Source organism: Sturnira hondurensis, unplaced genomic scaffold, assembly GCF_014824575.4.
Source record: "Sturnira hondurensis isolate 20B ecotype Veracruz unplaced genomic scaffold, ASM1482457v3 Scaffold0013511, whole genome shotgun sequence".
Classification (NCBI taxonomy): Eukaryota; Metazoa; Chordata; class Mammalia; order Chiroptera; family Phyllostomidae; genus Sturnira; species Sturnira hondurensis.
In genome coordinates, this window is record NW_028086142.1 from 365,596 (window position 1) to 509,774 (window position 144,179).

At 41.0% G+C, this 144,179-nt stretch overlaps 3 protein-coding genes and 2 non-coding genes across 8 annotated transcripts in view; 3 read left to right on the forward strand and 2 right to left on the reverse strand.

Annotated features, from left to right (window-relative positions):
* The first annotated feature begins 3,448 nt into the window (after window positions 1-3,448).
* LOC118997800 (U6 spliceosomal RNA) lies at window positions 3,449-3,555 on the forward strand. The gene has a single exon (XR_005068724.1). It is a non-coding gene; the product is annotated as a U6 spliceosomal RNA (small nuclear RNA).
* A 2,845-nt stretch (window positions 3,556-6,400) lies between these two features.
* Window positions 6,401-6,865, forward strand: LOC118997779 (U1 small nuclear ribonucleoprotein C-like). The gene has a single exon (XM_037061641.1). It carries the CDS (start codon window positions 6,401-6,403, stop codon window positions 6,863-6,865), a length of 465 nt encoding a protein of 154 aa, XP_036917536.1.
* Window positions 6,866-16,365: 9,500 nt separating this feature from the next.
* On the reverse strand, window positions 16,366-104,702 carry PHF8 (PHD finger protein 8). Of its 2 annotated transcripts, XM_037061654.1 has the most exons (21): window positions 104,108-104,701; window positions 103,029-103,218; window positions 81,410-81,495; window positions 80,924-81,032; window positions 78,205-78,365; window positions 77,448-77,589; window positions 75,889-76,075; window positions 72,978-73,140; window positions 64,507-64,594; window positions 64,038-64,144; window positions 62,475-62,566; window positions 59,769-59,858; window positions 56,541-56,644; window positions 52,130-52,308; window positions 51,517-51,602; window positions 50,877-51,010; window positions 49,724-50,034; window positions 37,551-37,646; window positions 23,938-24,047; window positions 19,898-20,234; window positions 16,366-18,960 (listed from the first exon to the last, which is right to left on the reverse strand). In XM_037061654.1, exons 2-21 carry the CDS (start codon window positions 103,124-103,126, stop codon window positions 18,872-18,874), a joined length of 2,769 nt encoding a protein of 922 aa, XP_036917549.1. In that variant the 5' UTR covers window positions 103,127-103,218; window positions 104,108-104,701; the 3' UTR covers window positions 16,366-18,871. The 2 variants fall into 2 exon arrangements, with proteins under 2 accessions (XP_036917549.1, XP_036917551.1); XM_037061656.1 differs by lacking the exons at window positions 16,366-18,960; window positions 19,898-20,234 and adding an exon at window positions 20,258-23,159 and having other exon boundaries at window positions 104,108-104,702.
* Window positions 104,703-111,816: 7,114 nt separating this feature from the next.
* On the forward strand, window positions 111,817-111,923 carry LOC118997802 (U6 spliceosomal RNA). Its single transcript, XR_005068726.1, has one exon. It is a non-coding gene; the product is annotated as a U6 spliceosomal RNA (small nuclear RNA).
* A 16,990-nt stretch (window positions 111,924-128,913) lies between these two features.
* Window positions 128,914-144,179, reverse strand: part of FAM120C (family with sequence similarity 120 member C) — a 115,964-nt gene continuing 100,698 nt past the window's right edge. For 2 of the 3 annotated variants that reach the window (XM_037061658.1, XM_037061657.1), the window contains exons 12-16: window positions 143,854-144,063; window positions 140,388-140,589; window positions 137,017-137,155; window positions 136,571-136,628; window positions 128,914-132,497 (exon numbers count right to left, since the gene is read on the reverse strand). In XM_037061658.1, coding sequence (XP_036917553.1) covers window positions 132,243-132,497; window positions 136,571-136,628; window positions 137,017-137,155; window positions 140,388-140,589; window positions 143,854-144,063 — 864 coding nt within the window. In that variant the 3' untranslated portion in view covers window positions 128,914-132,242. The remainder of the gene's footprint in view (window positions 132,498-136,570; window positions 136,629-137,016; window positions 137,156-140,387; window positions 140,590-143,853; window positions 144,064-144,179) is intronic. The other variant, XM_037061660.1, reaches the window with a different exon arrangement.

Sequence of the window (144,179 nt, forward strand, 5' to 3'; positions counted from 1 at the left end):
GAGTAAGTAACCTGTTTTTACCTATGCCACCATCTTGGCCAGAAGTCTGAGGCTATTGTGATTTTCCAGGTGAGATATCATGATGATTATAACCAAGCTGGTAGTAACAAGATGGCAAAAAGTGGTCAGATTTTGGAAATATTTTGAAAGAAAGCCAACAGTATTTGCCTACATGTTGGATATAGGGTGTGAGAGAATAAGATTATCAATGATTACCTAAGGTTTTGGGCTTGAGCAAGTGGAAAGATGAAGTTGCCATCTACTAATATGATAGATGCCAGGGAAGAAGACCACTTGGTGAGGGACGATCAAGAGTTACATTTTGATAAATTCAAGGTGGATAAAAGACTTAAATATAAGCCAGGAAACCATTAAAGCCCTAGAGGAGAGCATTGGCAAGAAAATCTCAGATATTCCACGCAGCAAGATTTTTACTGATACGTCCCCTTGAGCAAGGGATATAAAGGAAAGAATAAACAAATGGGATCTCATCAAAATTAAAAGCTTCTGCATGGCTAAGGAAAACAGTATCAAGATACAAAGAGAAGCAACAGCTTGGGAAAACATATTTGCCAATGATACTTCAGACAAAGGTTTAATCTCCAAAATATACAAAGAACTCACGTGACTCCACTCAGAGAAGACAAGCAACCCAATTAAAAAATGGGCAGAGGACTTGAACAGACATTTCTCCAAGGAGGACATGCAGAGGATCCAGAGACACATGAAAAGATGCTCGATATCACAAGCTATCAGAGAGATGCAAATTAAAACCACAATGAGTTATCACTTAACACCAGTCAGAATGGCTACCATAAACAAAGAAACAAACAACAAGTGCTGGAGAGGTTGTGGGGAAAAGGGGACCCTAGTTCACTGTTGGTGGGATTGCAGACTGGTACAACCACTATGGAAAATAGTATGGAATTTTCTAAGAAAACTAGAAATGAACGTGCCATTTGACCCAGCAATTCCACTATTAGGACTATATCCTAAGAACCCTGAAACACCAATCCAAAAGAACCTATGCACCCCGATGTTCATAGCAGCACAATTCACGATAGCCAAGAGTTGGAAGCAACCTAGATGCCCATCGGTAAATGACTGGATCAAAAAACTATGGTACATTTACACAATGGAATTCTATGCTGCAGAAAGGAAGAAGGAACTACTACCCTTTGCAACATCATGGATGGAACTGGAAAGCATTATGCTGAGCGAAATAAGCCAGGCGGTGAAAGACAAATATCATATGATCTCACCGTTAACAGGAATCTAAACAAACCAAACAAGCAAGCAAAATACGACCAATGACACTCAAATATGGAACAGGCTGTCAGGGCCCAGAGGGGAGAGGGGAGAGAATCATAGGGGAAAAGGGGATGGACTCACATGAACAAGTATAAAGGACACATGGACATTAACTAAGGGTGGGGGGCGGAAATGGGACGGAGGCGGGGAGCATGGGGCAGGGGGCGGACAGGGTTGGGAATATAAGACAGAAAGCTGTACTTGAACAAGAATTAAATAAAATAAATGTTAAAAAAAAGAGTTACATTTTGGATATATTTCCAAGTGAAAATGTTGAGGAGGCCATTGTATAACACCTTCCCCTCTCTTTTAGCCTTATTTATTCCTCTGAAACTCCAACTACTCATATGTGAGACATTTTTATTTTGTCCTCCACATACTGTAGTCTCTTTCCTCTCTTTAACTCTGTGTGCTATTTGCTGAGTGATTTCCTATAATCTGTCTCCAGTTAAATTTTATCTTCAACAGTGTCTAATCTCTGTTTAATTAATTCATTGAGTTTTTAATTTCAGTTACTGAGTTTGTTTGTTTTTTTATTTCTAGAAATCTGCTTTGGTTCTTTTTTCAAATCTTTTTAAAAATAATACTTTATTTTCTGTCTTAAACTTCTTCCTTTATGTCCTATATTTTAATATACTTATTATTTTTATTGTCATTCAATTACAGTCGTCCCACCATTTTCCCCATTGGTCTTCCCTGCTCCGCCTCACCCCACTCCCACAGTCAATCCTCACCCCAATGTCCATGGAATATACTTATTTTTAACTCTATTAGAATTTTCTATTATCTGTTCATGGAGGCTTAAGCCTACTGTGTGTTGTGCTTGTTGACTCTTGCTTATTGTGAATTATTTTGTTCATGTTCAACTGGATTTTATTTATGAAAATCCTGTTCATCCTGGCTTGCATGCTTGTTGATACTGAGAGTTTTGGTATTTACTTTTGCCAGATGCCCCACAGAGATCCAATATCTCTGCTAATTCCACAAGTTGTAGTTTCTGGGACCACATAAATAGTACAGGTTTGAACCACAAAACCATGTGAAGCTCAATTACATGGTTAAGAATTTGTAAAGGGGAGAATTTTGTCCCCTATCCAAAGCCCAGGCCAAGATAAACAAGTTTCTTCATTGTGTCCCTATTCCAATAGAAAGGCTATTTTCTAGTCCCTTTATCTGGGGGTATAGCTGTTTAATGGCCTCCTCATCCCAAGGGGTCCTATGATTTCATTTCATATTTCTTTCCTGTTAAGGCTCAATCCATGGCTGGTGTAGCTCAGTGGATTGAGCACAGGCCTGCAAATGGTCACCAGTTCAATTCCCAGTCATGGCATATGCCTGGTTTGTAGGCTAGGTCCCCTTGTATGGAGTATGTAAGAGGTAACCACAGGTTGATGTTTCTCTCCCTCTCTTTCTTCTTCCTTTCCTCTCTCTCCAAAAATAAATAAATAAGTATTTTTTTAAAAAAAGACTCAATCCCCTAGGGGCTACTCATTTTATTTCTGGAACTGGGTAATGATCACACGAATGTGTTTACTTTGTGACAATCCCTCGATCTGTACATTCAAAGCTTGTGTCCTTCTCTGTATATGTATTATACTTCAATTAAATATTTTGTAAAATCTGAAAATATTTTTAAATCCTAAACATGTCAATTATCTCCAAATTGATCTATAGACTTAATGCAGTTCCTTTCAAAATAACAGCAAGTTATGGGTAGGCACAGAAAAGATTATTATAAATTATATATGAAAAGGCACAGGCCCAAAAATAGCTAAATAACATGGGAGAAATCACTCTATTGTATAGAGTGGTATAGCTACAGTAATCAAAACAGAATGGTATTAGTGGAAGTATTGAAACATAAGATCAATGGAATAAAATAGTGATTTCAGAATTAGACTCATACTAATACAGCTACCTGATTTTTGACAAAGGGGAAAAGGCAATTTGATACAGAAGACAGAATTTTTTGTCTACAAGTGATGTTTGTACATTTGGACATTCCATAAGCCAAAAACCTCTTAACCTCTTAAACCTCTTTACTGTAAGAGGTATAAGCCTTGACTTACACTTCTTATAGTAAACAAAAATTATCTCAAAATGTATCAAAGATCTAAATGTAAAACATAAAGCTATAGTGCTCACTTCAGCAGCACATATACTAAAATTGGAATGATATAGAGAAGATTAGCATGGCCCCTGTGCAAGGATGACATGCAAATTTGTGAAGTGTTCCATATTTTTGGAGGACATACAAAGGGCCCAGAGACATATGAAAGGATGCTCAGCATCACTAGCCATCAGAGAGATGCTAATTAAAACCACAATGAAATACCACTTCACACTGGTCCAAATGGCCATCATAAACAAATCAAGAAACAACAAGTGTTGGAGAGGATGTGGCGAAAAGGGGACCCTAGTGCACTGTTGGTGGGAATGCAGACTGGTGCAGCCACTGTGGAAAGCAGTATAGAATTTCCTCAGAAAACTAAAAGTGGAACTGCCTTTGACCCGGCAATTCCACTATGGGATTATACCCTAAGAATCCTGAAACACCAATTCAAAAGAACCTAGCACCCCAATGTTCATAACCACACACACAATTTATAATAGCCAAGTGCTGGAAGCAACCTAAGTGCCCATCAGTAAATGAACAGATCAAAAAATTGTGGTACATTTACACAATGGAATACTACACAGCAGAAAGAAAGAAGGAACTCCTACCCCTTGAGACAGCATGAATGGAACCAGAGAGCATTATGCTAAGTGAAATAAGCCAGGCAGTGAAAGAGAAGTACCATATGATCTCACCTATAGGTGGAACCTAATCAACAAAACAAACAGGCAAGCAAAATATAACCAGAGAGACTGAAATAAAGAAAAAACTGATAGTAACCAGAGGGGAGGGGATAATGCAGGAAGAAAAGGGGGAAGGGTTTTCAGGAACATGTATAAAGAAAGGATACATGGGAAAAACCAAAGAGGGTAGGATCAAGGGTGGGAAGTGGAGATGACTGGGGTGCGGGGAGACTGGTGGGAAAAAATGGAGACAACCGTACTTGAACAACAATATAAAAAAGTGAAAAAAAGAAAAGAAAACATAAGCTATAAAACTTTTAGAAGATAACATTTTCATGACCCGGGGTAGTCTAAAAGTACTTAAACATGATAATCTATAAAATAAATAAAACTGAGCCCTAGCTGGTGTGGATCAGTGGATTGAGCACTGGCCTACAAACCAAAGGGTTGCCAGTTCAATTCCCAGTTAGGAGACATGTGTGGGTTGTGGGCCAGGTCAAGTCCCCAGTAGGTGGTGTATGAGAGGCAACCACACATTAATGTTTCTCTCCCTCTCTCCCTCCCTTCCCTTCTGTCTAAAATAAATTAATTAATTAAAAAAATGGATAGATTGAAATTTATCAAAGCTAAAACCTTGCTCTGTGAAAGATACTGCTATAGAGTGGGAGGAAAAAAAGCTATAGATTAGGAGGAAATATTTGCAAATCACTTATCCAACAAGGAATTTGGATCCTTAAATATATAAAAAGATCTCAGAGTTCAATTGTAAAAAAAAAAATAAAAAACAACTCACTCAAAAATATCAAAACATTTGAACAAGCACTCATCTAAAAGGATGTTCAGATGGCAAATAAGCACAAGTGGAAGCATTGTATTGAGTGCAGACATCCTATAACCATGAAGAAGTATCCTGAATATAAAGATAACACACACACACAAAGGCAGAACTGAGATAATCAGAACCAAAACTCCAATTAAATTTTGCTTAAAATCCAGACTTCTAGACTTTTAAATTATGTGGCCAATGTTTTATGCTTTTGCTATTTGCTACTTAAAATATTTTTATGCCTACCACACTTATTACCAAAATCGGCATCCTTCAAGACAACTCCTCTCACCTCCAGAAAAATTTTCATGGCTGCTTAACAATCTTTCTCCCTTTTTTCTCTGACCTCCTCCAGTCCCAAATCTAAGTTATTCACCTTATCACTTTTCCTCTCCCCTCCCTTTTCCTCTCTCCCTCTCCCCCTCACCCCAACACACATCTCATACCCTTGTGACGCTTTTGTGTTGTTTTACGTGATTTTCCATTCTTTACTATTATAGCACTGACCCTTATTCAATGCAACATTCAATATTTGTTACACTGAATTGTGATGGTCAGTGTTACATTCTGTTTCCCCCATAAGATTTTTAGCTCCCAAGTGCCCTTGACTCTTCTCTACCTCATTGTTTCATACTTTAACCCATAAAAATGAGGCTCAGTAGGCTGACATAAGAGAGACTGAAAGGCACCCATTCGAGCTCTTTTACTAACGCTGTATGAAACATGTGCATATATAAACATGTGCACCCCGTGTTTACCTGCCTTTATTACTTTGCTGGAGAGGGAGCCACCCGGGCTCTGTCTATCTGAATCACCTTCGTATTTTCACATATTCCAAATCCTGCCTTTTCAAACTCAAGGCCTACTCTGGAAGAAAGAAGGGCTGTGATTGACTGGGAAGAAATGCATGGGAACTTTCTGGATTGATGACAATGTTCTGTACCTTATAGAGGTGTGGGTTGCACAGGTATAGGTCTGTCTGGAAAAAGTCCAGCCATTGTTATTATAACGAGGACAGTTTGCACGATATTCATGTAACCTGACAGCCAAGGAGAGTGGATTGTAATGTGCATGTGTGAACAATGAGGACTTCACTATACTGTACTAGTCAATGGGGGTGGTAGAAGCCATTGAGCAAGCACGTGTACTGTGTGGCCAACACATTTAAAATGACTGAGCGAGTACAGCAACAAATTTTGTGTTAAGCTTGAATATTCCTCCATGGAAACTATTTGGATGAATCAGAAGGCCACAGCTATAGGCAACTGATGATTGGCAGCTTGATCACAACAATGCGCCTGTTAATGCATCACATCTTATGCATGGTTTTTTGGTGAAACATCAAATCACCCACGTGACTCAGCCCCCCTACAGCACAGATTTGGCCCCCTGCAAATTCTGGCTTTTCCCAAAACTATAATAACCTTTGAGGGGAACTGAATGGTTATTGCCCTGCAGAACAACATGCCCAAGTTTTATTGTGACTACTGTGATACATACCTCATCCATGACCCTCCATCTGTGAGAGACACAGACTGCAGTGGTAGGAAACACAAAGAGGATGTGAAAGGCTACTCTCAGAAATGGATGGAAGAGCAGGCTCAGAGAGTGATTGTCAAAACAACTGCAGCATTTCAGCAAGGAAAGATACCTCCTACTCCGTTCTCTGCTCCTCCTTCAGGGGCAATGATTCCACCTCCCCCCAGTCTTTGTGGTCCTCCTTGCCCTGGCATGATGCCAGCACTCCATATGGGAGGCCCTCCCATGATGCCAATGATGGGTCCTCCTCCTCTTGGGATGATGCCATTGAGACCTGCTCCTGGAACAAGGCCACCTATAGGAGGGCACATGCCAAAGATGCCTGGGCCCCCACTGATGAGATCTCCTGCCTGTACCATGATGGTGCCCACTCGGCTAGGAATGACTTAACTAGACAGATAAGGAGAGAGGGGAGCCTCTTTATGTCAGTTTTATATTACTTGTTCTACTTCACCAGGACATCGTGGTGTTGTGACTCTGGGTGTTTTCTAACAGTGTGACAAGAAGACTCACTCCCTCTTCCTATCAAAGAGAGAGCAGTTTTGGAGGGGAGTAGTGGGACAAAAACAAATTTTCATTTGTATTGTGAAATGTGAAAATAAAACTATAAACTCTGTTAGCTAAAGATGTGTCCCCTTTTTCTCCCCTCTGTATTTGTTAATTACAAAAGAGATGAACTACTTCAAAAAATAAAATAAAATCACCTTTGAGGGGGAAGAGCATGCATATAATGGAGTAAAAATAGCCTCTTCATTAAATGGTGTTGGGAGCACTGGACTGGTACATGCCAAAAAAAGAAAAAAAAGAAAAAGAAACTAGATGATCAACTTACACCATGTACCAGAATAAACTCAAAATGGAGAAAAGACTTAAATATAAGTCATGACACCATAAAAGTCCTAGAGAAGAACATAGGCAGGAAAATTGCAGATATCCCATGTAGCAATATTTTTGCTGATATATCTCCTAGGGCAAGGGAAATAAAGGAAAAACTAAACAAATGGGACTACATCAAATTAAAAATCTTCTGCACAGTTAAAGAAATCTACATGAAAATGAAAAGGGAACTGATTGTATGGAAGAACATATTTACCAATGATACCTCAGACAAGGGTTTGATTTCAAAGTATGTAAAGAACTCACATGATTTCACTCCAGGAAGACAAATAATCCAATTAAAAAACCAGACAAGGGCCCTGGCTGGTGTAGCTCAGTGGACTGAGCGTAGGCCTGCGAACCACACGATCGTGGTTCGATTCTCAGTCGGGGCACATGCCTGGGTTGCAGGCAAGTTCCTAGCAAGGGACTATGAGAGGCAACCATACATTGATATTTCTCTCCTTCTCTCCTTCCCTTCCCCTCTAAGGATAAATAAATAAAATCTTAAAAAAAAAAACAGACAAGGACCTGAATAGACACTTCTCTAAGGAGAATATACAGAGGGCCCACAAACATATGAAGAGACGCTCAATGTCAATAGCCATGAGAGAGATGCAAATTATTTTTTAAAGATTTTATTTTTAGAGAGAGAGAAAGAAAGGAAGAAAAACATCAATGTGTGGTTGCCTCTAGCACACCCCTAACTAGGGATCTGGCCTACAACCCAGACATGTGCCCTGACTGGAAATTGAACCAGCAACCACTTGGTTCACAGGCTGGCACACAATCCACTGAGCCACACCAGCAAGGGCAAGAGATGCAAATTAAAACCACAATCAGATATCACCTCACACGTGCCAGAATGGCATCATTAATTAATCACCAAGCAACAAGTGTTGGCAAGGTTGCGGAGAAAAGGGAAACCTAGTGTAGTGGTGGTGGGAATGCAAACTAGTACAGTCACTGTGGAAAACAGTATGGAATTTCCTCAGAAAACTATAAATGGATCTGCCTTTTGACCCAGTGATTCCACTGCTGGGAATATACCATAAGAATCTCGAATCATCAATTCAAAAGAGCTTATGCACCCCTATATTCATAGCAGCACAATTTACAATAGCCAAGTGCTGGAAGCAACCTAAGTGCCCTTCAGTAAGTGAGTGGGTCACAAAACTATGGTACATTTACACAATGGAATACCACACAGAAGAAGCAAAGAAGGAACTCCTACCCTTTGAGACATCGTGGGTGGAACTGGAGAGCATTATGCTAAGTGAAATAAGCCAGGTGGTGAAAGAGAAATACCATATGATCTCACCTATAAGTGGAACCTAATGAATAAAGTAAACTAATGAGCAAAATAGAACCAGAGGCATGGAAACATGAAACAGACTGACAGGGACCAAAGGGGAGAGGGATAATGGTGGAAAGAAGGCAAAAGGACTAGTCAGAGAATACATATGAATGACCCATGGACATGGACAAGGGGGTTGGGACTGACTGCGGGAGCAGGTGGTGGGCTGAGTGGAGAAGTGCAAAGGGAGGGAAATTGGAACAACTGTAATAGAATAATATAAAAATAAAAAATAAAATAAAATAAAATAAAACCACCTTTGAAAGGGAAGAGATTTTAGACTGTCACTGAGACTCAGGAAAATACGATGGAGCAGCTGATAGCAACTGGGAGATCTGTGTGAGGTCCCAAGGTGCCTACTTTGAATGGGACTGAGGCACCACTGTCCTCTGTACGATATTTCCTGTATCTTGTATCTTCTTCAATAAATGTCTCTATTTTTGATAGTACATGGCTGGTTACTTTCTGGACAGACCTCCTACAGTATCAAAACATATGAAATTATACTCTTTATTTTGCTTCTCTAAACACTTTATTTTTAATATATTTTATTGATTATGCCATTGCAGTTGTCCCATTTCCCCCCCTTCATTCACCTCCACCATGCACACCCCCTCCAATCCACATTCCCCCCTTCAGTTCATGACCATATGTCATAAGCTCTTTAGCTTCTGCATTTCTCACACTACTCTTGTCCTCCCCCCGTCTATGTTCTCCCTACCGTCTATGCTGATTATTCTCTGTACCTTCTCCCCCCTTCTCCTCCTCCCACTTCCCTGTTGCTAACCCTCCATGTGATCTCCATCTCTATGGTTCCACTACTGATCTAGCTGTCCTCTTAGTTTGCTTTTGTTTTAGGTGTGGTTGTTAATAACTGTGAGTTTGCTGTCTTTTCACTGTTCATATTTTTTATCTTCTTTTTCTTAGATGAGTCCCTTTAACATTTCATATAATAAGGGCTTGGTGATGATGAACTCCTTGAATTTGACCTTCTCTGAGAAGCGCTTTATCTGCCCTTCCATTCTAAATGAAAACTTTGCTGGATGGAGCAATCTTGGATATAGGTCCTCGCCTTTCAGGACTTGGAATACTTCTTCGTAGCCCTTTCTGGCCTGTAAGGTCTCTTTTGAGAAATCAGCTGACAGTCTGATGGGAACTCCTTTGTAGATGAGTGCCCCCTTATCTTTTGCTGCTTCTAGGATTCTCTCCTTCATTTTAATCTTGGCTAATGCAATTATGATGTGCCTTGGTGTGTTCCTTCTTGGGTCCAACTTCTTTGGGACTCTCTGAGCTTCCTGGATTTCTTGGAAGTCTATTTCCTTTGCCAGACTGGGGAAGTTCTCCTTCATTATTTGTTCAATTAAGTTTTCCACTTGTTGCTCTTCCTCTTCCCCTTCTGGTACCCCTATAATTTGGATGTTGGAATGTTTAAAGATGTCCTGGCGGTTCCTAAGCCTGTCCTTATTTTTGTGAATTCTTGTTTCTTCATTCTTTTCTGTTTGATTGTTTCTTTCTTCCTTCTGGTCCACTCCATTGATGTGAGTCCCAATTTTCTTTCCATCACTATTGGTTCCCTGTGCATTTTCTTTTATTTCACTTAGTGTAGCCTTCATTTGTTCATCTAATTTGGGACCAAAATCAACCAGTTCTGTGAACATCCTGATCACCAGTGTTTTGAACTGTGCATCTGATAGGTTGGCTATCTCTTGGTTGCTTAAAAGTATTGGCTCTGGGGCTTTGAGCTGTTCTTCCATTTGAGCCACAATGTTTTGGTCAGATCTTGCCTGTTACATGTGAGGGGCGGAGCCTTAGGTGTTTGTCAGGGTTGGGCAACACACCCTGGCTGGGTTGTGATGCTGTATGTGAGGAGGGGGTCAGAGAGGGAACAGTGGCGCTTGTTTCCCTCTTGGATTTCAGTCCCCTTGCCCGCTTCCCAGAAGCAAACTTGGCCCTTCGGGTGCTGTTTTCTGGGCGGGGGGGGGGGGGGAGCGTACATNAGTCAGGGGGGGGGGGGGGAGCGTACATTCTAGGACCCTGTGGATCTCTCCAACAAACTCTCCCCTGAGGCTGGGAGTTTCTCCTGGAACCTCAACCCCCGCAAGTTTCGTCAATCAGTGCTTTTAGGCTTTATTTCCCTTTGCTGGGGCCCTGGGTTGCACAGTCTGTCTCACTACCCATTTTTGCCTGGTTTATCTGGGTGCAAATGTGTGTCCACTGTCAGCCAGTGGCCTTGCACACCTCACTGGGTCTGCCCATTGCCACCCCGCTACCGGGGTCTACAAGCCGCAGCCTTTTCCTGCCACGACCCCTCTTCACTGACCGCTGACTCTGTCCCTCTCACTTGTCCGGATGAATGGTTCATTGTTGGCCTTCCATACCGTTCAATTTTCTGTCTGTTCTGGTTGTGTTTTTGTTTCTAAAATCTTTGTTGTCCTTAAACTTGGTTGTGCGAGGAGGCACAGTATTTCCATCTACGCCTCCATCTTGGCCGGAAGTCCTGAAATTATACTTTTAAGATAAGCACATTTCATTATACGGATATTTTATTTAGAAGTTGTCAAAACATATACTGAACTCTAGTTAATGGCATGCGTGTAGAAGAGTTTAAGGGGATGTGCACAGATATCTAATTTTGAAATGCATAAAAATAAGATGGCTTCATGGAGGGATAGAGGGATGAATAGATATGTGTGACAAAGCAGGTATAGTAAAACACTAATTGTAGAATCTAGATGGTGGATCTATGAGTATTCAGGGTATGATTTCTTTAATTTTTTGAATATTTGAAACTGTCCATAGTAAAATGTCAGGAAAGAGGACAGGGTGTGAATCAATATCTCTGCTATCTTCACAGCCACTGCCCTGGTTTAGACCTCATTTCATCTTACTGGAATCTGGCAACCTTCCTTACACAGGTCTTCACACTAATCCACTTCTCTTGGCCCAACATAAGGATTACCAGAAAACATTTTGAAACATACATCGAACCTCTGTGATTGGGTCCCTGCCAACCTTTTCAGCTTCACCCTCCAACACTGGCTGTCTTACTCTATCCTGTGCACCAGCCCAATTTGAGGGCTTGTAGTTCCACCCACACACAGGCTGCTTCAACTTTCTACTTTTGCTTATGCTGCTCCTTTTGTTTTGAATGCTCGATTCCAACACATCCTCTGTCTTCCTTTTCCTGGTGAATGTCCTTTAGTATTCAAGTGTTGCTTCTTCGTAGAAGTCTTTTCTGCTCCTCAGACAGGGTCTGGTCGCCTTCTCTCATGCTTCCACAGCACCCCATACTTATTTGTAACAGTACAGCAGGTATTCAAATAATGTTCATTTCAATGTCGTTTCATTATAATGCTGATGAGATGTTCTAGGAACTTTTGTTTTTATTCATTAGCCTATAGTAAAATTTGTTTACTTATACTTAATTTTGCTGAATGTTACAGAACCTAGCAACAATGTTGTGAGGACTTACTATATTTATCCCAGCATGCTGTACTTGGGTTTCCATGTCTGAGCACTAAACTACATGCTCCTTGAGGATCAAGCCCTCCAATGGAATACACAGGGCCTGACACAAAGAGGCTTTGATAAACCACTGTAAAATTGAACCAGTGGGGGAAAAATTGAACCAATGATATTGAACTGGCATAGATGATGTTCTGGCACCTTCCAGCAACTTTTGGTCACAGATTTAGTTGTACCTCTTCTCTACAGGAGTGTAAGGCTCACCACACCTGTTGAGTCAGCCATCTGTGTCCTTCAGACACTTTCCTCACAAAGCCAAGTCAATATCCTGTCCCAGTTTGAAATATTCTCCCCATTCCTTTAAAGGCTTACTTTCTCTGTAGCCTTTATGAGATTACAGGCCTTGTTGGGCAAATATTAATTGAGAAAAATTAAAATAGACTCACTGATGACCTGAGTGCCACACATTGAAGTTCTTTAAGACAGTAGAGGCCTGGCTGGTGTAGCTCAGTGGATTGAGTGCGGGCCTGCGAGCCAGAGGATCGCGGTTCGATTCCCAGTCAGGGCACATGCCTGGTTTGCAGGCCAGTTCCTAGCAGGGGATGCATGAGAGGCAACCATACATTGATGTTTCTCTCCCTCTCTCCTTCCCTTCCCCTCTAAAGATAAATAAATTTAATTTTTAAAAATTTTAAAAAGACAGTAGATACCCAATGAAGCTATGAGGTAGGGAGTATGTCTTCATTTCACAGATAACTGAGTCAAGAAAATATGAAGTAGCCAGCTCAAGACTACATAGGTGTCAGAACTGACACTGAATCATTGGTCTTCTCAACTCCCAGACACATCCTTTTTCAATCGCCACCCAATGTCTCCAGATTGGGCCAGGTTCTGGAAAGCCTTGAAAGCCAGAAGATACAATAAAGCAGTGAGAAGCCTTAGATGTTCTTAAGCAGGAAGGAGTGATGAAGACAGGACTTTGGGAAGATAACCTCGAAAGGCTACATATGTGGAATGGAATGGAATAAAATGCAAGGGAGGCTTGGCAGACTCCTAAAGATAATATAAAATTGGTATTGCGTGTCCCTTGCCACATTCATTGGTGAGTGTTGGCATTACGTTGTTGTCCTTTGAGGAAATAGAGGGTCTGGAAAGGTGAGCTATTTTGAGAGTTAAAAGCTTGAAAAGGGGACAGAGGAGTGTAATTTTTGTCTCTTGGGTTGTATGAATGGCCAACTCCATGGTTCTACCTCCTGGAAATGGCCTGGGGTTTCCACCCTTTATGAGATATAGAAATCCAGAAAAACGTCAGAACTGGAGAGTTAGGTGAAGGCTTCTTTAGGGAAGTGGCATTGAATGGGACATTAGATGACATGGTGCCCCCCTCATCCTTCCTTCAGTAACTTCCTCACTGGTCTCCCCGGCTCAATCTCTCTCCCTCCTAATCCACTACTTTCACTGGCAAAAGGCTGTTTTTAAAAGCAAGTTGGATCGTGCCATTTTCTGCTTAAAACCCTTTAATGGTTCTCTGTCATTCATGGGCTACACTTAAGTAGCCCATGTCCTACTAAATTACTTGTCCTATATACACATGGGTTTTCCTCCACCCCAAAGTTTTATTTTTTATTTATTTTATTTTATTAATTATGCTATTACAGTTGTCCCATTTCCCTCTTCACTCTCCTCCACCCTGCACACCCCCACCCACCCACATTCCCCCCTTTAGTTCATGTTCATGTGTCTTAAGTTCTTTAGCTTCTACATTTCCCATACCATGCTTGCCCTCCCCGTCTATTTTCTCTGCCCCAAAGTTTTAAATTAATGCTATTGCCTGGCTTGGAATACTCTTCCCACTGTTCTGTGCTTGATTGGGTAATTTCTTTTCACCCTTCAGCTCAGACATGATCCCTAACAGGAAGCCTCACTGAATTCCCTGCTTCCCAGGGGAGGAATTCAGGAGGAATTCAGATTCCTCACTGAATTCCCTGACTAGCATCCCATGCACAGCTCTGACACCACACTGGCCCATATGATGCTCTTCTCCTTCACTCAACTTACTGGGGGGCAAGTGCACTTCAGTCAACTGGGCACAAACAGGGTCCTGGTAGAAAGAGAGAGGCCTGTGTACTTGAGGCAGGGAACACTCCGTAAACAAGTAGAAATGTGGAATCTATACACAGGACAGAGTTAGAGGACTCAGTTTTGGAATCAATAGCATCCAGGGGTGATTCATTCTCCAATACTTGCTGTCTTCTAGAGTCATAGTTGAAATAATCCCACCTGGCAAATGTGGTAACTGAGACCTGGACAAATAATTTCCCCCAAACTACTTGTTTGGTTATTGAGAAGGTGAGCTCTTAATGCCGAGCCCTGTGTGCACTTTTCTACTCCATATTGGAAAGATGGAAGATTGAAGTTTGGTGTCCTTGTTCTTCTTCCAGTTTTTATAATTTTTAAATTCATTTTTAGTTTTAGAGAGAGGAAGGGGAGAGAAAAAGAGAGGGAGGGAAACAGTGACCAGCTGCCTTCCAAAGGGCCCCGACTGGGGACTGAACCTGCAACCCAGATATGTGCCCTGACCAACTGGTGACTTTTCACTTTGCAGGACAATGCCCAACAAACAGCCACACCAGTCAGGGCTCTCCTTCCAATTTTTAGATAGGGGCCTCTTATGTGTTAGCCCCTCCTGCCTGGGTGAGGAGTAAGGTCACCATGACTCTAGCTTATCCTCTAAACTGAGGCTGGTGACTGTGCTTTGGTCTCTCACTGGGGGGAGGAGTGGTGAGAGCTGGTGATGAAGAGAACCCAGCCCACCATTCTTGCAAGGGCTGAAATCCCTCCCCGCTTTCCTGTTGCCTTTTTAGCAGGAGACAGTTCCCCTACCCAAGACAAGAACCTTCTATATCCAAGCCCTGCCTAGTGGCAAGATTCAGATTGGGAGGGTTGTAGGTCATTTAGCCAGTAGGTGTCAGGCCCAGATAGCCTCACCGCAGACCCACAAAAGCAGAATCTCCAGGATGAAGAAATCCTGATTGGGTTCAAACTCCTTTTACAGTGACCTTCAGACAGTAAGCAGCCGTTCCCTGGGTCACACAGAGTCAGGGTGGTGTCATTTGGGAACTGAGCCTCCCAACACCACGCCAGGGCTTTCCTCAGGACACAACTCTCAATGGTACATCCTGCATAAAACAGGTGCTCAATACACACCTGTTGGGTCAGTGAATTACAGAACATTTTCTAACATGGTGAGGAGAAAGAACATGAGTTTTGAAGTCAACCAGATCCTGCTGTGAAAAACCACTAACAAGCTTCAGCCTCCTTCACTGTAAAGTAGGCCATTAACCATCTCCCAGAATTGTCACTGAGGATTAAATGAAATATCCCAATTGAAACCCCTAGCCCAATGCCCAGCACAGTGAAGGCACTTAATAAGTGGTAGTGGGTATCAGTGAGATGTGGTAGAACTGTGATAAGAACAGACTTTGAAACCAGGCTGGCTCCACAACTTATGATATATGATGGGGGTTTTTGCCTCTCTTTCCTCATCAGTAGGATGAGTATGTTGGTGAGGATTAAATACATCTCTCTCTCTCTCTCTCTCTCTCTCTCTCTCTCTATATATATATATATATATATATATATATATATATATATATATATGTGTGTGTGTGTGTGTGTGTGTGTGTGTGTGTGTGTGTATCACTAAGAGCAGGACCTAGGATGATATGTTAGCTCTAATAATTATATTCTACCCCTTACACTGGCCCTAAACACAGTAAGTTCAGCCTGGAGCAGTGAGAGAAAGGGAGAACTGAAAACTGCCCATTCGCACAAAAAAGATACTGGTGTCACCGCTAAAAACTGCCCATGGAAGGTACGGAAAGCCTCCCCAACAAACTAGTTAGGCCCCTTTGAATTGTTTCACCCTTTCTTTTCTGCTCACTGTCCTTCAGAATATTTGTTTGTGGTGTGTGAACTAGGTCTCTCATGAGGGCAGGGAGCTTGTCTTCACCCCTCCTCAATTACACAGTTGGGCACCAGCGAAGTGCTGATTTGATGAGAGGGAGAGTCAGAGAGGAAGTAAAGGGAAGGTGACATTCCTGAACCCATCCCCCCACCACCACTGCTGCTGCCGCCGCCGCCGCCACCACCACCACCACCACCACCACCACAAAAAAAACAAGCAAAGCAATTGCCAAGATAAATCACTTTTATCTCTATAGGAAAGGGAGGACCTAAAAAAAAATATAAATTACATTAGTAACACAACATAAGAAAAAAACGGTCGGGGGGGGGGGACCAAGAGAAGTCTGTAGGATGCTATTCTAACCTGTTTATAAAAAGGCCCTGCATCAGAAATTCACAATCCTACCCACTTCTAAAAATATATTTAAACATGTACAGAAGCAGTGGGCTTGTTTTTAAATTGTTTGCTTTTTTGTAAAAATATATTAAAGGTGAATAGAAATCCTCTCTCCCTGCCCCTATCCAACTCCCAGCTCTGTGCTGGGGATAGGAGACCAGAGGTAACTCACCATGTTCTAAACCTTGGTTACTACCACTCCTAACCCCTCCCCAACTCACTTCACTTAGAACCTGAAACATTAAAAAAGAAAAAGCACACTAGCCTCTTTGGAAAAGCATAACTCTGAGGGTAAACTTGCTTTTCATTTGAAACACAAAACAACAAACAGGAAGCTCGGAGAGTTCAACTAAACTAAATGGAAACCCCGACAATTGGAGGTTGGGTTTCAGCTCCACAGAAACTTCTAACAAAGAAACAGAGGGGAAAGAGGCCTGGAACTAGGGGGATTTGCTAGCAATTAGCTGCCTTTGAAAGATCAAGGGGTGGGGGGTTGTTAATGGGCAGAAGGGCTGGGGTCCTGGTCTTGGTTATAGCGGTCAGGGCCTCATCAGGCAGTGGCTACACAGGGACACAGGCTGCCCCCTTCCCTCCCCTCATCACCCTCTGCTGCCTTGAAATCTCCAAGAAAAGCAAAGCTGGGTGGAAACACAGAGGAGGGGAGTGGGGACCTCACGCGCTAAGGGGGAGGTAGCCAGGCTTTTTGCCTTTGGTGTAACTAGATGGAGGACTGCTTGGCCCCTGGGGTATCCAAGATAGAAAAAGCAAATGGGGCTAGTGGACCCCTGATTCTAAGGAAGGAGAATAGATGTGGGCTGTGGAGAAAAGATGGACTGGAGACACAAAGTCGACAAGGAAAGTCACAAATTTCCTGTGGCCTGCATTCTAGCTGTTAAGTTCCCCAGAAGCACTGGGTAAACTGGGGTGAGGTCGGAGTGGGGTAAAGGGTAAGGAGGCACTCCGCTGGGGCAGTGCCAAAGTAGAGGGAGGGGGACATTCTCCATCCAGTCCAGGTTGCCAGGGAGGTATGGTAGGTGAAGGTGGAGGGAGCTGGGGGAAGGAGAGGGACAGCGGTGGGCACTGTTGGGACAACAGACGTCCACAAAGGGAAGAGGGGAAGGGAGGATCAGACGATCGGCTCCTTTACAGCTGAGGGCCCCCTCTCCCAGGCTCCAGCTCCGGAGTGGCCCTCTGCACTCTGCTTGAGCATTGACCTGACGTCTGGGAGTGCAGAGGCCCTGGAGTGAGGTTTGTGAGTTCTGTGGTCTTCAGATCAAGACATCAGGTGGGGAAAGAAGCAAGGAGGCTCCCGATGGAGAACCCAGGGCTGAGCTGCCCTGGCACATCCTCCCTGGAAGGTCCACACTGTGCTCTGTGGTACAGGTGAAGAGAGCAGGCCGTGGAATCCCACGCTACCTGCTTCAGTGACGGGTGTTTTCGGGCCTTTAGGAGATGATATTTCACCTGCTGGGCCACAGCCACGTGGATAATGTTCCGCAGGACCTCAAAATCCAGGCAAATCCCTGGAGTTCAGGCTGAGATGGGGGCTTCATCTACAGCCACCTAAAAGTAGCTCCCCCCAATGAGCTACAAAGTCATGGTCAAAGGCTTAGGTGTCAATCCTCTCCCCATCTTGAGAAGTGACAGGAATCTCTCCTGTTCCCAAGGTGCGTGAAGTCAGCCCATGACCTTTCTAGGCTACCTCTGGAAATGGCCCAGGGCGGGGCAGTAAGGAGACTCTGGGCCCTCCTCTTTATTTCCATAAACCATTTGGCAAGAAAGGGCAGAGGCCAACCCCTTCTCCCAGGAACGAGTCTCCAGTGGGAAATATCCACTGGGCTGGGGGAAGGAAGGGAAAGGAAGAATGGACAGAGGTGGGCGGGCTTCTGGGGTTGTGGGAAGTGTTGCGAGCTGGGCCTCCCACTTCATGGCCAGGGAAATACCTACAGGCCCAGGCTCTTCTCTTGCCTCTCCTCATCCTGCCTTGTGGCTCCAGGTGGGGGCGAGACTAATGGAACAACAAGGCTGGTGAAAGGGAAATGGGTTGGAGCAGCAGAAAAGAGGGTTCTAGTCAGCTTGAAACCTTTCCCGTTCACCTGTTACTCAGAGGTATGGAGAAGGAAGGCAAAATGCTCTAGTGGAAGTAGGGGGGGGTGTGTTGGAGGAGTCAGTGAAGAGGCCCGTTGGGGAGTCCCTGCCTTTGGTCAGTTCCAGGAAAGCAGGACAATGTGCCTCAGCACCTTGTTCAGGGCAGACAGGATCCAGGAGTGCCCCGAGAGTTGATAATGGAGAAGGCAGTGGGGGTGTAGGGGTGAGGTGCAGGATACAAGGGAGCTCACAGAAGTAGTTTGCCATTTCTGTGGATTTTCAGGATGCGGCCGAGTCTCTGCTTTGCTGTGGCCAGGCCCTTTTTGGGACGCTTTCCTGTGGGGCAATGAAGAGGTAAGCAAACGCTATGGCAAGCGCTCCAGCAGCAACTCCAGCATCAACTGTCCTCAGACCACCCCCCCTGACTCTGTTGCTCTGTCCAGAGTTTCCCCGTCCTCGTATCTGGCTTCAGGCCCATCTAGGGCGAGAGGCACTCCGTAACTATTTCCATCCAAAACCACATGTGTTGGCTCTTTTTCCTACGACCTCCTGCAGCAGCTACAGACTCCCTGGTTAGTCTGTCTGGTTCCTTTTCCCCACTGATTTCTTTGGTGCAATCATTTCCCTTCCTAAATTCTTCAGGGAGATGACTGTGCCTACCTGTCCTCTTACCCTTTCCTTCAGTATCAGATGAGTACCTGGTGAGTGGCTATCTCAATGTCCCTCAAGTTGCCACCTCCAGAGCCTTATTTAATTCAAAACCCCCATCATCATCACCCCAATGCCACACCAACCTCATCTCCTTGAGCTATGTACTCTGGGGACTGGGCTTTGAAGGCAAAAATGAGGAAAAAGAGGGCCTGAGTGCCTGACCCTCGCCTCTTCCCCTCTCCCCACCTCAAATCACTTCCCATGTCCCATGTCCCATGTGACCTTCTCCACCTGTCACCAACTTATCCCCTCCCTCTCTCCATTCCCTCTGCGAGAGCCCTAGCCTCTCTTCAGTGCAGCTTAGATGGTGCACGTGTCTCCTCCTTAGACTTCCCACCTTCAGCCCACCCTCCACTCTGGCCACCAGAAGCATCTTTCTCAACCCACACCTGAGCCTGTCTCTACTTAACACCAGTCAGTGTCTCTTCATAGCCTACGAGATCAAGTCCAAGTACCTTAGCTGCCAGTGTCCCTCCTGTTACTGTCATCTACCCACTGCACTGTGTTTGGAGCTGGTGGACCTAAGTTCCTTCTAAATTCGATGAACACACAGCAACTGTACCTTGTCCTGCTTGATTGCTCTGGGAACCAACTGAAGGGCGCCGCTGGGTCAAAAAGACCCCAGGGGCCATGGGTGTGGTGCTGCGGTTTGCCTGGGCCATGCCGAAGGCATTGGGACGAGCAGTATACTCATGGTCAGCAAGGCTTCCTGAGAGGGCCTCTTGCTTAGGCTCAGGAGGAGGCAGGGGTGAGGAGGAGGTGAGAAGCTGGGGCGCGGTAGCCGGAGTTGGGGCTGGTGCTGCCACACTGGGATTGGACTCTTGAGGGCGAGGCTGTTCTACCTCCTTCAACAAAGGCTTCTTCTTGATATATTTCTTCTTTTGGGCCTTCTGTAGCTCCTGAAACACAAGCCAAGTGGGAGGGGGGAATTCAGGAGTAGAGAAATGAGAATTTCCCAGAAAGGAAACTAGACAATAGTCAGTGTGCTTCTGCAACCCGCCCCCAGCCCGAGTCTAGCAGGGGCATACGTACACACAAACACAAAGGCCTTCCAATACCTGAGATCACCTCTTCGGTACCATCTATCCTTAAGTCACCACTGCCACTAATCAGTACGGTGGCAACAGAAAGAGAAATGAGTTGAGACTTCGGCTTCGGTGCGAACACTGCCAGTTACAAGGTGGATCATGGAAACTTCTAATAACAGTAGCTAAATATATGCCAGGGCTGAGAGGCACGTCATATATGTTATCCTACTTACTCCACAGAGCAGCCCTGAGGAAGAAAATCTCTCAGATTACAGATAAGAAAACTGAGGTGCAGGGAGTAAGCATATTGAGCCCAAAGCCTCATAGCTAAAGAGTTGTTGCATCTAGGATTCAACCAGGCCTATTTAAATACCCACCCTGCATACTTCTCAAAATGGGACATGTGAAGGTAAAAAAAAGTAGTGGTAGGTTTGGAATAACATAAACTTAGATTCAAATCTAGATTTGTCTTCCTAAGTTGGATGACCTTAGCTGAGATACCTTTCTGTATCTCAACTGCTTCATCTGTACAATGGGCAAAATAATATGTTCTCCAGGGTTGTCAGAGAGATCAAATAAAATAATGACATAAAAGTATGTAGCACATAATAAGCACTCAACAAGCAGTAAACTATTACTCTTATCTTCATTTCTCAAAATGGTGTCTCTTCCTCTTACTGGCCTTTTTCTTTTAATAGAGGACTTGACAATCCTTTAGTTCACTGGTCTTAAAACTTGGATCTGGGTGTGGGTAGAGGGATTAATGAAGTTATGTCACTTCTCCCAGTATCTTGGATTCCATCCACCCATTGCTCTATGGATTTAATACCCACTGGGTAGTGGGTATCTATATAGTGGGCATCTGAGGCCCTGAGAACCTGGAAAGGTGAGGCTGAGAGCATATAGCAACTTTACCTTCTGAAATGCTACACAGCCACATAGACCAACTCAGTGATTACATTTCTTTGCCTTCTTTTGGCAACACAGACCTAGTCCTGCCTTTGGCAGATCTGACAGGCTGTGGCTACCATAGGAATTTGCAGGAAATAAGAATAATAATATCAGTAATTCAGGCCAAGTACTAATCTCTAATTTAACTCATTTCATGTCCAAAAGAAGTATTAGAATTATAATCCCATTTTAGGAGAAGAAATCATGGCACCAAGACGTTAGGTCATATTCTCAAGATTACAGGACCAATAAGCAGCAAATCTGGGATTGAGACCCAAGCCATCGTGGCTTCAGAATCTTTTCCCAGCCACGCTGCTATTGCACCCGTAACAGGAACTGCATAGCTGCTCCCATGTCTGTCGTCTGAATCCAGAAATGATCTGTTCACGACTAGATCATGTAGCCTATTTTTCTACCTTTGTTGCCTATTTACTTCTTATATAACTCATCCAGATTCCCCAAAGAAGACTAGACTGTCTTATGACAAGGCCACTTCCACTTTGACATTTCTTTGCTCAAAAGCCTAGCAGGTCTGCATTCAGGTTCAAACTCCCTAGCCTGATTTCATGGTCTTCCACAGTCTGGCCACTTACACCTACCTGACCCATAATGATAATGATGAAAAGCGGCCAGGTGTACAGTAAATGTACTCTGTAGCAGGTGCTGTTCTCAGAGTGTTGACATTACATATATTACCTCATCTAATCCTCAAAATCTATGAGGAAACTGAGGCACAGAGAAATTAAGTCATTTGCTCAATGGTAGAACAAGGATGCAAACTCAGAGAGGCTAGCTCCATAATCAATTTTTTAAATTTTTCTTTATATTACCCTGCTCCTCAGTATGAATCCTCCAATCCAGAAAGGTCTGCTCATTCATTCATTGACTCACTCACTTAATACTGGCTAAACATATGCTTAACATAGTGGGAACACCAAATTAAATTATATCTACCCGCCCAACCCATGACACAATTACAGTTTAATAAGGGCCACAGAAAAGCACACTTATGATCCTAAGTACCATAGGGGAATGTTATGGAAGCACAGAAGGATAGTGAAATAAATTGATGGTGGATGGTGTGAAGGGGTGTCAGGTAAAGCATCTGAGACGAGGGTATGATTCCCAATGGCTAGTGCAAAGGCACGGAAGAATGAGACAGTCTGATACAACGAGTGAACTAGGAGTACCGTAGTGCAACAGTGTGTATGGCTGGTGTAAAGGACATGCACAAGGGGCTGGCAGGAGTTCAGAGAGGAGAGGTGACCAGAGACCAAACCAAGAGGAAGGATCTTGTGTGCTGTATCAAATTATCTTCTCCTGGAATGCTTCCCTGTGCCTTTCAAAAGCTCAGTCTGCAAAACCCCTCCCCAGTTTCAAAACCTCTTCTTTGAGGTCATCCCTGATAACCCAAACAGAAGTGACCTCCTCAGAACATACTAAGAGTACTTATCACACTTTTAATTAACTTATCTGTTTATTTAAAGCAGAACTCCTTTTTTCAAATTACATTTTACATGGCACTAGGATATACATAACAGAGAAAAGTTCTGGTCAAAGAAGAGCCGCCTGGCCTGCTTGGTCTCTGCTGTCTCCGAACAATAACCTTTAGGACACTTGTAAGCAATTCTAGAGTGCCATAGAACATCATATAAAAACATTCATTCTATTAACTTTTATTTAAATAGGATATAATTACTGAATTATATAAAACTTAACAATTTCATTTTATTTAAATAGCAAGGAACATGAAAGTTAGAAGATATGAGTTTGAATCTTGTCTCCTCCATTTACTGGCTGTATTATTCTGGACTAGTCTCTTAAAGAGAGCCTCATTTTCTTCACCTGTAAAATGATGAAAATATCACCTATTGAAAAGTTGTATTGGGAAGATTACATGAGACACTATATATACAAAGCACCTAACATAAAACAGATGCTCAAAAAATGCTCTAAACTATAGGATGTGGCATGAGGAGCTATGGGGCCATCCATAAGGGATAATCAGAAGATTCCCCTCCAACTGCAACCAGGCCTGCTGAGCACATTATCAACATTAAAGAACTTTGCAAATTCTAATATGCTAATAGGTCAACTTTATTCTAGTGAAGTGACCCTTTAAGCCAACAATTAATGGATGAAATGTTTGGGGAAGCAGGGAGTAAAAATAAAGGCAATAATTTTTGGTATAGAGGACAAGAAAAGTCTCTCCCCGCAAAATCAAATTCTAGTACTGGTAGATGGCTAAGAACTTGAATATACTTAAATGAGTCACCTCTTCGGGGCTTCATCTAAAGGCAAATGCTTTCACTCAAGGACAAACCTGGTGTTTCTCATCTGAGAGGTTTTTATGCATCCAGAAAAGCAAGGGTTTTTCTCAGGCCCCCTATTTTCTTTCATCCTAAATCACGTCAACTGTGTGACCTGTGGAAGTAGCTTTTCACTGAAATGGGATCTGAAGGATCTAGGAGGGGCTAGGATACTGTCATAGATAAAGATCAAAGGTTACCCACTCCCCAGTGAGAAAACAGTGAGGCCCTATCAGCCTGAAGGTCTGAGCTTTGAGGCTCTTAGGTCAAATTAGGGTCTATAGCAAGGCCATTGCTTGAGTGTCAGCACCTACCTGCTGGGCCAGCTTTGCAGCTGCTGCAGCCAAACCTGTCTCAATGGAAGCTACCCGGGTCCCCTCCCGCACCGGACGGTCCTGCTTTGGTAGAGTTGGGGTCACGCGGGCTGCAGAGGAAAGAGGATGTAAACATTTATCTGAATGCCAACCACATTCCCTATCTCTGAGCCCCCCACAGACGTGCTCCTTGGTCTTCCTGCTTCTGGCTCTAAAGCCAAATTTGGCTTCCTGTCATTATAAGAAGCTGATGCACAAATTCCTAAAGTACACAGAGCACAGATTTATTAAAGGATAAAGGTCAATCTCCGTAAACTGGCATTTAAGGTTTCCCATGTTCTGCTCCTGGCCTACCTACCAACCTTATTTCCATACCCATATTCTCAGTTTCTCCAGACACCTTCAGAACATATACAGCTCATCCTCTCTCCCTGTGCCTTCATCCTCACCATCCACGCTGCCTGGAGTACCTTCTCCCCTTTTGTCCACATCTTCAAAACCTGCCCATCCTTCAAAGGTAAGCCGAAATCAACCTTCCATGCAGACCTCTAGGGCTGTTCTAACCCTCCCTCCCCTGAACTTATAATATGTACAAGTCACTTAATACATTTAACATACAATCGCACCTCATTCCCTAATGTTGATGTGTGTTATTTTGTCTACAACCAAGTTATGAGCTACTGAAGACCATCTTCTTGTACAACTCTTTTATAATGACTTAACAATCTTGAATCAAAAAATAGTTACATAGACAGTATATTTCAGTATAACCAAATCCCTGGATGATAAGGAAAGCTCTTTACAGAAGAATGCCAGCTAATAAACGTAGAAGGAATGACAGAAATTAGAAAATCACAGGTGCTTCTAGAAACAAGTGACTCTAAGGCATTTAGATATTCATACAGTACCAGAGTATTACACCTCACAGGTAACTTGCTCGTCTCAAGAGGAGAAAAACAACTTTACAAGGATGAGATCAGGAAATCACCCCCTTTACCCACTATTAACCTTATTGTAAGTAATAGTGAGACAGACAACCCCATGCATCACCAGATGCAACATAACAGGAAATTCACAGCATCATCTGGAAGTAGTTTTGACAAAGATTTAAAGTTACGTAAGCAGTTCATATTACTTCTAATTTTGATGAAAAACAGAGACAAAAGAATAAGTTAAATGACACCATGAGAAAACAATCAGACATGTTACAAGATAACTGGCATGGTTTCATTAAAAAGACAATGTCACAAGGAAACAAACAGACCTAGAAGGTGGAATGTGGAATGTGCTACAGAACAGTTATACAGGGTTTTTGTTTTTGTGTTTCTTTTTACAGCAAATCAATAGCATAAGAGAAAGAGTAGGGAGACAGGTCTAGATTAAGAGACTTAAAGGGTATGACAGCCAAATGCAATGTAGATCCTGTTTAGATTCTGATTTAAACAAATCCACTGTAAAAATACATTTTTTAAAAAGACTTTTATTTTATTTATTTTTAGACAGAGGGGAAGGAAGGGAGAAAGAGAAGGAGAGAAACATCAATGTGTGGTTGCCTCTTCTACGTCCCCAACTGGGGACCAGTCCTGCAACCCAGGCATGTGCCCTGACTGACTGGGAATTGAACCAGCAACCCTTTAATTCACAGGCTGGCACTCAATCCACTGAGCCACACCAGCCAAGACATAAAAATACATTTTTTAGTCAGATAATTGATGAAATTTGATTATGAACTTAGTACTAGATAACATCAAGAAGTTATCAAATTATTATTAATTTTGTTATGCATAATAACAGAATTGTGATTTTGGGGGGAGCTGTCCATATCTTTTAGAGATGCATACTTAAGTATACAGGAAATGACATAGTATCTGGGATTTGCTTTAGAGCACAAACAATTTTGAAAAAGAAAAAGAACTGGAAAGCATTATGCTGAGTGAAATAAGCCAGGCGGTGAAAGACAAATACCATATGATCTCACCTTTAACAGGAACCTAAACAACAAAACAAACAAGCAAGCAAAATATAACCAAAGACACTGAAATAGAGAACAGGCTGACAGGGACCAGAAGGGAGAGGGGAGAGAATTTCAGGGGAGAAGGGGAAGAAGGGTTTACAGGAACAAGTATAAAGGACACGTGGACAAAAACAAGGAAGGGGTGGGAAATGGGAGGGAGGGGGGAGCACTGGTGAGGTGAGCTAGGATGGGGGTAAAAGATAGAAAACTACTTGAATAATAATTAAAATAATTTTAAAAAAAGAAGTAGTAAGCCCTGGCTGGCGTAGCTCAGTGTATTGAGCGCGGGCCTGCGAACCAGACGATCGCGGTTCAATTCCCAGTCAGGGCACATGTCTGGGTTGCAAACCGGTTCCTTGCAGGCTAACTACCAGCAGGGGATGCACAAAAGGCAACCATACATTGATGTTTCTCTCCCTCTCTCCTTCCCCTCTAAAAATAAATAAATAAAATCTAAAAAAAAAAAGTAGTTACAGATGAATCAAATGTGGCAAAATATTGATAGCTATTGATTCTCAGTGTTGGGTATATTAGAATTCACTGTACTGATCTCTCTATTTTTAATTACAGAAAAAAATCCATGTCACAGAAAAGAAAGGAAGTAGTGGTGCTGCTGAACTACATTTAAAGATTACTTGGTTTGTTAGCTATTATTACTACAAGGAAGACTTTCCGTATTAATGTTTGCAGATTCCAGAACAGGCAATTCAGGAGGTTGAAGTCTTTTCTTTAAAGGTGATACTTATTTAAAGAATGATGTGAAGCAAATTTAGCAAAAATGTTACTGCACAATTTTCATTTATGGGTTCATAGGTATATTTTAAATTGTTCTCTATAGTTTTATACATGAAGTGGTTTTAAAACAAGGCTCATTTGTTAGCGAAAATCTTAGTCACAACAATTAGAAAATAAAAAGAAATAAGGGCATCCAAAATGAAAGGAAGAAGTAAAACTGTCATTCATTGCATATGACATGATACAATATACACAGAACCCTAAAGATTCCATCAAAACATGATTAGAACTGATAAATGAATTCAGTAAAGTTGCAGAACACAAAATAAATATTTGGAAGCAGATTGCATTTTTATATACCAATTATGACCTATCAGAAAGGGAAACAAAGAAAACAGTCCCATTTACAATTGCATCAGAAAAAATATCTAGGAATAAACTTAAGCAAGGAGGTAAAAAAACCTGTACTCAGAAAATTGTTAGACATTAAAGAAAGAAAGTGAAGAAGACACAAATAAGTGGAAGCACATACTATGTTCATGGACAGGAAGAATTAACATCATTAAAATGTCCATACCACACAAAGCAATCTATAGATTTAATGCAGTTACTATCAAGATTTCAATGGCATATTTCAAAGAACTAAAACAAACATTAAAAAATCTATATGGAATCACAAAAAGGCCTGGCATAGCAAGAGCCATCCTGAGAAAGAAGAACAAAGTTGGAGGTGTCATGCTACCTGATATCAAACTACACTACAAGGCCATAGTAATCAAAACATCATGGTACTGGCATAAAAATAGACACAGATTAATGGCACAGAATGAAGAGCCCAGAAATAAACCCACACCTATATGGTCAATTAATATATGACAAAGGAGACAAGAGCATGCAATGGGGTAAAGTCATTCTATTCAATAAATGTTGATGGCAAAATTGGACAGATACATGCAAAAAAATGAAACTAAACCACCCTCTTATGCCATATAAAAGAATAAACTCAAAATGGGTTAAAGAGTCTAATGTAGTATGACTTGAAACTGTGAAGCTTCTAGTAGAAATCTTAGGCAGTAAAACCTCCAATATTTCTCTTAGCAATATTTTTTATGATATATCTCCTGGGGCAAGAAAGACAAAAGAAAAAATAAACAAATGGGATTACAGACTGGAAAGCTTTTTGTATAGCAAAAGAAACCATCAAAAAAAACAAAAAGACAACCTAATGACTGAGAAAAGATATTTGCCAATGACACACCCATTAAGGGGTTAATCTCCAAAATTTATAAAGACCTCATTCAACATCAAAGAAAAAAATCACCAAACAATCCAAGTATAAAATGATTTTTTAATTTTTGAGAGCCCTCCACACTATTTCCCATAGTGGCTGAATAGACACTTCTCCAAACAGGGCATACAGATGGCCAATAGGCATATGAAAGACACTTGGCATAACTAATTGTCAGAGAAATGCAAATTAACAGCACAATAGGTGATGTATCACCTCACAGCTGTCATAACAGCCATCATCAATAAATCAACAAACCATAAGTGCTGGCAAGGATGTGGACAAACGAGAACCCTGGTGCACTATTGGTGGGGATGCAGATTAGTGCAGCCACTGTGGAAAAGAGCATGGAGAGGCCTCAAGAAATAAAAATGCAACTGCCTTATGACCCAGCCTTTGTACTTTAGGATATATATATGGAGAAACACACAAAAAAACTAATTAGAAAGAATATTAATATATGCACCTTTATGTTCAGTGCAGCATTATTTACAAAAGCCAAGATATGGAAGCAACCCAATTGCCCATTAATAGATGAGTGGATAAACAAGTGGTGGTACATATATACAATGGAGTATTACTCAGCCATAAAAAATAATGAAACCTACTCCTGACTGCTGTAGCTCAGTGGACTGGGTATTGGCCTGCAAACCAAAGGTCTGCTGGTTCGATTACCAGTCAGGGCACATGTCTGGGTTGCAGCCCAGGTCACCAATTGGGGGCATAAGAGAGGCAACCACAAATTGATGTTTCTCTCCCTTCTCCTCTCTCTAGAAAGAAATAAATATTTTTTAAAATAATGAAATCTTACCATTTGTAACATCATGGATGGACCTAGAAGGTATTACGCCAAATGAAATAAGTCACACAGAGAAACACAAATACCATAACATTTCACTTATATATAGAATTATAAGAGCAAAGGAAACAAACAAGCAAAATAGAAACAGTCTCATAGATACAGAGAACAAACTTATGGTTGACAGAGGGGAGGAAATATTGAGCAAAAAAGATGAAGGGATAAAAAACTGCAAATTGTTAATCATAAAGTAGTCCCAGGGATGTACAGTACAGCATAGGGAATAGGGTCAATAATATTGTAATAACTCTGTATGGTACTGGGAACATACTTGAAATATCAGTGTGAACACTTTGTAAAGTATATGACTGTCTAACCCCCACCTGTACACCTAAAGCTACTAGAAAATAATACTGAATGTAAACTGTAATTGAAAAATAAAATTTAAAAACACACACACAAAAGGTGCTAAATCTCAGTAAGGACAGTGAGCTTAGTGGTATTTTAACAGGCCCTGGACCCATCCAGGTCTCCTGAGCTCAGAATTAGCCCTGAAAGACTAAAGCTCACATTCCCAGTAATGTAGGGAACAAAAAGGAGCTGGAGCTTCCTTTCAAAGCCTAGTGCTGACAACTAAATTTAAAGACAGCAAAGTTTTAGAAACAAAAATGCAGCCAAAACAGTGAAAATTGAACTGTATGGAAGTCCGACAACAATGAACCACTCAGCCAGACTGGTAAGAGGGGCGGAGACAGTGGCAGAGCAGGGTCGGTCTGACCAACCTGGTAGCAGAGGCAGAGGCAGCTGGTGGATCCCAGGCGTGGGGTGGCAACAGGCGGACCCAGTGAGGGTGGAGGGCGGCTGGTTAACTGCGGTTACACATTTGCGCACAGATAAACCAAGCAAAGGAGCGAACAGTGAGACAGACCATTCAGGCTAGGGCCTCAGCGATGGGAATTAGAGCCTGAAAGCACCAACTGGGAAGACTTTCTCAGGGTCAAGGGGCTGGGAGAGGCTCTCAGGCTCAGAGAGTTCGTTGGAGAGACCCACAGGGTCCTGGAGGGTACATGGGCCCACACACCCGGGAACCATCACCAGAGGGGCCCAATTTGCTTGTGGGAAGCCGAAGAAGGGACAGAAATCTGAATGAGAGCAGAGTGGAGCAAAGCACCATTTTTCCCTCTGACCCTGCCCCCACACACGGCGTCACAAGCCAGCGACTGGGTTGCCCGGCCCTGGCGAACACCTACGGCTCCGCCCCTCATACATAACAGGTGGGAACAGACCAAACATTATGACTGAAGAACAGCTCAAAGCCCCAGAGCCTATAATTCTAAGTGACCAAGAAATAGCCAACCTATCAGATGCACAGTTCAAAACACTGGTGATCAGGATGCTCACAGAATTGGTTGATTTTAGCCACAAATTAGAGGAACATATGAAGGCTAAACTGAATGAAATGAAGGGAAATGCACAGGAAACCAATAGTGATGGAAATGAAACTGGGACTCAAATCAAGGGAGTAGACCAGAAGGAAGAAAAAAATGACCAAACAGAAAAGAAGGAAAAAACAAGAATTCAAAAAAATGAGGAGAGGCTTAGGAACCTCCAAGACATCTTGAAACATTCCAACATACGACTTATAGGGGTACCAGAAGGGGAAGAGGAACAGCCACGAGTGGAAAACTTATTTGAACAAATAATAAAGAACTTCCCCAGTCTGGCAAAGGAAACAGACTTCCAGGAAATCCAAGAAGCTCAGAGAGTCCCAAAGAAGTTGGACCAGAGAAGGAACACACCAAGGCACATCATCATTACATTGCCCAAGATTAAAATGAAGGAGAGAATTCTAGTAGCAGCAAGAGATAAGGGGACAGTCACCTACAAAGGGCTGCCCATCAGACTGTCAGCTGATTTCTCAAAAGAGACCTTCCAGGCAAGAAGGGGCTGGAAAGAAGTATTCCAAGTTATGAAATCCAAAGAACTACAGCCAAGATTGCTCTATCCAGCAAAGCTTTCATTTAGAATGGAAGGGCAGATAAAGCGCTTCCCAGATAAGGTCAAATTCAAGGAGTTCATCATCACCAAGCCCTTATTTTTTTTATATGAAATGTTAAAGAAACTTATCTAAGAAAAAGAAGATAAAAAATATGAACAGTAAAAGGTCAGCAAACTCACAGTTATTAACAACCACACCTAAAACAAAAGCAAACTAAGAGGACAGGTAGATCGGGAGTGGAAACACAGAAATGGAGATCACATGGAGGGTTAGCAACAGGGGAGTTGGAGGAGGAGAAGGGGGGAGAAGGTACAGAGAATAAGTAGCATAGACAGTAGGTAGAAAATAGACAGGGGGGCAGGAATACTATGGGAAATGCAGAATCTAAAGAACTTGTGACACATGGGCATGAACGAAAGGATGGGAATGGTGGGGGAGGGGTATGCAGGGTGGAGGGGAGTGAAGGGGGGAATGGGACCACTGTAATGGCATAATCAATAAAATATATTAAAAAAATAAAAATAAACGCCATATCTTATTTTTTAAATAAAGCCTAGTGCTAAAGCTTCTCCACAGAGGCTATTTATCAAAAGTGTTTAAAGGCAAGTGCTTCATTTCACAGCTCTTAAGGGCATAGATCACACTTGGTGCAAACAACAGACTAAACCAAAAGTTTAAAAAGAAAAGCTGAGGAATGAGATATCCACTGGGGGATTTTAAAAGCTCCCACAAATTTATGGGGATCTAGAAGGCCATAAGCATTCATAGGGTCTATGTGAATGATCAGGAAAGACTTAAGAGAGCCCCAAGCACCCATCTCTGGTTCACTGAAACTCTGAAAAGCAGGAAGCCTAATAAAGTTGTAAATTGCCTGTCTGCCAGTTGAAGGCACATGGAGACCCTTATGTAGCACTGAGAGATTTATTGACTCTATGCATTTAAGGAATTTCTGTTCAATCATTAGATGACCACTAAGTTAACTGAGTAGAGACTTCAGTAGCCACAAACAAAAATACATACTTTAATGACTTTTCTGAACTAATTCTATAAACAAACAAATAACAAGTAGCAACAAACTCTGGAAAGTAGAGTGGGGAATATATGATTTCCAGAGTTGCCACATTATTTTAAATGTTCAGTTTTCACAAGGAATTACAAGATATGCAAAAAACTAAGAAAGTGTAGGCATACACACGAAAGCAAGCAACCAATAAACACTGTACCTGACTTCATAAACAAAGCTGGACTTACTAGACAAGGATTTTATACCAGCTATTCTAAACACATTCAAAGACATAAATGAAACCATATGTAAAGAGTTTTAAAAAGTATGAGACTGATATTTCCCCAGATAGAAAGTACCAAAAGATGGAAATTGTAAGAAGGAAACAAATAGATATATTAAAGTTTAAAAGTCAAATAACTAAAAGGAAAATTTCACTGGAGGGTTTCAATGGCAGATTTGAGCAGACAGAAGGAAGAATTAGTAACCTTGAGCCCCAGCTGGTGTGGCTTAGTTTGCTGGAGTCCAAAAGGTCATGGGTTTGATTCCTGATCAGGGCACATACCCAGGTAGTGAGTTCAATCCCCAGTCGGGGCACGTATGAGAAGGCAACCAGTGAATGTTTCTCATATCGATGTTTCTCTCTCCCTCCCCTAAAAGCAATGAAAAATGTCTTCGGGTGAGGATTTAAAAAAAAAGAATTAGTAACCTTAAAGATAGGTTGACATTTTTCCAGTCTGATGAGTAGCAACTAAAATGAATGAAGATAATGAACAGAGACAAAGGGACCTGTGAGATGCCATCAAATTTACCAAGATACACATGTTAGATTCCTAAAAGAAAAGAAGAAAAAAGGCATAAAGACTATTTAAAAAATAATCACTGAAACTTTTCCAAATTTGATGAGAAACATTAATCTATACACCTAAGAAAGTTCAACACACTATGAGTAAGTTGGAATGAACTCTAGGAGACTACAATTCATAACCAAAATCAAAGACAAAGAGAGCACCTTGAAATCAGCAAGGCAGAAGTGACTTATAACATTCAAGGAATTCTCAAAATGCTGAAAGAAAAACACTATCAACCAAGACCTCTAAAGCCAATAAAACAAATTCACTGTTAATAGACCTGCCCTAAGAAATGCTAGAAGAAGCTCTTCAGGTTAAAATAAAAGGACGGTATACAGTAAATCAAATCCACACAAGTAATGAACATTAGTAAAGGTAACTACATATAGGTAAATGTAAAAGAAAGTATAAACATATTTTTTGTTGTAATTCTTTTTTGTCTCTTATCTAATTAAAAAGAGAGGTACATAAAGCAATAATCATATCTCTATGTTCATGGGTACACACTGTATAAAGATGTAATTTGTGAGAGTAATAGCATAAAGAGGAAAGAATGGAACTATAGAGGAGTAAAGTTTCTATATACTATTGAAATTAAGTTGATATTAATCTGAATTAAAATGGGACACTAGAAAGTAGAAAAAGCTCAAAAGAAAGCAGCAATGAAAAAATTAATGAACAAAACTAAATAAAACAGAGAAAACAAACAAAATAAGTGTAAATCCAACTTTTCCCTTTATTGCATTAAATAATGGTGGGTTAAATTATGCAATTAAAAGGCAAGGGACTGATGGAATGGAGAATATAAGACAGAAAACTGTACTTGAACAAGAATAAAAAACAAAACAAAAAAACCTCATAATCCTACTATATGCTATTTACAAGACACACACTTTATTTTTTGAAATTTTGTTTATTTTTATAGAGAGAAGAAGGGAGAGAAAAAGAGAGAGAGAGAAACTTGATGTGTGAGAGAAACCTAAATCAGTTGCCTCTAATATGCCCACGACCAGGGACCAAATCCACAACCCAAGCAAGTGTCCTGACCAAGAATTGAACCAGCAACCTTTCATTTTATGGTACAACACCCAACCAATTGAGCCACACTGGTCAGGGCACAAGACGCACACTTTAGATTCAAGACACAAACAGAAAAAAACAAAAGGATGGAAAAAGACATACCATGAAGACATTATCCAAATGAGAAACTGAATGGCTACACTAATATCAAATAAAATAGACTTTAATACAAAAATTGTTATTAGAGACATAGAGGGGACATTTTATAATGATAAAAGAGTCAATCAATTAATAAGATATGTTATAAACATATATGCACCTAAAAAAAACCCAAAAATACATGAAGCAAAAACTGACTGAAGTGAAGGGAGAAAAAAATAACTCAACAACAGGTGAAGACTTCAATGCCCCACTTTCAATAATGGATAGAAGAACAGCAAGGAAATATACATTTATGATGTCTCAATAAAAATGCCTTGAGAAAGAATAAACAAATGGGACTTTATCAAAATAATAGGCTTCTACATGGCTAAAGAAAACAGCAGCAAAATGAATAGGGAACCAACCGTATGGGAACATATATTTGCCAATGATACCTCAGACAAGGGGTTTGATCTCCAAAATACATAAAGAACTCACATGACTCCACTCCAGGAAGACAAACAACCCAATGAAAAAATGGGCAAAGGGCACTGAAAAAATGGGCATAATCAATAAAATATATTTTAAAAAAAGAAACATTCAGATTTTTACATGTAGACCCAGGGAAAGGTATCATAAACAAAATTATATACATATATGAAGGATAACTATTTCTTTATTGTATGAAATGGTCAATTTGAAAAGCCTGAACACACACAAGGATAAATAGGCAAAGGTCAGAAATAAAATTTACAAAAAAATTCTAATGCTACTATGAACATATAGGAAAGTTTAATCAAGTAAATAAAAATAAATATTGTTGTTTGGTTATATATTACCAAAGATGAAAAAATATCAAGGTGGAGACTGCTTGTTCTCAACCCAGTATCAGTTTCCCTTTCTTGCTTACTAACAAAGCACAAGGCTTTGTGGGACAGAAATGTATGTGGCTAAAAACTGCATTTCCAGGCCTCCCTGGCAGATAATCTTGGCCATATGACACCATTTCAGTCAAAGATGGTATTAAAAAGGTGGAACTTAAAACTCTTTGGGTAGCGATGCTCAGTAGACCTTCTCCTTTTTCCTTTTGCTCCTCTTCTTCTCCCTGACTAGAACTGAGAGACCCTCTGTGGGAGGTAAAGGCATTGCCTTGTGCCTCTGAGGGGATAAGCGTTCACAAAGAACGCCAATGGGCTGCTGTTATAGGAAACCACTATACCTAACTGATATGCCCAATGCCTGTGAGGATTCGTAACCAAGTGCCCTCACACATGGCTGGTGAGAGTGTACACTAGTACAGCCTTTCTGAAAAGCAATTTGGCAATACATATAAAAAGCTTTTAAAATGTTCCTATTAATAAATTGCATTGATTGTGGGTGTGTAAACAATCTCTAGGATGTAACCATTAAGTGAGAAAAGTAAAGGACATAACAGTGTATAAAGTATGCTTCCAACTGAGTAAAAAAAGAGGGGGAAATAAAAAATATGTGTGTTTACTTGTATATGCATAAGCTACCTCTGAAAGAAGAAACGTGAAACTGTTAACGGTGGCTGACTCCGGGTGGAAAACTGGAAGGCTGTGGAAGAACAGGGGTTGGAGCAACTTTTCACTGTATACCCATGTACTTATTTTCCATAGACCGTGGCCCTTCCAGAGTTTCTTAGAGATCCACCCTAAGTAAATAATCAGATATACAAACATTTACATAAAATGATGTTTACTCCAAATGTTATCACTAATTGTGAAAACTTGAGGCTAAGCTAAATGCCTCGCATCTAAAAAGAAGTTATATAAATGAGATACATCCATGTTACAGCATACTTTGTAACCATAAAAATATTATTTATAAACAATGGCACAGGGATGTGCTTATGACAATATTGACTTAAAAGGCCAGATATATTATTGGTTTTCAACTTTTACACTCAACTTCTAGTCAACGTAGAGTGTTATTCACAAGACTGTGTAAATGTTAACAATCCCGACAATATAAATGAAAAAGTGTGGCTTGTAGAAGGCTGGAGGGAAGAAGAAAAAAATAGCAGCCCTAATGTCCTTATGTCAGAGAGTGGGTAATCCAGAGAGACTGACAGAAACTGATGGAAGGAGAAACAGAGGTTAAGTTAATAAACCAGGAAATTATGTTATAAAACCTATAATATTGAGTTTTGGAAGCAACCGCAACAAAAACGAAAGGTATAAGGTTGTCTTACAGGCAAGGGATTATAGTTGGGAAAAGCAGAGGCAGAAGACCATCGCATTTCATCCTAAACTCCTCCGTACTCTTTGATTTGCTACCAGATACACATGTTACACACATTAGTTTGAATAAAGGGGGAAATAATGTTAAAGTAGGATATATGTTTTATACACAATGTGATTTCAACCATAAAAATAAAAATGCACAAGAAAAAAAGACTAGAAGGAAATATGTCAAAATATTAACAGTGGTTGCTTCTGGGTGGCACAATCATGGGTGGTTTCTTTTTTACACTTTCTTCTATTTTCTGTATTTACAAATTTTCTACTATGCTAATAAGTCAGAAAGTATATGAAATATAAAATCAGAAAATAGGCCTGAAGAAAGAAAAAAGAAACATTTGTTGATTGACACAGTACAACAACGCTTTCCAGGACTGCCCTGCCACCCAACTCCCCCAAACCCAAGCAAACACCAGAAAGGCCAAATAAGGTTGGGTGGGGATTGCAGGCCCTTTATTTCCTAGGAAAACATAGGTACTGAGATGCCAGCACCCCTTGTGGCAATCTGCTGCAATGGCTCTCAATCTGCTCACATCTCCTGCTATGCATGAGAATTCTGCAGCTCCCCCTTTCAAGAGATGGAATCTACTTCTCTACACATGAAATCAAGGCTTGGCCATGCAACTTGCTTTTGGCCAATGGACCAATGGGAAACAAGACACAAGCAGAGGCTTGAAAAGTTCTTGCACATTGGGGCTTGTCCTCTCTTGATGCCAGATACCCTTGTGCTTGCTACCTTGTAAAAAAGCTTGGCATGGCCTCCTTGTGGATAAAACACCACATGTAAAGAGGTCCCAGCCAAACCAAGTTAGGTCCCAGATACCTGAGGGAGACCTTTTCAGACCATCCAGCCCCAGCCAAGCTGGTCCAAACTGGAACAGCAGCTCAGTCAGTCCGGAGAATCGTGAGAAATGACCAACTGTTGTTGTTCTAAGCCATTGTTTTGGGTAGCTGAATGAGCAGCAAAAGCTAACTGACACACCCTCCAATGTGAAAACCACCCAGCCAATGAGATGAGTAAAATTACTTTATTATTTTCTAATTTCCATATTCAACTCAATGGTCATTCTCTTCCTTTCTCAGAGATGGCCTCAGCCAGTATACACGACAGTCTAAGGAGTCTTGGGCCTTGTAGAGCAAAATTTCCCTCCACTGACAATAATATTAGCAAAGGGCTATGAAGATGGTAACAGAATGCTCTTAGAAGCCTTAGACTGCTTGCTAAAATCTGTTTTAAGGTCTTCCTTGTTTCCTCAAGCCATGTAATATCAGAAGCAAAGTGCTCCATCACCTATGGCTTTGCTGAACTGAGTGTATGAACCGTGTCTCATTGATCATTTTTGCTCCAGCACCTAATACCTGGCACACAGTAGGCACAGTTTGCTAAATAAACAAGTGTTTATTTGACTCATGTCTTCCTATATTAAATATCCCACCTACTTCCAGCCTATTTCTCCCTCTACCACTCCTATAGAGTTTAAGGACAAAATATAGATCACCTTTAGGACTCCATGGAGCATCATCTGAATTCTTCTTTTTCTTGGGTCGAGATTTCAAAGCTGGGTCATCATCATCAGATTCCAGGGAAGGGTAAACTGCAGTGAGAGGGGAAGGCAATGTACAGTGAGGTATCATCCAGAAGGGTGAAAACAGAATGATACACACTTAGACCCCTACCACTGCCCACCCAAGTGCACCCTTTACTTAATCCAGCACATTCACATGCAGGAGTCCCCGAATGTGCCACATACTTTTCATGCCTTTCTACTTTTGCACCATTGCGGCAAATGTCCTTTTCCCCAGCATCATCTAATTCTATTTCACTCACATAACACCCATTTAGTGAGTCATTTCATAAGTTCCTTTGCTGACCCTACAAAATTCAGCTCTAGATTTACTTCTTAAAGCCTTCCTCATTCTCCTAACCTGATCTGGATACCTCTTCAACTCTCCATACTATCCTGTGTGTATCCCTATGCGAGTTATTTGTTATCTAGTGCTTAAGAGATAATCATCAAATCTGTTACTCCCAATTTACCAAGAGAATATGTGTATTGTTTCATTTCAAATGAAGGGAGCCTAATATAATGCAGAGTAGGTGCTCAATAAGTGCTGAATTAATGAAAAAAGAATGGTGCACACATTATTCACAAAAGGGGAACAAAAAGACTATTTGGGCTCAATTATGAACAAGATTACTAGAACTGAGTATTCTGAATGAAAAAACATATACAAGCATCTCATACTATACACACACAAATACTCAGTTTTATCACACTCTCCTTACAATCCACATGCAACATCTATAGAATTTAATGGGAAGGTGGTCTAAAAAAGTCCTATTGATCTGGTCAAACTCTGCTGCTGCTGCTAAACCTAAAAGAGAAGCAAAGTAAGATCAAAAACTTCCTCCTAATGACCAGCTTCAAATTTCTCTGGAAGTATATACTTCATCAGAGGAATCCAGTCTCCCACTTCCTTCCAGATGGGCCTCTTTGTAGGAAAATGAGCCCATCTTTCAGGTCTTCCTCCTTGAACAAAGAGGTTAAGACCCCTTCCTCCTGACTTATAAGGATCTTTTAAAGAGGGGTCATTGAAAAAAATAATAAAATAATAATTAAATAAATAAATAAAGAGGGGTCATTGATTGTCCCTAGAAAGAAATGACTACTGGTAACAGTTGTTTGAGAAAGGTCCCATCCATCCCTACTAGCCCTGATGGTTGTCAATGTTATTTTGTTGGGTCTGAAAGGTTTTTTCGCCTCAAGGAAAGTATGGTGAGGCAGAAGGACCTTGAGTATCAATATCAGACAATTACTTTGAAATCCTAGAGAGACCTACTATCTTTATAGCCTAAAAGAAATTCCCTGAGTCTTCTATCTTCACCTAAAAGACTGAATAGATACCATCTGCCTTGAAAAATTGTGAGGACTGAGAAATAATATGTATAAAGTAACATGCAAAAAGAATTCTATTTTAAGGTTAATGTCTCATTCAAGAGGGGTAAGATACGGGTCATAATTAACTCTAGACATTTAAAGAAAACACAAATAAAATATGCATATTAAAAATATAAGTGTGCAAGAAGTGATGCTTCCCAAAATTTGGATTTGGAAGCTCCAAGAATCTGTCCCTCCCTGATGCAACAATTAAGCTGACAAAAACTGTAATAAACATTTTGGGCACTATGAAATTAGAACTTACACCAACAAGGAGAATGCTTAACAAAGAAAAAAGATGTTTAATTTAGACATTTAAGGAAATCTGTCAGAAAATATCAAGGAATATAATCTTTGCCAAAAAAATCATTTGCAAAGTGACTAAATAAATATGTAATCGTAGCCCACAATAAGCAACAACATCAAACTCTGGGAAGAAAGAAAAATATGATTTCTAGAATTACCACATTATAATATTCAAAAACAATTATGAGGCATGCAAAAAACCAGAAAATTGTTTTATGTATAAAATAAGATATTGACAAAACTCTTCATGATGCAGAGATTGGACTTACTGTACAAAGACTATATATAAATCAACTGTTAAATATGATTTGATCATATTTGGTCAAAATACAATTGAACAGAACCACATCTCAACAAAAGAGACTATTAATTTTCTATCAAAAGATAGAAAATATTTTTTTTAATTAAAAAACATTTTTAAAGATAGAAAATGTAAAAAGGAACTAAATGGAAATTTTGGAGCTGAAAAATACAGTGGCTTGAATAAATAATTCACTAGAAAGGTTCAATTCAGATTCTGAGCAGGCAGAAGAAGCAACAAATGTAAAGAAAGCTCCACTGAAATTAACCAGTCTGATGACCAGAAAGAACAAAAAAAAATGAAGAAAAATGAACAAAGGCAAAGGGATCTGTGGGATACTATCAGGCATACCAACATATTCATATGGGAGACCCAGGAGAGGACAGAGAGAAAAGTATATGAAGATATGATAGTGAAAAACATTCCAAATTCTATGAAGTACATAAACATAAACATCTAAGAAGATGAAAAACTATGAGTAGAAAAAACGCAGAGATCCACACTGAGATATATTATACTCAAACTGTCAACAAAGACAAGTGGAGAATCTTGAAAGAAGCCAGAAAGCAGTGGAGGTGATGTAGTTCAAGTGCTAGAAGAGAAAAAAAATGTCGCCCTGGATGGTGTGGCTCAATGAATTGAGTGCCAGCCTGCAAATCAAAGGGTTGCAGGTTTGATTCCCAGTCAGGGCACATGCCTGGGTTGCAGGCCACAGTCCCAGTAGGGGGCGTGTGAGACATAACAACACATTGATGTTTCTATCCCTGTCTCTCTCCCCTCCCCTCTCTCTAAAAATAAATAAATAAAATGTTTTAAAAATATTATTATGAACTTTACAAAAAACTGTCAACAAAGAATAATATATCTGGTTAAACTATCCTACAAAACTGAAGGCAAATTAAGATGTACTCAAATAAACAAAGGCTTGGGGAATTCATCATTAGTAAAGATTCCCTTTAAGAAATGCTAAAGAGAGTCTAGGCTGAAATGAAAGGACATTAGAGACTAACTTACATGAAAAAATTTTAAAACAGCAGTAAAAGCAACTACGGAGGTAATTATAAAAGCCAGTATTGTTGTATTTTTGTTTCCTATATGATTTAAAATTCCAATGCATAAAATGCCTATAAATCTATGTCATAAGAACTCTTAGAAATGAACATATAAAAGTCAAGTGTGTTTCTAAATGTTAGTAATGAACAATCTCTCGAGGAAATTAAAAAAACAATTCCACTTTTAATAGCATTGAAAAAAATTAAGTAGGTAGAAATAAATTTAACCAAGGAGGTGCAACATTGATCTATTGATATTACCTAATATCAATATATCAAGGAGATGCAACATTTATATATTGAAAATTACCTAATCAACAAAAGAAAAAAGCAAGCAAAATATAACCAGAGACATTGAAATTAAGAACAATCTGACAGTAACCAGAGGGGAGGTAGGAAGGGATAATACGGTGAAGGGTTTTCAGGAACTATTATGAAGAACACATGGACTAAACCCATGGAAGCCAGGGAGGGAGGTGGGTTTGGCTAGGGTAGTGGGGAGTGATGGGGGGAAATGCAGACATGTGTAATTGAACAACGATAAAATAATTTAAAAAAAAAGAAAATTACAAGACTTTTTGTCAAGATGGAGGCACAGGTAGATACACTTTGCCTCTTCACACAATCAAAAGAAGGAAAACAACAAATTTAAAAACAAAACATAATCAAAACTGCCAGAAAATCAAACTCTATGGAAGTCTGACAACCAAGAAGTAAAAGAAGAAACAATTCATCCAGACCAGTAGAAGGGGTAAAGACAGGCAGCCAGGGTGGAGAGGACACTCTGTCAGACAGCGGCTAAAGGACCAGGTAGGTAAGGGGGTGGCGGGTGGACCAGGCAGTCCCACATTTGCCTGCAGATAAAACAGGAGGAACAACGTGGGAGCGAGACAGACCATACAACCCAGGGTTCCAGCACAGGGGGGGGAAAGCCTCAAACCCTGAGACTGTAAAAACCTGTGGGGGTTGTGGCAGCAGTGGGAGAAACTCCCAGCATCACAGGAGAGTTTGTTGGAGAGACCCACAGGATCCTAGAATGTACATAAACCCACCCACCAAGGAACCAGCACCAGAAGGGCCCAATTTGCTTGTGGGTAGAGGGGGAAGTGACTGAAAACTGTCCAAGACCCAAGTAAGTGGCATTGTTCCCTCTTGGACCCCTCCCCCCCCACACAGCCACAGTAAGGTGAGGTGAGTTGCCCCACCCTGGTGAATACCTAAGGCTCCACCACTTACAATATTACAGGTGCACTCACTCAGACAAAGAAATATGGCCGAAATGAAAGAACAGATCAAAGCTCCCAAACCAGAACTAAGTGATGAAGAGATAGCCAATCTATCAGATGTACAGTTCAAAATATGGGTAATCAGGATGCTCACAGAAATGGGTGAGTATGGTTGCAAAACAGAGAAAGAGGTGGAGGCTATACAAAGTGAAATAAAGGAAACTGTACAGGGAATCAACATGATAGGAAGTAAACCAGGACTCAAATCAATGATTTGGACCAGAAGGAAGAAATGAACAGTCAACCAGAACAGAATGAAGAAATAAGAATTTTAAAAAATGAGGAGAGGCTTAGGAACCTCTGGAACAACCTTAAACATTCCAACGTCCAAATCATAGGGGTGCCAGAAGGAGAACTTCCCCAATCTAGCAAAGGAAATAGTCTTCCAGGAAGTCCAGGAAGCTCAGAGAGTCCCAAAGAAATTGGACCCCCAAACGCACATACCGAGGCGCATCATAATTACATTAGCCAAGATGAAAGATAAGGAGAGAATCTTAAAAGCAGCAAGAGAAAAGAATTACCTACACAGGAGTTCCCATTAGACTATCAGCTGATTTCTCCAAAGAAACCTTGCAGACAAGGAGCTGGAAAGCAGTATTTGAAGTCATGAAAGGCAAGGACCTACATCCAAGATGACTCTATCCAGCAAAGCTCTCATTTAGAATGGAAGGGCAGAGAAAGTGCTTCCCAAATAAGGTCCAGTTAAAGGAGTTCATCATCACCAAGCCCTTATTATATGAAATGTTAAAGGGACTTATCTAAAAAAAAGGAAGATGATCAAAAATATCAACAGTAAAATGACAACAAACTCACAACTATCAACAACTGAACCTAAAAAAACAAATACAAACTTAGCAAACAACTAGCACAGGAACAGAATCACAGAAATGGAGATCACATGGAGGGTTATCAGCAGGGGAAGGGGGAAGAATGGGGTAAAAGGTACAGGGAACAAGAAACATAAATGGTAGGTACAAAATAGACAGCGGGAGGTAAAAATAGCATGGGAAATGAATAAGAAAGAACTTATATATATGACTCATGGATATGAACTTAGGTGGGGGAATGCTGGCAGGAGGGAGTTGAAGGGGGGATTAAAGAGGAGAAAAAAATTAGACAAGTGTAATATACAATCAATAAAATATACTTTAAAAATTTTTTAAATTACTAAATATTGCTGAAAAATTAAAGATCTAAATTAATGTAAAGACATGTCATGTTCCTAGATTGGATGTCTTAATATTGTTAAGATGCCAATACTACCCAAAGTATTCTACAGATTCAGTGCAATTCCTATCAATATTTTGAAGAGATAGAAGTTGATGGGTTTGTGGGACAATGTCCAACCCACTGAGCCATACCAGCCAGAGCAGAATTTCCTTGTTTTTAAAAAAATTGCAGTAAAAAACACAAAGCATAAGTTTATCTTCTTAATAATTTTAAAGTATGGACTATAGTATTTATAATTATATGCACATTGTTGTAGGACAGATCTCTAGAATTTTTTCATCTATTTTTACTTCTGATTTTATTTTGTATTGGTTTCAGTTGTACAGCTTAGTGGTTAGACAATCACGTATTTTTACTGTGCATTTCCCTTGGTATCTTCAATACCCCAACAGGCACCATACACAGTTATCGCAATATTATTGCACAGTCAATTAATCTGTGACAAGGGTGCCATGATCACTCAGTGGGGAAAGGACAGTCTCTATAAGAACTGGTTTTCTGCAAAGAGAGACAGTAAAAAACTCAATTGGCAAATTAAAATGGAATACTAAAAATGATTCAAATAATCTAACTGAAGGCAGAAAATGAGAAACAGAGGAACAAATAGCAGAGGTAACAAAGGAAAAAAGGGTATCTTCACCTGAACATATCATAATTACAAGAATATGTTATCTAAAAACAGCAGCTAAAAGTCAAAGATTATCAATAAGGATCTTTTTAAATCACAAAGACTCAACTAAATGCTGTCTACAAGAAACTCATTTTAAATGTAATCATATAGGTAGGTTAAAAATAAAAGGATAAAAAAGATATACCACACCAATACTAATTAAAGAAAACTGGATTGGCTGTATTATCAGACAAAGTAACTTCAGACCAAGGAAAATCACCAGGTACAAAAGTGATATAACACAGTGAGAAGAGGGTGAACTCAACAAGAAGTTATAAAAATCTTAAATGTGGACGCACCTGACACCAAGCTTCCATCTCTATGAAACAAAACTTATGGGACTCAAAGGGGAAATAGACACATTCTTAATTATGTTTGGAGACTTCAACACATCTCTCACAGTAATCAATAAAACAGACAGAAAATCAGCAAGGATATAGGACAATCACATCAATCAACTTGATCTAAGTGAAATTTATAGAACAATCAACTCACAAGTAACAGAATACACATTCTTCTCAAGTCCACAACACAAAATTATCAAAATAGACTAAACCTTGATTGGGTAACAAAACAAATCTTAACATGTTTTAAATGAATCCAAAACCTGTTCCTTTGATAAAATGCCATCAAGAATGACAATGAAAAAAAGACACAAATTACTATTATCGAGAATAAAAAGGAAGATATCACTAAAAAACTCACAGACATTAAAAGGATAACACAGTAATACTACAAACAACTATGTGCCCATAAATTCTACAATTTAGCTGAAATGAACCATTTCCTTGAATAACATAAACAATCAAAATTCATCCAAGATGAAATAAGTAACTTGAATAATCCTACACCTACTAAAGAAAGTAAATCCATAGTGAAACCTGAAAAAGAAATCTCTAAGTCCAGGTGGTTTCTCTCACAAATCCTACTAAATGTTAAAAAAAAAAAACAACCACTCATTCTACACAACCTCTTCCAGAAAACAGAAGAGGAGGGAACACTTCCCAACTCATTCTTGGAGGCCAGCAGATTGTGCTGATACCAAAATTAAAGATAGATATTGCGGTTCAATTCCCAGTCAGGGCACATGCCTGGGCTGCAGGCCAGTTCCCAGTGGAAGACACATGAGAGACAACCATACATTGATATTTCTCTCCCTCTCCTTCCCTTCCCCTCTAAAGATAAATAAAATCTAAAAAAAATAAAGATAAATGATACATGAAAACAAAATTATAGACCAATATCCCTCATGCCCATACACACAAAAGTCCTTAGTGAATTACTCCTAGTAAATCAAGTCCAGTAACATGTAAAAAGAATAATACACCATGATCTAGTGAGGTATATCCTGTGATTTCAAGTCTGGTTTAATATTTGAAAATCAGCCCATGTAACCTACCATATCAATAGACTAAAGAAAAACCACATGATCATACCCATTGATAAAACAAAAACATTGGGCAAAATTCAATACCCGTTCATAAAAAATACTCTCAGCAAAGTAAGAAGTGAACTTCCTAAACCTGATAACCTATAGCTAACATCATAATAGTGAAAACACTGAGTGCTTTCCTTGCAGATTAGAAACAAGGAAAGGGTGTTCACTTTCTCACCGCATAGTTCTTGAAGTGTTAGCTAGAACAAAAAGGCAAAAAGAGAAAAAAAAACATACAGGCTGGAAAGAAAGGAATAAAATTGTTCCTATTTGCACAAGACATGATCGTTTATACAAAAAAAGAACACATCAAAAAACCTAGAATAAGTGAGTTTATCAAGTTTGCAAGATATAAGGAAATCACATAAAAATCAATCAATCACACACACACTAGCAATAAACAATTGGAAACCAAAGGTTTAAAAAAGGTACCATTTACCACATCACCAAAGAATACAGTACTCAGGGATAAATCTAACAAAACATGTGCAGACTCTGTATAAAACACTGATGAAAAAAATTTTTTAAATACTAAATATGGAGGAATATATCATGTACATAAATTGGAAGACTAAATATACCTAAGGTGACAATTCTCTTGCAGTCACTGTGAGAAACAGTTTGGTCGTTTCTCAAAGAGTAAAACATAGAATTACCATAGGGCCCAGCAATTCTATCCTAGATATATTCCCCCCAAAATGAAAACATGTCTACACAGAAACATGCAGACAAATGTGTTTAGCAGCATTATTCACAACAGCCAAAACGTAAAAATAACCCAAACGCCCACCAGCAGATGAATGGATAATCAAATTGTGGCATATCCATGCGATGGAATACTATTCAGCCATAAAAAGGAGAAAAATACCAATTCACACTACAACTTGGATGACTCTTGAAAACATTATGCTAAGTGAAAGAAGCCAGACATAAAAGGTCACATATTATATGATTACTCTTACATGATACATCCATAATAGGTAAATACATACAGACAGAAAGCAGATTAGTAGTTACCAGGGGATAAGGGGAAGGGAACATGGGGAACAATCACTTAATGAATACAAGGTGTTTTTTGGGATGAAGAAAATACCTTGCAAATAGAAAGAGGTAGTGGTTGCACCACACTGTGAATGCACTAAATGCTGCTGAATTGCACACTTCAAAATAGTCAATCACTAGTGAAGTTTCTCACAATTACACAGAAAGCCTTAGCAATATACAGGGTCCATCACAAATAACACCCCTTTTATTACAAAATCTTAAGCATGTACCGTAATTCTCAAACATAACAATATCACACTTGCCCAGGCTGGTGTGGCTCAATTAATTGAGTGCCAGCCTGTGAACCAAAGGGTCACCAGTTCGATTCCCACTTAGGGCACATGCCTGGGTTGTGGGCCAGGTCTCCGGTGTGGGTCATGTGAAAGGCAACCACACATTGATGTTTCTCTCCCTTTCTTTCTCCCTCCCTACCCCTCTGTAAAAATAAATAAATAAAAACTTTTAAAAAAACAATATCACACTCGAGCACACTGTATGACATTTTAGGTGAAATGTTCAAACTAAAAGTATAAATTAATACACTCATATTATTGCCCTACTAACCACACTGGAGCAGGCCTTACTTCTGTCAGACCCTATATGAAGGCCTGCAGACAAGTGATAAAAATCTTGCAATAGTGCCTCCCATCAGAGAAGAGCAAATGGTGGCTCTGTTTTCTACAGAATCAAGCTCCAATAGGAGAGGAGGATGATAACAGGGAAGATGAGGAAGTTGTAGACACTTCTCTTGTGTTTAAAAAAAAGATTGCTGAAGACTAGGCCCCAGATCAGACTTTAATTTAATGAAGCTGGTATCTACCTTAAGCAAATGCCCTCAAGAACCTACATCTGGAAGAAAGAAGTCTGCGCTCAGGGTTTAAGGCTACACAGATCCACTGACTCTGATGCTGGGTGCAAATTCCAATGGGCTCTAACTGAGCAAGGTGGGCTGCCATGTGGGTTGGTGTTTTGGCTTCAAAAGAGAATTTGAGGGGTATGCCCCTAACCCTCTTTTTACTGTAAGCTCTATTATTTTTAGTGTACAATTTTTCAGGAGATGATGTTTTTCAGGGATGCACACATCCCATTGTAGCAGAAAAGGCCTCTGATGAAAGATGTCAGCTTCCGTAAACTAATTTACAATTTTAGCATGCAGTCCTGATAAAAAAATCCTAATAGGGTTTTTCATAAGTTTGACAAGCTAACTCTAAAATCCATCTGGAATAGAAAAGGCTCAATAATGGCCTAGAAATTCTGGAAAAATAAGAACAAGTAGGTAGATATCTCCTTGTTAAACTGCCTTTCTAGTTTTGCGGGGTGAAGCAGGTACAGGGAGGGTGATGGGGAAGCAAAGGCTGAGTGAGTTGTTTGTTCCAAGGGGACTAGTTAGATCACATCTGGATGTCTTAGCTGTAGGTCAATGTGACCATCTACTGAAGGAAGAATGGGTGGCTGAGGAACTTGGCACGACCCTAAGATCAATCACAGCTCAGCACAGAGATGATAGCCTTGATGAGCACCTGTGCTCTCCTCAGGTCCAAAGCACGTTCTGCAGAAGGGATTTGCTTTACCAGACATAAGACCTATAGTAACTAACGGATGTGACATTGCCACAGAAATGGACAAAATTATTTTATGGAACAGAATAATAATATCTAACACTTACACAACATTTACCATGTGCTATGCAATGCCGTTAAGTGCTTTATATATATTAATTAATTTTTACCCCGCAACAACCTATGAGGTCAGTATAGAGAAGTTAACTAGTTTGCCCAAGGTGCCATAGCTATTAAGTGACAGAACTGGGAATACAGAGTAGAAAAACAAATCTGGATATATAAGGGAATTCCGTTTATGACAAAAGTGGAACTTCAAATCAGGGGGATAATGATGAACTAGTCAATAAATTGTGTTGGAGCAAATGACTACCCATACAGAAAAAAATAAAGTTAGATTCTTACCTCCCACAATTCATAAAACTTGATTCCAGAAAAAGAGCTAAAATTTTAACTTCTATACAAGTTTTAGGTGAAAATATAAGAAAGTCTTCTTACATATGACATAAACTACAAAAAATCGCTAATCGATAAAGATGACTATGTAAAAACTGAAATCTGCTACCATAAGATACCATAAATGAAATACAAGAGACAAAAAGAAAATACTTCAACATTTCCAGAATATATTAAAATACTCCAACAAATGTAGAATAAGGAACTCCTGCATCAATAAGAAAAACAAACATCTTAATAGAAAAATGGGTAAAAGATTGAATAGATAATTCACAGAAAAGAAATAAAGAAGAGCCAATGAACACAAAACAAACCGAGACACCATTTTGTACCATCTGCTTGGCAAAAATGTAAAAGGCTGATAACATCCACTGCTGGTAAGGCTGTGGAGAAACAGGTATTGCTCATAACACTGCTCATATTCTGGCTGTTTCAGAGGGGAATTTGGCACCACTAACAGCATATATTATTTTGCATATACTGTTCAACCCAGCAGAGAAATGTTAGCTGGCACATGGGCACTAAGGGTGATTTACAAGAACTTTCATTGCGGCATTGTTAGTAACAGTAAGAAACTAGAAACAACCTAAATGTTAATCAGTAGGGAATGGCCAAACAAATCATCATACAGCTATGCTATAAGACTACTATGCAGCAGGTATATCTCAATATGTACTGATGAAGTACATCTCTAGGAACTGATGTTGAAAGATATCCAAGCACGCTGTAGAACCACAGACACTGACTCTACACCTGTATCTACTTATGTCTGCACGTGGGTATAAACACAAGAAAATGAAAGGTGTACATCAAACTGATGGCAAAGGTTACCTTCCTCAGAGGCAGATGAGTGTTAGTAAAAGGTAATTTTCACTTTGTCTTGTTCTAATTTTGGTCAATAGCATTAATTTTTTAAATATTAAAACAATTAAATCCTACATTAAGTCAGTTATACTATAGAAAAAAGTGCTTTATACACTGAAGTACTCGAAAAATCTTATCTTAAAACAAGGAGTCATCTCTTAAATGTAAAAAGTCGACTGAAAGGTTATTATGTACTTTTGCCAGAGATGAACTGAATGACACAGAACACAAATAATACACGTGACAGAAGTAAAATAGACAAGGCAAAAAGTCACCAATAGTGCAAGTTGGACTAAAAGTGAAGGATAGCTAATTATAACAGCTACCAATTTTTGAGGGCCACCCAGGAGCAAGACAACATGTCAGGTGCTCTGTACAAGCATCATCTCTAATTCTTACATCAACCTGTGACATATTCCCATTTTATAAATTAAGAAAATATGGTTCGGCTGTCCTGGATTGGGACTGGGATTAAGACTGGGGCTAGGGGAGCCCTTCTGGCCTGGCCCCAAGTGCTCAGCTGCCCTTACTATACTCTGCATCCTTGAAGCACGCTCCCAAGCTGTCCTGTTCATCCAGACTGGCGTTCTCCTCCTCCTCGCTCTCGGCTTTCCAATATGCTGGCCGCTTGACGGGCCGCTTTCCTGGGGTGCGCTGGGAAGCAGGACTGCTAGTCACTGTGCCCAGCCCACTGCTGGAGCTTGTACTGCTCTGGTCCTGCCCCCTGTTCCACCAGGCCTGCAGGCTGGAGGTAGCTGGGGAGGACGATGAGGACTGCAGGTTGGCCATGCACAGCATGCCCTGGATGGCCTCCTGAGTGCTGGGAGAGGCAGGGGCCTCGCTGCAAGGGACAAAGGAGAAATGCTGAGGTAGTTTCTCTAGGTGTCAGTAGAAACCAGTCATAAGAATAGTCAGGGAGAAGGGACAACAGCTGAGGGGTCAGGGTGAGAGGAAGAACGGAATCATCCCAGGTGAAAAAACCAGAAATCAAACTAAAGGATCCATATAGTATCAAAGACTGTTTTCACGAAAAGGCCAGCCCTTCTTGCTTCAAGCCTCTCCAGAGACAGCAGGCAAGATGGCAGAAGAAGAGCACATCTCCCTCCCTATTTATCCATGCTGCATCCTTTCCTTTAAAAAAGAAGGCCCAGTTCTCCCTTGTCTCTTCCAGCCCCTCTTACAACTTCCAGAGAACACAAAACTGATTTCCCTTGATGTCTATACAAACCTTAAGTCTCCCTTGATGTCTCCCAAACCTTAAGTTTTTTAGGACACATTTCAAGTGTACTTTATTCTTTCCGTCCAAATGCCCTGGCTAATTTTTTTGTCCCTTTAAACAATAGCTTGAGTCCTGGCCGGTGTGGCTCAGTTAGTTGGAGCATCGTCCCATTCACCAAAAGGTTGCAGGTTCCATTCCGAGTCAGGGCACATATCTAGGTTGTGGGTTCAATCCCCGGTAGGGGATCCTAAGAGAGGGAACCAATCAATGTTTTTCTCTCACAACAATGTTTCTCTCTCTCTCAAAGCAATGAAAAAAAACATGTCCTCAGGCAAGGCTAAATAAATAAATAAATAGCAGTTTGATTAAATATCTGCTGACTGGCTGACCCAGCTCTTTGGGTGGTGGGGTGGGGTATGGTATTTGACTGCCTTGGAACAGGGAAATGAAAGCCAGTTACTCACGTGAGGGCAGCATAGTCAGGTCCCCCCACCTGCCTGCTGGCCTTGAGTAGGTCAAGAATTCCACCAGCTCCACTCCCATTCCCAAGTTTGCCTTCGACCCCTTCTACCATGTCCTCATCTGTTGTATAGTCCTCCTGTTGGGAAAAAAGGGTATCACCTCAGCTGCCCAGGGTTGGTCAGGTAAGGCCTCAATACAGGGCTGACAGTCTTACTCCTCAAACTATTATCTTCTGAGCACCAAGTATAGACTGAGTACTAAACAGAATATTCATTCTTCCATTCTAATTCCCACAGCACCTTTGTGAAGTGGGTCTTATAGGTCCCATTTTACAGATAAGGAAACTATGGCTCAGTTAAGTAATCTGTGTAAGATCACAATCAGATATTCCAAATTGGATACTCTCTGTACATCACACTGCCTTTTCTTCTACTCTGTATTAATGATTTATAAAATATTTCAACTAATTTCTAATATTCCATTTATATGTTCAGCGACACTTAGTACAGTCTTTCATTTAATAAATACCTTAGGCACTGAATGCACAGGATATCTTTTTCCCCTAAGGAGAATGATAATCTGCCTTCTGTCTCTATAACCAGAATGAACAGAAGATTAGACACAGACAGGATGGACTCCTACCTCAATGTCAAACTCAACTTCTCCTGGTTCACGAACTCGGTTGGGGTCAGAGCAAGGCTTCGCACGGGGCAGCTTTCGGGGAAATTCTAGAAAACAACGGAATGCACTTATCATGAAGCTAAGATCAGCATCTGAGCCAAAGACCCAGGGGAAAGAAAATAAGACTATAGTTTTCCTCAAAGTAATGACCACTGGCGACTAATTTAAAGAGGTTAGGAATTAGCTTATAAATAAATCTCTAGCCCTGACTGATGTGGCTCACTTGGTTGGGCACCCACAAAGTGAAAGGCTGCCAATTCAATTCCCAGTCAGGGCACATGCCTAGGTTGCGGGTTTGGCCCGGTTCAGGGCATGTGAGACACAACTGATCGATGTTTCTCTCTCATATCAATGTTTCTCTCCCTCTCTCTCCCTCCCTTCCCCACTCTCTAAAACATTTTTAAATTAAATTAAATTAAATAAATAAATCTCTAGAGCAAATGTTACATGGAGGCCTACAGAGCTGGTAAATCAGAATGTCAACAAGCTCCGGCCTAATGTCTGGAGTCTATCAAGGGGACCAAAAACAAATGTGAAGCGGGCAAGGTAAGAAAGAGAAAGAACAGGTACACACTTGGTCTTATTATCAGGGTCGTCTTCTCCTTTCCTAATCTCTCATCGATCTGCAGTTCATCATCTGAATCCAAGTCAAATTCATCCTCCATCGCCTGTTCTGACATTAGTCTAGCTTTGTCTTCCTTCCTTGCAATCTTGGCTCGCCGAGTCTTAGATAAGCTCTTTACCCTCTTGGTACTAGAGAGAAGGAGAAGAACATAAAAACAGTCACACTCATTATTGTTATGGTGGCAATTCTCTCCAAATTGATCTATAGATCCAATGCAATCTCTATCAAAATACAGCTCACTTTTTGTAGAAATTAATAAGCTAATACCAAAATGTATATGGGTATACAACGGTCTCAACACGGCCAAAAACAATTTGGAAAAAGAACAAAGTTGGAGGACTTATACTACCCAGTTTTAAAATTTAATATAAAGCTACAGTAATTCAGGGAGTGTGATACGGACAGAAGGATAGACATACATCAACAGAACTGTACTGCAAATCTAAAAACTAAAGCCTTAAATTCACAGTCAGTTGATTTCTGACAAAGGTGCCAAGACAATTCAGTTGGGAAAGGATGGTCTTTTCAACAAATGGTGCTGAATTAACTGGCTATCACATGCAAAGAAACAAATGTGGATTCATACCTCACATCGTACATAAAAATTAACTCAGAATGGATCATAGGTCTAAATGAAAAAGCTAAAACTATAAAACTTCTAGAAGACATAGGAAAATATCTTTGTGCCCTGGGATTACATAAAATTCAAAACGTCTGTGCTTCAGAAGGCACTATCAAAAAAATGAAAAGACAAACCACAGAGTGGAAAGAAATATTTGCAAATCATTTATCTAGTGAAGTATCTCTACCCATTACCTTTAAATAACTCTTAGGACTCTCTAGTAAGACAAATAAACTAATTAAAAAGTGGGCAAAAGATTTAAATAGACATTCTCTAAAGATGATAGTCAAATGAAAAGATGCTCAACATCGTTAGTCTTAAATGAAAATTAAGTCACAGTGAGCTACCAATTTACATCCACCAGAAAGGCTAAAATTCAAAAACACAGAGAATAACAAGTATTAATCAGCATTTGGAAAAACTTGTAGTTGCTGGTGGGAATGTAAAATGGTACAGACATTTTGGAATAAATTTTGGCAGTTTCTTAAAAAGTTAAAAATAGAGTTATCATATGACCCAAAATTTTACTACTCAGTGAGAAATGAAAACATGTCCACACAAAAACTTGTATGCAAATGCTCAGAGCACTATTATTCACACTAGCCAAAAGTGGAATCAACATAAATGACCACCAACTAGTGAATAAACAAAATGTAGTATATCCATACAATGGAATACTATCCAGCAATAAAAAGAAAGGAATTAATGATACCAACTACATCATGGAACCCAAAAAGCACTATGCTAAGTGAAAGAAGCTAGACACAAAAGACCACATATTATGTGACTCCATTTATATGAAATGTCTAGAAAAGGCAAATCTATGCATACAGAAAATAGATTAACCATCCAGGTGGTTGATTGCACCTGGAGAGGGGAACCAAGATTAACTAACTATAATGGGTATAAGAGATCTGTGGGGGTACAGTCATTTACTAGTACACTTAAAATAGGTTAATTGTATGATATGGAAATTATACCTCAAAAAAGCTGTTAAAATATGTAAAGGAAGTGAAACTCAATTATGCCTTAAATAATCCTGTTATACATGGTAAACAATACTGACCAGTACAAACTTCTAAAATAAACCTTATTGTTAAAAAGAAATATGGTTTTGGTAAATTAATATACTTGATATATTCGGCAAATAATCATTTGGTGAACTAGCTTTCAGTGAATTGGCTCTCATTAAATTGGCCTGTTTTCTACTTCACAGAGTTGTTGGGAGGATTAAATGAGCTAATGTAGAGACTGACACATGGCAAGTTCCTAATGGTAGCTAATCTTTTATATAATTAAGTTCTTGGGGCCTCAGTTTCCCTATTAGTAAAACAGAGGTCACAACACTGACCTTCAGGGTTGCTCTCAGGACTAAGCAAAATAATATATGTAAATAGCTAAGATAGAGTCTGATAAAAAGATGCTCTGTAAATGGTAGCTATTTATGCTCCGATCTTTTTAACTTCTAGTAATGAAAAATATCAAACATATACAAGGATATAAAAGTACTGTATAACAAAACTCCAATGTATCTATAACCCAGTTAAGGCTCAGCAATTATCAACACACAGCCAATCTTGTTTCATTTACACCTCAGTCCTCGCAAAACACTGGATCACTTTGTAGAAAAATCCAGACATAATATCATCTGGTCTGTAAATATTTCTACACCTTGACTCTGTGGGTTCACTTAAAAGCAGCCTCTGCAGCTTTAGGAAGTAATAGAAGCAGCACAAGAAAGACTGGTAGGGAAGGGGAAATGTCTCATTGTGTCCCCAGTAGCCATTATAGGCTGGACCCTTAGGGCTCTCAATTTTCTCTTCCCCAGAGACCAACCGTTGGTTCTAGACAAAGGCAATGCTCACTGATCTTATTCTTTAGTTACAAGGCTCTCAAATTCAAAGGAGAGCTGTACTGCTTTCAGGATCTGCCCTACTCTCACACTCTCTTTTCCCTTATTTCTCAGCCAGGTGGAACTACTACACCTCACCCTGGGGATCTGAAGACAACCTTTTCCTACAAAAAGGCTATTTAAGGTGTCCTTGTTGCTTGAGCACCCACAATGCTCATACTCTGAACTCGGCTCTTGACAGCTCCTGCCTGGTGTTCTGAGTGTCCAGATGATAACTCTTACTATCTTCTGCCTGCCTAAGTGTTTCAGGATTTTTGATGACCTAGTCAGCCTTCATACCCATACCATTGTCACCACCGTCATCACCTCTCATCTTCAACCTCATCATTGTATTTATAAGAGCTCCCATTAATCAAGCATTTGCTATGTGGCAGGCCCTCTGATAAGCACTTTATATATATTTATCTCATTTATTCTTCCAACAACCCTAAATAAGTTTTATCTGTAGAATAGATATAATGAGAACAATGAGGCAGACAGGTTAATTACCTTGCCATCATCACACACAAATACATGTCAGAGCTGAGATTCAAACTCAGGACTGTCTGATTCCCAAGCCCATGCTTTTTGTTGTGAACAGCTTTTATTCTTTTAGAAAATGTTCTGTTGCCCTGGCCGTTGTGGCTCAGTTGTTTGGGCATCCAACAAAGCAAAAGATCACTGGTTCAATACCCAGTCAGGCACAAACAAGAGGCAACCAATTGATGTTTCTCTCTCACATCCATATTTCTTTCCCTCTTTCTCCCTCCCTTCACCTCACTCTAAAAATAAATAAAAATATTTTTTTAAAAAAGAAAATGTTCTGTTAAAAATTATTTTAAGAAGAGTAATATATGATCATTGTACAAAATTCAAATACTATTGAAGTGCAAATTTCCTCTACTGCCTCCCTATCCTACTTTCCAGAGGTAATTACTGTTATAGGTTTGGTTGACAAGTATAAAGTAATATATTTATATAAATAAATATATTTATTTGTGTGAATGTGTATAATTATCTCTGGAAGGTAATCATTGATATTGGTTATCCATTAGGGGAACTGGGGAACAAAGAGGAGAGCAAAAATTTTCACTATGTATTCTTGAATGGTTTTTGAATTTTAAACTGTATAAATTAAAATTTTAAATCCTTTGAAAAAGTTAAATTAAAAATAAAGGGAAAAACCTGTATAGTATTTTCATACACAAGCATACATGTGTACTCATGTATTTCAAAAATTAATTTAAATTTTTTAAAAAAATTAAAATGGAACTATCCCTATATATTATTTTATAAACTGACTTTTTCATTTAAGAATTTACCTTGATCTCTCCATGCCGATAATTAAACTAATTCCTTTATAATGGCTGCATGGTATTCTATTCTAGATACACTATAATTTATTTATCCTACCTTTATTGATGAACATTTCCAATTACTTGCTATTATAAACAAAGATGTGAACATTTCTCTTTATATACCTGTGCAAATATTTCTGCAAAACAAATTCCTAAAAATAGCAAAAGGTATATAAAAAAATTCATGCTCTTAACCAGTATGCTATCCTACCTGTTATACCTGCTGGCGGTTCTGACTTGCTGAACTTTCTAACTCTTATACAAAATTTTTCTGAGGATTACCAATTAGATTCCAGCCTTCGCCCCTACCACAAACACACGATGGTTCTCTGAACTAAGCAATGATATTTGATAATATCTGGGTATTTCCCCAAGTGCAGTCCCTCCCCAACCCATGTTCCAGTCCCAGGTCCCAATTCCATGCCCCGTGTCAGTGGCATATTGCCACCAACAGTCCCAGTATCTCTGTGCTCATTCTTCCCACCTCACCTGCCATTAGACATCAATAGGGCCAGTGGGCCCTCATTCCCACCAACGTCCACGTCTGGCGAATCATCATCTGAATCATTCAAGCAGGTACCAGTGATGTTGAACTGCAAAAGGAGGAGGCTCAGTAGTCACCTGTCTGGGTCTCCCATGTGAATCGGGTCAGCCAGTTCCCTCTGGTTTCACTGGTTTAGTTCACTGTCAAAACCACCTAAACAAAGGTTTCTGCTACACTGCTCCCCCCACACCGCTTATGCCCACCCCAAATGATCACAGGAGTACAAAGTTGAGAGTGTATGGCTGGCTCCGGGGGGCACTATCAATCTTATAAAACATGTTTCCTAAAAAGAGGGAAGATCACTTTCACATGCCCATAGAAGGCGCTACAACCTTGAGGCAAGGTAGAGCCCTGGAGGATAGCTTTTCTCATGGACCTTTTTAAGACTCCAACCTGGCACTCATATAACATGTTCTCGAATATCATTCCCATCCCAGCATTTCAAGATTCAGCTCATGTGACATTTTCTGAGAAGAGCTCCTGACCATTGCCCCTAACCAGATAGAATACTGTGGCATCCACAACACTTCATTGCACTCATTGGTTTTTATGTCTTTCTCACTAGCCTGTCAGCCTCTTGAAAGTTACATCTACAGCACCCATCACAGAGCCCAACATAGACAAGGTCTCAATAAATGCCTGTTAAATGAGTGGGACTGGCAGCCAAACATCAGGGGCCATATGGGAGGTGGGAGAACAGAAGAGCCTGTCCTTTTGATACCCTGCTCTTTCAAGGAACCCAAAGGGGTTGGGCTGCACCCATGGGCCAGCACCTGCCTTTGCTTTCTGGGAAGAACCTGTCTTCAGTGCCTGATGATTGTGTATGTCCATGAGAGTATAGCTCAACTGACCAGAAGGCCCCAAGGCCGAGCTCTCCTTGCCCTTTTGCTTTGCCTTCTTGAAGAGTTCCTTGGGCTTCAAGGAAGTCCTTTGTTTAGTGATTCAGGCCTTTCTTCTCTGAATCACTTTTGGAGGGCAGTGGCAGCCTGGACATGGCTACTGAAGTAGATGGCCCGGTCTGCTTAAGGGAAGTAGAATGGCCCGGTCTGCTTAAGGAATGGAGCCGGCTAGGGAGATTCTCTGCATCCCAGAGATATTACTCATCTTCCCAACCTTCTGTTGGAAGATATCCTACAGGAGTGTTGGTACACAAGGGGGTTAGAGCTTACTCAAGGGTTCTCTCTGCTCACAGCAGAGGTCTATTCCTGGCACTGGCAGTACTGCCGTGGAAGTGGCTTACAGATGCCCCACACAGGCACACCCTAGTTTTTGCACGATGAGTCATCAAGAATTTACTGGGTGGCATTTCTTTACTCAGCCACTGACAAATACGGAGAAGACGAGCAGAGGGAGAGCCCAGCATTACTGTCAAAAGTGAGAGAAAAGGCTCCAAGAGCAGCTGACATGAGACAAAATAACTGAGTACTACACTATGCGGTCCCAACTCTAAGGACTGAAGAATTTGAGAGAAACAGAGAGGTCCTGGTCTTAATTCTGCTACTAGCTACCTCTGTGGCCTCGGAAAAGTGTTCTAGCCACTCTGGGGCTCTGTTGACTCAGCTATAAAATTTTAAAAATTGGACTAGAAAGGTGATTTTCAAAGATGTTCTGTGGCTCCTTTGAGCTTCTTGGGAGGAGCCATGGGGACTGGAGGGAGGTGGAAGGCAAACAAGAAGAACAAGCGGGGCTCTAAGCCTGTCACCTTCATCTTACTCATATCAGCTATGCTTTGACTCGTTATATATATTGGACTTCCATGTAAAATCTTATTTGAAAAAAAAGGATTCCATTGCTTTAAAATATCTGAAAGTAGGGAAAATGGGAAGGGTTTACAGGAACAAGTATAAAGGACACATGGACAAAATCAAGAAGGGGTGGAAATGGGAGGGAATTGAGGAGGGTGGGGGAGTGGACTGGGATGGGAGTAAAAGGCAGAAAACTGTACTTGAACAATTAAAATTTTTAAAAATGGCAAAATAAATAAGTAAATAAATAGCAGTCCAAGGCAAAAAATAAAATAAAATAAAATATTTGAAGGCCAATGGATCAGATATGACCCATCACTAAGTCCCCTTCCAACTAGCCCGAAGTTTTGCATACACAAAATTGGCTGAAGTGAGAAGAGCTGGGGAAAGGGTAGGCCTTCTAATGAAACCTGAAGAATTCTGACAAATAGGAGTGCAGGAAAATAAGGTCGGAGGTGGACAATGGAAGCTACGCTGCAGGTAGTGAAACATGCTATAAGTAGTAAGGCTAAAAGCCCAACTTTCCAGTAGCTCACTCTGACCACCCTCCAGCAAGGATTTAGTGCTAAATCAAACTTTATAGGTTCTGAGCTAAAGGAAAATTTAAACTTCCTGAAGTCCAATTCTCCTCTGGTGCCTCTGCTGCTTCACCAGCCCACAGTGAGTTCTGTCTTTGCTGCAAAGTCTATTAATAACAATGGCTCACATTTATTCAGTCCTTAACTCTGCTAGGCACTGTGCAAGGGGATCTACATTCATCAGTTTTTAGTTCTAGCAAAACTCTGAAAAAGTAGAGTTACCCCCACTTTATAGATAAGGATATGGAGGCTCTGAAAGTCTTGCAAGTGACAAAGCAGGAACCAGAACCCACATTTCTCTGAGTCTCTTAGCACTACACCTTACTGCCTCATGGTTTATGCCACCTGTGGGAACGTGGCTTTGTAACTATCTTCAACCCGGGGGAACTGTCATTTTGTATAATGCAGAGACTGAGTCAAAATGTTAATAACAACAACTAACAACTGCTACTACTATGACCTTCACCATCCACCACCGCGACACACTATCAAAATTTATTGAGTACCTACTGTGTGCCAAGCTTTATACTTAATGCTCAAACTCTATTACCTTATTCAATCCTTTTAACAACCCCTGAATATGTACTATTATCCTCACTTTGGAGATGAGGAAATGAGGCTTACACAGGTTAACTTCACCCAGCAGCCCTTCCAGACTGTGAGTTCTTTGTGGGCAGGCACTGATTATGTATCCTAAGCACCTAGCCCAATGGGCAGCACACTCAAGGCACATAATAGAATTATCTGAATGAATAAATAGAGTCCCTGGTGTGGCTTTCCCAACCCTTCCCCTAAGCTCTTATGCTAACTGCAGAGGCCCAAACGCCTTCCCTGCTCCCGTGTTTCTTACTTCCACCAGGCGGATCTCCCTAGCCAGATCTTTAATGAGCTGTACAGTCCGCACTGTGTCCGGGATCTCATCCTCATGGTCTGGAAGAGCCTGTCAAACAAAAAGCATGAGGAAGAGAAAAATTGACCCACATACAAATAAATAACTGATTTTTGACAAAGGTACCAAGGCAATGGAGAAAGGGTAGTAACAAATAGTACTAGACCAATTAGATAACCATATGCCCATAAAGAGCCTCTATCCATATCTTGCACCACACACACAGACATACATACAAATTCATAATGGATCACAGACCTAAATGTAACATTGAAAACTATAAACCGGGCAGGGCTGGGAATACAAGAAAGAAAACTGTACTTGAACAAAAGTTAAATAAAAAAAATAAATAAAGTAATAACCACTCTGGGTTATCAAAAAAAAAAAAACAAAACTATAAACCATTTAGAAGAAAGCAGAGAAGAAAATCTGTATGACTTTGAGTTAAGCAAAGATTTCTTAGGATATAAGTATTATGAACCATAAAAGGAAAAAAAAACAATAAACTGGGCTTAAAAAAATAAAAATTTCTCTTGGAAAAACACTGTTAAGACAAACCACAGACACAGAAAATATTTGCAAGACAGATAGCTGATGAAGGACAGTGTCAAAGACATGTGAGGGACTCAGGTGAAGGCTTGGGCCACCGCCCTCAAAAGTCGAGGACCTAAGGGAGATCTCTGGGGACATCCCAGCCTCTACTACACTGGTGAGGATGCAACCCAGCGCTGAGTAGCTACCAGCCCACAGCTAGCTCAACAGCAGCCCAGAGGGAGAACTGTTGGTTGTCTCCCTTAATTCACTTGCAATCTTTTTGAGTCCTTGAGATTTTCATGTTTACATAGCCAGATCTCTCAAGCTGTTCCTTTGGGATTTCTTCCACCAGTTTTCATTTCACTTCAGTATCCAGAGAATTGATAAAAATTCCTCAGCATTTACTCCTTGTTTCCCATGGTTTCATTCTTTTTATTCCTCTTATTCTTTTAATCCACCTGGAATTAATCTGGTGGCTGGGCAAGGGTTGGCACCTAGAAGCCACGTGACCCAGCTGGATAACCTTAACAGCTTCCTCCTCCCAGCCCAGAAACTCTAGAAAGGTGAGGGAGCAAGTGCCTCTCATGGAAGTCACCCGTACTTCACGAAAGACTTCTTCCATAAGCACGAGCTCCTCAGATCTGTATCCTACTCTCCACCATCTCCCTTTGGCCACACTATTTGGGGCCATCCTTTGGGCCCTGGGCCATCCTGACCCACAGCATGAATGCTTAGGGCCCATCCAGTCCCCTCCCCTTTGGGGTTTCTGGGACACAGTTACTCTAAAGTTCACTTCATGGTGGCGGGGAGGGATGTCAGAGATGAAAGTCAAGATAGCCACACCTGAGGGATGAAAAGAAACAGAATCACAGGCTTAGGCCCAGGCATAGATGAGCCTAGGCAGCAAAAGAAGGCACAACACATGAAGTTCAAGGGTATCTGAGGGGACGACTTTCAACAGAAAATGGGGAGATTGTGCAAGTCAATCCTGCAGTGGCTAAAGGTCTTCTTAGGTCACTGTGTGCGACTTTAAAAAGTCTATAAAAAGTACCAGAAGGATAAAGAAATGTGTTGATGTCTTCTATTTTTTGCATTTCTTAAAATTGCTTTTTAAAAAAGTCAACATTTTTAGTAAACAGGCCAGTCACATAATTCAAAAATCAAATAATATATAAAGATATATATGAAAAGCCTCATCAGCTCCATTAGGCCACCCCCATATGTTACTTTTATTAGTTTCTTCTGCATCCCTCCAGATTGTGTCTTCAGGCAAATACAGGCATGTACAAATATAATTGTAGTACATAAGGTAGTGCACTATACACAGGATTCTATACCTCTACAGGACAGATTCTGGAAATCTTTCCAAATCAGTACTCAGAGAGCTTTCTTAATCTCTTTTACAGCTGTTTAGTATTCAACTGGATAGATGGATATTGATATATCCCTAAAGAGCCATTTTGGCAACATGCATCAAGAGTCTTACATTTTTTTTTCAAATACTTTGAGGCAGTAATTACTCTTCTAGGAATCTATTCTGAAGAAACAATCAAGAGATGAGGGACAAAGACTAATGCAGACACATACCCATTGCATGATTATCTATTAACTATCCCCCAAGTAAATGAATAAATAAAAAGGAAGCAACAATAAACAAGTGGTTCAGGAAGGTTAGTACATCCCCGAAAAAGAGTATCCTGTAACTATTGAATGTTTACAGAGAACTTTGGTGACATAAGAAAATTAAGATAAGCCAATCAATTCAAATACAAAATTGTATGTACAGGGTGACAGCAAATACATTTTTTTAAATGCACATAAGAAAGATCAGAAGAAAATATACCCAAATGTTAATGCTAATTCCCTCTGAGTATTAAAATTACAGGTCATATTTTCCCTTCTTTATACTCTTCTGTATTTTTCTAATTCTCTAAAGTAAGCATGTATTGCTTTTTTATAAGCAGAAAGAAACATTTGATAATGTAACCCAAAGAGTCCTCGCCCGGTCCTCTGCTCTAGCGCCAGGAGCCCACAAGCCTCCCTGGTCTTTTCCACCTTCCCAAAGTGTCTGCACAAGGCCAGTCCCTATGGAGGGCACAACTCTAGAAGAGGCAGAGAAATATGTATACTCACTTCTTTTCTTGTCCAGGCTCTAAAGGCCAAGTTCAGGGCTTTGCCACCATGGACCAGGTAGGAGGCAGGGTGTCTCCTGTTCTCTCGTAAACCTAGAGAGTAGAAGAGGAAGACAGAGTGTGAACAAAGCCATGCAGGGAAGTGAAAGGCTTGTTACTTTTTTCAGGCAACGAGAGAAAATGGACAAGGTTCTAAACACAACTAGAGCTCTCATTCTTGTAATAGTGTTTGTTTAATGACTACCTACTATGCGTCAGGCATTTGACATCTTTATATCCCACCCTGTGTGCCAAGTACCACTATCTTCATTTTATAGCTCAGGACACTGATGCTCAGACAGACAAAGAGACTTGACCAAGGACATACACCTAGTAAAGTATCAAAGTCAGTACTAAAATCGTGTATCTGACTCTAAGGCCCGTGCTTCTCTCACCACACTTGGGTTTCAAAATGCAACGCTCAGGAGGACCATGACTGCCATCTACACAGATCTGAAGGGCCATTAATGTGCTTGTTCTGAGTTACTCCAGGAGGAAGGTATGACAAACAGCCAGATTTAGGCTCAATAAAGAATTTTCTATTGAACCGAGCTGTTCAGAACAAGTCATAAGCAGTTACTCATGGACCCTCCAACTGAAAACTTAAGTGACAGTCCATCTAAGTGGCAGAATAGGATCTTGAAGTATTAGGTAGGAAACTTGTCTCTGAGGTTCTTTATAATTCTGATACTGATTCCTCCTGGTCAAGTCACCTTGAAGAACCTCAGGTCTGATCAAGGGAGCCACTCTATTTCAGAGCAGAACAGGTAAGAGGAAACCAAGCAGATGAGCTTCCACTAGGTGGACACCCAGAACCAACACAATGATGCCAGGATGACCAGCACTGGGCCTTGTCCCCATGGGAAGCAGAGTTTCTTAGGAAACTGAGACTATCCAGACTGAGTTTCTTACTTTAATTGGTAGGAAATAAGGATAATTTCACCATTATCCCATTTTCTTAGTCCCCTTTGCTAAATAAAAAAGTTAAATCCAGCCCTGACTGATATAGCCCAGGGGGTTGAGTGTCATCCAGCAAACCGAAAGGTCAGTGGTTCAAATCCCAGGCAGAGCACATGCCTGGGTTACCGGCCAGGTCCCCGGTTGAGGGCATATGAAGGGGGCAGCCTATTGATGTTTCTCTCCCCCTCTTTCTCCCTCTCTTCCCCTTTCTCTAAAAATAAATAAAATCTTTTTAAAAAGTTAAATCCATGCTTTACCCTACTTTTTTACCATGCTTAGTTAAAAAAGCCAATCACAAAAGATGACATACTGTGTGAATCCAGTTTTATAGCATTCTTGAAATAACAGAATTATAGAGATGGAAAACAGATCAGTGGTTTCCAGAAGCTATGGAGTGTACAGGGGAACAGAGTGGGGGAGACTACACATGGGTAGAACCAGGATGATCTCTGTGGCAATGGAATAATACTGTATCTTGATTGAAATGATGGTTACATGCACAGACATGTGCACACACATGCTCAGGGATCAAGGTGAAAGGGAGAGTTGGCAATGAGGTTCATACCTCGAAAGATGTCCAGGATGTGCTTTCCCACATACCAACAGATGGTCTCAAAGTTGGGGAACTTGAAGAGGTCTGCTGTGCTCAGCCGCTTTTCAATCTCATAAGCTCTGGAGGAAGTAGGCACAACAACAATAGTAAGGATCCCCTTTACTGAGCACCTACTATGTATCGGCTATTGTCCTGAATGCTTTGTATCCGTTATCTCGAATCCTCACAACTACCCTGTAAGACCCTACTTTATGTGTTATGAAACTTGGGCTCAAAGGTTATGTGACATGCCCAAAGTCACATAACTACTAAGTGAGGAAGAGATATTCATCCTCTTACTGAACAGCACCAGGAACCGGCATCCATTCCTTTCTGATCATCTGGTCTCCTTCGATGCTGCACTACATACTGTACAAGAGACCCCCAAAACTCTAGCAATTGGGAATGGCCAACTTGGGGTCACCATAGCCTCAGGACTTACTTGAGCTGCATTTCGATGTTAAGGCTGTGTAAGAAGTTTCCTCCAAAAGCAAGGCAGTCCACAGGGGTCAGCACAGCATGGATCCATCCTGCCAGGCAACAAGGCAAAATCAGAGCCAGAAGACATCTCCACTACCCTCTCGGCTCAAACACAACTCAGCTCCAGCAGTCAGCATGGCAATAACTCAGAACATTCTAAGTTCCTCTGATTCAGAACATTTTTAGGTCCCTTCATTCTCCCAATACCCATCCTGGCGAAGTCTACCATCATTATAATCCTGAACTGGAGCAATCTGTGGGGTTAATAAATTCCTACTTCCCTCCTCACCACTTCAAAATCTCTTTGTTGCCTCACCCATCCTCTTCCTTGTCTCTAAGACGTGCATCACCTCCTTACCTTGACTTACCCCTTCTCACTCTGCTCTAGATGAAAGAGTTACTGTGTTGGATAGATCTGGGTTCAAATTCTGCCATTTCTAGCTAAATGTCCACTTCACAGGCTGGTTGTGAAGAATGCACCTACATTGGAATTCTATTCTCCTTGTCCTTAACCCTATACTACCTTCCGGAACCTTCTGATTTTTCTCCTTAAATCTCTCTCATATTCACCTCCTCTTCTCCATCCATCCATCCTACCAATGCTTTGGTTGGACACCTCATTGTCTCCCATCTAGGCTACTTACAACAGCTTCCAAACTGGTTCCTCCACACCAGGAGTTTTAAGGTGTGCTCCAGGGAACCCTGGGGGATCTGTGAGACTCAGAGCATATCCAAGGCCAGAACTATGCTTATGATAATACTAAAGTGTGATTTGTCTTTTTCATCCTCATTCTCCCATGAGTGTACAGTGGAATTTTCCAGAGGGTATATGACATGATATGACAATGCACAGAAGCAGATTTGAGGATCCAGTTGTTTAAATATTTTTTCAAACATTTAAAATATCTGCAAAAATGTAAATATCAATCTTCTCACTAAATTTTCTGGGATTGAAAATAGTTATTTTTCATAAAAATTGTTATACTAATATGTAATAGGCTTATTACTATTATCTCTCAATGATTAATATTTTTAAATTTCCTGTTTAATTTATAACATAGTAAATATTAATATAAACCAAAAAGTTAAAAGTTGTTTTGGGTTCTCAATAATATTTAAGAATATAAAGAGGTCCTGAGCCCAAAGTGTTGGCAAACCACTGCTCTACACCAATCACAACCTCCGAAGTCTATCTTTCACATCCCAAACAAAGTGATAGATCTAAAATACAGCCCTGGCTGGTGTAGCTCAGTGGATTGAGCTCAGGCTGCGAACCAAAGAGTTGCTGGTTTGATTCCCAGTCAGAGCACATGCCTGGGTTGCAGGCCAGGTCCCCAGTGGGGGCCATGTGAGAGGCAACCACACACTGATGTTACTCTCCCACTCTTTCTTCCTCTCTTCCCCTGTCTCTAAATAAATAAAATATTTTTAAATAAATAAATAAAATACAAATCTGTCCCTGTCATCCCCTGCTCAAAACTCTTCAGTGAAATGTCCCCCTACAGAAGAATTAATAAACTGCCATATACTCATACAATGGAACACTGGGAAGCAAGTAAAATGAATGAACTTCAGCTATATGATTCAAAATGGATCTCGCAATCACAATATTCAGGGGAAAAGGCAAGTTGAGAAGAATATATCTCAAATATGATAATTCCATTTCTATAATGTTCAAAAATATGTAAAACAGTATGATATATTGCTTAATGAGGCTCCCTATATAATAAAGAGATCAAAATTCACAAGAATGGCAGTTAGCAACTTCAGGACAATGGCCAGCTCTGAGAAGGAAAAATGGGAATATAACTGAGGAAAGGTATACAGAAGGCTGCAAATATATTTGTAATACCATATTTTTGCTAAGTTATAAACACATAAAAATGTTCACTATATTATTGATATTTTTTGGTACATTTGAAAGAGCCATTAAAAATTAAATAAAGCAAACTTTTAATGGTCTCTAGTTACTTGTAGGGTAAGTTCATCCTGCCTATCTTTTCAACTTCACCTACTCCCAGCCCTTGATCTTTAGGGTCCAGTACCCATAAACTGGGCCACACAGCCTTGCTTTGTTTCCTTATGCCTTTCCTTATGTCTAAGATGTCTTTCCTGCCTTTCTTTCCTCGGTCAGTTCCTACTTACCCTTCAGGTATCGCTCTTCTGAGATTTTAACAAACCACTGGCTAGACTAAGTATTCTTCTCTGTGCTCCCAAAACTTCTGGTGAATGCCTTTATTATGGTTGAGAATATTAAGCTAAAATGGCCTACTGAATGTTTGTCCCTAGCACTGAGCCAAATGCTGGGGCAGACAGCAGACACTCAACTCTTGTGGAACTAAGTAGATTGCACCAATTTGTGAAAATTTCTCCCAAGATGAAAATTAATCCAACTCAAATCTCTAATAGGGAAATTCAATTTACCAATCAGTTACCAAGTGCTCAGTGCAGAAAAAAGCATTATGCCTGGGAATAGAAAATTATAAAAGAGAAAAGCAGATGGATATAGGGACAGTGGGGGTGACTTGCCTCACCAGATAGTAAACATCCTATAAAATATAACCCAATCGGTATGATATTGATATATAAAACTGCTTCAATGAACAATTACAACATGCTTGAAGCAAACAAAAAAGAAATAGAAAGAAGATATAAATAAAAAACATGGAAATATTGGAACTGAAAAATATTACATATGAAATAAATAAAGCAAGGAAAGGGCTCAACAGCAGAATGAAGACAATGGAGAAAAAAATCAGAGAACTTGAAGATAGTACCTAATATGAATAAGAGAAAGGAAACAGACTGACAAAAAGGTAAACTCAGAGACCTTGGACCACAACAAAATATGTAACACTCATATAATCAGAGACCCAGAAGAAGAGAAGTTAGAGTGTCGGTTTGAAAAAGTATTTAAAGAAATAATGGCAAAAAGACATAAACCTATTCATTCAAGAAACTCAGTAATTATCATTTGTTTGCTTTTTTCTTCTGTTGATTATGTTCTAGTTAAAGGTAAGATTATATGGTATTTGTCTTTCACCGCCTGGTGTATTTCACTTAACATAATGCTCCCCAGTTCCATTCATGCTGTTACAAAGGGTAGGAGCTCCTTTCTTTCTGCTGTGAAACATTCCATGGTGTAAATGTACCATAGTTTTTTGATCCACTCATTTACTGATGGGCACTTAGGTTGCTTCCAGCACTTGGCTACTGTAAATTTTGCTTCTGTGAACATTGGGGTGCATAGGTTCTTTTGGATTGGTGTTTCAGGGCTCTTAGGATATCATCCCAGCAGTGGAATTGCTGAGTCAAAAGACAGTTCTATTTTTAGTTTTCTGAGGAAATTCCATACCAGAGACATTGAAATTAAGAACAATCTAACAATAACCAGAGGGGAGTGGGGAGGGGACAATGGGGGAAAGGGTTTTCAGGAACTACTATTAAGGACACTTGGACAAAAACAAGGGGGAAGGTGGAAGCAAGGAAGGGAGGTAGGTTTGGCTGGGGGGGAAGTAATGAGGGGAGCAGTGAACTGTAATTAGATAATAAAATAAATTTTAAAAAAGAGGGCCGGTGAATACACATAAAATAATCTCAAAAAATCCATGTCATACATTGCTGAAAACTTTTTAAAAAGTAGAAAGTATCAAATAATGACCCTCATGGGGTAAAAGCAACCTGAGTGACAGTTAAATGCCAGTTGAAATCTCATCAGAAACCACAGAGGCCAGAAGGAAGCAGCACAACATTCTTTAAGCACTAAAAGTAAAGAACTATCAACTTGTAATTCTAGAGCCAGCAAAAGTATCCTGTAGGAATGAAAGGAAAATCAAGACATCAACAGATAAAGAAAAACTAAGAGAATCTGTTGCCAACAGACCTACCCTGACTATAAACAGAGAGGAAATGATCAAAGAAGGAATCTTACAATACCAGGAAGGAAGAAAGAACAAGAGAGTGAAAAATTTAGGTAAATAAAACAGACTTTCCTTCTCTTGGATATTCCAGATTATGTTTGATGGTTGAAACAAAAATTAAAACACTGTGTTATATGGTTTTCAATATACACAGAGGAAATATTTAAGACAAATACATTATAAATGGGAAGGGTAAAGGGATGTGAAAAGAGGTTAAGGTTTCAACTCTTGCCTCCAGCTGGTTAAATGTCAATTAAAATGGCAATACCTGTAGATTGTGATAAGATAGATAGATATAAAATAATACTAGAGTAACCACTAAGAAGCCTATACAAAACCTGAAGCTAAAATTCATATAGAAATTCAAGGTGCCCAGAATAGCAATAATAATCTTGACCAGAAAAGCAAAGTTGGAGAGCTAACACTGCCCAATTTCAAAACTTACTAAAAAGGTAATTGAGACACTGATATTCATGAGGATAGACATATAGAACAATGGAATAGAATTCAAAGTCCAGAAAAAATCTAATGTACCTATGGTTATTTGATTTTTTACAAAGATATCAAGATAATTCAATAGGGAAAGAACAGTCTTTTCAAGTGGTTCTGGAACAACTGGACATCCACATACCACAGAATGAAATTGGAAACTTGCCTCATATCATATACAAAAATTAACCTGAAATGGATGAAAGATCTAAAGAACTAAAACTATAAAACTCTTCAGAAGAAAGCACAGGTATAAATCTTCCTGAGTCTGAATTAGGCAATAGTCCCTTTAGATATGACACCAAAAGCACAAGCAACAACACAAAAAAATAGATAAACTGGACTTCTGACCAATGTCAAGAACAATATCAACAAAATGAAAAAACAACAATCAGAATGACAGAAAAATATTTGCAAATCATACATCTGATAAAAGTCTAACATCCAAAATATATAAAGAATATTTATAATAAAAATACAGATTACCAAAAGACTGGGCAAAGCTTTTGAATAGACTTTCTCAGAAAATATATATACAAATGTCTAATAAGCACATGGAAGATGCCCAACATCAATAGTCATTAGGGAAACACAAATTAAAAATTCCAAGGACATACCACTTCACACCCACCAGAAAGGCTATAATCATAAAGACAGACAAGGACAAGCATTGGGAGGATGTGGAAAAATTTAGACCCTCATAAATTGCTGGCCAGGAATGCAAAATGATGCAGCTGCTTTAGAAAAGTGTTTGGCAGTTCCTCAAGGAGTTAAACACAGAGTTACCACGGGATTTGGCAAACGCTCTCCTAGGTATACACTGTATTTTTTGGACCATAAGACGCACCAAGGTTTTAGAGGAGGAAAATAGAAAAAAAAATTTTTTGAAGAAAAAATGTGGTAAAATATTTAATAACATAAATAACATAATATTTCACCAATGTAAATGTAAACAGAACTCAACAGCAGCATTAACAACCATTATTCCTCCCAAATTTTGGGGGCATGGTGGACAGTGTGTCTTATAGTCCAAAAAATATGGTACCCAAGAGAACTGTAAATATATGTCAACACAATAACTTGTACGTGAATGTTCATAGCAGCATTATTCATTAATAGCCAAAAAGTAAAAACAATCCAAAGAACCATAAAATGATGAATGAATAAACAAAATGGGATATATCCACAGAGTGGACTCTTATTCATCCATTTAAAGAATGAAGTATTGATATGTGCTACAGCATGAATGAACCTTGAGCCCAGTATGCTGAGCCCTGACTGGTGTGGCTCAGTGGGTTGGGCATCACCTTCCAAATGGAAAGGTTGCTGGTTTAATTCCTGATCAGGACACATTCCTGGGTTGCAGGCCAGGTTCCCAGTTGGGGGAGGGCAAGAGGCAACTGATCAATGTTTCTCTCTCTCTGTTTCTACCCCCTTCCCCTCTTTCTAAAAATACACAATTAAAAAAAAAACAAGAAAAGGAAATAACACGCCAAGTGAAAGAAGCCAGATACAAAAGATCACCTATTACAGGACTCCATTTACATGAAATATTCAGAATAGGCAAATATATACACAGTACAAAAATGGCTGACAGGGACTGGTAGGAGGGAACAACGCGGAGTGGCTGCTAATAAACACAGGGTTTCTTTCTAACGTGTCAAAAATTACATAGCAGTGATAGTTGCATAACCCTATGAATATTTTTTTAAACTGAACTGTACCCTTGAACATGGTTAAGTTTAATGGCATGTAAATTGTGTCTCATTTTTTTTAAAGTATATTTAACTAAGTGAAAATGAAAATACAACATATCAAAATATGTGACACAGGAAAATCAGTGAGAGTGAGATTTATAGCACTAAAAGCTTACATTAGAAAACAGGAAAAGTCTAAGATTGATTAAGCTCCTGTCTCAAGACTCAGAAAAAAAGAGCAAAATAAATCAAAAGCAAGTAGAAGGAAAAAAAACAAAGATAAAAGCAGAAATCAGTGAAAATGAAAACAAAAAAACAAGAGAGAAAAATCAATGAAACAAGTGTTCTTTAAAAAGTTCAATAAAATTGATAAATCTTTATCAATATTTACACAGAATAAAAGAGAAGGCACAAGTAAGTAATATCAGGAATGAAACAGAGGCTCTCACTAGATAATTGGAAGGCATGAAAAGGACAATAAAGAAATACTATGAACAACTCTACACACATAAATTTCACAACTTCAAGTTGACCAATTCCTTAGAAGCATAGACTATCACAACTCCCCCATTATGAAATAATTTGAATAGCCTAATAAAGTTGAAGCAAACTGAATGCTAATTAAAAATTTCCTCCAAAAGAAATTTCTAGGTCCATAAGAACGCACTAGAGAATTCTACGAAAAGGTTCAAGAAAATTTAACACTAATTCTAAAATCAAGAAATTTAAAAATCAGTTTAGACTTCCAGCCAAGATGGAGACATAGGCAGACACACTGTGCCTCCTCACACAACCAAAATAAGGACAACAAAAGTTTAGAAACAAAAAAACAACCAGTACTGAACGGAAGATTGAATTGTATGGAAGTCCAACAACCAAGGAGTTAAAGAAGAAACATTCCTCCAGACTGGGGTACCAGAAGGAGAAGAGAAGAGCTGTCCATAGTGGACAACTTATCTGAACAAACAGTAGAGGAGAACTTCCCCAGTCTGGCAAAGGACATAGACTTCCAGGAAGTGCAGGAAGCTCAGGGAGTCCCAAAGAAGGTGGACCCAAGGAGGAACACACCAAGGCACATCATCATTACATTAGCCAAGATTAAAATGAAGGAGAGAATCCTAGTAGAAGCAGCAAGAGATAAGGAGACAGTTACCTACAAAGGGGTGCCCATCAGACCGTCAGATGATTTCTCAAAAGAGACCTTCCAGGCAAGAAGGGGCTGGAAAGAAGTATTCCAAGTCATGAAATCCAAAGACCTACATCCAAGATGACTCTATCCAGCAAAGTTTTCATTTAGAATGGAAGGGCAGATAAAGTGCTTCCCAGATAAGGTCAAGTTAAAAGAGTTCATCATCACCCAGCCCTTATTATATGAAATGTTAAAGGGACTTATCTAAGAAAAAGAAGATAAAAAACATGTACAGGAAAGTGACAACAAACTCACAATTACTAACAACCACACCTAAAACAAAAACAAAAAAACAAAAGCAAACTAAGCAAACAACTAGAACAGAAACAGAATCACAGAAATGGAGATCACATGGAGGGTTAGCAACAGGGGAGTGGGAGGAGGAGAGAGGGGGAAAAGGTAGAGAGAATAAGTAGCATAAATGGTAGGTAGAAAATAGGGGGAGAGTAAGAATACTATGGGAAATGTAGAAACTAAAGAACTTATAAGTATGACAGATGGACATGAACTAAAAGGGGGGAATGTGGGTGGGAGGGGGTGTGCAGGGTGGAGGCAGTGAAGGGGAAAATGGGATAAAGAAAATCTAAAAATTTTTAAAATCAAGAAAAATCTAAATAAATGGACTTACTGTGTTAATGGAAGACTAAACACTGTAAATATATCATCTTTTCCCAAATTGAGGCAACTGGGATGGCTTTTTCAAAATACACACACTCAGATCCCACCTAAGACCTACAAATTCAGAATTCTGGGGGTGAAGCCTACGCACGTATTGTTTAAGGGAAAAAGACACACCCCGCCCCAGCCTACAAAGCCAGCCTCCCAGTCACTACCCCTATAGTCATAGGGCTTGCAGTCCTGTTCTCTATCTGTCCACCAAGTTGCCATCAGCCCAGTGCAAAGCCATCTATCAGCTTTCTCCAGGGCCTCCCTTCTAGTAACTTTCCCAAGTGACCATGCTGCGCACTAGCCACCATGTGAATTTTCTTGAGGTTCAGTTCTGAGCCTTCAGCTGGTAAGAAAGGGATAATCCACAGAATCAGATCAACACATTGTGGGAGGGGGTTGGGTCTGGTGCCACAAGCTCTCTTCCTCTTCCCACCCTCCTCAAACGCTCCCAGAGGGGCCCAGGGAAGACCTGTAGGAATGAAAAGTGTCTGTCCTTGCTTCACAGAACACTTGTAGCACTTGTCCACCTGGTCCCCAAAGAACATCTCATCCTGGTTAGAAGAGCTGCTCCAGCACTCAAAGAGAGTCAGGTTGGCATTAGTTGGGCGGATCAGGTAGAAGATCTTCTCACCCTGAAACAAAAAAATGTTGACGTGCCAAAAACACCAAGGGCTTCCAGGAAGGTCTCCAAAAGGATTTTCTCTCTCCCATGCCCCAAGACCATGGAGTATGCCAGAATTTTTCCCAAAACCCATCCAAGAATCATTTTTTATGTGGATTTAGAAAACTTCAAAAGGTGCTTTTCCACTTTTCAGATTCTATAAGATTGACAAAAATAATTTAGAAAAGGTATTTCAAACAAAATTGTTCAACTTAGCACAAATGTATACCAAAGGCTCCTGTTTTTGATGCAATGCCAAATGAAAAATGGCCTCTATAGATGAAAAGATCAATACCACCAGCCCTAAGAGAATTTAAGGCCACATTACTGATGAGAAGAAAATTGAATTTGCCTAAATGCCATTTACAGAGAGTATTCCTTCTTACACCTGCAATCAAAGCTAATAAAAATTTAAAAGTTCAGTAATCGCCCAAGGACTTCTGAAAGATTTTATGTTAGGGGATTATCTGTTAAAAGAACATTTTATTTGCTAATTATATTTTGCCTGGATAGTCATCAGATAGATAATTTGGCAGAAAAGACACAAAAACCCACTACACAAAAATATCCCCATCCCACAGCTTGACTGCTTTAATATTTCATGATAAATTTCAATGCAGAAAAGCAGCAACAGTACAAATTATCTATTGGACAATTAGAGAAATTTGAATCAGATCTGTAGACTAAATAACAGTATTACATCAATATTAATTTCCTGACTTTGATAACTATACTGTAATGTCCCTCTGGTTAAGAAATACATACTGAATTATCATGAGATAAAGGGACATGTCTACAATTACTCTTAAATGTTTCAGGAAAAAAATATGTAAATCCATTTTATTATGTTTGTTTTAGAGAAAGAAATAATGTAATAAAATGGTAACACTTAGAGAAACTTAGTGAAGGACACACAGAAATTCTTCCTATTATTTTTGTAATTCTTCTATAAAAATAAATTATTATTTTTTTATAAGACTCTTTTTTAATTTTATTTATTTATTTATCTTTAGAGGGGAAGGAGAGGGAGAGAAACATCAATGTATGGTTGCCTTTCATGCGTCCCCTGCTGGGAGTTGACCTGCAGGGAACTGGCTTGCAACCCAGGCATGTGCCCTGACTGGGAATCGAACCGCGATCCTCTGGTTCGCAGGCCTGCGCTCAATCCACTGAGCTACACCAGCCAGGGCCTATAAAAATAAATTATTAAAAAATAAAAAGTTAAATCTAACATCTGCACAATAGCACTTTCTTTTAAATGCTCCAATGTTTTCATGAGAAACCAATGGAAACAACTAGTTCAGGATTGGTGATCATTTGGACAAGAGCCACATCTGTTTTCTGCTCCTTCCTTGGCATTTCTGATAAGAAAACTAAATAGTATGACCTGTGGTGGAAAACAATCAAAATTACTTAAGAAATTTTTTCCAGACCTCAAAAATCCTTTATAGTTATCAGCAATTGATATGCTAATTACAAAACTGCAACATCAACTAAAAGAGAAACTGCCTATTGAAAAGTTGACATTAAAAAAAAAAACCTTCTCAGCCCTGGGTAGAGAGGTTCAGTCAATCCGGCATCATCCCACAAACCAAAGGGTCCCTGGTTCGATTCCTGGTAAGAGCATATGCCTGGGTTGCAGGTTCAGTCCCCTGGTTGCGGTACATATACAGGTAACCAATTGATGTTTCTCTCTCACATCAATGTTTCTCTCTCTTTCTCCCTCCCTTACCCTCTAAGCAAAAATAAAGCATTAAAAAAATAAATAAATAAAACATTTTTTAAAAAACGTTCACCCTGGCTGGTGTAGCTCAGTGGATTGAGTGCGGGCCTGCGAACCAGATGATTGTGGTTCGATTCCCAGTCAGGGCACATGCCTGGGTTGCAGGCCAGTTCCCGGCAGGGGCCAGTTCCCAGCAGGGGATGCACGAGAAGCAACCATACATTGATGTTTCTCTTCTTCTATCCTTCCCTTCCCCTCTAAAGACAAATAATATTTTTAAAAAAAAACTTTCTCATATATGCTCTATCTTGATAGTGGTAGAATATACAACTATACACCAGTGTCAAAATTTATCAAACTATACACTTAGTCTTATGGTACATAAATTACACCCAATAAAGTTGGGGAGAAGGGAAGTTTTCAAATTACCAGGAATTTGTACAGTAAATATGGACATTCCCATACATAGCGTGGTAGGAGTATATTATATTTTGGTTCAATTAAGAGATAATAGCTAGCCCTGGCTAGTGTAACTCACTGGATTGAGTACTGGACTGTGAACTAAAGGGTTGCTGGTTTGATTCCCAGTTGAGACACATGTCTGGGTTGCAGGCCAGATTCCCGGTGTGGGGTGCACGAAAAGCAATCACACACTGATGTTTCTCTCCCTCTTTTTCTCTCTCCTTTCCCCTCTCTCCAAAAATAAATAAATAGCCCTGCCTGGTGTGGCTCAGTAGATTGAGCTCCAACATGCAAACCAAGGGGTTGCTGGTTTAATTCCCAGTCAGGGCACATGCCTGGGTTGTTGGCCAGGTCCCCAGTTGGGGACATGGGAGAGGCAACCACACATTGATATCTCTTTCTCATTCTCCCTCCCTTCCCCTTTCTCTAAAAAATAAATAAATAAAATAATTTTTAAAAGTAATCAAATCTTCATCTGAAACAAACAGGATGGTTCTAGGCCTGACTGCCTCCAGAAGCCATATCTATTCCTACCTTGAGCACATGGTACCAGACCGAGGTGCCGCCAAAGTCAATGTGAAAGTCTGTATAGCTATCCCGCACACTCATGAGGCAGTACTTCTGCACATTGGGCCTCTCAAAGATACACTCCTCCGGCCACAAGTTCTCCACCCATGAGAGCTTCCGAACAATCTTGGGTGTCTCCACAAGGTTAGAAAGCCTAGCAAGGAAGAAATGGAGAACAGATGTCAGCTGGTTAGGAATTGATGTTGAAGTTTGAATACAATGCCCCCGGTCCCAGTGAGAGTCAGATAAGACAAAGATGTTTTCTCCACAGAATCCCCAGTGGTATATAGGACACTTGTTTCTATAAGTCTGGTCAACATCCTCATTCCAATCAGCTCTCGAAGTTCCAGCTGCACAGCCTTTCCCAGTCAAAGGCAATCATTTCCTCTACTGTATGTTCATACTCCCCCAACCAGACCCACTCACTTGGTTTATAACAGTTAATTGTGTTGTTCCCACCTCATAATGTCTTCTTTATGAGGAACCATTAGAGAAACCTCTCTGGGCTCAGTTCCAGGTAAAGAAATGTTTCTCCCAAACATCTGGTTGTTTTTATCCTATGTGAAACCACAAATCTTATAATATTGCATTCCTCTCTTTGTTCTGACCTTCAGAAAATACAGTGAAAACTCTACAATCCTTTACCAACTATCCAGACATTTATACATGCATTTTATGTACAGATCATCCAACATCTTCTTTTTCCTTTTATTCCAATTTTCTCTTTTTTCTCCCTCTCTCGATAAGCTGCCTGAAATAGTCTTTCAAGATGAAGTGAGGTATAAACAAACACAGGTTTTTTAAACACCTTCAGGGTAACTTTTCATGTTAAAACCAACAGCAAGGGTTCAATATTGCACTATAGTTATTGTAAGATGTTGCCATTGAGGGAAACTGGCTGAAGGATACACAGGGCCTCCTTGTACATTATTTCGCAACTTTCTGTGAATCTATAATTATATCAAAATTAAAAGTTAAAGAGGTAAACAATCAGACAGTAAGTTTCCTAAGTGCAAAGAGTGTGTTATGATTTTGGGGGGCTCTCCCACAGTTCTGAGCACAGAAAAGACCACATATATCTATTGAGTGTATGAGTCCAGATAGAATCATTTAATGGTCATAAGCTTTTTTTCCTCTTTTTCAAATCTAAGCAACCTTATCCTCAAAGAAGCTATTTGGGGGTAATTTTAGTCAATCTGTTTCCAGGGGGAGAGGACCTATCCTGGGAGTGAAACAAGTGACTGTGCCACATTCTAAATATCAGAAGTTCTAAAAAAGCTGTCCTAGTCTTGAAGGAGATAAAAATTAATTGAAATAGCTATTATATAATCTATCCAATGCTAGAAACTGTAAAGGAGAAATATGATTTAGTTGTTACAATGTGAGCATCTACCCTAGAAAAATATAAACCAGCTCCCCATCCCAAAGTAAGAAACCACCAGCAGGGAGGCAACACCAATATACACTAAGTATATCACGAGTTGCAGGTATTTGTCAGGCTTTTTCACTCAGCCCTGCCCTCCTACCTGGTATCAGAGAACTCCAAACTAATGACGTTGAGGACTTTCTCCCTCTTCCCACTGTAATAGTATTTCACAAAATCACCGAGCTTCATCTTGCAGTCGGCCTGGCGGGCCACATCGATCACATCAATCTCTTTGTCAGAACCTGGAGTAAAGAGATGGGTTCTGTACCAAGTGGTCTCAGAGACCAGGGAATAGTATCTCATCCCCTTACCAGTCCCTAGAATGGCCTTACACTCAAAACCTCTCTCATCAAACAGTGTATTTTGATGTGCATGTTTTAGAGGCGGGTGTAGGAATCCCTCACACTCTCCTTAGATATACGTGCTGGTCCAGCACTGCTAGGGCAACAGAACTACCTAACACACAGCCTCTCTCATAGTACAATCCATTTGTCTGGACCCTAATTCCTCACTTTTTCTCCTCCTATCCCCCCAAACTCATGCTTAGAAGACAAATGGCACATGAGGGCAAAAGTCAAAGGCTTTCTTATCTCAAGAGAAGACAGAAAGACCACCACAGTCTCTGAAATACCCCAAGTAAAAAGTGAGGCTCAGCCTGGGGTTTTGTGTTCTGTTAGGAAGAAAAGAAAGAAGAGAACAGGATTTTGGTTCTAGCTTTGCCAAAGAATGTCTCTGAGCCAGGCACTTCACATTAGATTCCCAAGATGGCTAGAAAGGAAATGCAAAAAGTATATTGAGGGGAAGCGTCACAGGTCTTGATGAGAAATATCACAGTTAAGAGGCTCTGTGTTGCTTACCAACATAGTGTTCCACGTCCCTCACAGTGAATGATGGTGAGGGTAGTGTCATCCCCAATCCATCCTTCTTCAAGACTAGGATGGGCACACTGAAGCTATTCTCTTCCAGGAATTCCACAGTCAGTTGACTTCCAGTAGGCTTCAGAATCACTTCATCTGAGCTGTGGGCCACATGAGAGAAACGCTGAGCCCCAGAGGCCCTGCAACTGAAGGCCTCACTGGATGCTACCACTCACCCAAGGGGTGGGATCTTCCTGAGGTGGGCAGGCATAAAGTTCATGTGCCAGGGAAGAAAAGACCTATCCAAGGCAAGAAGCCAGGTCACTGGCAGAGGTGGGAAGCTTAACTTAAGATATCCTGTCAATAGGGTCTTCTTCTCTGGATGACAAAGGGATAAATCAGTCAACAACCTGCCCAGGAAAAAAAGACATATCTGACAAGTTTAGCTGACTTACTATAACTCAGAGTAGCAGTATACAATTTAAAATATTGGCAAATGGCCCTGGCTGGTGTGGCTCAATGGATTGAGTGCTGGCCTGTGAAACAAAAGGTTGTTGGTTTAATTTCTGGTCAGGGTGCGTGCCTGGGTTGTGGGCCACGTTTCCCTAGTAGGGGGCACACGAGAGGCAACCAATGGATGTTTCTCCTGTTCTCCTTCCCTCACCCTCTCTCTAAAAATAAATAAATAAAATCTTTTAAAAAACACTGGAAAATAAAGAGAAAAGACTAATGAAAAAAATGAAAACAATTTTGCAATCACTTTCTCAACACACATACTTAGTTAACTGAAAAAAAGGAGTGTTTTTTTTTATCATGCTGGACAAAAGACAAACTATGTGATAAGGTGTTTGGGACAAACATCTGGAAAAATATTACGCTCATTGTCTATTGCACTCTTTATATAGCTCTAAACAGATGAAAGATTAAATTAGAAAAAATAAAGCCACAGAGTAGTAGGAAAAAACATGGGAGAGACAAGGCCCAGTAGTCACTAAAAATAGTAAAAATAAATTTAACTACATAAAAATTAAAGGGAAATTTAATGTCTGAAAGGAAAGCTATAATAAATCAGTAAGAAATAAGCAGCAATCCAACAGAAAAATAGGCAAATAACAGAAGCAGGCAGTAACAGAGAAAGGAGTGAGGATGACTTACAAATGAACAAACATATACATGCCTCTTTCATAATTAAAGAAATCAAGTGGAAACATTTTATTTTTTAATCTTTTTTCTTTCTTTTTTAATTTTTAATTTTAATTGTTTTCAACTATAGTTTTCTGTCTTTTACTCCCATCCCATCCCACCTCCCCAGTGCTCCCCACCTCCCTCCCATTTCTACCCCCTTCAGTTTTTGTCCATGTGTCCTCTATACTTGTTCCTGTAAACCCTTCCCCTTTTCCCCTTAAATCCCCTCCCCTCTCCCCTCTGGTCACTGTCAACCTGTTCTCTATTTCAGTGTCTTTGGTTACATTTTGCTTACTTGTTTGTTTTGTTGTTTAGGTTCCTGTTTTAATCTTATCAGAAAGGCCAAAAAAAAGCTTTATAATAAACAGTGCTGGTCAGGATACAGGGAATCACACTCTCATACATGATCTAGTGGGGTGTAAAATGACAGAGCCACTTTGGAAATAATTTGGCAATATTTATAAAAATTTTGAAAGTACATACTCTGATCAATTTCACTTCTAGGCAAGTAAAACTACACATAAATTTATCCACATATGCAAAAACTTAAAAATAAACTCATTCACTGCAGTATTATTCTCTGGCAGCAAAAGGCAAGAATTAATTTAAATGTTCATCAATAAAGGATTGGTTAAATAAATTATATATCCATACAATTGTAAACATCCATGAAAAAGAATGAAGAACATGTGCATGTGTAGCTATGAATTGATCTTGAAAATCTATAATTGTAGGTTTAAAAAGCAACATGCAAAGCAATATAGTATTTCTATTTGTATTATTTTAAAAGAGGAATACACACAAACACACACACTTGTGTAAGCAAAAACTATTTCTGAAAGAATGCACAAGAAATTGGTTGACTTTGGAGAAGAGATTGGAGAGTCTGAGGTGGAGACTCACTGCCTTTAAAAAAATAAAACAAAAAATATGAAATTGAAGAAACAGTTATGATTCTAAACAACACTTCAATTACAAGAAAGCTGAAAATAATCAAATGAATAAAAACTATGCAAAAGGGAGTACTTCATTCATTAATTTTTCTAACTCATTATTTTGCTCAATTGACGTAATTTATTTTCAATAAGCCCATCTTAATTTTTTTAAAAAGAACTCTTTTTTCTTGATTGCAAAAGAAGGAATGATCACTCAAAATTTTTCTTTATTTTTAAGAGACTCTTCTTCTTTACAAAGAGAGAAGTAAAGTTTCAGATCTTTAAGACTCCTTCTAGTTGTAGCACTCCTTGGGTGCAGTAAATATTCTCTCCTGACTTGGCAAAACGGCCTCCCAATCTACCAAAAGTTTCCACAAATAAATGTTAATGTACTCTGTACATCAAATGAAATGCTAGCAATGTTTCTCAGAAACTGATTAAAACAGAAGATCCCTCTCTGGAGGGAACTCGCAGAGCCCTGTAGACACCCCCATATAGAGGAAGCACCTAATGGGACAGCCAGTGGGAGAGCTGGGAAGAGAGGGTCCCAGCTTCCCAGAGCCCTGGAGTTCACCAGCCCTTGGGATACGGGTACTCACCTGTCGAAGGTCCTACTGCGGAGCTCTCGAATGAATGTAGGGCTTCCAGTTTTCACTGGCTTCCCCTTGTGTGCATCATGCCCTTTTGAAGACACACGACGTTTTTTCACTAAGCCAGAAAAGACATGAGACCGTGAGTCAAAACGGCTGTGGCTATGGTTCTAAGAACAAAGGCCCCAGCAGATCCCACTTTTCTTCCACTCTAATAACCCCTTGGAGCACCTGGAGTCAACGAGGTCCTCACAGACTCGGAAAAAGGTCCTGGTGAGGACAGGTGCTTCCTCTGAGGAATCCCTAGCAAGGGATGAGACGAAGCTCTGCGCTCTGCCTCCCAGTGGGGCAGCCACTGTCCTGCAGGGCCTACACAGGCCCTGCTATTTTCCAAGGAAGAGGAATCTGAAGCACCCGACAAAGGCAATCCCCTTCCAAGATTCCTTTGTCTCTCTCCTTGCCCACCTTCTCTTGGAAACCCCAAGATCTACTTACTAATGGAGGGCCCATGTAAGACCTCACAGTTCGGGCAATGATAGAGGTCAATGTCAGCAGCCTTCTCCTCTTCAACACCAACACAACTAGAAAAGAAAAAAAACAGCTAAGGTGTATTAAAATTTTATTTTTCCTAAGGTCTAGAACTGTGCTGTCCAGCACACATGGCTATTTACATTTAAATTACTTCAAATTAAGTAAAATTTTAAAAGATGTTCCTCCATCACACTAGCTACAATTAAAGCGCTCAATGGCCACATGTGGCTACAGGCTACCAAACATTTTCATCAATGCAAAAAGTTCTACTGGACCACAATGGCACATCTAAAACAATCATGAGAGAGCTAAAAAATGTACAGACAGTTAAAATTCATTAAGACTCAGAATGGTCACACCTGAAAGAGACTCTAAAGTGGTACTGTCCAACAGAAACATAATGTGAGCCACTTGGGTAATTATAAGCATTGTAGGAGCCACGTTAAAAAGGTAAAAACAATCAGGTGAAATTTTAATAATACTTTATTTAATCAACACATCCAAAATATTATCATGTCAACATATAATTAAAAATCTAAACACTATTGAGCTATTTTACTTTATTAAATGAAAAGGGCTAAAAGAGTATTTTATAGTCAACAGGGGTTCTGAGTGAAGGATTACAAGTAATCATTTCTCTTATCTGCATCTTCAAATTTTCTACAATGAACATATTTTACATTACTTATGACTTATTTCACATTATAATATCTAAAAATATTTAATTCTGAAACTTTGAGTTTTCATGTATATGAGGTGGAAATGTCACAAACTTAAACCCTCCATCACCAAAGACATCTCCAAACAACCTCGGGCTAAGATCAAAGTCCTACGATTCTTTCGGGCAGCCACATGTAGCAGGAAGAATGAAAATAGGGCAGAGCTCTTAACTGTTTCAACTCTGATCATGTTCATAAACTGACTTCCTGGGATTAGGACCCCACCACTTTCTCGGCTGCTAATCCTAATGCCTGGAAACCCGCTGCATACCAATAAACCGGGGCTATCACCATCAACTTGGAAGGATTATTTTTTACAGGACTCAGATAATGTGTACAAAGTGCCCAGCACAGTAAGCACAGTAAGCACAGAGACTGGTCACAGTAAGTAGTAAGTAATAGCTAATATTTTTTCACCCAATCTAGAGCTCATCCTTCACCTGCCTAAACCTTCTTTAGAGACTCAGCATTATATATTCCCCCAGACCTCAGAGCATTAACTCACTTCCCTGGGCTACATGCTTTCTGTCTCACACCTCTGTTACCCTTGGGCATGCTCAAGAAGGACTCCTCTAGTATCTCTCTCTTGAACTTTCAGCCCACATAGTTCTGTGCTTTCTCTACCCCAAATATCTACTACTCATCAACTTTCCTGACTTTTCTGCTGTACCCCCCGCACCAACCCCATTCCTTGGTAAACAAACCCTTTCCATCTTCACATCCCCTTCAACAAACCCCTTCTCTTCACCTTCCTGGTCTAAATGAATGCAGCTTCTCACCATTTTCTCTACAACAGTGTCACTCAAAGTGTGGTCCATGGACTAGTGCTGTGGTGAAATAAGTACAGAAAGAAAGCAAGCATCCAAAAACTTTAATGGCAATTTGGCTGAGTAATTTTATGTCTATTGAATCTAATAATAAAAAAATCAGGGCTTGAACTGTGTATAGTTTTTTGTTCAGGACATTTTTTCTAGTAATTCCTATTTTATTTTACAAAAGGACCGTTCCGTTATGGATTGGAAATTAAAAAGTTGAAGAAGCACATGGTAGGTAGAGCCCTGTCAAGTAGAAGCTGTATATCCTCCCAGACCCTTACAACTCAGGCCTGGCCTGGGGGCACACATCCCCCTCACTCTCCAGTTAGACTTCAAGATCATCTCTCCTCTACCCTTGTGTAAGATCATGTAGCCATACCACTTCCTACTCCTCTTCACTGTTACCTACTCATCTCCCCAACATTATCTCTTCACTCATTGAAGAATCTACTCACAGATTCCCCTTCACCCAACCCCTACCAACATTCCATGTGACATCACTAACAATACAGAGGTCCAATATCCTGGCCTCTTAGCTCTTGGACCTTCTCATCTTTGGATGAGAAGATGCTGCTGCCTCCACTCCCATTTCAGCTACCAACCCCTATAGTCAACACTCAGTTGTTTCACCTATGAAATGTGAAATTCATATATCACACTCTCTGACCATATGTATATCCATTCAGCTCTCATTCAATACACCTGTTCTTTGCCTGCAAAACCCCTTGACCCTAGTTTTAAGCTATTCACCTACTTTTGACTTCAAACCCTTCTTCCCTATCTTGGATTACAGCATCCCTCACTTCAATCATTCTCTTACAGATATCCTCAACTCACCTGCCCCACTGCCTCTCCATCATCCCCCCTTGCAAATCCTGACCCTGCCTCAATCCAACTATATAACACTGGACCACTGGGCATGGCTAGAGAAAAATCACCCAATGGGTTGGTGCCACAATAAATTCACTGTCCAAAATATCTGAGTCACAGAATAGCCAGGACAATACTGAAGAAGAACTAGGGTGGAAGACTGATGCTATCTGACTTTCAGACTTACTATAAAGCTGCAGTAATCAAGACAGTGTGGTGTTGAAAGAATAAACAAACAGATTAATGGAACAGAGAACCCAGAAATAGACCCACATAAAAATCATTTTGGCCAAATAATTCTTTGATGTGGGGCTGAATTATGCATTGGAAGATGTTTATTTTTTTGCACATTTTATTTATTTATTTTTTTGAGAGAGGGAAAGGGAGAAAGAGAGGGAGAGAAACATCAGTGTGTGGTTGCCTCTCATGTACCCCCTACTGGGGATATGGCCTGCAACCCAGGCATGTGCCCTGAGTGGAAATCGAACTGGCGACCCTTTGGTTCACAGGCTGGCACTTGATCCACTGAGCTACACCAGCCAGGGCTGGAAGATGTTTAGCAGTACCCCTGGCCACTACCCACTAAAAACCAATATCAGGAAATAGCCAACATACGCAAAATATCCAAATCAACAAAGTTATTGGTGAAAAGGAAAAATGTGTCTTGTATTTATGGGAAAGAAGTAATGAATGTTCTGGTCAAGCCAATAAAAAGAAATGAGCCCTGGTTGGTGCGGCTCAGTGGTTGAGTGCCCACCTGTGGATCAAAGGTTTGCTGGTTAGATTCCCAGTCTAGGGCACATGCCAGGTCTTCAGCAGAGGGAGTGTGAGAGGCAACCACACACTGATGCTTCTCTCGGTCTCTCTCTCCCTTCTCCTCTCAAAAAAATAAAATGAATAAAATATTTTTTAAAAAAGAAATGAGCTATCAAGCCATGAAAAGACATAGAGGCAACTAAATGTGTATTACTAGGTGAAAAAAGCCAATCTGAAAAGGCTACATATTGTATGATTCCTACCATTGGGACCGTAAAAAGACAAGTGGTTTCTGGGGTTAGTGAGGGAGAAAGAGGTTAACAGATGGAACACAGAGGATTTTTAGGACAGTGAAACTATTCTATATGATATAAAAACGTTAGAGTGGTAGGTAAATGTCATTATACATTTGTCCGAACCTACAGAATGCACACCAAGAGTAAACCCTGATGTAAACTATAGACTTCGGGTGATTATGTTGTGTTAAGGTAGGTTCATCAATCGTAACAAATGTACCACTCTGGCAGGGCATGTTTATGATGGGGGAGGCTATGCACATGGGGGTGGGAGGCACACAGAAAATCTCTGTAACCTCCACTTAATTTGGCTGTGAACTTAAAACTACTCTAAATCATAAAGTCTATTTTAAAATATCTGGGTCATGCTGCCTGAAAACTCTCCCATAATTCTCTGCTCAGTCCTCTCTCCCATTAGTGGCCATTTCAAATCTCTCTTTTCTCTCAGCAAATAACCCTGCCCTCTACTTCTTAGACAAAATGAAGTAATCACATGAGAACTTGCTCGACTTTCCATACCAGATTCACCTCCTTTTGCACCCACCCTTTCCTCCTGTTACAAGGAAATAACTATCCTTCCTTCTTTCTAGTCAGCTTTTCCACCTGGGTCCCATCTTTTTTTTAACCTTCTCAATCAATTATCCTTTCTTCCTGCAGCATCTTCAACTCCCTCTCTGCCTTCTTCCTTCATAACAGCATTTAAACAAGTTCACTGGATCTTTACAGATAACAAAGACAAGACCCTCTGTTCCTCTTGCCCGCCACTTCACAGCCGAATGTCTTCTTTGATTAAACCTACGCAGCTTCATGACTTTTAATGAATAGGCATCAATTATACATGGTACAAAACTCAAAAGGTACAGAAGTATATACAGTCAAAAGTCTACATCCTACTCCTAGACACCAGGTAGTACCCAGAAATGTTCTGTCAGAACCAAACCTATAAAAAGTTTTTAGAGTTGCTGTGTACACTTCCTCACCCATTTACTGCAGTCTGATTTTAGTCCCCACCTTCTTTCAAACAGATCTCACCACTATTCTGATCTCCCTATTCATACATGCAATACTCATTTCTCTCCTTTATCTCAATCTCTTAGCAGCGTCACCACAGTGCCAACCCTGTGCTCTCTCCACCTGACAAGCTTTCTATTTTTGACTTCCAGAACACCCCGTTTCCCCGGTGTCCATTCCTTCTGCTAACACTTAAGGGGCAGCTGCGAGGCCCTGGTATAGGTACCGGGGAGAGAAAGAAACAGAACATAGCGTACAAAAAGTGCTGCCTTCATGGAGCTGACATTCTGATGGGGAAAGCAGGCCAGAAACAAGCTACATCAATGTAATCAGTGAAATACATTGTATTGGGTCGGCCAAAAGGTTTGTTTGGTTTTTTCTTCTAAGATGGCTCTAGTAGCACTTAGCTGTCTTTAACTACATTCAAAATAATTTTGTTAGATTGCATTGTGGCAGCTATCACATCAGAGTACATTTAAAAAAACTTATCAAAATTGGTGAATTTTTGTGTAGCCATTTTAATATTGAAGATGGAAGAAAATACACAATTTTGGGTATATTATGTTTTACTATTTCAAGAAAGGTAAAAATGCAACTGAAATGCAAAAAAGGATTTGCGTGGTGTATGGAGAAGGTGCTATGACTGATCAAATGTGTCAAAAGTGGTTTGCGAAATTTTGTGCTAGAGATTTCTCACTGGACGATGTTCCACAGTTAGGTAGACCAGTTGCAGTTGGCAGCAGTCAAATCAAGACATTAATTAAGGATACCATGTGGGAGATAGTTGACATACTCAAAATATCCAAATCAATAAAGTTATTGGTGAAAAATTTAAATATGTCTTTTAATTTATGGGAAAAAAACACATGGACTTTTTGGCCAACCCAGTATGTTATATAGTGAGAAGAGCTAAACAGGAAAAAATAAAGCAGGAAGAGGAACATGTATGCACGTGTATATATACATCCACACACACAGAGACACTTTTGGGGGTGGTTAGGGGTATGGCAGTGATAGTGACATTTTAGGCAGGGAAGCCAGAGAAGGACTCACTGACAAAATGAATTTTGAATAAAGACCTGAAGGGAATAAGAAATAAAGCCCTATGGCTATGAGGAAAAGACATCCCAATTAGAGAAAACACCAAGTACAAAAGCCTTGTGGCAACGAGTGTGCCTACATTACTAACGCAACAGAGAGGAGGATAGTGCTCCAGAACAGAAAAAGCGAGGTAACAAACAGTAATAGGTCTGGCAGGTAATGGGCTCGTGCAGGCCATCATAAAGGTCTTTGGCTTTTCCTGAGAGAAGAACTGGGTGAAATCCACAGGACTATGAGCAGGGGTGTGATGTGATCTTAATTATGTCTGGCTACTTCTGTTTCCCAATGCACTCTTTTTCTCCAGTCCACACTAAACATTGTCATTTCTTAGGCCCTTCTGCCTAGGCACTCTTCTCTCCTCACTTCCCCTCATTCATCTCACACATTCCTGGGGCCCCCTGTGCCCTCTATGCACCTAAAACTATAAGCCATACCTCTCTGCAGAGTTTCAGACCCCTCACTCAAAATGCTGCCTGGGTATCTCTACTGGATAACCCACTTACATACTTCAAATTTAACATGTCCAAATTACATTCCTCCCCATGTCTGCTCCCTCTCTTAACAACTGGCACCATAACCTCACCAGGTGTTTAAGAAACCTGGCAGTCACTGATGACTCGTCTCTCACTCTCTCCTTCCAGTATATCCTGAGTAGGCATTTAAGTGTCAAGAATTTAGACTTTTAGGCCAGATTGCCTGGGTTTACTTCCTGGCTGTACCTGCCATTTACTAGCTGTGGGATCTTGGGCAAGTTATTTAAGCCCTTTGTGCCTCAGTTTCCTCACCTCTAAGGTGGGGATAAAAACTGTACATATGTAATTCATAAAGTTGTTATGAAAAGTAAATGAGTTAACTTATATAAAACATTTAGAACAGTGCCTTGTACACAGTAAGTGTTCTGAATATGTTGTATTATTAATTCTATTGCCTAATTAGCTATCAATTGTACCCTTTTGTTATACTCATTTCCCCTGCTCTAATCCAGGCCACTATAATCTCTAACTGGCATTACTGTCCCGCCCTTATAACTGTTCTCCTGGCCTCTACTCTGTCCTCACCCATCTGGCCCTCCACACTACAAGCCGACATGATCATTTTAAAAACACAAATTGGACCCTTGCCCAACCATTGCTCGAAACCCCTCACAGGTTTACCAAGTCCTTATCTCTCTGGCATTACCTCTTGTCCCTCATACACAGCATCAGCTATATAATTTGTGGGCTCGGTGCATATGAAAATCAGGGGCCCCCTGTTCACAAAACAGAAAAAAAAGCCTTTTCCTTTCTTCCATGGTCTCTCTTAACTTGTCATGGGGCTTACTATTTGCTATTTACCGGCATGCTCCCTTGAGTCCAGGTAGCAAGTGCAGGCTCCCCCAGGCACCAGGGGCCATGCCCTATGACTCAGTGTGCCGGATGCATACACCTGGCCCCGACTCTCTGCACCTAAGCCCAGTACCGCAAGCAGCCAACCAAGAACTTGTTCAGGGAGGGAGGACCACATATGAGCTCAAGGTCTAAGCCCCCAAGACCCACTCCATTGTCCCATTAGAGTTTACATATAAAACACAAATTCATGCCTGGCTGGGTGGCTCAACTAGTTGGAGCACTGTCTAATGCACCAAAAGGCTTCGGGTTCAATCCCCGGTTACCTCACATATGGGAGGCAACCAATCGATGTCTCTATCTATCCTATCTATCCATCTCATTCTCTCTCTAAAAGCAGTAAATATATCCTCAGGTGAGGATTTCTTTTTAAAACACAAATTCAAAGGTAAACTATTAAGAATTTCAAGACAACAATAACAGAGCATTAAACTTCAAGCACGGAATCCCCTTCCAAATATAAAGCTCTGTGTGAACATGGTAGTCATTCCCATGAAGTCAGGCCTGCTCTAAAAAGCCAGCTGGACTCTCTAGGACATGCTCTTTCTGATCTCTGGGTCTCATCACACATGGCTCCCTGTGTCTTGAATATTCCTCTCTCTCTCTCTTCCCTGATACTGTGGCACTCCCCTCCACACACACACACACACACACACACACACACACACACACACACACTATCCCTATGTCAGCACACACCACATTGCTTTGCAACTGCTCATATAATTGCTATCTGCCTCCAGTGCATTCAGCAGACAACATCTATCTTATTCATCAGAAGTCCTTACCTTATCCATCTCCCAGTCTTGCTTTATTATTCAACCCAATTCAACAAACATGCACTGAACTAGGTAACTCCTCACATCAGGAAAGCAGATGGATGAAAATCAGGCTTCTGATGGCACTATCTCAATGATTATCATCTGGGAACAAGGGTCCTCAATGTTATTTTGCTTCCTTAGTAAGAAAAATAATTATCACACCACCAGATCTTAAAATTAAGATGAATTATCCCCAATGTGTACATGATAGGTACTGGTGCATCTTCCAGGCCAAGGTCCCTCAGTGGCTGATTTCATTTTTTCCCCCCACACCAAAAATCAACACAGAAAGCTGAAAAATAAAATGCCACATTTTAATACAAGAAGATGGACAGCTAACAGTATACTTGGGGATAAGGGGAAAGGAAGATTACAAATATTTCCTAGATGTTGGTAAAGTTAAAGGATGTATTAAGCCCTGGCCCATGTGGTTCAGTGGATTGAGTGCCTGCCTGGGAACCAAAGGGCCACCAGTTCAACTCCCAGTCAGGGCACATGCCTGGGTTGCAGGTCACATCCCCAGTAGAGGGCACTCGAGAGTTAACCACACATTGATGTGTCTCTCCCTCTCTTCCTCACTCCCTTCTCCTTTCTCTAAAATTAAAATAAATAAGCCCTGGCTGGTGTGGCTCAGAGGATTGAGCACTGGCCTGTGAACCAAAGTGTCACTGGTTCGATTCTCGGTCAGGGCACATGCCTTGGGTTGCAGGCCAGGTCCCCAGTGGGAGGCATGTGAGAGGCAACCACACATTGATGTTTCTCTCCCTCTCTCTCTTTCCTTTCCCCTCTAAAAATAAATAAATAAATAAACTTTAAAAAATAAATAAAATAAATTTTTAAAAAGATGTATTAAATTTTTAATGATAGTCCTAACTTTGTGAGGGAGGGAATCTGTCAATGTAACCATAGACAAAAAAAGGAGGAAAGGAGTAACAGAAAAGTGCCCCCTCGCAAAAATGATGGCAGGATAAGTTAGATAGAAAAAAAATGCATAAGTTGAACTTTTATCGAGAAGGATATTTGATTTTTAGCATTTATCATAATATGAATCTTGAATCTTTATATTAAACCTTTTCCCTTTGAATATGAAAAAAAACACTATAACACAACACTATGTAACTAGAATTTAGTGTGGTGTTATCGGAGTCAAGTGCTATAAGAACACAAAATGGGCACTCAATTCTTTCAGGAGTGTAGAACTGTCTGGAGCCTGATACATGGTAGATAATCAATATTTGTTTAAGTAGCCCTGGCTGGTGTGGCTTATTGGGTTGAGTGTCCGCCTGCCAACCAAAAGGTCGCTGGTTTGATTCCGGGTCAGAGCACATGCCTGGGTTGCAGGCCAGGTTCCCAGATAAGGGTGTGCGAGAGGCAGCCGATCAATGTTTCCTCTTTCACACTGATGTTTCTCTTCTTTCTCCCTCCCTTCCCCTTTCTCAAAAACAAATAAAATCTTTTTAAAATTATCTGTTTCAGTAGGTGAGTGCATAAAGTCAATGAATATTAAGAACAGCCACCACCCTCATGGAGTGGATATTCTAGATGGGGAAACAGGCGGTACCAGAATGGTTTCATAAGTGCTATAAAGTAAATAACGCAGGGTAAAGGGATGGTGAATGAGTGCATTTGAAGCCTGCAAGAAAGAACTGAGGAGAAAACTGAGCTATGAATTATACACATATTATCATGTTCAATCTCTACAATAAAGTCAAGGCATTCTGTACAGTATTCAGAGGCACTACAGCACAGAGGTTAAAGGTAGAGGTTTGACTTGGGAGCCAAACAGCCTGGTTTTGAATTTCACCTGTGCGACTTACTAGCTGTGTGAACTTAGGCAATTTACTTAACCTTGCTGTGCCTCAGTTTCTGCATCTACACAACAAGACTATTAATAATACTCCACTCCATTAAGTTCTTATGAGTAAATTAGATAAAATAGGCAAAGATCTGAGTATTTGGCACATGGTAAGTGTTAACTATTATTGTCATTAATATTATTCTAATTTAACAGATGAGAAATCTGCGTAACTAAATAACCTGTTGGCCATTAAAAAAGTAGTAAGTAACCCTGACCAGTGTGGCTCAGCTGATTAGAGCATCATCCAATAAGCAAAGGGTTGTAGGTTCAATTCCAAGTCAGGGCACATACCTAGGTTGCAGTTTGGTCCCAGTCCAGATGCGTATGATCCCCAGTATGGGAACATACAGGAGGCAACTAATCGATGCTTCTCTCTAGCATTGATGTTTCTATCTCCCTACCTCTATCTCTAAAAAGCACTGAAAAAAAAAATGCCCTCAGGAGAGAATTTTTAAAAAACCCAAACTAGTAAGTAGCAGAGCAGGATAAAGATGCAGATTTGGCCCTGACCAGTGTGGCTCAGTTGGTTGGGCATTGTCTCACAAAGAGAAAGGTCACCAGTTAGATTCCACGTCAGGGCACACGCCTAGGTTGTGGGTTTGGTCCCAGGTCACGGCACTTTGGAGAGGCAACTGATCAATGTTTCTCTCTCACATAACATCAATATTTCCTTCCCTCTCTGTCTCCCTCCGTCACCCTATCTCTAAAAATAAATAAATAAAATCTTCAAAAAAATTCGGACCTGTATGACGCCACTATATTCCACTATAACACGGCAATATGTAACTAGAATATAGTGTGGGGCTGTGAGCAGAGTCAAGTGCCATGAGAACACAAAAAGGGCACTAAATTCCTCTAGGAGTGTGGAACTGACTTGGAGGTCAAGGACTGGAGAAGCTTGAGAGGTGACAAGGTTGCTCAGGCTTATCTGCTCAACCTTTGCTCTCTGAGAGTGGCCAAAGAGCAAGGTCCTGTCACCACCTGTGCCCTGGAAAAAGATTATCTTTATTCACAAAGGGAAGAAGGAGCATACTTTATCATTCTTCATTATTAAAAGTAATACCAGAAAATACAAGTCAATTTCTGGTTTTCTGCAACGACCTTGACCAGGCCAAGCACAATCTACAAAAACAGGGATGGACCATCCCTAGAAGCTGAGGCAACCACCACTTCCACCAGTGGCCCCCCTGCCTCCCATCACACAGGACTTGAAGAGTACAATGGACACTAAACAAGTTCCAGTACACCAGGGAAGTTTCTTTTTGGTCTACCTAGTCCCCCGGCACATAAAATTGCCAATTAACAGGTGTCACTAAATTCTACATGCACCAACGCAATCTCTCCATATGTAATCACATACACACAAACAGGCTGTAATCTCAAATAAAATCCTCTTCTGACCCCTTCATTTACTGCCCCATTACTCTGTTCCCCTGTATACCCAAACCTCTCAAAACAGAGTCATCCTTGAGTCATTTCTTTCACAGCCCCAAGCCAATTGATCAGTAAATCCTATAATCAATATAGATTCAAAATCCAACCACTTTTTATCACCACTGGCTCTGGTACAAGCCACCACTGCCTAACTACACCAGTTTCTCAAATATTAGGGGTCATCAGAAACATATGGAGGGCTTGTTGAGCCAGATGCCTGGACCTCATCCCCCCATCCTCAATAGGTCTGGAGTGCGCTCTAACAAGCTTCCAGGTGATGCGGATGCTGCTGGTCCAGAGACCACATTTTAAGGAATAATAATCTATAGTAACCCCCAAACTCTCCCTGCTTCCACCCTGGTGCCTCACCTTGAAGCTGTCATCACAATAGCCAAAGCCTAAACCAAATCACAACTCTCCTTTGCTCAAAACCCTTCTGTGTTCCCAACCCACCTAGAGTAATAACCAAGTTTTTACAATGACTCACAGGACCCTGTACCTGTGATTCTCAAACTTTAGCATGCATCAGATTCACCTGCAGGGATTATTAAAACATAGATTCTTAAGCCCCACCACCAGATTTCTAATTTGGTAGGTCTGGGATAGGATGCAAGAATTTACTTGACCAGTTTCCAGATGATGCTGATTTCACCTTGCCCAGGGACCACACTCGAAGAGTCACTGACCTACATGATCTGCACCACCCCCACCACCCCCAAACCCTATCACCAGCTTCTCCTATTCTCCCTTCACCCACACTGTCAGCTGGCTGGAATGGTAGCATGTCAGGTCTGCTACCCACTCAGGTCCTTCATTTTCTCTACCTGGAACACTCACCCCCACACTTACTAGTACAGTTTCTTCTCACTTTCCTTCAGGCCTCTGCTCATGTGTTACCCATTCATATGATTATAAAATAACCTATATAAAATAGCCATGCCCCCAGCCCGGGGGGTGGCACTCTAGCTCCTGCTCACTCTGCTTTATCCTTTTCTCTATACCCCTTCTTATCATTTGACACACTGTATATTTACCTACTGGTTTACTGTCTCATGTTCACTGCTGTATCCCACCCTTCCAGTATCTAGAACCAATGCCTGGAACATAGCACATATCTATTAAGTCAGTGAATACATAAATGAGTGAGTAAATTAATAAATCCATCTTATTTTCTAGCTTGAGATAATCCAGACAGCCCATATCTTCATCTCTATCTCTCATGGTTCTTGGCCCACTCCTTGGCAAATAGTAAATATTTAATAAATATTTATTGCATGAAGGTTCTAGGTGATAGCCAAAACTGAGTATCTAACTATGTGCCAAGGACTATGAAAGACGCTTCACAGACATTCTCTCATTAATCCTCACAACAACCATATGAAATATGGATTCTTTCTGTTTTAAAGCTAAGAAAGCAGAAGTGAAGAGCTGAAATGACCTGTTCAAAGCAATAGAGCTAGTATGTGCAAGAACTAAGATTTTTAAGCCATGGTTTCACCACTATGGCTTTGTTTCCAAAGCAGATTTCCATTTAGCTCCCATAACTCAGTCCTGGACATCATGCCTATCAGACCTTCCACTGTATCTTAAATTTTAAGGGCACTCCTCCTAGAGACACTGACCACCCATTCTTAGGTACATGTTGCCATTCCAAATTCCAGGTGAGCAAAAATTAACGCTACTCCAATGGTGAAGGAATAGTTCTGTATTTTTAAAAATGTTTTATTCATTTATTTTGAGAGAGAGGGGATGGGAAGGAGAAAGAGTGGGAGAGAAACATCAAGGTGTGGTTGCCTCTCATGTGTCCTCACTGAGGACCTGGCCTGCAACCCAGGCATGTGCCCTGACTGGGAATCGAATCGGCGACGTAGTTCTGTATTTTGATTGTGGTAATTAAACAAATCTAGAAACATGATAAAACTGTGTGTAGAACTAAATACACGTACACACACACAACTATGAGTACATATGAAACTGGTAAAAAATAAAATAAGATTAGTGGATTGAGCCAATGTCAGTTTCATGGTTTTGATACTGTACTACAGTTACATAAGACACAAGGAAAACTGGGTAGATGTACACAAGCATGCTCCATAAATTTTTTTTGTAACTTTGTGTGAATCTGTAATTATTTAAAAATAAAACTTTATTTAAAAATTATGCTGCTCCAGCCCTAAGTGGTATGGCTCAGTTGGCTGGGCATCATCCCACAAAGGGAAAGATCCCGGGTTTGATTCCTGGTCAGGTTACATGTACAGGTTGTGGGTTTGGTCCCCTGGCGGGGGAGCATGTAAGAGACAACCAATCAATGTTCCTCTCACACTGATGTTTCTCTCCCTCTCTTTCTTCCCCTTTCCCGCTCACTAAAAATAAAAATAAAATAAATCTTTAAAAAGTATGCCACTCCAAGAGACATCCCAAGAGCCTTGACAGACCAGGCTCTCCTCTGATCCTTCTAACTATATCCTACAAGACCTTCTCCGGGGCAGGGATTCTACAGTCCATACACTATATCAAGTAAACCTTGTATATAAATGTCAGGACCTCTCTTCCCTTTGCCACACACTCCTAAAGCTGCAGGTTAGCCTTCTACTGCTTAAAATAAAAAGTGGTGTATATACTTAACAACTATCTATGTCTTTTAAAATCATAACAAGATGACTTTTAGTGCCTACATTTCAAATCCACCCTATGGTGCGTGGAGTCAGACACATGCACTTAGTGCTCATGGGAGCACAGGGGGAGCCCCGCCAGGGCATGTCCCAGGCCTCTCAGCAGTAATGGCTGGTTTCTTATGAGCTCATTTATGACTAAAATGTTACCCATTTTTCATGCATTACAAATGAAATATCATGTGTTTGTTATTTTACTGTGCTGTTCTATTCTTTAGTTGTAAAGAAGGTATATATCAAAATATAATCATGTTCTGTTTTGAAAAAAATATAATAAAAAATAAAAAGTAGTATAAACTTTAACCTGATGTCACTTAGAACAAAAATATGGACTGCACATGAGTTTATAAGCCTGATTTTCTCTATCTCTCTCAATGTCTTGAAAATAGCTTAATCTGAAGAATGCTTTATACTATCTATGGTATTGTATCTTATGTCAAGAGTCCAAGAGACCCAAGTTTGATGGTCAAGCAACTAACTTGCTGTATAATTTTGGGCAAGTTATTTAATCTCATGAGAGAAAATAATAGCTCCAAGAGCTACTATAAAGATTAATTGGTTACTTCTGGTTCTGGAATAATATGGAGAACCAGATTGTTCTTCCTATTCCACTTATTAAGTACAGCTAAACATTTTAGACGTTTTACACACAGAAAAAGACAGCTATGAAAGATGAAGAGAAAAAGGCAACCTGACGAGGGACAGCAGAACCAGAGGCAGTAGGTGTCAAGAGAGACCAAATGGGGAACCTGGACTTCTATTCCCACCTGGCATAATGAAATAATACCAACTTCCCCTGCCACTGAAGTGCAGTGTTTGAAGAGACCTCCTGCAAAAACAGAAAATATAATATCCAGAATCTCATAACACAATACTCAAAAAATCCAGGATACAATGAAAAACTCACATATCATATCAAGACCAAGGAAAATCACAATTTGAATGAGCAAAACAAAAATCAATCTCAACATTGAGATGACACAGATATTGAAAGTACTAGACAATGATTTTAAAGATGCAATCATTAAAATGTTTAGATGAACAATTACAAACATGTGTGAAACAAAATAGAAAGGGTGAGCAAAAATTAGAGTCTCCACAAAAAAAGTAGAAGACATAGAAAAGAAACAATGGCACTTCTAGAAATGAAAAATATATGAAAACTCACTCAATGGGCTCAACAGCAGAATAGAGACAGGAGAAAAAATAAATAAACTTGAAGATAGAACAAAAGAAATTACCCAAACTGAACAAAAGAAAGAAAACAGATTAAACTATGAACAACTATCTGCCAACTAACTGGACAATCAAGAAGAAATGGATAAATTCTTACCCAGCCTAAATCAAGAAGAAAAGAAAATACATAGTTTTCAATGCTGAAACAAGTGGAAATGCAGAATTTGGTATCAAACAAAAAGACCCTTCAGAAATTCAAGAAAAATCAAGGCATTCTCATAATACCTGGAAACTAAACAACATTGTTCTATATATTTCATAGGTCAAACTTGCTGATTAAACTTTCTAATTAGTCTAAACTAGACTAAACTTTCTTATTAGTCTCTAAGAAAATTAAAAATTACATTGAACTACATGAAAAGGAAAACATATCAAAAGTTATGACACACAATTATATCAGTGCTAAAAAGAAAACTAATAGCACTAAATGCTTACATTGGAAAACAGAAAGTCTCAAATCAATAGCCTATGCTCCCACCTCCAGAGATCAGGTAAAAAGCAAAATAAACACAAAGTGAGCAAAAGAAACAAATAATAAAGTACAGAAATCAATGAAATTGAAAACAGAAAGATGATAGTCAATGAAACATAAAACCTACTCTCTGAGACTTCCGGCCAAAATGGAGGCATAGGTACATACACTGTGTCTCCTCAAACAACCAAAACAAGGACAACAATTCAGAAACAAAGTAACAACCAAAATTGAAAGAAAATTGAACAATACGGAAGTTTGGAAGTTCGGCAACCAAGGAGTTAAAATAGACACATTCATCCAGACCGGTAGGCTGAGCGGAGTCAGGCGGCCGAGCAGAGAGGGGTTGCTGCACAGGAAGTGGTAACACTGGGTGCGCAAGGCACCCTGGGCACGCAGGCGGTGACTGGTAGACCCTGGGCATGGGGTGGCAATGGGCAGAACCAGCGAGGTGGTGACTGAGAAGCCGGGCACCATGTGCAAGATGGCTGGCTGACCGGACAGCTGTCCTACATTCATGAGCAGATAACTGGGGAGCGAGACAGATAGTGCAATCCAGGGTCCTAGTGCTGGGAAATAAAGCCTCAAAACACCAACTGAAAACACTTGTGGGGGTTGAGGCACAGGGAGAGACTCCAACCCTCACAGGAAAGTTCATTGGAGAGACCCACAGGGTCTTAGAATGCACACAAGCCCACCCACATGGGAATCAGTACCAGAAAGGCCCAGTTCGCTTGGGGGAAGCAGCAGAAGGGACTGAGGTGCAACAGAGAGCGGATCAAAGCGCCATTTTTTCCCTCTCGGACTCCACCCCCACATACAGTCACAACCCAGCTACTTCGGTTGCCCTGCCCTGGTGAACACCTAAGGCTCCGCTCCTCATATGTAACAGGTGCGAACAGACCAAAACATTATGGCTCAAGCAGAAAAACAGCTCAAAGCCCCAGAGCCAATACTTCTAAGCCACAAAGAGATAGCCAACCTATCAGATGCACAGTTCAAAACACTGGAGCTCAGGATGCTAACAGAACTGGTTGATTTTAGTCACAAATTAGATGAACAAATGAAGGCTAAACTAAGTGCAATGAAAGGAAATGCACAGGGAACCACTAGTGATGGAAAGGAAACTGGGACTCAAATCAATGGAGTGGACCAGAAGGAAGAAAGAAACATTCAACCAGAACAGAATGAAGAAACAAGAATTCACAAAAATGAGGACAGGGTTAGGAACCTCCAGGACATCTTTCAATATTCCAACATCCGAATTATAGGGGTACCAGAAGGGGAAGAGGAAGAGCAACAAGTGGACAACTTATTTGAACAAATAATAAAGGAGAACTTCCCCAGTCTGGCAAAGGAAATAGACTTCCAGGAAGTCCAGGAAGCTCAGAGAGTGCCAAAGAAGTTGGACCCAAGAAGGAACACACCAAGGCACATCATAATTACATTAGCCAAGATTAAAATGAAGGAGAGAATCCTAGAAGCAGCAAGAGATAAGGAGACAGTAACCTACAAAGGACTTCCCATCAGACTGTCAGCTGATTTCTCAAAAGAGACCTTATAGGCAAAAAGGGGCTGGAAAGAAGTATTCCAAGTCATGAAAGACAAGGACCTACATCCACGATTGCTCTATCCAGCAAAACTTTCATTTAGAATGGAAGGACAGATAAAGTGCTTCTCAGATAAGGTCAAGTTCAAGGAGTTCATCTTCACCAAGCCCTTATTTTATGAAATGTTAAAGGCACTTATCTAAGAAAAAGAAGATCAAAAACATGTATACTAAAATGACAGCAAACTCTCAATTACTAACAACCACGTCTAAAATAAACACAAACTAAGGAAACAACTAGAACAGGAACAGAACCATGGAAATGGAGTTCACGTGCAGGGTTAGTAACAGGGGAGTGGGAGGAGGGAGGAAAGGTACAGAAAATAAGTAGCATAGATGGCAGGCAGGAAATAAACGGGGAGGGCAAGAATAATATGGGAAATGTAAAAGCTAAAGAACTTAAGACACATGGATATAAACTAAAGGGAAGAATATGGGAAGGAGAGGGTGTACAGGGGGTAGAGGGGAATGAACAGGGGAAATGGGACAACTATAATATCAATAAAATATATTAAAAATGAAAAAAACCGTTACTCTCTGAAAAGATCAATAAAACTGACAAACCTCTAGCAAGTCTGACAAAGAAAAAAAGAGAGTAAGATACCCAGCCTGCAGATATCAAAGGGATAACAAGGGAATAATATGAACATACTTAAATTTGACAGATGAAATGGATAAATTTCTTAGAAGGTACAAACAACCAGAACATGCCCAATATAAAATATGTAATTTGAATAGTCCTGTAACTATTAAATAAATCGAATTAATAATTTTAAACCTCCCCCCCAAATTAAGTAAAGATAATTAGGTAAAGTGTTTGGCATACTAACTGGCACATTACTAATATGCAATAAGGGCCATTATCATTTTATTTAAATCATTACAACCCTCTCAGGGAAAATGAGGTTGCATGGAGATGAAATCTTTTAAAAATGTAACAGAGTCAGAATTTGAACCTAGATCTAAGCCAGAATCATTTTCTTCAGAGTTTATAGTCCACACCACAGCTATCCCTTTAGGGATGTGCCAACCAATACTTCCTTCATAGATAGGAAAACTGTAAAAGGGTGAAGTTTTGCCAAAGCCTCAGGCATCAATAATTGCTTGCCAACTAACTTTCTTCACCAGTGTTAGAGCAGTGATTCTCAAAAGTTAGAGTGTAGCAGAATCTACCTGCTTGTTAAAATATAGATGGCTGTGCCCCAGCCTAAGAATTGGCATTTTCAACAAATTCCCAGTTAATCAATCACACTTTGAGAACAGTCATGTAGAGTAATTATATATTAGCCCGCTAATTCCCCAACATCAGAAGCTGTCGTACTCCATAGAAAGGGAAGGAATTAAGACAGAATAACGCTTCAAATCAGTCGTTCTGAAGGTGGCCCCCACTCACCCCCTGTATCAGAAACCCTGCATGTGGAGCCTATTTATCCTGTCTTTTAATGGGTCTTCCAAGTGATTCTGATGCACACTAAAGTTTGAGAATAACTGCTCTACAAATCAAAGTGTTTTGTAAAACCCAGCCCTTAATAGTAGGAGGAATGGAGCTACACCATCTTTTCCTACTTTGGGGAACCTAGGCTTTGGAGCCAGATTACTCTAAATTCAAAACATTTAACTTAAATTAATCCTCATGAATTCTAGATTCTCACCAGCAAAATGAAATAGACACTTTCCTTGCTATAATCTTTCCAGGAAGTAATTTGGCATTATTAACCCCTAATTAGACTTTAAGAAACCTAGCCTGTGGAAAGTCATCAGAGATATGAAAAGGTTTAAATCACTTATGTGTGGGCTTAACTACTGTGAGCAACCATGAAAAGTCCATGAATATTTAGTAATTTTCAATCCTGCTGAAGTATAAACTTAGATGGAACACAGTGAGCCTGGTGTGTGTGTTTGAGCAATGTACTGAGCAAGCAAGAGCAGCCATGCACCAAGGACCTGATTCTCAGCTGGCCTTCTTGTTCTCTGGCAGTCTATAAAGACAAGCATGAGAAGAGATTAAAAGAAAAACTTTTAAAAATTGAGGCAGTTAACTTGTGTCAAGGTATGCACAAAAACATAAGACTCACCACAATAATGCGATTAAAGAGGGGCCTGGCCCACGAACCTGTTTCCGTATTTGTCAATTTGGAATTTTTAAAGGCCTCAGTGGCGTTCCTTGTAAATGTCAAGCCTCTACTGCGCAATGATGTTCACAATGTTTTCTTGTCGTTTTAACCAGCACCCATATCAAAATGCAGAACATTTCTAGAACCTTCAGTTTCCTTCATATCACAATATTACTTATAATATAAAAAAGTAGAAATAACATAAGCATCTAACCACAGAGGAAATGACGGAGTAACCAAGGACACATACATATGGTAGAATATGAGAAATCGAGTTTAGATGAATATTTAAGGACCTGGTAAAATATTTACATTACAATGTTATACAGGAAGAAAACTCAAGTTATAAAATGGTATTTATAATACAACCACATGTTGTAAAAATATGTTTATATTCTAAGTCAAATGATAGGAGTTAATGCAGCAAAAAACATAATAGTGGATTGTGCTAGATAGTAGACTCATAGGTGATTTGTCTTTATTTCTTTATTCTTTTTCTATATTTTCTATAATGAGCATGTTGCAACTATATAATCGGGAAAAATTATAAAACATTATTTAAAAAGAAATAGATAACATTCAGGTTTGGATGTGGATTGAGATAATTTATGCAAAATCCTATCACGGGCCTGGCACATAGTAAACACTAAGAAAGCATTCATTCCTATTTCTTATTCCAAGACTGTGAAATTAGGGTCTCTACATTGTGGGCAAAAGTTCACTTTCCAGGTTTGATCCTACATACTTCTCACACAATCCAAAACAAGGGTCACACAGAATAGCTCTTTTCATGAAAATTCATTCCCTTGCCCTGGCTGGCGTAGCTCAGTGGATTGAGCACGGGCCTGCGAACCAGACGATCGTGGTTCGATTCCCAGTCAGGGCACATGCCTGGGTTGCAGGCCGGTTCCTTGCAGGCTAACTACCAGCAGGGGACGCACAAAAGGCAACCATACATTGCATTGATGTTTCTCTCCCTCTCCCCTTCCCCTCTAAAAAATAAATAAATAAATAAAATCTTAAAAAAAAAAAAGAAAATTCATTCCCTTCATTAAAAATGTAAGGGGGTGGGGAGAGGGCAAATTGGGTAAACAGGGTTAAATATATGGTAACAAAAGGAAACTAGAAATCTTGTGATGAGCACACAATAGAATATACAGATATTGATTTACAATGTACAGCTGAAATTTATATAATGTTACTAACCAATATTACCTCAATAAATTTAATTTAAAAATACACTCAGCCTCTATTACATGTTTAGCACTGAACTAGGTTCTGGGGATACCAGAAATGAAAAGATGACTTCTCTGCCCTCAGGTAGCTCTGGCTAATGAGTGACACAGATGTATTTATAACTAGAATATAATGAAATAATTACTTTCAGTAAGGATGTACACAAAGCGCAATGGGAAGCCAGAGGAAGAAAGTTGTTTATAAAGGAGGTATGCTGTTAGTTCTAAAAGAGAAGGCATTAATGGAAATAGCATGTGCAAAGAGAGTCACAGAAGATTTGCAAAGACAAATTTTCCCAGAACTATAAGTACTATAAGTCTTGCTAGGACATAAAGAACAAGGGAGGAATGGCGGGGAATGAGACTAAACAAGTAGATCACAAAAGGTCTTGTCTGTCGCACAAAGAAGACTAAATTTTATCCTTTAGGGGAACCACAAAAAGAATCAAAGGCAGAGTGACTTGATCAGCACTATCAAAGATGTCAGGAAGCCTGACAGACATCTTACTTCCTAGTTATTTTCAGGGGTAAGGAAAAGGACCCACCTTCTATATCTGTCCCCTTTCAAATGAAATAACATGAGGTAATAAACAGGACTCTATCTAACACCATTCCAAGGATGTGTTAGATATGTTTTATGGGTGAAGACATCAAGGCTCAGAGAGGCAAAGCAACTTGCCCAAGATAACCTGTGATAACAAGCTGCAAAGCCCAAACTCAAATCCATGCCGGAACTCGAATTCATGTTTGTTGGACTCAAATCCATGCTGGAACTCGAATTCATGTTTGTTGGACTCAAAAATAGCAAAAATGTATCCTTTTTTTTGTTTGTTTTTTTTTTTACTCCAAAGCCAGAGTCTGAAGTAAAACAAAATCGCCAGAATAAAAAAAGGATACTTTTGTGGCTGGAAAGAAAATAGCTTCTAAATACAAAAAGAAAAAAGAAAGACACAGAGAAAAATGGGAAAAGGAAGAGAAGAAACCAGGGTCCAATGACAGCTAGACACTAGTCTGCAAGGAGGGATGGAGAAACCTGGGTTGGGGAGGTGGATTAGACTTAATTCCGTGGGAGAGAGGAGGGAAAGTTTCTTTCCGAGTGGGAACCTAAAGCAGAGCTGAGAAAGAAGCGAGTGAACACCTGACCACTGCACCCTGTCCCACCTGGCCTCCCTTCCTTACCTGCCGTGAAACCAGTCCTGGCACATGTCACACTCGATCATGAAGCGGGTCACGTCGTAAGGCAGCCGGCAAAGGCAATACACCGGCACTGTGGCCATCTTCGCCTGGCCCTGGAGCGTTCGGTGGAAAGCCAGGTTCAGAGCGTCCACAGGAGTGGGAGGCAACAGCTCGCGTCCTTCCTGGACGATGGCTGGGCACAAAAAAAAGGAAAAAGAAACAAGAAACACTTTCTTACAAAGTGAACCAAGTGTACCCTCAGTTCACAAATGAGGAGTTACCACAGCCTGCGTGCAACACAAGGGGTGTGGCTGTAGGGGGCAATCTGAGAAAGTCCATCAGCCTCCAGAATAGCTTGAACAAATAAAGAAGGGAACTATGCCCAGGAAGCTGCCCCCGCCCCCCTTCGGGCCCCCAGAGTCATTGAGAATTTCTATCTGTGCTTCAGGGGAAAGAGCTGACGCCCTTAAGAAAGCGTCTTTAATCCCTCACTGAACCCTCTCCTTGCTCAAAACCTTGCTTCCCAGAGTGCTTTTTATTATGACGCCAGAATGAGGCTGGGGGAGCCCCACAAAAGACCCTTCTCTCTGCCCCCAAATAGGGACAAATGGAGAGAGACGTGTCTATGGATATGGGCTCAGATCACTCGCAATTTATCCCGCTGCCTTCAGAAAGAACGCAGAGGCGCCCAACTCAAATCACAGTTTCTGGGGTCTTGTTATAAGAACTCTCTCAACCATTCCACCCCTTGAGCGGTCAGGAGCATCATAACCACAACAAATGAAATACATCTCAATTAGAAAACTCATCATCTCATCCTCTATTGCAAACATGACCAGGATCTCGTCGCACCCCGAAACTAAAAAAAAAACGGTCACTTCGAAACCCCCGAAACTGACTACAATTTCTACACACTCGCGCAACTGGGCAAGGATTTGTTTTCTTTCCACCGCTCGGAATTTGGCAGGCACCTCCTCCCAGCCCCCTCAAATTGACGAGGTCTTCCCATCGCCCAAAACTGACCAGGATCTCCTCACAGATCCAGAAACTGACCGGAATATTCTTGCAGCCCCAAAACTTACGAGAATCTCTTAACAGCTCCCAAACTGACAGGAGCCTCCTCACGCCCCCAGAATGACAAGAATGTCTACGGTCCCGAGTCCTAGAGGGACCTCGGCATCCGCAAAGCTACAGGGGTTCCAACACCCCGCGGAGCTCGGTCCCACGTACGCGCCAGCGGCCGGCTCGCTCCGGTGGCCGTTGGGCGCCTCGCTCCACGGAGGCTCGGCGGCAGTTCCGGCCCCACCAGCGGCGCGCGCGCCGACTTCTGGGATTGTCACAGTATCGCCGCAAATCTTGCTCGTCAGCCCCTGCGACCACCCGCTGGGTCGCTCGGCCCTAGTGGCCCGGCGACGCTTCCGGGCAGTTTTCTCCACAGCTCCGCCCCGGGGCCGGCTGTTAGGGCCTACTGGAGACCGCGGCTCCGGCCTAGTCCGACGGGCGCCTGGAGACCAGACAGGCGGCGTCGTCGCTGGGCCGGTAGGGGCTCGCTGCGAAAAAAACAACAAGGAAGGAGAGAAAACGGTGGCCAATGCGGCGGAAAATGGCCCAAAAAGTCGCCGGGAGAAGCCCGGTAGCGGTGGGAGGCAATTCGAAGTAGTCAATAAAGTTTATTCAAAACAACGAGGAAGTTGAAGCGGAGAGGGGGAGGAGATATACGGGGTAAACAGCTACCATATTGAGAGTGGCGGCGCTGCCGCAAGGAGGCGACCCTATCGCCATCTTATGAGGTCCCGGCAAGCGAAGGCCCGGCGGCTGAGGCCCGGGAGAGAGGGCAGCCGGCTCCCGCCGAACGTCATTGGGGCGGGGCGCGGCCTTGAGAACGGGGGGGCGGGACTCGGCTACCTCTGGACCCGCTTGTCAACTCCAAGTGCCCAATGCACGCTCAGGACATTGAGCTGAAAGGCAGGGAAGCCGCCATCTTAGACGAGGCGGTCGCTTGGCTCCATTTTGCGTGGGGCTGCGGAATATTCCTTGGCTTCCCCCTCCACCGGGCAAGCAGGGGGTTCGCCATCTCCATACATACAGTCTTCCAACCTCTCCTCCTGTGAGGGGAGGTGAGCTCTGAGACTGCAAACTGCAAAACGAAGAGGTGGCAGTGGGGTCTGGCTTCGGCCAGGCAAGAGGTGCAGTATTCACCTCGGTTCCCGTTCAGTGAGGTCCTTTGCAGGCGGAGTTCTTTCACACTGTCTCCGAGTCGTGTATTCTTCACCCAGTGAGGGAGCTCTGTTATTATCCCCAAAATGAAGACATGGGTTTAGGGCTGAGTTGCATTTCAGAGCTGGGAAATTGAACCTGACACCCTTTACCATCCCCCGGTCCTCGCACCCACGTTGCGCCTTACAGCTTCTGTCAACTTCCCAGCGCTCTCGGAACTCTCTCTTCTGACCCCATTGCTTCGCTTCAGTTCAGATACAGTTCAAATACTTTCCTGCACATGTCCCACGATTGTCTAACTCCACTCCGAGGGTGGTGGGAGAAGAGGTTGAATGAACTGAACTCAACACACCTGCTTCAAGATGGCGCTGGTTCACTCAGTCATTTTAGAATATTCTCCAGGAATCCTCTTACTACTTCATTTTCTTAAAGGGTACCACGCTTTAAAAAAAGACAATGAGTGTGTATACACCAGTTTTCTAAATGATAGTGGGTTAGGCCCTGGTGATGATGAAAAGAGGAACTCTTCAGTGAGAAATTGCCAGCTAGTGCAGAAAACAAGCTTTTTAAGTCAACAATTAGAATAAACGTCCAGTAAGCATACAAATACCTTTTGCAAAGTGCAAAATAAAGTTAAGAAAGTGCCTCTGCTTTCTGCTGTCGAGAAATATTTCAGGGAGACTTGGAGAATACATAAAAATGAACTAAATTAGCATTGCAGGTAAAAGGATCAACCAGCAGAAATGCATGAAGACACATGGGAAAACATCTGCAAAATGAATTTGAGTATTAGATTTTATCCTGCAAACAATAACAAACCACTAAAGGTTTTTAAGCAAGAGCAGCTGAGCCACATTTGTGTCTTAGCCAGGGGAAAATTCAGGTTTAGTGGTACCTGAAGCTTATATAGTGTGTGAAGTAGGGCTCCTTTAAAAAAAAAAAAGCACAGCCCTGGCTGGTGTGGCTCAGTAGATTGAGTGCTAGCCTGAAAACCAAAGGATGGCTGGTTCGATTTCGAATTGGGGCGCATGCCTGGGTTCCCAGTAGGTCCCCAGCGGGGATGGGGGGCGCATGAGAGGCAGCCACACATTGATGTTTCTCTCCCTTTCTTTCTCCCTCCCTTCCCTTATCTCTAAAGACAAAATCTTTTAAAAAATACCCACTTACAAATGCAAAATTAGGTTCAAAGGGTAGACAGTAAGAATATCTCTAGAAGTCATTCTGGGTAGTAACTGTAAATACAAGTTATATAGACCACATATAAGTGTTAGGGTGGTCAGCAACAGGGGCTGTGAAAGAATTCACAAAGAGAAGAAAGTGCAGAGAATAAAGGTTTTATTTTTACTTTCCCAAGAGAGGGAAAGGGCTAGGTGTGGAGATACGCACCAGCACTAACACAGAGGGGTTAGGGCTCTGAGTTTTTATTGGGTAATGCGGTGGTTGTAGAGCAGGATGTTTCAGTTAGAGTACAACTTGTTTCAATGTTATCTTTGGGTACAGGGTCCTGGTGGTCGTTGTGGCCTGTTATGTCCTGTTTCACAAGTTCCCAGAGCCCCTGCACCTTCAGGGTGCTTCCAGTAATTTTCTAGTCCTGAGCATAGAGGCTCATAGAACAATTAGGATTGTTCATGCTTTATGGGGTCCAGGCAGCTCTGGGAAAGAGGGCCTGAGAAACTGGCTTTTGTCATATTATTCTCTCCTCTGGTTTCTGAGATGAATTCATTCTTAATGACCTGGACCTGTTCTGGTTCTGGGGAGCAAGGGACAAAGGTCTCTTCTGAAATTACTTCCTGCGGATTATGGATGTAGAATTGTCCTGTCCCTGCCTGTGGATCCCAGTATGGGTCGTTAACAGGGAGAGGGTGGGACTGGACAGCCTGAAAGGCAAGAGCTGTAGCTGGGGGTCGTTTGCAAAAAAAGTCTCCTAGAGCTTGGATGCTTTGTTGGATGAAAGGCATAAGGTATCTTAGAGTCATGGCCCAAAAGCAACAACAAAGAGAAGAGCTGCAATAGGACCCAGGAAAGAGTCAGCTAGAAAAAAAACAGGACTAGATATTGGCTTTAAAATCCCCAAAAGGGAAAGGCAGAGTAGTAGGTAAATTCTGTATGGCTGACATGGTATCAGTAGCTCTCCATAATTCCAAGTCAAGGGATGAAAGAAAAAATGAAACATTAGCTTGGAATAAAACTAGAAAATTAAGATTTCATTCAATGTGGGTGACGATTGGACATTGTGATTTCTATTGAAACACATTTTTTTCTCCCTAAAGTGACCTTCATTTTATCAAAGAGACCACATTAAGTTCAGTTTCAGTTTGGCCTGATTATTTGTATGACACAACAAGAATAGTAATTGATCATGTAGGCTCTTTCAGATCTGCTTTGCTGGAATTTTACAAGGATTCTTCAGATGGCGCTTTAGTCAGCCTCTCAGGGAAAAGAAGCCAAGCCACACAGTTGCCATCTGGTTTTGCCTGAATACCTATAAGTTTGGGTGGATTCCTCAATTTCTTGAGGTCCCTAAAAAGGTAAGCAACCTTCCTTCCTTACCTGGAAAGGCTTCGAGGAACCACTTGACCAAGCAAGGTACCAAGCAAGGCCATTTCTCCAAGGGCCTCTTGTTGGCTTTGAAAGTCAGTCTTAATTCCTTAAGACTTTCTGGGGACATCCAGAATCCAGGCATGACTCTTTCAATCATGACATTCCAGACAAAGACTTGGTTAATAAAACCACTTTTAGAAACTGGTACTATTATAAAGAGAACAGATTCTTCCTGGGTTTATGCAAATAAACATATTGCCATGAAAATAATACTCATGAAGGGTTGCTAGATTCTGGAGGGTTTAGGTAGGGAGAAAAATATGAATGTTCCAATATTGCTCATGAGGGTACACTTTACAAATTGCTCTAGAGAAAATAAACACAAGTTTCCTTATATCTGGAGTACAAAAAAAAAGATTTAAAATTAGCAATATTTTGAATCAATTTGTTTGTCTTGATTATTTGCCCGTATTTCCATGAATCCAGTTATTCTGCAGGGTTTCATAAATTTTCATGTACTTCAAAGACATGACCTGCTTAGATACCCGTAATTTAAAGTAAGTCAGAGTTCTTTTCATGAACCTTTCAAAATATACACTTGCAAATGTGTTAGAATAAAACAATGACTGTGTCTAAGTGACAAAATAAAAAATGATATGGTTATATATTTTATTATAATGCAGTTGATAAAGAACTTTGCTTTTTTGTAAGATATAACATTTCAAAATAACAATTTCTTGGAAAGTAATGCTTATTATGAAATGACATAAAAACTTTAAAGCCCATATTTTTAGATTCAACATAAAATTTCAAACTATATAAAGACCAAACAGTGCGCAGGATTTTTAAATGCTGTACAGAACTTATCGGAAGTGAGCATTGAGCATTGAAAACAATTCATAAATTCCCAGTGCATGGGTTACAGACACCCAGAGTACCACTGCGTGATGTGGCACAGGGAACCATCACTGTTGGCTTGTCCAGTGCCACTGAGAGGACACCTGTTACCACTGAGAATTTTCTGTTTGAACTTGCTCTGAGCCTTTGCAAGTTCCTCCCTGGGGCAGGTCGAAATTTCTAGAAGATCTATTTTGATAAAAATATATGTATACAAATAGACAATAGTTATTAATTTTCTGCTTGGCAAAGCTTCCTATGTAGTTTTGAGATATTAAATAGGCCTAATTAGTTCAAAAATTTTTTACAGGGAGAGAGAATAAATCCTTGAGGTACTCCAGGGCCCATTGGAATAACTCAAGTCATTTCTTGCTTAAAAAGTCTTTTAAAATTCAAACTTTCAGAAAGTTGTCAAGCAAGCTTAACTAAAAGATTATAACATAACCTTATAAAACAAATATTTTTTGGAAATAACCCTAAAAGACATTAAGCAAACTTAAAAGCAGTTTTGATATTAAACATTTGTCCAAACCACAGGATCCTGCTTAATTTATATAAATATTTAATATCTTTAAGCCAATAAAATATTACACCCTAGTTATACCATCCAGAGGCAGAAAACATACCACATGTGATACACAAACATATATCACGTAAAGACCACATACATGAGGACTAAACACATAAAGACCAGACACAGAATTTGAATTTCTCATTTTTGTAGAGAAAACACAAAAATTTTCTCATTTGCTCTTGACAACTTTTGAGAAAACTGGAAAAGGCGATACAAAGTCCTAAATGCCAAGCAAGAAGACCTGTGGAGACTCTCAATAAAAAGCTTTAAGGACTGTTAATGAGTAGTGGAAATAATGTCTCAGCTCTAAGGAATTCAGGATCAAGAAAGAGCCTGGGTGGGGCTGCTTTGGCCCCGGAGAGGTTAGAAACCTACTAACAAGATATGTGCTGCAGATAGAAAACCGGGAGTTAAAGTCCACACCAGGAGAGAAATACAAAGAGATCGGTGTATTTACCCTGGGCCTGAGGGTGACCTTAACCAATAATGAGAGCATCAGCCAGATGCCCTGGGCATGGATGTAACCCATTCAGAGAGACGGATATGTAGCAAGCTGAAAGATAGAGGCATCCCTGTGAGCCTCCGGGCTGTTTTGGGCCATTCTGAGGAGAACAAGTATCCTATTAAACTGTCCCTGAGGTTCTTATGGAAGTTAATATTGAAGGAAGATGGTTAGCTAACATTCAGTCAGTTTTAAGATTAGTTTCCTCCTGGGAGATTCCTGAAAGAGACGCCAGGAATGGGTGTGGCGGAGAGAAACCCAGTCTGAAGGGGTGGGGGAGGGGAGAGGTCGGAGGAGAAGAAGTAAAGAGAAGAGATGGAGAGGGTATTAAAGGATCAGGTGGAAGGGCAGAAAGGTGGCTCAAGTTTAAAACGCCACTTTTTTTCCCCCTGCACTGAGAAGTAGGCCCAATTTTTCCCAGGACTGAGCAGCTCCCAGGTCTCCAGGGGTAGAATTCAGAGTGTTTTATGGTCTGGGAGGGGGTGTTTAGAGTAAGACAAATATGAACGAGAGGCATAGTTAGGAGAAAGAGGCCTGGAATTCCTGCAATCTCTGCTAAAGGTTAAAATCTTGTCCACTCTCGAGAACGGCGAAACCTAAAGAGAGGATTATAATGGCAACAGTACATGTCAAATTGGAGGAAGAGTATTATAGTTAAGAGATGCGTTCATGGGCCAGACTTCCTGGTCACCCCGTTCGTATTAAGGCCAGGCTCGGCTGCAATAGAAAATCCAGCACTTGGGCTTGAAGTCGGTAAATCCTAGAGCCTTCAAGTTAAAAGGGAAGGATAGATAACTCAGGATGAGGACACCTGTGGGTAGGGAGAAAGGTTTGAGAAGGGAGTCCCCGACTGGAACAACCTAGAGATCTGCAGCCAGAGTTGAGTGTCCTGGAGCCTGAGGGCAGACCCAACACCAGGTTCTGCCTCAGAGCCAGGCGTCCCGGGCCGGAGAGCAGACCGAACCAGTTGGAGACCGAGAGCAGACCGAGAGCAGACCGAGAGCAGACCGAGAGCAGACCGAGAGCAGACCGAGACCGTTGGAGGCAGCCCTCCTAGCCAAAACCCTGCGAAAGTCATAGACCCAGTACCCGGTTTATGACAACAAGACAAGGAAGTACACTATCACCTTCAATAGGAAGTTTTTATCCCCAAATTCAGAGAGACTTACTGATCGCTGGCCGTGAAGATGGGTGAGGAGGACACCACTGGCAGAGCCCGGAGAGACGGAGAAGGATTAGAATCCTCTCTCCAAACCTCACTGAGACGCAGGAGGGGGTCAGCCCGGGTGGAACTTCTGCTGCCCACTGCTCTCCTAGTTGCAAGTCTCAGGAGGCCAGAGGAGAGGAATAGAGAATGTCCTTGTGCAGGCCAGCAAAATGTGATGGGGGATGCGGGCTGTGAAAGAATTCACAAAGAGAACTGCAGAGAGTAAAGATTTTCCCAAGGGAGGGAAAGGACTAGGTGAGGAGATAGGCACCAACACCACCACCCGCACTGAGGGGTTAGGGCTGTGAGTTTTTATCAGGAATGCGGTGGTTGTAGAGCAGGATGTTTCAGTTCGGCTACAACTTGTTTCAAGGCTATCTTTGGGTGCAGGGTCCGCTGGTCGTTGTGGTCTAGTATGTCCTGTTTTGCAAGTTCCAGGAGCCCCTGCACCTTCAGGGCACTTCCAGTAATTTTCTAGTCCTGAGAATAAAGGCTCAGAAAACAATTCGGGTCAGTCATGCTTTATGGGGTCCAGCCAGCCCTGGGAAAGAGGGCCTGAGAAAGTGGCTTTTATCTTATTAGTAAATGTCCCATTAAACCCAAACTAAATATATGCTCCAAATAATCTTCCACTTAGCTTAGTCTCAAAAATGTCTAAGGCAGCTCCAACACCACCTAATATAAGAGAAAATACGAAGAGGGGACCTCTCAGTGGAAAGGGACAGCGGTTTTAACCAACTTTGGTTTAAATAGATCTTACAAACTTTATGAAACGTGTGACTCTGTGACCATATGGTAACTGACCAGCCCTGCAGCTTATTAAGCTTTCTTAGCTTCAGGAGGATGCAAGAGGGCGCTCACTTCAGCAGCACATATACTAAAATTGGAAAGAGACGGAGAAAATTAGCATGGCCCCTACACAAAGATGATGTGCAAATTCATGAAGTTTTCCCCCAAAAGGAGGCATAGGGCAAGACACTGTTGCATGAGTCATGAAAAAAGACAGTCAAGACAGTTGCACTAGGGGTGGAAAAAGATTAGATGAGTGGGATGTTTTGGAGGTTGAATAGGCAGGGCTTGGGGACTGAAAGTAGTGGGTGAATGAGTGAGAAGAGTGTGTGTTCACTTCTGGTGTGGGTGTCAGAGTGAATGGTGGTGTCATGGGCGGAGCCAGGGTGTGCAGAGGAAAAGCAGGTTTGGAAGGGAAGAAGAGATTGGGTTTAGTTTGGAGTATGTGGGGTTAAGATGTGTGTGGAGCAGTAACTCACCCAATAAATTCTTTTTTTTAAAGATTTATTTATTTATCTTTAGAGGGGAAGGGAAGGAGAGAGGGAGAGAAATGTCAATGTATGGTTGCCTCTGGTTACCATGGACACTGCAGTAAAGTATATGAAGCGCTCATTAGCACTTTTTGAAGAGTTTAGAAGCTCTGGTTTTGAAAACTGGTGCAACATTGCAAAGCAAATATCCAGAGGTTTCGAAATGGAAATTAAATTTAAAGACTGTCATATTAGATACACTACGTGAAAGTGTCAGATGAACTGATTATTCACGAGGAAGACAATTAAAAAGTGTTTCCCTTGTAGTCGAAGATATAGGGGTAGAATAAATAAACAGGCATTTTGAATTATAAATAAATCATGAAGCCATTTTAAAGTTTCTCGTAGGAACTTGTCTTAGTCTGTTCAATCTGCTGCAACAAAAATGCCATAGAAAATGCTTATGTGGCTAATAAAGAAAATTTTATTTTTCCCACTTTTGGAAGCTGAGAGATCCAAGGTTAAGGTGCTGGCACATTCGGTTTCTGGTGAGAGCCTACTTTCTGGTCAGAGGTTGCCATCTTCTTGCTGTGTATGGAAGGGGAGGGGCTCTGCAGGTTCTCTTCCATGAGGGCACCAACGTCCACCATCAACACCTAAACACCTGCCCAAGGCTCCACTTCCTAATACCATCAGCACATGAATTGGGGATGAGGGGAGAGTACACAAGCATTCAGGCTATAGTAGACTTCGGCAAATTACAGGAAATGTCAGAGGAAACATTAAATATCATCATATAAATGTACATTTAAAATTACATGTACACACCCCTGCCTGGGGTGGCTCCGTGGATTGAGTGCTGGCAGAAAGGTCGCCAATTCAATTTCTGGTTGGGGCACATTCCTGGGCTGTAGGACAGGCCTCTGGTTGGGGGCCTGTGAGAGACAACTGATAGATGTGTTTGGCATGCATTCGTGCTTCTTTCCCTTTCTTTCTCCCTCCCTTCCCCTCTCTCTAAAATCAATAAGTAAAATGTATTTTTGAAAAAATATGCCCTGGCTGGTGTGGTTCAGTGGATTGAGCACGGGCCTGTGAAGCAAAGGGTCACCAGTTTGATTTCCAGTCAGGGCACATGCCTGGGTTGCAGGCCAAGTCCCCAGTAGGGAGGAGACACATGAGAGGCAACCACACATTGATGTTTCTCTCCCACTCTTTCTCCTTCCCTTCTCCTCTCTCTAAAAATAAATAAATAAATGTTTTTTAAAGTTTAAAAAAATAAAAATTTTGATTTACACAAAACTGATTCGAGTTGAATTTTTTTTTTTTTAGAGAAAATTGTTCCACAAGATGCAGCAGCTCTGGATACATTAAAATTTATATTTTGAAATTTATCAGGTATCTATCCTGTTGTCACAGCCAGTAATAGCTGGTTTAGCAAAAAGCTGCTTTTCAAAGTGAAAGGTTATCAAATACTATCTGTCATAGTGTGACTGATGTTGCTTTCAATTACATTGGTTGCAAATAAACTTCCTAAAAACATAAATTTTGATGACCAAAGAATTGAATTTGCAGAAAAGCAAGCCAGAAAAATCTTTTTAAAAAAGGTTTTATTTACTTATTTTTAGAGACAGGGGAAAGGAAGGAGAAAGAAAGGGAGAGAAACATCAATCAACTGCCTCTTGAATGTGCACTGACTGGTACCCCAGGGGCCTCTTTGTTTCTCTAGGTGGACACTTAGAAATGGGTATGAATATTTTCATTTTTAATACATACTGCCAAATTAAAATTTTCTTTGTCTTTTTTATATTGTTGTTCAAGTGCAGTTGTCTCTATTTTCTGCCCACCACTTCCCCCAACTCCAGCCATCCCAACCTCCCACCCTTGATCCTACCCACCTTTGGCATTGTCCATGAATCCTTTATATATGTTCCTTGATGACCCTCCCCTCTATTATGCCCTCCTACCTCCCCTCTGGTATTGTCAGTTTGTCCTTTATTTCAATGTTTCTGGTCATATTTTGCTTGCTTGTTTGTTTTGTTGAGTAGGTTCCACTTACTGATGAGATCACATGGTATTTTGTTGTAGACGGCTCTGCCTGGTTCTAGGAATTGTATCTTGACCCCTTGTGGCTAAGGGAGAGGGACGACCTTTGGATTGCCAGCCACAGGAGACAAAGCTTGTCTCTGTTAGCAAACGCTGCCTCAGTTCCTCTCCCTGCCCCCAAAGCTTGGTCAGCAGTCAATGATGGGTAAGACCCCTCACAGCCGGGGGCAACCTAAGCCAGAGTTGATGAGCACTTGGGAGGCCTTCATGGAAGGACTGGAGGGGCTGCAACAAAGAGCAATGGACTCTTGCCCCCTGGCTTTGTCAAACCCGAGTCCCCATGTTCTCTGGGAGAAGCGCTTCCTGGCTCTAATCTCCTTAAGCCTGAACACCTGATAGGGAGGGGTGCAGCTCCTTGCCTTGCTAGAATGTGTCCTGGGAAAAATCTGGCATCACAAAGACTTGCTGATAAACCTGTGAAATCTGCTCGGCTAAGAGTGCTTTCATTCTTAGGTTAAGGGTTCGAGCAAGAACCCCTAAAACTCTGTTCCTGACAGACTCTGACTCATACCAAACCCTCATATTTTGAATCGTTATCTACTGTTTGATCCTTGCTGCCCTGTATTCCTGTGTGTTAGAACCCAATAAAAGGCCCTGGAGGATGGAGCTTGAGCCCTTTTTCTCCTCGGAGAAACTGGCCACTGCTGGCCTTTTTCCCTTGAGAAACTGGCCACTGCTCATGGCCTTTTTTCTCTGGGAAAATGGCCACTTCTCCTCCCTAAGCAGATCACATCACGTCTCAGTCATATTTACTCTCATCCTTGGCACTAGCGGGGACTTGTGAGGAAAGTTGCCCCCACGGTATTTGTCTTTCACCACCTGACTTATTTCACCTAGCATAATGCTCTGCAGATCCATCCATGCTGTCATAAAGCGTAGAAGCTCCTTTCTTTCTGCTGCATAGTATTCCATTGTGAAATGTACCACAGTAGTTTGATCCACTCATTTACTGACGGGCACTTAGGTTACTTCCAGCACTTGGCTATTGTCAATTGTGCTGCTATGAACATTGGGTGCATAGGTTCTTTTGAATTGCTGATTCAGGATTCTTAGGGTATATTCCCAGCTTTGGAATTGCCTACTCAAAAGGCAGTTGCATTTTTAGTTTTCTGAGGAAATTCCACACTGTTCTTTACAGTGGTTGCACCAGTCTGCACTCCCAAAAGTGTATTAGAGTTAAATTTCAAAAGTACTATGCCAATGTTCACTCCCAGCAGCAGTCCTTCTTCACATTTCCTAAGACTCTGACCTTTAAATTGCTTGCCAATCGAATACATGAAAAAACGGTAATGCTTGTTTTTTAATTTGTATTTTCCCACCACTACTGAAGTTGAGCATCTTGTCATATGATGTTTATTGGCCTATCCTCTGTGAACTGTTTGTAACCTCTGCATAGTTTTTCTTACAGGGTTGCTTGTCTTTATCCTATTGAATTGTAGGAGGCATTTGTATTTCTGGATATTAACCTTTTGTCTATTGTGTATATTGCTGATATTTTCCTATAGTACTTAACATGTGTATGGTTTATGCTACCAGACATAAGTTTTAATGTTTGTGTGATCATTTACTATATTTCTACCAATCTTTTCTTCTATGGCTTTTCCATTTTGTTTGTTGTTTTAGAAGACCTTCCTCATCCAAAGCAACAGTTATATTACCTTAACATTTTTTCATTGTTATAGTGCTTTACATATGTTTTTTTTTTAATCTACATTCAACTCATTTCCTTGTCTTCAGAGATTACCTCTATCTAAAGGAATCTAATGTATTTGCTTATGGTCTGGCTCTCATTAGTTGCATCCTCCACAAGAGGAGGGACTTTGTGCTGACCCCACCATCGGGAACACTTTGAGTTTGTTCTAGTGAATTTGCTGCGTGTAGGGATAACGCGTTTTCCCCAAAAGGATTGCTGATTGTCTGAACACCAGGTCTCCCTTTCCTAAAGGAAAATTATTTCAGTCACCCTGGTTTTCTACTCCTAGTTCACACTGAGTGAGTGGAGAATGATCATTGTTATTCAGTCCAGTGGTTCTGAACCCTGCTGGTGTACTAGAAGCACACTTGGAGATTTTTTAAAATTAGATATATAGTGTGTATTTGTTTCCTAGGGCTTCCATAACAAGGTAACAGGAGCTAGGTAGCTTAGAAAAACAGAAATTTATTGTTCTAGAGAATAAAAATGTAGAATCGAGAGGTTGGCAGGGCCAGGCTCTCTCTGAAAGCCCTAGCAGAGCCTCCTTCCTTGTCGCTTTCCAGCTCTGGTGGTATTCTCCTTATATGTCTGAATTTCGCTCTTCTTTTTTAAAAAAATATTTTATTTTTATTTATTTTTAGAGGGGAAGGGAAGGAGAGAGGGAGAGAAATATCAATGTATGGTTGCCTCTGGTGTGTCCCCTGCCGGGAACTGGCCTGCAACCCAGGCATGTGCCCTGACTGGGAATCGAACCACGATCCTCTGGTTCGCAGGCCCGCGCTCAATCCACTGAGCTACACCAGCCAGGGCTGAATTTCGCTCTTCTTATAAGGACCCCAATCACTGGAGTAATATAGTATAACTTCATTTAACACAATCACATCTACAGAGACCACATTTCTAAATAAGGTCACAATCACAGGTTCCAGGTGGGCATGAATTTAGGGGAAACCCTATTCTGCTTCACTAGGTCTGGAGTATGGGAAGCAGGTGATCAATGTTTCTCTCTCACATTCTCTTTCTCTCCTCTCTCTAAAATCAATAAACACATCCTTGGGTGATGGTTTTAACAAAAAGGGCATGCAAAACAAAGCAACAAACAAACAAAGCCATGACAACAGCAGTAACAAACTCCAGTCAGCTGGCTGGTGAGAGTAGGGTTCTTGAGGGAACTTCCGAAAATGGAATAGAAGTATATCCTTGGAAAATGGGAGGTAGTGTTACTGGAAGAATGAGGAAAGGCTGCTGGTCCAGTAGGAAAAAAAAAAAAAGACATCTGCTTCACAATTCAAGTGTGTAGCCTTTTTCGTGAGAAAATACTAGAAATACTTTAAATTGACATAGAGCAGTATTGGTCTTTCTGCTCTCTGAAACTAATACGCATGTGGGACAACTTTTAGCACTTTGAGCTTAGACTCAAAACCAGTATGTCAACCGTGTATTCTTAATGCATTGAAACTGTTTTCACATCTACTAGCTTGTGTTATTCTCGTAACTACCTATAAGGGAGGTAACATGGGCATTATTATTGCCCTCTAATACTACTTTTTAAAAACAATTTCTGCCCCACTGGTGTGGCTCAGTGGATTGAGCACCAGCCTGTGAACCACAGGGTCACTGGCTTGAGTCCCAGTCAGGGCACATGCCTGGGTTATGGGCCAGGCCCCCAGTTGGGGGCATGCAAGAGGCAACTGATCAATGTGTCTCTGTCACATTGATGTTTCTCTACTTTTCTTTATCCCTCCCTTCCCCTCTCTCTAAGTAGTAAATAAATTAAATCTTGTCAAGAACAGTGTTTTCACTATCTTATAAAGGTGAACATATGCATGTCTTAGGTCCCAGCAGGAGTCACGTGCAAAAGTATTCATGGCAACATTAGCAGAAAGAAGTCATATTTTTATTGCAGAAAGAATAGGTAAATTATGGTGTATTCACACAATAGAATACCATATAGAAGTAAAAATGAATTAAGTACAGCTATGGCAACAGCATGTTTGAGTCTTAGAGAAATCAGCTGAGTGAGAAAAGGAAGTTGCAACCCTGAGTAGTGTGGCTCAGTGCAGGTGGCATCCTTCTGCACACTCTAAGGTCACTGGTTTGATTCCTAGTCAGGGCATATGCCTGAATTGCAGGCCAGGTCCCAGGTTGGGAGCGTGCGAGAGGCAATGGATCAATGTTTCTCTCTCACATTGATATCTCCCTCTCTTTCTCTCTCCCTTTCCCTCCCTCTAAATATTAAAACAATCTTTTAAAAAGGAACTTTCTAGCCCTGGCTGGTGTAGCTCAGTGGATTGAGCGCGGGCCTGCGAACCAGTCTATCGCGGTTCGATTCCCAGTCAGGGCACATGCTTGGGTTGCAGGCCAGTTTCCGGCAGGGGCCAGTTCTCTGCAGGGGATGCACGAGAAGCAACCATACATTGATGTTTCCTTCCTCTCTCCTTCCCTTCCCCTCTAAAGATAAATAAATATTAAAAAAACAAATAATTAAATAAATCTTTCAAGAAATTATAATATTGTTAAAAATTAAAAAATAAATAAAAAGGAACTTTCTGAAAACCACATGAAATAACATTTTATTTTATTTTATTTTTTAAAGATTTTATTTATCTTTAGAGGGGAAAGGAAGGAGAGAAGGAGAGAAACACCAATGTATGGTTGCCTCTCGTGAGTCCCCTGCCGGGAACTGGCCTGCAACCCAGGCATGTGCCCTGACTGGGAATCGAACCGCAATCGTGTGGTTCGTAGGCCCGTGCTCAATCCACTGAGCCACACTAGCTGGGGCGAAGTAACATATTTATAAAATTCAAAAGTAAAACCTAACAATATATTGTTCAGGGGTAACTACATATATGATAAAACTATTTAAAAAAAAAACAAGGGAATGAAAAAACTCAGACATTGGTTATCCCTGGGGAAGGCAGGGAGATGGGATAGTACTTAGGTTGGGCAGTGGCTTATGATTATTCATGTTATTATTGAATTTCATAATATCTGTTACATATATCCTTTTTGTGTTTATTAAATATTACATAAAAATTGTAAAGTAGTTATAAAAGGAAAGAGAAACAGGATAGGAATGTCAGGGAAGCCAGAGCATTTCAGGAAATGGACTTGGTGACTGGGAGCACAATGGACACTTTTGGAAGCAGCCACATTCAAACGGGATAAACTGAACAATAAAGAAATTAACAAAACAAAACAAAAATGGGATGGGCTGCCCTGGCCAGTGTGGCTTAGTTGGTTGGAGTGTCCTCTGTAAACTGAAAGGTTGTGGATTTCATTTCCGGTCAGGGCACATATCTAGGTTGTGGGATTGGTCCTAGTCAGGGCACATGCAAGAGGCAGCTGATAGATATTTTTCTGTCACATTAATGTTTCTCTCCCTCATTCTCCTTTCCCTTTCTCTAAAATCAATAAGCATGTCTTCAGGTGAAGATAAAAAAATCAAATGGGGAGGGCTGTAGCCAGATTATAGGCTAGGAAGGAATGCGTTATGAGGAAGTCCGGACTGGAAGAATAAATGAGTCTTTCATTTATTCCCATCTCCCCAAACCCATGGCAATGGCTATCATTTATCTACCTTTATCGAGGCTGCACTGTATGCCAGGTACTTTACATACACTATGTCATTTATTCCTAACAACAAGGCCTAAAGGCTGGGCTTCGGGAGCTAACTCAGTCCCTGTGTTACCACCAGATTATATTCACTTTAGCCCACATACCGAGAATCCCTAAGGCACTGGAATGGGAATGAAAGCTTCCTTATTCCATTCCAAATTTTAGGTACAATGACTTACATGGTTAATTCATGGCAACCAGCCAAAAGGTGATGAACCAAGTCTGTTAAGAAATGGGCAAATTTTCCATGTTATGCTATTATTGCAACTCACCAAACTACTTCTCCCTTGTTCCAGGCACATAAAATTGTACTATCCAATGTGCATGACATTAGGTGCAATCATGTGCCTTGGTTTGGGCAATGAAGAGAGAGAAGTGATCTCTGATATTTTAAGCTTTAAGAGTCAGCATGTTTTTTGGTCACATGCCTTCCCCTGACTCAATGACGGGGCTTCTGTTAGTCTGAATTTCCAGGTGACTATGGATGACAATCCATGCCCCCCACCCCACCAATTCATGGTGGACATGTATAAGCAGTAAGTATACCTTTGCTAGGTTGAGATTTGGGGGTTAGTATTGCAGCAAAACCTACCCTATTCTCATCCTGGCCAGGTGGCTCAGTTGGTTGGAGCACTGTCCCATATGGCAAAGGGTTGTGGTTTGATCCCCGGTCGGGGTGTGTGCGATGCAACCAATCAATGTTCCTCTCACATTGACCTCTCTCCCCCCCATCCCCTCTCTCTGAAGTCAACACACATATTCTCAGATGAGGATTTAAAAAACAAACAAAACACCAAGCCTATCCTGATTGATACACTCTCCTCTTCTAGAGTTAGAGGTTGTAAATGTAGACTGAATGAAATGAAAATATATACAATATGCAATATAAAGTGCCTAGATCTCTCTGACACACAGGAAACCCTCAAATCACTTCCTGCATCTACACCTAATAAATTACTATGGAAATTTTCATATTTCTTATATACAAATAAAGACTAGTTGTAGAAGATGTAAATAGAAGGTAATGTTTTGGTCTCACATTATTCTTTATGCTCGTAGTTTTAAAAGAGATATTTTTAGGCCCTGGCTGGTGTAGCTCAGTGGATTGAGCATGGGCCTGCAAACCAGACGATCGTGGTTCGATTCCCAGTCAGGGCACATTCCTGGGTTGCAGGCCAGTTCCCGGCAGGGGCCAGTTCCCAGCAGGGCATGCATGAGAAGCAACCATACATTGATGTTTCTCTTCCTCTCTCTTTCCCTTCCCCTCTAAAGATAAATAAATTTTAAAAAAAGAGATATTTTTATTCCTCATCATTTTCTCCCTCAAATCCACACAAAAGCCCTACAACTGACTCTGCTTGGATCATATAACCGACCCACTGGGGAAGGTGAAGCCATGTGACTGATGGTGAACCCACCTTTACCCCAAGATAGGGAGGAGCAGTTCCCCAAAGGGAAAAAAAAACTGGATTTGAGTGCCAGAAAGAGAAAAGAATGCTGGGCAGGCAGAAACCAAAGTTCCCTACTTAGTCAAAATGAACTTAAATTTAGAACCCTGGTTTTATCACTTATTAGCTCTGTGTACACTCGGGCACCACTGAATCACTTTGGCCATATGTAAAGTGGGGATAGTACTTACTTTGCAGAGTTGTTTGAGGATTAGAAATAATGTACAAGAGCATAAAATCCCACCTGGTAACTAATTGGTCCTCAATTAATGGTAAATTTAAAAAAGCAAGTGCTAAAAATATCCTACTACTAAATTCTGAGTTCTAACACCCAAAAATCAAAGGCTTGGACGAGACAACTATAACCATAATAAACTGAATGTAAAACAAATTATGTCACAAATAATAGAGTTTCATTTAAGGGTAAAGTATTTATAAGCTTCAGTAAGCCTCTACGCTAACCTCTAGGCTCAGCTGTTCTTTGTTTTTTTAAAAGATTTTATTTATTTATCTTTAGAGGTAAAGGGAAGGAGAGAAGGAGAGAAATATCAATGTATGGTTGCCTCTTGTGAGTCCCCTGCTGGGAACTGGCCTGCAAGCCAGGCATGTGCCCTGACTGGGCATCGAACCGCAATTGTGTGGTTCACAGGCCTGCGCTCAATCCACTGAGCTACACCAGCCAGGTCAGCTGTTCTTTTTGCAACCTGTACTGACAAGGCCCAGGGCAGTAAGTGGGGGGTGATGCCCAGCTAGTGTCACTCAGCAGGAGCTGTAAGGTAAGAAATGCCCCAGGGTCCTGGCTTCAGACTCTCTGTTCCAAGCATCCCTCCATTGTCAAAGGTGACTCAGAGCTCAATTTTTTTCAGAGCCCCAATAAAAACACATTTTTTAAAGATTTTATTTAGAGAGGGGAAGGGAAGGAGAGAGGGAGAGAAACATCAATGTGTGATTGCCTCTCATGCACTCCCTACTGGGGACCTGGCCCACAGGCCAGGCCTGTGCTCTAGCCTGAGAATAGAACTGGTGACCCTTTGGTTCACAAGCCAGCACTCAATCCACTGAGCCACACCAGCCAGGGCTAAAAACACATTTAAATGAATACCATCCAGCCCTATTCTTTCATATTCAATCTTGTGTTTTTATCATCATGTCCTCTGCCTCAGAAATCTATACTCTGTTTTGCACCAGGGAGCATTTTCAAAGTTATTTTACCTCTACTTGATTTAGTCACTGAACATTTACTAAGTACATACTGAGTGGTAGGTGTCAAGGAGACAAAAAAAACAAACAAACAAACAGAGATGGCCACATGTAATTGAGGGACAGAGATGCAGCAAAGTGCTCTAGGGACTAGCTCTGATAAGTATGTACAAGGACCCTAGTCAAGTTATCAGGAAAAGAAAAAATCACAAAAACATGGAGCTAAATTTTGGAGGGGGCAAGTCAAGAATGCAACAGAGACAAGGGGAGAGAAACACTAGGCAATGGGATAAGCAAATGAAAAGAAATGGATGTTAACAGCTTAATGTTTATGGGACACAGTTTAGTGTCACTGGTGGGGTAAAGGGTCATTGGAAATGAGCTAGAGAAGCAGAAAGGGGCCACATCATGAAGGGGCCACGGAAGAAGGGGTGCAGCACGTGCAAAGGACAGATTACTACGGACGCTGATAAGCATGGCTGGATTAAAGCGGTGGTTCTGGAGTTCTGGCCAAGATGCAGGAATAGGCAGATATGCTTCACTTCCTCACACAACTAAAAGAAGGATAACAACCAATTTAAAAACAAAAAAACCCACCACAATTGCCAGAACATCAAACTGTATGAAACTACAAAAAAGGACTTAAAGAAGAAACATTCATCCAGAGGGGCAGAGATGGGAAGCTGGGGCAGAAAGAACGTACAGCAAGGGCACATGAGGCGGCGGCTGGCAGACAGGGATCTCCCACATTCCCACATGCATAAGCCGGGAGGAATAACTGGGGAGTGAGACAAACTACACAACCAAGGGTTCCAGCATGGAAAACTAAAGCCTCAAAACCTGTGACTATAAAAGTCTGTGGGGGTTGAGGTGGCAGGAGAAATACAGTCTTACAGAGGAGTTTTTGGAGAGATCCCATGGAATCCTAGAATATACAGAAGCCCACCTGCCCAGGAACTGCACCTGAAACAGCAAAATCTTCTTGTGGGTAGCGGAGGAAGTGACTGAAAGTGGGGCAGGAGCAGAGTAAGGAAGCAAGCAGCATTGCTCCTTCTCGGACCCCTCCCCCACAGACAGCACCACAACCCAGCAGCAAAGTGGCTTGCCCCACCCTGGATAATACCTAAGGCTCTACCCCTTACAACGTAAGAGGTGCTCAAAGACAAAGAATTATGGCCCAAATGAAAGAAGAGATCAAAACACCAGAAAAAGAATTAAGCAACGAGGAGATATCCAACCTATCAGATGCAGAGTTCAAAACACAGGTAATCAGGATGATTGTAGAAATGATTGTGTGTATGGTCACAAAATAAAGGAAGAAATGAAGGCTATACAATGTGGAATAAAGGAAAATATATAGACAACCAATAGCGAAGGGAAGGAAACTAGGACTCAAATAAGTGATTTACAACAAAAGGAAGAAATAAACATCCAACTGGAACAGATTGAAGAAACAAGAATTTTAAAAAAAAATGAGGAGACTTCCGGCCAGATGGAGGTGTAGGTGGAAACACTGTGCCTCCACACACAACCAAGTTTAAAGACAACGAAGTTTTAGTAACAAAAACGCAACCAAAACACAGAAAATTGAACTATACGGAAATCTGACAACAACGAACCACTCAGCCAGACTGATAAGAGGGGCGGAGCCAGTGGCTGGCAGAGCAGGGTCACGCAGGAAAAATCAGCCAGACCAACCCAGGTATGCGGGTGGCGATTGGCAGATCCCAGGCAGGGGGTGGAAATGGGCAGACCCAGTGAGGGTGCAAAGCGGCAGGCTGACCATGGTCACACATTCCTGCACAGATAAACCAGGCAAAGGAGTGAGCAGTGATACAGACCACACAGGCCCCAGTGGCGGGAAGCAGCAGAGGGGACCGTCATTACCCCTCTCTGACCCCACCCTCACACACAGTGTCACAACCCAGTGACTGGGTTGCCCCACCCTTGTGAACACCTAGGGCTCTGCCCCTCATATGTAACAGGTCCGAACAGACCAAAACATTATGGCTCAAGAAGAATTCAAAGTCCCAGAGCCAATAACTCCAAGCGACCAAGAAATAGCCAACTTATCAGATGCACAATTCAAAACACTGGTGATCAGGATGTTCACAGAACTGGTTGATTTTAGTCGCAAATTAGAGGAACAAATGAAGGCTAAACTAATTGAAAATGTAGGAAAATGCACAGGAAACCAATAGTGATGGAAACGAAACTGGGACTCAATCAAATCAAGGGAGTGGACCAGAAGAAAAAAATGACCAAACAGACAAGTATGAAGAAACAAGAATTCAAAAAAATGAGGAGAGGCTTAGGAACCGCCAGGACATCTTTAAATGTTCCAACATCCAAATTATAGGGGTACCAGAAGGGGAAGAGGAAGAGCAACAAGTGGAAAAGTTATCTGAACAAATAATAATGGAGAACTTCCCCAATCTGGCAAAGGAAATAGACTTCCAGGAAGTCCAGGAAGCTCAGAGAGTCCCAAAGAAGGTGGACCCAAGAAGGAACACACCAAGGCACATCATAATTGCATTACCCAAGATTAAAATGAAGGAGAGAATTCTAGAAGCAGCAAAAGATAAGGGAACAATCACCTGCAAAGAAGTTCCCATCAGACTCTGAGCAGATTTCTCAAAAGAGAGCTTACAGGCAAGAAGGGGCTAGGAAGAGGTATTCCAAGTCATGAAATCCAAAGACCTATATCCAAGGTTGCTCCACCCAGCAAAGCTTTCATTTAGAATGGAAGGGCAGATAAAGTGCTTCTCAGAGAAGGTCAAATTCAAGGAGTTCATCATCACCAAGCCCTTATTATATGAAATGTTAAAGGGAATTATCTAAGAAAAAGAAGATAAAAAATATGAACAGTGAAAGGACAGCAAACTCAGTTATTAACAACCACACCTAAAACAAAAGCAAACTAAGAGGACAGCTAGATCAGGAGTGGAACCATAGAAATGAAGAACACATGGAGGGTTAGCAACAGGGGAGTGGGAGGAGGAGAAGGGGGGAGAAGGTACAGAGAATAAGTATCATAGATGGTAGGTAGAAAATAGCGGGAGGGCAAGAATAGTATGGGAAATATAGAATCTACAGAACCTGAGACACATGGACGTAAACTAGAGGGGGGAATGGTGGGGGAGGGGTGTGCAGGGTGGAGGGGAATGAAGGGGGGGAATAGGACAACTGTAATGGCATAATCAATAAAATACATTTTAAAAAATGAGGAGATTCTGAGAAACCTCTGGGACAACTTTAAAGGTTGCAGCATCTGAATCATAGGGGTGCCAGAAGGAGAAGAGGAGGAGCAAGAAATGGAGAGTTTAGCTCTGGCTGGTGTAGCTCAGTGGATTGAGCATAGGCCTGTGAAGCAAAGGGTTGCTGGTTGGATTCCCAGTCAGGGCACATGCCTGGGTTGCAGGTCAGTTTCCCAGTAGGGGACACATGAGAGGCAACCACACATTGATGTTTCTCTCCCACTCTTTCTCCTTCCCTTCCTCTCTCTCTAAAAATAAATAAATAAAATATTTAAAAAATGGAGAGTTTATTTGAAAAAAATAATGAAGGAGAACTGCCTCAATTTGGCAAAGGAAATAAACCTCCAGGAATCCCAGGAATCTTCGAGTCCCAAAGAAGTTGGACCCAAGGAGGAACACATGAAGGCATACCATAACTACATTATCCAAGGTTAAAGATAAGGAAAGAATCTTAAAAGGAGCAAGAGATAAGGGGACAGTCACCTACAAAGGAGTTCCCACAAGACTTGCAGCTGATTTCTCAAAAGAGAACTTACAGGCAAGAAGGGGCTGGAAAGAAGTATTCCAAGTCATGAAAGGCAAGTCATGGAAAGAAGTATTCCAAGTCATCCAAGATTACTCTATTCAGCAAAGCTATCGTTTAGAATGGGAGGGTAGATAAAGTGCTTCCCAGATAAGGTCGTTAAAGGAGTTGATCATCACCAAGCCCTTATTATATGAAATATTAAAGGGACTTATGTAAGAAGATAAAAAACTATGAGCAGTGAGATGACAACAAAGTCACAACTATCAATAACTGAACCTAAAATAAAGAAAAACTAAGCAAACAACTAGAACAAAAACAGAGTCACAGAAATGGAGATCACATGGAGGGTTATCAGTGGGGAGGGGGAGGAGGGAGAATGGAGGAAAAGGTACAAGGAATAAGCAGCATAAATGGTAGGTACGAAATAGACAGGGGGATGTTAAGGACAGTATAGGAAATGAAGAAGCCAAAGAATTTATACGTATGACCTAGGGACATGAACTAAGTGAGGGGGGAGGGGGAATACTAAAGGGAAGGGGGTACAGGGGAAAGGGGAGAAAAAATGGGACAACTGTAATAGCATAATCAACAAAACAGTTTAAAAAAATACAGCATACACAGAAATAAAGAGTGGTTCTGGCTGTGGCTGCTGTGGCTCAGTTGGATAGGCATGGTGTAAACCAGAGGCGGCAGCTGATTCCCAGTCAGGGCACATGCCTGGGTTGGGGGTTTGGATGTTTTTCTCTCACACTGATGTTTCTCTCCCTCTCTTTATCCCTCCCTTCCGCCCTTTCTAAAAAATAAACATGAAATTAAAAATGAACCTGAACAGAATGAGCCCTTTCACCAGGAAAAGGTATATACACTTAGACACAAAATGTTTCTTACTATTACCTGGATAGGGAGACGGGGGAGCAACTGCAACAACTCAAGTGACACAAGGAGGCCTAGACTAAGCCCTGGCATCAGGGATAGAAAAGACACAGACATGAGAAACAGAAAGAGGGCTTGAGTGTTATCCACAGAGCTTGTCATGATTTGAGAGATGAGGGAAAGTCCTGAGTGTGGAATAACTCTGTTGGTGTGTGGTTTAGACAACTGAGTAGAAGGTAGTGTCATTCACGGAGGAGTAGGCTTCAGAAGACAGGATGGGGTCACTTTGGGAAATGTCGAGTCAAAACTGCCTTTAGAACATCCAAATAAAGAAGTTCAGCCCTGGCTGGTGTAGCTCAGTGGATTGAGCTCCGGCCTGTGAACCACACGATCGCGGTTCGATTCCCAGTCAGGGCACATGCCTGGGTTGCAGGCCAGTTCCCAGCAGGGGACACGCCAGAGACAACCATACATTGATATTTCTCTCCTTCTCTCCTTCCCTTCCTCTCCAAAATAAATAAAATCTTAAAAAAAAAAAAGAAGTTCACCAGGAAGCAAAATATGCCCTTCCTTTTAATGATTCCTATACTAGCTCTCTTGCTCTGGTATTCAACTACAAACAGGCTCCAAGTCTCTGGCCAATAGTTCTGAATTGAGACAGTTATATCCTCCATTTGATGAATGAGATCCAGAAGTGGGAGAAGAAATTAAACTTCACACACCCAAAATTATTTAACAATTTTTTTACTGAATAAAAGAATAAACTTTTCTTAAGCACTGTAAGTTTCTTTCCATCACATGAACAGAATGACAAACCAATTTCCATCACAGAACAACTCCTGAGACATTTTCATTCCTTTCTGAAACATTTCCATTTAACTGCTGCAGTTTCCCCTAAGAAGCATCCATTCAAACTTACATTAAACAACTATGGAGCTTTTGTGGTGAGGTGGGCCAAAAAGGCAGGGAATTTGGAATCTGGGAGTGGGAAAGAGAAATACATATTATCCATCCACTAAACACACTGTCAAGAGCACAAAAGAGATATTAACACAGGAAAAAACAATGAAAGAATTTGTTACTTTTGACAATAACATCATTTATCAGGGAGCACAAAAAAAAACAAAACATTAACTCCTTGCAGTTAAAGTTTCTTTACCTAGTATGTTATTCTAAAAATAGAATCAAATCATAGATGGGAGGGGAACTGTCTTATGGGAAATAATTGAAATGAAGTCATCAGATTTGGCAGGGTTATGAGATTAATAAAATCTGAAATATTTGATTTGTGTCACTTACATGAAAATTCACTACTCATTAGTTACTACCAACACGGGCAAAGAGAGCATCTATAAAAGTACAAGGGCAATGTCAAAGCCTGAAATGGGCGCCCTAGCACAAGGGATTATTTTATTTTGCTTTTAACTTGATAAAGATGATTTTGTGAAAAATGAAGTTACTTTCTTAGAACATCAAAACCGCCTCTGGCAATACTGAAGATAATTATCAGTAACAGGGGAATAGGTACACTGAGCTCTACCTACACCAGCAGACTACTGCAATAAGCCAAGGAAAAAGAAAATGGAAAGTCAAAAGAAAATGCCAAAGTCACAAGAGGGAGAAAAATTATAGGGTGACATCATGGAACAGTGAAAACTTACCCCCTACCCCCAAACCCCATGCATATTTAGGAAATATGCATCAGGAAGTGAATAAGTATCATGATTAAACCTTAGTAGGATTACATTAACTACTTTAAAATGTGGTCTACCTGTATTGTCATTTTAAAGGAGGGGAGGGTCTTAGAGGCTCAAAGGGTAGCACTGATATGCCCACCAGGAGCCTTCTATGGTTCAAACGGACTGGATCACTATAACCAAGCAGTGACTTCCACATTCTGTCTACTCTACCTAAGCGCTCCTCCTCTCCCCACCTTAACTAGCCTCCCTAATGCCTTGTCTGGCTGTTTTAACCAGTGACCAAAAAAAGTTAACGTGACTTGGCCAACAATGCCAGAAAATCAAGATAGAGATAAAAATTACATGTCACTAGATAACGCAAGTGTCATTTCTTGGGCTTTAAAGTCTACTCGAAGTCTCACTGGCTCAGAATGATACGATGCATCTGAGCAGAAGTTTGCCAGACCTGGTCCAGACCAGACTGGCAATGAATAAGGGTGGGAGTCACAGGTTGATCCCAAGGCACACCAGCAGAAATCAAGAACTGCAAATCCTTGGGGATCAGCGTCTATATACAATCAGGGGGCTTTCCTTGTGGCCCTACCAGGTAAAAGGGTCAGGTCTCAGGTTCCTATGTGACTTTCTTTGGGAGAGGTCACATCATCATCAGAAATGGAACCTCAAGTGAAGGATGACAGTCTCTTCAAGTGGTACTCATAGCAAAGCTCAGATCTGCCTTCACCAATTTGTCCTCCAGTTAGAAAATATTCCTGTCCCAGTAATGCACGCCTCAGTCTTTTTGGCTTCTAAATTGTGTGTTTTGGCAGATAAATGAAAATATATGAACACGGCCCTTTACGGTTCTTTTTTATAATCCTCCAAACCCGAAATGCTGAATCTAAACATAAATCAAGGTTGGAAGCGAACCACTTGTTTCACCCTGGGCCGGTCTGGGAGCAGGTGGAGGTTTTGTGGAAGCGAGAAAAGCAAGCCTTTTGACAAACTGGAATCACCCCTGTCAAAGCAGCAATTGTACTTCTCACAGTGAATGTCTACAAAACAAGAAATCTTCTTAATACTGTGAGACTTAACAATACTGTCATTTGATTGTAGCAAATAGATTCAAGATGCGCAGAAACAGCAACCGAAGAAAATACTTTTCCATGTAACTCCAAGCAGTCCATATAAGAAAATGGAGATCTAGATAGATTTAACACAGCTCGGGGACTGGTTACTTTTCGAGCTCCTAAGGATTCCTCCCTCTGTGGCTCCAGAAAGGAATTTCCAAGCCATCTAAGTCCGCTACTAAATCCCTCTCTTGCTGGGTACAGCAGTCCTAACCTTCAGGATGTTGTGAAAGGTTGGGCAGGTCCAAGAGAACAGGGGGGACCAAACTAGAGAGCTGATCCAAAGAGGAGGTTTTTGTACACGTTGCTCCTGGTTATATCTGGCTAGGTGTGCGCTCCTGTCACCCTGCTTTGGTTTGCGCACGAAATGCCTTGCCAGGGGGAGAGGCATTCTAGGGCTCCCTCCCTGCTACAAATTGAAGGTTCTCTTAAACTGGGCCAGACTAGGATTAAATAGTCTGAGACTGTTTCCAATCTCTCATGATACATGATTTGTAAGTGGGCAATGAGCAAACGGTCTTCTGGTTGTCTGGAGAGAAATCACCAAAGACCTGCAGTGGGTTAAAGTGCATGGGGTTTTTCAAAAACACAGAGAACCCTGCTAGAAGTTTAGTTAGGGGAGTTCCTGTAGAAACGATACTTCTTGGGCAAGAATATCACAAAGCCCAAAGGAGGTGTGTGAGGCTGAAAGCCTCAATTCTTGAATGAAGACATAGTGCTAATATGTTGCAAGCTATGTTCCCATCTCTCAGACTCAGACTGCTGAGGATGGAAACTGGAAATGCAAGGTCATCTCAAGAGTATCTCTGTCAAGGAGGAACAGCCTCCTAGTCCTAGGAACCTTTTACAGAACACCCCTTAAGGTCCAGGCCAGAATCCTCTGAAGTCTTCCTTGCAAAGGGAATGAAAAGATCCAATAGTCAAAATGTCAATGAACAAATGAAACAATCTAGGTATGTAAAATCAAATTGTGGATTTCCTTACACTTCCTTGCCCACCTCTTCTCTCCAATGCTAGTCCTCTCTTCTTCAGGTATTCAGGGCGATCAATTCTAGCCTGGGGGCAGTTTGATCCTGGAGTTCCAGATGACAATCCCTCCAAATTGGCTGCAATTCCTGGTCATTACATCCCACCCCTTCTCTCTCCGATCCAGGCTGCTCCTTTATAACAAAATGCCCAAATCTTCCCAATCCCATTCCAACCTCCTGTTCTCACCATATGGGATGTGAGGTCTTGGTTCAATATTAAGCTTGTGACAAGCCAAACGTTTGTTGTTCTGAACAGGCCATCTCTGGAAAGTACTTTTTGTCTGTTTTAGAAAAGCCCATCTTCTAATAATTGTGATGGACTATGACTCAGTAAAAATTTCAAAGTGTAGTCTTTTGAAACCCACCACTCCATAGCAGTGGAAGCGTTTCTGGTAAATTCGGTAAATCCTTTGGGACATCACCACGTATGTATGTATGCATGCATGAATATATCTATATATCTACATGTAGATATATAGATATATACACACATATACATATATTTATATATAAAATACGTATAGATAAATAGATCTGTCTCTTTATATAAAGGGTATGTGTATGCATATAGGTACATGCACTCATATATACATCCACGCACACACCCATACACAAAGGCACGCGTGCGTGCACACACACACTCTTTTGAGTTCCCTTTCGTACTCAGTTTCATTACATTGATTCTCACCCTTTCAGGGTGTGGGCAGCAGGGAGTGGGCAAACTGCACCGCATCTTCTATTTTACAAACAACGCACTAGTTCAGAGGCAGGAAAAATCTGCCCAGTACTTTTCTGACTCACTTGAATCCCCCAGTACAAAGGCCATTGGTAGTTTTTGTTTTTTTTTAAAACTGTATAAAATAAAAACAAAGAAATGAAATAAAATAACCAACACTACTTCACTTTTCTGAAAACATCTACCTATCTGATTGTCAGGCCAACGCTAGAGGCAATGGCATAAACTCCCGGGGTTGGTGAGTGAGGAGGTGGGTACTGATTATAGACACAGGCCCCACTACTACATAGAGCAAAAGGCAAGTTAGGAAGCCATAGGCACCTGTCTCTACTACCCCATGGGTTTTATAAATGGGAATCATGATGAAGACTCACAAAACCAAAGGTGGAACTTTTCACATAGGGTCATACGTGATGACACCAATTTCTTACAGTTGCTACCTTACTTGGCTCCCAGGGGAGGTACACAGAATACTGGTGTTTTCTATTAAATGTGACAAAAGGAGCCAGTCCTGTTGCCATTCCTTTTTGACCAGATCGTCCCCAGAAGCAAACTGCTAAGTCTGGAGGCCCCGAAAAAGACAGGGAAGGGAAAAAGATGGATAAAATATAACATTCCAAGAAAATCCTGGCTAAATCTAGGGTAAGCATTTATGTCCTCCTCTAACTTGGGCCTAAGATCAGATAAGTATATGTTTTCTCTTTTTCCGGGTCAGGTAAATCCATTTGCAGCTTATTCCTCTTTTTGTTGTGCTACAGTTTCCAGCTTTTGCTCTCCCAAGTGGCTCTTCTCCTCATTCTTCACAGGGAAGTAGCGGTTAACATTATTACACACGCTGCTGTCTCTGGATAAGGCACACCGTGATGGAGCGGGAAGATGATTTTCACTCTTCTCTTCCTTGATCAATGCGCCATTGTTTCCATTTACCTGTGAGCAAGAGTGGCTTTGATGAGGCTCCAGGGACTTAGAAACTCCATCTGAAATGCCCTGTATCAAAAATAGAAATACTCAGTGGAAATGGTGATCCCAAACTGGCTGACCCTCCCCAAGCATGTTCATAAATTAGCCTCCAGAAACTGCTTGAGTTCTTCAAAGAAGCCCAAAAGCCCAACGCTTATTCATGTCTGATACACTCGGATGTCACCCAGAGAACTCAGGGTGAAAACAGATGGATCTGACCAAAATCCAATGGCAAAGACAGCACAATAATGATACAGCCAGCATTTTACAAACTTTATGACATATATTTTTCGAATACTAATGGGGACCCTAAATGGTAGATATTATCATGCCCCATTTACAGATGAGGAAGCTGAGGCTCAGAGAGATTACAGTCACTTGCTCAAGAACAACCAGATAGAGACAGAAAGAGAACGAGGTGGGACCAGGATTGCACTCCAGGTCAATCAGCCTCTAAAGTCTATTCTCTTAACTGTCATGCAATGCTGCCCAATGCCAACAACTGGACATGTAAAGGAAACGAAAGGAAAACAAACCATGAGGTCTATGTGCAATATTCCTCAGAATCTTTCGTGATTAAAAGCATCACCTGTTCTTTTCACTCCAGGAACGTGACTGCTGTTGAAATGCTAATGACATGAACTGCCTTACTTTGCAGGGGAGTGCTGCCTCTAGATGAATGCTATTAGCAAATAATAACAGCTTAATTACTAAATAGTTAGGCATGCCAGAAAAATCTGCTGTTCATTTTATAGACATGAGAAAAATAAGGCTCAAAAAAGTAAAAAGACTTTCCCAATGTCATTCACATGCTCAGACTTGGGTCCAAGTCTGTCTGATGCCAAAGACCTTGTTCTTTCCACTATGATACAACGCATAACGGCAGTCTAAGTCCTGTTGAATTGGTGGTTAATTTTAAACAATAACTTCTAATTTGTATCTAGTATTTTCCATATTTCAAGCTCTATGCTAAACACTTTCAAATATCATCTCATTTAACTCTCTGAGGTAGACACCAATTTCCCCATTTTACAGATGATAAAACCAAGGCACAGAAAGGTTAACTAACTTGTCCAAGGTCAGTGGCAGAGCCAGATTCAAAGCCAAATCATTTGGCTTCAAAGCTAGTTCAACATGGGGGCTACTGTGGCTGTTCAAGAACAGACTACTGCTCAAGAACCTGGAAAAAAGAAGAAACTAGTAAAAATCCACACAATGGATGGAATTGGCCACATGAGGGAGTCAACAAAGGAAATAAAACCTTACAAATAAGCGACTTAAGAATTTGAAAACAACAAAACTCCAGTGACCTAGGAATACTCTCAAGAAGACTATAATGTAAACAGATTTAAAAAGCTAGAACAACAAATTATATTACACTCTGAAGAAAGAGTGACTGGACAGAAAAAGGAAAGTTAAGAAGGCAATCAACAGCAACTCTGTCCAGGGAAGATGTCTTACCTAAGAACAAGATCGGTATGAAGACTTCCTTGACCAGGCTACCTCTACAGTGGGTAATAGTGCCGCCAGCAATCTTAGCCTAGAGAAACATAGCGTGACCTACCCTCCCTTGTTCTCTCTGTTTCCTCATCTGTGAAACAGAATAATAGCATCATAGGCTCCTATAGGGGTTCAAGGAGGGACTCACAGGAAAGCACTCAAAACATGTTCTATTCGACAGTGTAAGAATTCATTAAATGGCAGCTACTTTCATTGTTCTGATTTCAGGTCCCCAAGCAAACTTTTGATACCAGGAGCTCCCTTGCAGTTTGCATTTAGAGAAAGAAAGCTCCGGTAGCCATGGCTAAGAGAATAGTCACTAGAGTCAGTTACACCAAGGTCTAACTCTTGTTTTTGACAACTAGAGTTGTTATACACTGTTGGAGTCAGCACAGCACATGGCTTTGGATTCAGTCAGCTCAGGCTGAAATGTCAACTCTGATACTGACTTGATGGATAATTTTGGGCAAGATGCTTTATTTCTCTGAGCATCAGTTTCCTCCTCTTTAAAATAAAGAGTAGGCCTGACTGGCGTGGGTCAGTTGGCTGGGTGTTGTCCTGCAACATGAAAAGTAACAGGTTCAATTCCTGGTCAGGGCACATGCCTGGATTGTGGATTCAGTCCCCAGTCGGGGCACATACAAGAAGCAACCAATCACTGTTTCTCTTCCTCTCTTTCTCCCTCCCTTACCCTCACTCTAAAAATAAATAATAAAATGAAGAATAGTAAATACTTCACATGAATTTCTAAGAATGACTGGGATAGAGTTAAGTGTATAATATATCATGGTAATTATTTCTTTGCACTCTAAGTTGGTAAACTTTATATTTCACACTCTCCCTGCTCATCCCTAACCTCCCACTCTTTTAGCCATATCCACATACTATTTCTGTGAACCTGGTTAATGTGGGCAAAGTAGAGAAAGGAATCCACTCTTATTGTACCAAACATATCAGGTTTTTCAGACTAGATACCTAATGATCAGTCCCTGAATCATGGTGAATTCCCCATGGCCATGTTACCTTATGGGAGCCTATCTTAATGATCAGTTTTCCTTCTAGGTGTAATCCCTTTTACCTTATTGAAAAACTTCTGAGAAAAGCTGAGAAGCTTTGGAAAAATCCCAAAGTTATTGCTCTGTGGATTTGGAGTGCATTACCAAATGCTTTGTGCGGGGTACTTAACCATTCTAGTTCCATTTTTGGCTCAAAATAACATTAAAGCAAATCTATATTCTTTGAGGAAACATTAGACCACGGGGGTTAACATGGATGGATACGATGAGGTCTGGCTGTATACAGGAGAGCTGATTTGAGAACTGACCATCAAGTTGCCTTGCAGTGTGGTCTAGTCAGTGATCCTTGTGAGGATTAGAGACTACCATGTAAAATGTTTAATAGGGGCCTTGGGAGAAAGTTCTCACTCAAGAAATGGTAGCTGCTATACTACAAGGAAGCCAGCAGTCTGAGTCCAATACAAGACTTTAAATCACTACAAGAATAGGCTTTCGTATCTGGAGGGTGCACTTCTAATGAAGACCAGTGGGGACTGTGATGTAATTCATGGTATAGATTAGGAGAAAGTTTAAATCCTGGCTGGTGTGGCTCAGTTGGTTAGAGTGTTGTCCCGTGCCCCAAAAGTTTGTGGGTTCAATTTCCGGTCAGGGCACATACCTAGGTTGAAGGTTGGATCGCCGGGTCACATATGGGAGGCAATCAGTGTTTCTCCTTCACATCAATGTTTCTCCCACCCCCTGCCTCTCTCATCCCTTCCCCCTTCCTCTTTCTCTAGCAATGAAAGAAAAATGTCCTTGGGTGAGGATGAAAATAATAATAATAATAATAATAATAATAATAATAATAATAACAATAACAACAACAACAATAATAAGTATAAATAAATAAATAAATAAATAAATAAAAGCTTGAGACCATTCTAAGCCTTTAAGAATAAACAGAATGGGCCCTGGCTGGGGTGACTAGGTGGATTAAGTGCCAGCCTGCAAAAACAAAGGGTCATCAGTTTGATTCCCAGTCAGGGCACATGCCTGGGTTGCAGGCCAGGTCCCCAGTGGGGGATGCACTAGAGGCAACTACATGTTGATGTTTCTCTCCCTTCCTCCCTCCTTCCCCTCTCTCTAAAAATAAATAAACTAATAATCTTAAAAAAAGAATAAGCAGAATGGTAACATCTTTTCCCTTCACATATTCAGCAAAGGATGAAGTTTAATTTTCTAAGCATCTCTGGTAGCCCCTCACAAGCTCGGGCATATTGCTGGCAATCCCACTGTTCATTTCGGTCTGGTCCTTTTACGGCTGCATGTAGCACATATTATGCTACCTAAAGGTCTTTGAACACCATACCTTGTTTCCATCTCGTGGCCTCACTCAATGAAAAGGATGACACTCTGGGGCCCTGTGGAAATAGCCTAGGCAGTCTAAGCCTCCTCCCCAGACAGCTAGAGAGCAGGAGAATAAAATCAAATGCCAGAAGTTGTGAAAGCTCCCAGGTTTCGGTACCTAATCTGATCTCTTGCAATTTAGCTGAAAAGATAAGAATGATCAAACAGAAGCTAAAGAATCTCAAAAAAGGTACTTACTTGTTTATTTCCTTTTTTAGGTCCTCTGGGTCCTCTACCAGTCTGTTCTTTTCCATACCTTTAGAAAGTGGGGGGAAAAGTGATCATGAGAAATATATAAAGCCCATACCCCCATTTTCACTTAGTTAACAATTCATGTCCTCTTAGAAGTGTGACCCTAGTAAGTTAGATGATCCTCCTCTGTGCTACCACTGTAAATATTTCTTTCATTTTTATATCATACGAAACTGTTCTGTGTCCCATGTCCTCCTCTAGGGGCAAAACCTTTTTTTTTTTTTATCAAGGCAGGGCATTTAGTATATGTTTCCTGAACTAAAGTGAAAACTGCCTTTAAAAACGTAAAGTTAGTTAATGCCTCTTACCTTAAGAGAAGGATTCTATAGTGGGGCATTTCCCAAGGGTACTTTGATTGATACTAGCTCATACCAACCTATTAGAATACATACCCTCGTCCTGGCCCACCAATAGAAACCACTTGCATGCCAAAGGAGCCTCGGCCCCTGGAGGACCTGCTGCCAGCCCACTGCCCCACAACCATCCCGGCGATCTCCAGTTTTCCTCCTTGGGGTGGGATTGGATGGAGACCTAGAAAGAGAGGAAGAATGGCAGTAATGAGATTTAAGTGCAAGGTTGGGTAAGAGGTGGAACAAAAGATCCTCTAGCCCACCTACTCTGCTTTTTTCCATTTCTCTATGATAAAGAGCCCATGATACCAGCAAAGGGTCATGGTGGAAGCAAATTTAGGGATAGGAGGTTGAAGATCTATACACATCCACTTTCACAAGTCGGCTGTGGGTGATTAATTTTTCAACTACAGAGCCTAGCACATAGTAGGCATTTAATGTTTGTTGAGACAATGAACGTCTTTAATTTAATTACTGTAGAATTACAGGCCCAAACCACGTTTGATTTAAATACATATCACTTCACCCTGGAGGATTACCCAAGCAACCAAATGAAAACTGAAAATAATGAAACTAAATAGTCATTTGTCACTGAAAAGCAAGAATAGCAACAGTTTAAAGCCAGAACAAATTCAAAACAAGATAGCATATCCCCTTAAAACAGGAAACTGCAACTCTGTGTGTGAGCAAACACGCAAAGTAGAACTTTGTGATTTGACGCAAAGGGAATCCTTCATAGGATACAGAGTTCTAGTAAATCCTAAATTTTAGTTTACGGAGAAAACCCAAATGTTATTAACCCTTCACTTATTTAGCAAGTATTAGTAAAGAGCCCTTCATTTATGTAAAAGTAGGAATCTAAGGGACTGTGGTGCTACTTAGTACTAAGAGGGCAAGAAAGTCTTGCATTTGGGGGTTGTCGTGGTCTTTCAGGAGGCAGGAGACTCCTCATAAACCACTTATAACTAGAGACTAAGCATCACTGGGACCTAGGGCAATACGGAGGACCTCCCGTAAACCTGGCCTTAATTCTGTCTTCTGAAACACAATAACATCAACAAGCAAAAAATGAGAGTGGACAGCCACAAAGTTACCTTCAAAGGAGGGAAGGAATGGCTGCCTCCCTGGTTTGCAGAACTTGATGTTTAGCTGACTGAAGAAGGAGTTATCAGAGAAGACACCATACTACTCATGTAACCAGAGCCTTAAGCTAAACATTCATACTGAATTCTGAATTCTGTGACCCAAAATTTAATCCAAACTTCAACTTCTAGCTTTATTTTTTTAGAATTTAAAAAGCGATTTATTTATTTTTAGAGAGAGAGGAAGGGAGAGAGAGAAAGAGAAAGAAAAAACATTGATGTGAGAGAGAAACATCAACTGGTTGCCTCTTGTACGCACCCCAGCCTCCCCCCGCCCCTGCCATGTGCCCCAACTGGGGAATTGAATCAGTGACCTTTTGCCTTGCGGGATGATGGGTAGCCAACTGAGCCACACTGGTGAGGGCTCCAACTTTATTTCTAAAGTGACGATGCTCTGGCTGGCGTGGCTCAGTGGATTGAGTACTGGCCTGTAAACCAAAGGATCACTGGTTCGATTTCCAGTCAGGGCACATGCCTGGGTTGAGGGTCAGGTCCCCAATAGGGGGTGCATGAGAGGCAACTGCACACTGATTATTTCTCTCCTCTTTCTCCTTCTCTTCCCTTCTCTCTAAAAATAAATAAAATCTTTAAAAAAAATAAAGTGATGAGCAATAGACAAATACCTTCAATCGCAGCAACCACAGCAATAACCTTCCAACCTGATTATCAAATCTCCATATTTAATGGTAAATGTTCCCATTAAAATATCCTATTTACCAGGGAACAAGTAGTTTGCATTACCAGGACCAGGATCTCAGTTACCTAAGCATGCCAGTCTATTCATCATCAACTAGCAGCTCATGTGTCACCACACCATAATTTAAAAATGTATATGTGTTTGTGGGTGTGGGTGTGTACTTTCCCCACTAAGCTGTAGTCCCTGGAGGGTATGGTCTGTAAATTAGTTCTCTCTGTGCTTCTGGAAATGTATGGGATCTACCCCTGGAGTGAAAGTGGGTACATACATCAAACTATGCTCATCTGTAGACCATGCGTACAATTTTACTCTCACCTCCTACTGCTCTTCCTGCAAGCTCCTCTCTGTACATCTGCCTAATGGGGGACTGAGAGAGCAAACCAGCAATGAAGATCCAGTTCATGTGAGTTATAGTTCTCCAAAGTAATTATGTGGCTCCTGGTTTCTACATCAATTACTTCAGGAGTTCGGTTGGTGACAGTCAAATTCTTAGGGATTGACCATCTGTACGGAGAGTGGTCTGTAAAGTCAGTGGACTTTTTTCCTCAGGTTACACCCCTCCATCTCAATAAGCTGCTCTTAAAACTACCACAATGCAGTAGAGAAGATAAATGACATAATATATATTTGGCACTGTGTTGTAGACGGCTCTGCCTGGTTTTAGGAATTGTATCTTGACCCCTTGTGGCTGAGAGGGACGACCTTTGGAATGCGAGCCACAAGAGACAAAGCTTGTCTCTGGTACCAAACGCTGCCTCAGTTTCCTCTCCCTGCCCCCAAAGCTTGGTCGGAAGTCAATGACGGGTAAGACCCCTCACAGCCGGGGGCAACCTAAGCCAGACTTGATCACTTGGGAGGCCTTCATGGAAGGACTGAAGGGGCTGCAACAAAGAGCAATGGACTCTTGCCCCCTGGCTTTGTCAAACCCGAGTCCCCATGTTCTCTGAGAGAAGCGCTTCCTGGCTCTAATCTCCTTAAGACTGAACACCTGATAGGGAGGGGTGCAGCTCCTTGCCTTGCTAGAATGTGTCCTGGGAAAAATCTGGCATCACAAAGATTTGCTGATAAACCTGTGAAATCTGCTCTGCTAAGAATGCTTTCATTTATATGATAAGGGTCCAACAGGAAATGAGTATGTCTCGCAAAGTTTTTGAAACTCTCTTCCTGACAGACACTGACTCAGACTCTGAAGCCCTCAGATATCTTTGAAATGTTATCTACTGTTTGATCCTTGCTGCCCTGTATTCCTGTGTATTAGAACCCAATAAAAAGCCTATGGAGGAAGGTGCTCGGGACTTTTTTTCCTTGGATAAACTGGCTCCTGCTGGCCTTTTTTCCCCCAGAGAAACTGCCCACCAGCCCACGGTCTTTTCCCAGCAGGGAAGATGGCCACCCCTCCTCCCTAAGCAGATCACATCATGTCTCGGCCACATTCACTTTCGTCCATGGCACCTGGGGGGACTCGAGAGAGAAGTTGCCCCCACAGCACTGCTAATTCTGTAACCAGCAATAATTACTGGATTGGTTATTATGAAACATAGAGGATGACAAATACCTTATTCTGAGGTACTGACCTGCAAACCCTCGGTTCCTTCCTTGAGGGGGAAGTGGCATCGAGCCCACAGCTCGGGAATACAGTGGAACAGGATAGAGAGAGGGCACCATGGGAGTCACAAAAGTAGGTGATGGCAGGAGAGCAGAAGGTGGTGGGTAGTTCATGTTGACTCCTTCAAGGATACTCTGTCTCATCTTTTCCACTTTGGTTGCCAGGTCAGCCTTCAAACAAGAAACAGAATAATAATAGCACCTGCCATTTTTTGAACTATGCTGCAGGCACAGTATTTATTGGGCACTCTAGGTACAGTCTGACAAGTCTATTCCCATTAAGGGAATCAAGGCTTGGAGTTAAATGGACAAGGCGACACTCAGGAAAGCCTGTCTGGCACCAAAGCTCCCACTTTTATACAGCACTGCACTGCCATCATACTAGTTCTGATTGGAGACTTGTGAGGCACATTAACTAGGTCAAGAAACACAAATATTATAATAAATATTGACTGGTGGTGTATTACATGGCAAGCAAGAGGCTAGGTCAGTTTGTAACTGGGAGGTAACTGAATCAGGTAAAAGAGAGAACAAAACCCTGACATATTCGACGCCTTTCAACCTTCTCCTCCACGCCCAGGATCAGACACCCTGACTCGTCCAGAATTAGTCCATGTCTCTAGTCCTGAGGTTTATGAACTTGCTCTGAAAAGGGCCAGAGAGTAAATATTTTAGACTTTGTGGGCCATATGGTCTCTGTTACAACTAGTTTCCTCTCCCACAAACAAACTAATGTGGCTATGCTCCAATAAAACTTTATGGAACAAAAACTCCAAATTTTGGAATTTGGGATAGTGTGCTGACCACTCCTCTAGTCCTTCAGCTCATCCTCCCAGAATGAATAGAGGAGTTAGGATTCCTTTCCCTTGCCTCCCCTCATCTTTCCCAGTTTCACTGCAAAATAATAATAATAATAATAATAATAATAATAATAATAATACAAAACAGTCCCCTGCTTCTACTATTATCTACTTCATTACCCTCTAGTATTCCTAAACATAGTTCTCCTTTACAAAAAAACCTCACTTGCAAAAGTGACTTACAGTTTTTGAAACTAAGAGAGATAAAATTCTAAAAAATGGGAGGAAAAACTTACAGTATAAGAGTAAGAAAAGTAATATGAAAACATGAAGCTAATAAGAAAAAAGGATCACTTCTTGGCCTTTTGGCTAAGATCAAGTGTAGAAAAAAGGTTTCCATCACGGAACATATATAAAGGATCCATGGGCAAGGACTACAGTGGGCAGGGGAGTGAATGTGGAATAGGGGGATGGGCAGGACAGCAGAGAGCAATAGGGGTAAAATAGAAACAACTGTAATTAAACAACAATAAAACATTAAAAAAACAACAGAGGCATAGGTAGACACACTGTGCCTCCTCGCACAACCAAAAGAAGGACAACAACAATTTAAAAACAAGAAACAACCAGAACTGACAGAACACCAAACTGTATGGAAGTCCGACAACCAAGGAGTTAAAGAAGAAACATCCAACCAGACTGGTAGGAGGGGCAAAGACTGGCAGCTGGGCAGAAAAGACTCACGGCAAGGCGGTGGCTGGAGGGCCTGGGCAGGCAAGGTGGTGACTGGCAGACCCAGTGAGGCTGTGGACTATGGAGCAGGGAGTACAAGGCAGCAGTGGGCAGACTAGCAAGGCAGTGGATTGGAGACTGGATGGTCCCACATCCGCGAGCAGAGAAACCAGGGCAAACAACTGGGGAGCCTCACAGGAGAGTTTGTTGGAGAGACCCACAGGGTCCTAGAATGTACACAAACTCACCCACATAGGAATCAGCACCAGAAGGGCCCACTTTGCTTGTGGGGAGGGGGGAAAGTGACCAGAAACTGGCAGGGAGTAGAGCAAGCACCGCTGTACCTTCTTGGACCCATGTTCCACATACATCATCACAACCCAGCAACTGGGTTGTCCCACCCTGGTGAACACTTAAGGCTCCGCCCCTCATACGTAACAGACCAAAAATTATGGCTCAAACAGAAGAACAAATCAACACCCCAGAGCCAATACTTTTAAGCGGCCAGAGATAGCCAACCTTTCAGATGCACAGTTCAAAACACTGGTGATCAGGATGCTCATAGAACTGGTTGATTTTGGTCACAAATTAGATGAAAAAATGAAGGCTATACTAAGTGAAATGAAGGAAAATGACAGGGAATCAATAGTGATGGGAAGGAAACTGGGACTTAAATCAATGGAGTGGACCAGAGAGAAGAAAGACACAACCAAACAGGAAAGAATGAAGAAACAAGGATTCAAAAACATGAGGAGAGGCTTAGGAACCTCCAGGACATCTTTTTAAATGTTCCAACATCCCAATTATAGGGGTACCAGAAGTGGAAGGGGAAGAGCAACAAGTGGAAAACTTATTTGAACAAATAATAAAGGAGAACTTCCCCAAGCTGGCAAAGGAAATAGACTTCCAGGAAGTCCAGGGAGCTCAGAGAGTCCCAAAGAAGGTGGACCCAAGGAGGAACACACCAAGGCACATCATAATTACATTAGCCAAGATTAAAATGAAGGAGAGAATCCTAGAAGCAGCAAGAGATAAGGGGACAGTCACCTACAAAGGACTTCCCATCAGACTGCCATTTGATTTCTCAAGAGACCTTACAGGCAAGAAGGGGCTGGAAAGAAGTATTCCAAGTCATGAACTCCAAAGACCTACATCCAAGATTGCTTTATCCAGCAAAGTTTTCATTTAGAATGGAAGGACAGATAAAGTGCTTCTCAGATAAAATCAAATTCAAGGAGTTCATCATCACCAAGCCCTTACTCTATGAAATGTTAAAGGGACTTATCTAAGAAAAAGAAGATAAAAATATGAACAGTGAGAGGACAGCAAACTCACAGTTATTAACAACCACACCTAAAACAGAAACAAAAGCAAACTAAGTAAACAATTAGAACGGGAACAGAACCACAGAAATGGAGATCACATGGAGGGTTAGCAACAGAGTAGAGGGAGGGGGAGAGAGGGGGTAAAGGTACAGAGAATAAGTAGCATAGATGGTAGAAAATAGACATGGGGAGGTTAAGAATAGTATAAGAAATGTAGAAGCCAAAGAACTTACATGTATGACCCATGGACATGAACTAAAGGGGGGGAATGTGGGTGGGAGAGGATGTGCAGGGTGGAAGGGAGTGAAGGGGGAAAATGGGAGAACTGTAATAGCATAATCAATAAAATATATTTTTTAAAAAACAACAAAAACAGAAGAAAAAAGCTTTCCAGCATATAATTTTATAAATGTACACCAGCCTCTGGGCCTTTGAGACTATCGTCTACCAAGTTAGGTCAAGGTCAGATACATTCTCCCCCTTGTGCTACCTCCTTCCCAATGTCTCTCCCCTTCCTGCCCATTCAGTCCCACAGCAGATCAGAAATGGCTCTTAGCAGCTGCTCGACACGCTGGTACCTGGCCATCACAGAGCTCAATCAAGGATACTCGATCTCGGCCTGCTTTAATTAGCTTGCTCTGAAATAGCTTGCCGTCGAAGTAAATCCAGGGGCAGCAGTGCTCCCAAGGGACTGGCTGGCCACAGGCATCATTAGCAAACAGAGCTGTATCAACCCCACTCATGAAGAGGGCAGCAAGCTGGATCCCTCGGGCATCCAGTTTCTCAATCTGAAAGCACCACCAAGGAAAAAGTACTATTAGGAAATTAATGTTATTGGTTACATTTACTCTTGTTCCCATTATGCTTATTATTCCAGTTAAATTTGAACATGTTACCTTTCAAT

What these genes read in the sequence shown, in the direction of transcription:
- LOC118997779 (XM_037061641.1), top strand. Translation starts at nt 6,401, where the DNA reads ATGCCCAAGTTTTATTGTGACTACTGTGATACATACCTCATCCATGAC.
- PHF8 (XM_037061654.1), bottom strand. Translation starts at nt 103,126, where the DNA reads ATGGCCACAGTGCCGGTGTATTGCCTTTGCCGGCTGCCTTACGACGTG. An exon ending in CGCAGTAGGACCTTCGACAG is followed by an intron (nt 78,366 to 80,923) that starts GTGAGTACCCGT and finishes TGTGGCCCACAG; the next exon opens with CTCAGATGAAGTGATTCTGA. An exon ending in CTGCAAAGCTGGCCCAGCAG is followed by an intron (nt 20,235 to 23,937) that starts GTAGGTGCTGAC and finishes CTTGTGTTTCAG; the next exon opens with GAGCTACAGAAGGCCCAAAA.